The sequence below is a fragment of the Lacerta agilis genome, chromosome 14 (genome assembly GCF_009819535.1).
Source record: "Lacerta agilis isolate rLacAgi1 chromosome 14, rLacAgi1.pri, whole genome shotgun sequence".
Taxonomy (NCBI): Eukaryota; Metazoa; Chordata; class Lepidosauria; order Squamata; family Lacertidae; genus Lacerta; species Lacerta agilis.
Window position 1 is genome coordinate 41,061,883 of NC_046325.1, and position 121,896 is coordinate 41,183,778.

The 121,896-nt window shown below is 45.7% G+C and overlaps 2 protein-coding genes across 5 annotated transcripts; one reads left to right on the plus strand and one right to left on the minus strand.

The window, feature by feature from the left end:
• Window positions 1–20,418: 20,418 nt before the first annotated feature.
• MRC2 (mannose receptor C type 2) lies at window positions 20,419–86,226 on the plus strand. Its single transcript, XM_033169123.1, has 30 exons — window positions 20,419–20,567; window positions 29,774–30,181; window positions 33,692–33,865; window positions 36,390–36,554; window positions 37,322–37,435; window positions 41,007–41,150; window positions 41,974–42,159; window positions 43,974–44,128; window positions 46,077–46,184; window positions 57,560–57,675; window positions 58,627–58,775; window positions 59,526–59,743; window positions 59,936–60,078; window positions 60,956–61,058; window positions 61,994–62,132; window positions 63,823–63,858; window positions 68,111–68,271; window positions 70,705–70,772; window positions 70,900–71,000; window positions 74,831–74,970; window positions 75,566–75,671; window positions 76,374–76,537; window positions 77,471–77,579; window positions 77,929–78,167; window positions 79,248–79,416; window positions 79,680–79,829; window positions 81,376–81,495; window positions 82,524–82,703; window positions 83,753–83,779; window positions 85,347–86,226. Exons 1-30 carry the CDS (start codon window positions 20,465–20,467, stop codon window positions 85,565–85,567), a joined length of 4,416 nt encoding a protein of 1,471 aa, XP_033025014.1. The 5' UTR covers window positions 20,419–20,464; the 3' UTR covers window positions 85,568–86,226.
• A 4,048-nt stretch (window positions 86,227–90,274) lies between these two features.
• Window positions 90,275–121,554, minus strand: MARCHF10 (membrane associated ring-CH-type finger 10). 4 transcript variants are annotated; one of them, XM_033169927.1, is made up of 12 exons: window positions 121,429–121,554; window positions 119,349–119,433; window positions 113,634–113,739; window positions 112,828–112,983; window positions 108,438–108,615; window positions 106,641–106,790; window positions 103,689–105,081; window positions 101,919–102,085; window positions 97,671–97,780; window positions 95,227–95,340; window positions 93,799–93,832; window positions 90,275–91,006 (listed from the first exon to the last, which is right to left on the minus strand). In XM_033169927.1, the coding sequence occupies exons 3-12, from the start codon at window positions 113,718–113,720 to the stop codon at window positions 90,978–90,980; spliced, it is 2,418 nt and encodes an 805-aa protein (XP_033025818.1). In that variant the 5' UTR covers window positions 113,721–113,739; window positions 119,349–119,433; window positions 121,429–121,554; the 3' UTR covers window positions 90,275–90,977. The 4 variants fall into 4 exon arrangements, with proteins under 4 accessions (XP_033025818.1, XP_033025819.1, XP_033025820.1 ...); XM_033169928.1 differs by having other exon boundaries at window positions 119,335–119,433; XM_033169929.1 differs by lacking the exon at window positions 121,429–121,554 and adding an exon at window positions 121,090–121,150.
• Window positions 121,555–121,896: the final 342 nt, after the last annotated feature.

Here is a 121,896-nt window from a genome sequence, read left to right on the forward strand (position 1 = left end):
ACATCTGGTTTAAATTAATTTAAAAGAATAAACTTGTATGACTTTTTTGAGAGCTGGATGAGAAGGAATCTCCTGTTTATAAGTAGAGCTTTCTCTTAAAAACGACACCAAGGAGAGAAAATGACCTTGAAGGCCTTCGGTGGGCGAGAGATTGACATTCCCCGAGTTACTAAAGTGATCTTCATACCGCCTTGAAGGAGACCAGAGGATTCTGTGAAATGAAACCACTGGGGAACCGACAAGAGGCTAGGATAGGATTTGTTATTGGAATACAAAGGCCTGTTCATGCTCTGTTAGTGTGAGCCTTGTGTTGCCTCGTGCTTTTTACACTTGTAAGGCTATTTCTAAATTAAGTTGATCTAAACCGGGCGGCGGGGGGGGGGGTAGCATTCTCTTAAATTTCTCTCAGATTTCCATGATTATCACAGAATCAGAGAATTGTAGATTTGGGACCCCAAGCATCATCTAGTCCAATCACAGCTAAAGCATCTGTGCTTAATTGCAGCAATATTCTCTACGTTGAAGATTCCCATAGGATCTCAAGGTGAGGGCAACTCGGCAATCATTTTTTATTCTGTAATGTTTATTTATGTAAACAACCAAGGGTATGAATATAAAGAAAACCAACCGAAGTGGGCCTCCAAGACAGAGAAAATCACGACATCTAAAATGATACTGGTGGCACAGCAATAAAGCTGCTAGAACATTTGCCAAAGCTAAGCAGGGTCTGGTACGGCTACAATCGGAGGGGAACCACAAGTTGAGATTCCTGCATGCAAGGGGGTTGGGCTGGATGACTCTCAGGGTCCCTTCCAACTTTACAATTCTACAAGTGGGAAACAATACGAACGTACAGCTGAGGAGCACCAAGGGGGCCCAAACAGAATGCAACTCAGTAGTTTCTTCCAAATGAAGTCATACTTGGCAGGACTAAGCAGTTTATCATGTGTTTGTTCATGTAGGTCATATGAAGGTCACCACACTGCAGCGAGACATCTGCCTGAGGATGCTCTGCCCCTGGTAGCCCTAAGATCATGTGTCGTTTTCCTGGTTGATGAGAAGCAAGGCTTTCTTGTACCACGCATCTCAAGCAAGGTCAAAGCAATCTTTCAGCTTTGAGAAATATTTAGACAGGTCACGCCCCAAGAGAAATAATAGTAGAGGTTTCAGCAGAAACTCGATAATTCCCCCATAGAACGTGCATAATTTGATCCTTAAGAAGGCTTGGATCCCAAACAAAAATTTGGATCCTTAAGAGGGCAGCAATATTTGTTGTTCCGTCGTGTCCGACTCTTCGTGAACCCCATGGACCAGAGCACGCAGGCAACGCTATCCTTTACTGCCTCTCGCAGTTTGGCCAAACTCATGTTAGTAGCTTCTGGAGAACACTGTCCAACCATCTCATCCTCTGTCGGTCCCCTTCTCCTTGTGCCCTCAATCTTTTATAGCCTGTTGTCCTTTGTCATGGGAGTCTTTCTTGGCAGGGATACTGGAGTGGCTTGCCAGTTCCTACTCCAGGTGGATCACATTTGGTCCAAACTCTCCACTATGACCTGTCCATCTTGACCTGTCCATAGCTTCCCTGAGTAATTCAAGCCCCTTCGCCACAACAAGGCAGTGATCCATGAAGGGGGGGGGCAATATAGAACATTATATATTCATATATTTTGCTTTGCTATATAAAAGAAGCCTCAGGCACTCTTTCAGAGCTAGTGTTCCATTTCTTACCCCCCAAGGAATTTGCTTTCTGGACTAAACCTTCAGTAATTTTACTTTGACAGCTGCCTGGCCAATAGCTTCTTTATTTCATGAGAAAACAGGGTTTCTGGAGTTTCATTGATTTCTATTAGCTTTCCCCTTTCTGTTGTATATTTTCTTACTACCTTACTACTCTTAATTTGTTTGCTTTCTGGCCAACAACGACAACTGTATTATTTATACCCCACTCATTTGACTGGGTTTCCCCAGCCACTCTGGGTGGTTTACAGCACATAAATAATTGTAAAACATTATACATTTTAAAAAAATTCCCGATATTATCTGCTCAGTCTTTGCTTCTGATGCTTGGATGGGACAATCTTTTCTGCCATGGAGTGGCCTGTGTTGATCACAAAGCTGACAACTAGTTCCTGTTCGTATGTCTTCATAAATAGCAAGCCACAAAATTGGTGCAGTTGGACTCAACATTTGATCCTGGTGAATCTTCTTCTAAGATTTCTTGCTGGAACTGCTTGTTTTGAGACAAATAATTCTCGTTAAAAATATGTGGTGTTGTGAATCATTTCCCAGGGTTTCCTCTTGTAAGTGAATGTCATCATGAGAGAGTATTAGGCTCGATGGGGAAGATAGTCTCCTCGAAGGGACACATGAGACTGGCAAAATGGGTTGATACGCCATGGGGAGGAATCCTTTGGCCTGGGGAGACTGGGTGTGAGGTGACAGGAAAAGGGAGTATTGAGCAAGGGTTGCTGGGAAGAATAGGGGAGAAAAAAAGACTGGTATCCATCTTGGGCAGGCTGGCTGCAGGCTGGCTGGGAGAGATGCCTCGGAGAGTGGCTGGGAAAACCCAGTCAGATGGGTGGTGTATAAATATTATTGTTATTGTTATTGTTATTTATTGGACTCCAGGGCTGTACTGCTGTGGGGCACAAGCCCCTCTTGAATTGACCGTGCTGTAAGATCTGGACTCCCTCCATGCAGACGGAAGGTGTAAACAGGTGAATAAACCATATTTCTTAAAGCTATGACGGTCTCAGCTGTGTCTCAATTCTCCAAGGGACCATTGACCCTGGGTGAGTGCCTGGAACCCCATGGGTTCTTGCTACCACTTGGCAGAGAGAGAGAGGGAGGCACTAAACTTTTGTAACAGTACGAAGCATCTGTGGCAATGCCGATTACCTGAAACGAATCTTACCGGGATAAGTGCTTAAGAGTAATTGACTGTGCTTTTGATCTTGTTCAAAACTGAATGTTACGGTGATCATCATATCAGTGTGATGTTCTCAATTAGCAAGTTTCTTGGTGTATACATCCCCCAAAATATGTAACTATTCCAATAAATCTGAGCCGTTTGGGGGCATCCATGGGCCTTGGTGAGCTTTTGCTTATAGCTAGCTGGTGCTGATGAGAGTTACATCTGGGAGACAGGCAGGTTTGCATTCCGGGTGCCAATTCACAGGCTGGGGACTGCTGATCTTCAACTAAGCAAACCTGCCAGAACTCTCTGCTCAAGCATCCAATTTTATGAAAAGTTTCTCCTGCTAATTGTCCCAGTGTGTGCTCTACAGAAGGTAGGATATGCTAGTCCTCACCCCTGAGAAACATTTTGATGCAGTTGTATCCAATCAACAGAAATTCTAATCTTGTCATTGGATTTTGGCACTGCTATGCCACGGGTGCAATGTCTATACGATTTCAACTCTTCGTGTAATCAGCTCTGGGTAGTGATTCAGCATGCTAGCAAGGATAAACTAGGAGTCAACAATCTCCTTTATTGCAGTAGGAACTTGACTGACTGGAGGGAAAGGGCAAGCTCCTTTTATACTCTCAGGAACAGGAGTTGGGGAAAGGACACATTTAGATTTTGGTGGGACCCAATCAGAGTAAGGATCCTGATTGTGCCAGCCAATAGCAACTGTCACCGCACCCGTTTTAATCACCCTGGAGTGGGAAAGGTAGTTACAGAACTAGCAGTGAAACTCATGTATGCATATTAAACCAATACATAACAGGCACAAACACCATCCTAGCACACCAGGGCCTAAGCTGATCAGTCCCCTTTCTTCCACCCCAATACAGCTCAGCCATGTTCAAGAAAGAGGTATCAGCAGACTTGGGGGAACTCCAAGTACTACACACACACACACACACACACACACACACAGTGGTACCTTGGTTCTCAAACTTAATCCGTTCCAAAAGTCCGTTCCAAAACCAAAGCGTTCCAATACCAAGGTGTGTTTTCCCTTAGAAAGTAATGCAAAATGGATTAATCCATTCCAGACTTCTAAAAACAACCCTAAAACAGCAATTTAACATGGATTTTACTATCTAATGAGACATTTGATCCATAAAATGAAAGTGATAATCAATGTACTGTAAGACAGTATGGAAGATGATAAAAAAAAATTATTACCTGCACTGATGATAGTCATTGTTTGGATGGGGGGGGGTATCCATATCCACAATCAATCAATCAAGCAGTAGCTGAACTGGGTTCCACACAGTCACAAAAACAAATTAAACGAAAAAGCCTCAAAAAAAAAACACAAAATAAATAGCAAAAACAAAAGCGCCAAACTTAATCCGTTCCGGAAGTCCGTTTGACTTCTGAAATGTTTGAAAACCAAGGCGCAGCTTCTGATTGGTGCAGGTGCCCTGGTAACAATAGTCGACAGCCACATCGGATGTTTGGCTTCCAAAAAAAGTTTGGAAACTGGAACATTCACTTCCGGGTTTTTGGCGTTTGAGAACCAAGGCATCTGAGAACCAAGGTACCACTGTATATAGAAAAAATAATAATGAGAGGAAGACTCCCACAGAGTTCCAGGAGGACAACATGCTCTGTCAAAACAGAATGTGGCCATTTTCGGCAACTTTGGAATATTGCTTTTCTGGCTGAGCAGGCAAATGTTGGGATTTTTACTGCACCTCCCCCTGTAACCTTTATTATGTCTATTTGTTTAGATTAATTATGTGGAAGCCACTTACTGTGCTTACCATTGTGTGCCCATCTGCCTATTTTAAGTTTTTAGTTTTATAAAGTTCCCTAATGTCTCCGATATGTTGACCATGAAAAACTGGTCTATAAACAGCTGCAAGAGGACAAATACCATTTTAACTCAGTGGGGTTTTACTTCAGAGTAGGCACTGCAGAGGCTTGCTCTGCAATTCAAAAATCTGTGGTGTCCTGATTTGAGACTAATTTAAAGGTTTTCATTCTTGCTGCTGCTTGACCAACTTTGATCTCTGAACTGTGTAATGGTCTTTTGGAAAGCTAACGCAGGATCCAATTGTTGTGACTGTCGGGTTTGGGTGCTGGAGCTCCTCGTGCACGGCCTTGGATTGGTTATGCACGAGGTACCAGTTGCGGGGAAAGTGGCCAGCGTTCCGCGTGCTTTTGAGCACGGTCGCCGGCCAAGCCTCACAGTCTGAAGGATGATGAGTAAGCCAATTGAAGACTCTGATGGTGTGTGAGTTCCTAGTTGCCTTCTTTAAAGAAAAGTTGCCTCGTGAAATAAAACATGTACCCTGACTCTGAATAGACGGACCAGTTTACTGAAAATTAAAAATTTTACTTTACTCCCCCTTTAACCCCAAAGGAAGACAGACACCGGTTGTATCTTTAGTGGCTTCGGCAGAACCCGCGTAGGCTCGTCCCCTAAGCTAAGTTCTCCTAAGCTTAAAGACCCTGCGCGCCCAATCTTCCGCGAGGCTAACTAAATAAACTAAAACCGAAATATCTTCCGCAATTCTAGCCCTAGGCTAAACCTAAAGAAAACCTAACTAAGGCTGAACCGAATGATCTTCCGCGATCTAACTCTAACTAAAGAAAAACCCATCCAACCCGTCCAGCCCGCTCCTAGTCCCTTAAACTAAACTTGACTTCAACTAAAACCCAACTAAAAGAACATAAACGAACTTCTCCTAAAGAACGTGCGGTCTCGTGCCTAAGCGGGGTGCCTCTGCCTTTTATTAGGGAACAAACGTGACATCATCATTAGTACTTTAACCAATAAAATCACTGTTGCTGCCCTCCAAAAGGGGGGAAGCAAGTTTAACGCTCATTAACAACTTTGAACATGACCGGATCTACAAAATAAAGGCGGATTAATCTTGTAAGTGAATCACACTATTCATTCATGCTTTCACTTTCACTTTTGCGCGCAATTTACCAAAAGTAGACCTTGAAAAACCCATAAAATAACCAAATAATTATGAATCCATGGCGGATCCGTGAAACGTATTCCGACATATCATCTTTCTTTTTTTGTTTTAAATTAAATTAATTTTGTTTTAGTTATATAAAAAAATAGAGATATCATAAGCATTTATCTGACATAAACATTACCATTTGTCTTGATATAGAACTCGACATGAAAAGGCAGAGCATCAACAGTGCCAACAGTGTCCACATCAAAACTGTGATATAAACACCAGCAACACTATCAACATCCACCCCCTTCATAAGAGGAAATACTTGTACAATAATGTAGCAATAAAGTCATGAAAATAACAAACCACTAGCCGAACATAAAAGTGATCGATCCGATACACTGTAAACCTTTAAGGCATATATAAATACTTCAATATGTAGTGTAACACAACAAATTACCTTATAAGCATGTATACTTTCGCGTGCAGCGTAAAACAACAAATTACTCCCCAAACACAAGAGAGGACCTGATACAGGTCCAAAATTAAAAATAACGGATAACGACTGCCCAAACATAAGAGAGGTCCCGATCCGGGACCCAAAATTAAAGTATAACTAGAGCTGGGGCTACATGGCCTACCCAGACCCCTCCCCCATTTTTTTTAATTTTTATTTGTAAAACCAAGGAAAATGGATAAGGTAACGGAAAAGGGTTGTGGCTCTGAGGCTACAGAATCGAGGGAACTTTAGATTCTGGACTTACCACAGCGACCACAGGTAACGGGGGAACTAGGGTCCGATTCCAGAGAGGGGATTTAAGCCACCTATGTACAAAGTGGGTTTTCGCCACAAGAGGGGATTTAAGCTACCTACATAAAGGTGTCCCAGCCAGGATGAGGATTTAAACCATCTACGCAAGGGTTTCCAGCGAAACGAGATGGGAATTAAACCAACTACATAAAGGTCTCCCATGAACAGCAGGAAACAAGGTGAAGGGAAAGCTGGGAACCTGGTTTACTGCCAAAGGTAGCATATAGAGGGGTATTCTTCAAAGAAAATAGGGGTACCAAAAGGGTAGGACGCCACCAGACTTGACATATATATCTTGAACAAATCCGAGAATGACCAATTCTTGACCAAAGGAAATATTTCAAATAAAGCATATAAGTGTTACCACATTTTGAACTACAACTTTTGCAAGCACACGTGGAGATTAGGATTATTGAAATAAAACATATATGCATGAATATGTCTATGACTAGAACTGCACAAAGACGATGCTTTGACCTACATAAACATTTCCATATCATCAAAATTGTGACGCTCTAAATGGAAAACCATTTCAGAAAAGCTTTGCATATATAAACAATCCATATCATTAATTATCAAGCTATAAGGAAAACCATGTAACATGCGAGGCGGATATTTCAAGAAGCATACAAAGGTAAATATGCAATTTTTACAAATACAATATAAGTACAAAGACAGGTTTAGAAACTGCAAAATGGTGTTGGAGAGGAGGATGAAGACGATGAATGAGTTGCCGGTCGTCTTCTTCTCCGACTACACACGACCATGTAGAAGAAATAGTCCTGGAACTCAGGAAAAGTTTGTGGGGCTCAGGAAAGTACTGAAACCATCGAGTTCTGAAGAAACAACGATACCTGTAGAAGAAAGGAGGTTAAGCAAGCAAATCAAGGTGATCTGCTAGTGAATGCAGGTATGGGAGTAACTGGAACAAATCTAGGCAGCCAGGAACCAAGGGGCTGCCCAGAGGCAAACAAAAGGCCTAGGCAGTAGGAGGGTAAGGCAAACTGCCCAGAACTCAACTGGTGCTGTTAGTTGAGCACTTTTGAAGAGTTGCTGCATTTGACACTGGAAACTGATGCAGTCAAACAACGAGGTGGATATTCTTAACTTGGTTCCTTAGCTCTCCAAGGGCGCACGCACCTGGCAGGCACCCAAACAGCCTTTTCTTCAAGGGCAACGGCAGCATACCCACGACCCCAAGTGATGAGTGGAACTGGTCCTCGCCATTCAATGTCAGGCAAGAGGCGATAGAGACCAAAGGTCGAGGAAGCTGTTCTTCTTTCTTGAAGTGGAGATCCACTGGGGAATGAGGCTTGTTATGTGGGAAAAGAAGAAAATTTAAGGTGAACAGCACCTTTGCAACTGCCAAAGGATCTCCGAGGCTGGAAGGTGACGTCCTGCGGTCTGTTTGTGGAGCAGAGTTTGAAAGTGAGGTGTGTCCTTTCAATGAGAGCTTGGCCTGTCGAATTAAATGGAATCCCGTGGGATAGGGAAATATTCCATTGCACACAAAAGTCATTAAGGCCTGAGAAGCATAGGCCGGGCCATTATCTGTTTAATGGCTTGAGGTTTTCCCAATAACTGAAAAGGTTCTCATGCAGTGCTGTATGACGTGCCTCGTAGTTTCTCCCTTCAGTGCTGTAGCCCAAATGAAACCTGAAAAGGTGTCCACTGTGACATGCAACTTAGACATTGGAGCAAGGGCTGGGACATGTGTCACATCATCTGCCACAGCTGATTCGCCTCCGTGCCTCGAGGATTTACAGCGTCAAATGGCAAGCAGATAGGAGACTTGGAGCACGAAGGGCAGCATGAAATAATGTCCCCTTGCTTGTGACATTGGAATGTTGAAGGTCTTGTGTAGAACCTTTGCTGATTGGTGGAAAGTTTCATGGCTTGTCACAGGATTGTCGAACAAGGAGAAAGCTAGAGTCCTGAGGGCAGCGTCTGCTACTGCATTTCCTTCCACCAGGAATCCTGGAAGGTTAGAATGAGAGCGCAAATGTGCAGCAAAAAAGGGAAATGAACGTCTCTGTAGTAGTTCTTGAAGCTGCGCGAACAAATTAAAAAGATTTTCGTCCATGGACGGAGACAGATAAGCAACTGGAAGCGATGATAACAGTCTATATACATACTGAGAATCTACAACGAGGTTGAATGCTTCTGTAGTGAAAGTTTGAAAAGCGAGAATCACTGCTGCCAGTTCCGATCTTTGTGCTGAAAGTTGTTTTCTCTGTAAACACAGTTTTCCATTGTCCATCCTCCTTCCATGCAAGGACACCATAGGAAGAGGAGCCATCTGTGAACAGAGTTTTTGCAGTGGGAATGGGTTGAAGCACCAACATAGATGAAAGGTGATAGTTTACTTGTTGCAACAAAGTGAATCTTTTGTCCTTAGGAGGATTATACAAGAATGAACCGACAAAATCTGCAATAGCAATTTGGAAACTATCTGAAAACTGAATCAAAGTTAGTACTTGTTCTTGAGAGAAAGGAAGGTAGATGGAAAGCAGATCATTTCCACTCAGGCGAATTGCACGGCCTCTGCACTTAACAAGGAGATCAGCAACAGCGTCCATACTGGGGTACACATTCCTTTGAGGCGTGTGCGAAAGATGAATCCACTCCACGATTGCCACCTTTGAGGAAGTATCCGGAACGTATAAGGCTGCTGTCGGCAATCTTGGTGTAGTGAAGATAGCACATGAAAGAGCGCAGTTGGCTGTTGGCACACGATCTACAGCTATTTGGTGCAGTTTTGTGTTTACCCCTTGTAAAGCAAGACGCATCTCAGAAGTGCATGGAATAACATCTGAAGGAGATGTATGTCCCTTAAGAGCAGAAAACAATGGCGAGAGTTCAGAATGTTGGAACTGCTAGAGACTTTCGAGCCCAGTTTATCTGTCCCAAGAGATGCTGCAATTGTGTTAAAGTAAAGGATTCTGGAATGACTATGCTCGGCATCTCTGGCAGGGCTGTATCTTGAAGCAGTCTGTGACCCAAGTAATGAAATGGAGCAGTGCGCTGTACCTTTTCTGGGGCAATACAAAGCCCAAAAGAGTTCAGGATGCGCGTAAGATGCTCAATATGATGCTCTGAGACCTTTTCTCCATGGATCAAGATGTCATCCATGTAATGACAAACTTCTAAGGCTGGATATTGTGCTCTGAAAGGCTGTAATGCTTTATCCACAAAGTTCTGGCAGAGAGTCGGTGAATTCACCATTCCTTGAGGGAGTACCTTCCAAGAGTATCTGGAAGCTGGTCTGGTGTTATTGAACACCGGTAGAGTGAAAGCGAACTTTTCTTGATCTGCAGGTGCCAGTGGGATGGTAAAGAAACAATCTTTAAGATCGATGATTGCAAGCTGATGGTTTCTAGGAATGAGGTTAGGGTTAGGAAGTCCACATTGAAGGGGACCCATTGGAACAATTCTTTCGTTGATCTTTCTCAGGTCTTGAAGCAAACGCCATTTTCCACTTTTCTTCTTGATGACGAAAATTGGAGTGTTCCAAGGGCTATTAGAGGGTTGCACACGATCCTGGTGTAGTAGCTCTTTGATTAGGGCCTCTGCTGCAGCGAGCTTTTCTGACGTCAGCGCCCATTGGTCGACCCATACAGGGGGTCCTTCCTTCCATGTGAGTGGAAGAGCATGTACTGGCGCTGATGCAAAGGCCCACATCAAAAATGTGTATGGACAACAGTTCTTGCTTTAGACAATAAGTCTCTACCCCAAAGGGTGATAGGTACATCCATAACAAGTGGACGGAACTGCACCATGGAGCCTGAGTCTGACTGGAAGGTAATCGGATGCACGCTCTGGTGGGCGGGTTTCGAAACCTCCGACTCCGAAGACTTCCTGGGTGACAGTCGTTGCCCACTGGTCAGGCCAATCTTTTCTGGCGATCACTGTAACATCTGCGCCTGTATCAAGAAGACCCTTGATCTTTCGTCCACCCATTTCTAAGACGAGATGAGGGCGTTCTTCTGTAATCTTGATTAGTGCCATTGCTGCCTGAGGAGGCAAAGAGTCTACAGGAGCTGTAGGCGTAGAAGTAAGCAAATAGAGTCTGGCAATTTCCAAACCTTTTGTTAGGACACAAGGAACAGTTGAAAATCCTGGAATCAGCAACTGCGATGAATCTGTGATTCGAACTAGGCCTGCAGTCAATGTGACTGTGGCAGGGAGGCGATCCATCCTAGGCAGGATAAGGCAAATCGAAGTGTCTGGGAATGGACCACGAATGGATGTTGGCAATTGCTGAGCAAACCATGGATTTGAAAAGTAACAGTCCTCTGTTAAGAAGAGTGGTATACCTGGACAGAAGATTCTTCTTGTTCTTCGTTGGCAGTGTTTGAAGATATCTTTTTGGCTTCGGGTTTTTTGCACTGCTGAAGTTGGCAACTCTGAAGCTGCTTGGCGTTGAGTTGGCAAACTTGAGGTTCTTCCGTTGGTAAGAGTTGCTGATGCTGTTGAACCTGCTGGCATTCAGTCAGTTGTGCATCAAACTGGCAGGATGGAACTTCTTCTTTGACACGAGGCAGTAGAAGTTGTTGTTCCTGATAGTTGTTTGATTGTGGCGGGCTGAGCTTAAAAGCTGGAGGTGACACAAAGGTGTGGACATTGTTAACTGGAGTGATGTTGAAGCTTCCACAAGAGGGAGCTGGCTCACTCACTTGCATTCTTTGGCCACATGGAAAGTGATCATCAGCTGGGTTGCAACTTGAACACTGCTGTTTCATCAAGGGCAAATGTCCTTCAATGACAGGCTGACCTTGACTCAAAGGTGAGTAAAGCTCAGGTGCTGCGAGGTTGACCTCAGTAGGATGTTTTCTCAACGTTGAAGGCAATTCTGCGATCAGAGACTTGACTGTGATTGCTTGCTGTGAAGCAGGATCAACATCAGCAGGAACTGAAGGGCGGTCAGCAGAAGGTGAACTGAATGCTGTGTTCTCTACTGGAACCCTTTGAATAGGTAAGGCAGATGATGAAACCTCTGGAACCTGAATGCTTGATGAGGTCACATCTTTCTCTGGACATCTGGAGAGTAGATATCTCTTTGGATCACTCTTTTTTCCTGATGACCTGGATAAGGAGTAGCGTTGTTCACCTTTCTGGGACGATTGACCTTCATGATGTTCTTGAACTTGCACCCTATTGTTTTACCGGGGCCGGGGCGCGGCCCGCAGAACCGTTTCCCTGAACTGGAGATGAGGTAGGTGATGTATTTTGTGGATTCAAACGACAATCGTTCGCCCAATGAAATCCTTTCTGACAGATGGGACATCTCTCTGGCGGCTTGGCAGAAGGCCTTGGCGTTGTTGTGCACTGCGACCGGAAATGCCCATTGCCTCCACACCCATAGCACTTCTTGACTGGCGTAGAGCTGTCTTGACGTGGCATCTGTACCGCAGCTGCCAAGAGCTGTGCTTTGTAGGAGTGGGTACCGACATTCTGGCAGACGCGTAGCATCTCAGTCAATGTGGCATCTGGACGAGCTGCAACTGCTGTTAGGGCATTCTTGCAGTCATCATTGGCATTTTCAAAGGCAAGTTGTTTTGTCAGCATGTTTCTGGCATGACGATCTCTATCTGGCGTTCCACTGCAACAATCAGGCGATCCACGAAGTCCCCATAAGGCTCTTTTGGACCTTGCCTAACTGCAGCGAATCCTGATACTGAGCTAGCATCTGTGCGATTGGGTAGTCTGCGCCAAGCTTTGACCACAATGTCTGCTATGGTGACAAGTGCAGCATCAGGTATGGCTAGCTGTTGATTGAGATTGGAATAATGTCCTGATCCTGTGAGCATATCTTCTGTGGCAAGTGGCGTTGCACGTCTGGCTGCTACTTCTTTCCACTCTTGCAGGCACAGAAGAGCATCTGTAGGCGACAGAAAGGTGCGAAGTATCAACTTCCAATCAGATGGCAGAAGTCTACTAGTGGACAGTCCTTCAAGTAAACTTCTAGTATAAGGAGCTTGAAGTCCATTTTCGCGTATGGCTTTTCGCAGTTCACGTAGTGTTTCAAAAGGAATGGCTTGATATCTTGCAGGTTGTCCTCCATTAGCACGAATCACTGGAAAGATGTGCATTGGATCAGCACTAAAGTCTATTTGTCCCAAAGCTGCTTCCAAAGCTTGGGTTCTGCAAATGGGCTGCATTGCTGTTGGATCTGTAGGTGGCATCAGTGAGTTTAATTCTTCTTGATGCTTTCCAAATGATGAGCCACTAGATGGTGCTAAAGAGTCTTTGACATCTGGATGCCTTGAAGATGGCTGACTATGAAGACAAGATGGCTGACTTGAAGTTGGATGAAGACAAGATGGCTGACTTGAAGTTGGATGAAGACAAGATGGCTGACTTGGAGTTGGAGCATAAGGTTGTTGGCTCTGTACTGCAAGTCCTGGCATCTGGATCATCATTGTTTGGCTTTGCTCTTGTCTTGGAATCTGCATTGGCATTGGAGGTGCTGAAGGGTTGGTAAATTGCTGTTGTGCTGCTTGCATTGAAGCTTGGATTGCTGTTGATTGAAATCAGCTTGCTGCAAAACTGGAGCTGCTGGCTTGAGCGCGGCCTGCAGGGCAGCAGGGTTTGCTGGCAAAAAGGCTGCTTGCTGCTGCTGCTGCTGGATCGCTGGCAAAAGCGCGGCTTGCGATGGAGGAAGCGGGACCGTTGCTTGGAGCGAGGTCCGCGGCTGCTGCTGACTTGAAATCGCTGGCTGGTAAAAGGCCTGCGATGACTGCTGAGCGACTGGCGGTGGGGCAGTCCGCGGCGGGGCTTGAAAGGCCGACGGCGTCTGCTGCACCGGCACAGGCGGCAATGAATCTGGCAATGACAAATTGGACAAGGGCGAGTGCGTGTACGACAACGGGGCCTGAACTGGCTGCTGCGAGGGGGCCGAAAATGGCACAACCGCAAGCGGCAGCACAGGGGCACTATTAAAAGCAGTATTTCCTAAATTCACTGTTCCATTAAGCAAAACATTTCTTGGAGCGATTTGTTGAAAGCAGTTTCTTACTTTGCTCCATACTAATTGCACAGGAATTCCGATTTTCGGGTTGGCCATAAATTCTAACCCGATCCTTTCCCATGAGGCTAAATCTTTCGTTCCTTCCTTAGGGACCCAGGGACAAATTTCCTCAATGGTTTTAACTAAAAGCTCTACTTCTGATTCAGAGACAGGGTGACCATTTCTTTTCAAAAGGTACAATAAATCTTCACAAAATTTTACTTGAGCAGTTGAGAGTGAGGAGCCCATTTTTTAAACACTTTTCCAAAACTTTTCCTCCCCCACCCGTAGGCTTCTACTAGGGGACACCGGTTCTACCCGTAGGCTTTAACCGAAAAACCTGGCACCCGTAGGCTTTAGCCAGAAAACCTCCGCCCCCACCCGTGGGCTTCTACTAGGGGCTACCGGCCCTACCCGTAGGCTTTGACCGAAAAACCTGGCACCCGTAGGCTTTAGCCAGAAAACCTTTCCCTCCCACCCGTAGGCTTTTCGGGAGACACCGGCCCTACCCGTAGGCTTTGACCGAAAACCCTGGCACCCGTAGGCTTTTGCCAGACCCTGGCACCCGTAGGCTTTTGCCAGAACCCTTCCCACCCGTAGGCTTTAGGGAAGACCTTACTCTGCCCGTAGGCTTACACTAAACTCCTTGCCGCTCTACCCGGGGACCCCTTGGGGCAAAATACACGCGCGCGACTTCTATTTACAGTACTTTGGGCAAGCGGTGGATTCGCGCTACTGCAGCGAAATCCTGGATAAACCGGGCCGTTATACCTCACCTCTCAATGTCTGTTTCCGAGCCACTTCCGATATGTTGCCTTCAACCGGAGTCTTCGTGGAAGCGATTTTTGACTACGCTTTGCCTCACACGGGGCACCACTTGTCGGGGTTTGGGTGCTGGAGCTCCTCGTGCACGGCCTTGGATTGGTTATGCACGAGGTACCAGTTGCGGGGAAAGTGGCCAGCGTTCCGCGTGCTTTTGAGCACGGTCGCCGGCCAAGCCTCACAGTCTGAAGGATGATGAGTAAGCCAATTGAAGACTCTGATGGTGTGTGAGTTCCTAGTTGCCTTCTTTAAAGAAAAGTTGCCTCGTGAAATAAAACATGTACCCTGACTCTGAATAGACGGACCAGTTTACTGAAAATTAAAAATTTTACTTTACTCCCCCCTTTAACCCCAAAGGAAGACAGACACCGGTTGTATCTTTAGTGGCTTCGGCAGAACCCGCGTAGGCTCGTCCCCTAAGCTAAGTTCTCCTAAGCTTAAAGACCCTGCGCGCCCAATCTTCCGCGAGGCTAACTAAATAAACTAAAACCGAAATATCTTCCGCAATTCTAGCCCTAGGCTAAACCTAAAGAAAACCTAACTAAGGCTGAACCGAATGATCTTCCGCGATCTAACTCTAACTAAAGAAAAACCCATCCAACCCGTCCAGCCCGCTCCTAGTCCCTTAAACTAAACTTGACTTCAACTAAAACCCAACTAAAAGAACATAACGAACTTCTCCTAAAGAACGTGCGGTCTCGTGCCTAAGCGGGGTGCCTCTGCCTTTTATTAGGGAACAAACGTGACATCATCATTAGTACTTTAACCAATAAAATCACTGTTGCTGCCCTCCAAAAGGGCGGGAAGCAAGTTTAACGCTCATTAACAACTTTGAACATGACCGGATCTACAAAATAAAGGCGGATTAATCTTGTAAGTGAATCACACTATTCATTCATGCTTTCACTTTCACTTTTGCGCGCAATTATACCAAAAGTAGACCTTGAAAAACCCATAAAATAACCAAATAATTATGAATCCATGGCGGATCCGTGAAACGTATTCCGACAGTGACAACTTGTCGTCATTAAGATCTAGTTCAAGATGGCCCACAATTAAAATCTGATTTGAGAATAACATGCGGGATTATTCATGTGTGTGTAAATAAATGATAAAACTGCCCACAGTTTGCAAGGACCCTTGACAACAGACATTAAATTCAGCCCGCTCAGATCACATTTTTATTTCCTGTGAAATGGTCTGTAAAAGCTTCCATCTCCTTACTATACTAAGCTGTGCGCTCTTCAGGGAGTGGTGCTAATGTTAGGAATTCATCAGTTTGATATCCCCCACTGAACAAAATGAAGTCATCACTTGGTAAACTTCAGATTTTGTAAGTAAACTGTGTACAGTTCTCTGAATCAGTTCCAAGTACCTAATTCACACTACAGTGGACTGGAAATCAATCTGTCCCGGATTGCTGCATTGTGTTGTGACGTGGAATCGTAGCCTGCAATAGTCGCCCCAGGATTCTCCCATTTACAGCGGCTTTCTTCTTTACTTCGCTGAAGGCTTGAGCAGCTCTTGGACTTTCTTCTTAACTTGCAAAAGCTGGTTCTGTTGCGTAGTTAGTGACAGGATTCAGCCTCTTCTGACACCGTTCATTACTGACTTTTCCCAAAAAAGATAGCTTGGAAGGGGAAAAAAAGCAAAAGAAAAGGGCCTTCCCGGTGGCTGCTCCCAGATTCTGGAACTCCCTCCCCGGAGAAGCTAGACTGGCTCCTTCCTTGTTGTACTTCTTCTGGCAGGCTTTTGGGAAGTGACTGCTTTTAATGAAAGGGTTGGTGCCGTGCTTTTTTTAATTGCAATTATTTGTATGTTTCAAACAGGTTTTATATATGTCTATACTCTTAATTCTATTAAGGTTTGTTGTTAGTGATTCTTGTTTGTACCTGTAAGCCGCCTTGAGTCCCATCAGGGAAAAAGGCAGGGTATAAATAAATATACAACAACAACAACAACAACAACAACAACAACAACAACAACTCACACACAACTTTCTACAGCGATCTGTTCATGTAGGTGCTGCGGCGAAATATAACAATGAACCTCTGAGAACTCTGGCAGGCGGCCATAGACATGGGCAAGAACGGGGTGGGGGGCGCTGGGGGGGGGGAATAGCCCGTAAAAAAAGAGGAAGAGAAACGAGACATTGCTAGCACGACGTAAAAGTGTGACCTGCAACAAGCTTTGCTGTGGTGTTGGTGTGTGCGGGTTACATGAGCCTATTATAGGAGGAAGGAGAGAAGATGGAGGTGCCTGGGATTTGTGGTACTTACTGCTGCTCCTTTAAGTGTTTGCAGTGCCTGTTCGGTGCCAGGGAAATGTGGGGATTGATGACCCACACCAGGGCCGGATTTAGGTTTAATGAGGCCCTAAGCTTAGGGCAGGGCAGGCACCCCCAGACTCGGCCTTTCAGGTATTTTGGAACTACAACTCCCATCTTCCCTAGCTAACAGGACCAGTGGTCAGGGATGATGGGAATTGTAGTCCCAAAACAACTGGAGGGCTGAGTCTGGGGATGCCTGCCCTAAGCTACTGAAGGTAGTAAGGGGTAGCAATTTTATGTTTTTTGGGGGGTGTTTTAAAATCTACCTGCTTTCTTCATAATATGAACTTCATCAAAGCGGTTCGTAGAAACTCAGGTTGTGAAGATACCAGCCAGGAACAAAGCAACTGCCACATTCTGCATAGGCCTTCAAAGTGACTGGCTAACATCTAGGCCCCGATTTCCATATCAAGAAGTCCCTCACTGTAGTTTAAACCTTGTACGGAGCTGGCCCGTTACATTTTGCCGCCTGAGGCGAAGAACAGCGCCCCTTCCCATTCCGTGCACAGCAGCTGACCAGACTGGCAGGTCAATCTCACTTCAATACAGGAAAAAAAATAGGAAATTCTTTCCAGTAGCACCTTAGAGACCAACTGAGTTTGTTCTTGGTATGAGCTTTCGTGTGCATGCACACTTCTTCAGATACCAAAGAAGCACACGAAAGCATGCACACGAAAGCTCATACCAAGAACAAACTCAGTTGGTCTCTAAGGTGCTACTGGAAAGAATTTCCTATTTTGTTTCGACTATGGCAGACCAACACGGCTACCCACCTGTAACTTCAATACAGGAGTCATGACAGAGCCTTCCACTGCACCCGAGGGCGGCAAGTTTAGTTTAGGACAGGCTTCCTCAACCTCGGCCCTCCAGATGTTTTGAGACTACAATTCCCATCATCCCTGATCACTGGTCCTGCTAGCTAGGGATCATGGGAGTTGTAGGCCAAAAACAACTGGAGGGCCAAGTTTGATGAAGCCTGGTTTAGGAGGTGCGGGTCAGATGGTTCATATGGTGGTATGCAGAGCTCTGTCCCTCACCATCTTGCCACTGCTCTCTGCAACCTCACATCTGGTGCCCAAGGAGGTTGCCTCATTCTGTCTAATGGTAGGGCCGGTCCCGGAAGAGAATGCACATGTAGCCTCATGCAGTGAGGTCACGACTTCCCCTGCTACATACAGTAGTCAAGAGTAGCAGAGGCCCTTAAAAATAAGCTATTATTTCCCTGTGTGTGTGTGTGTGTGTGTGTGTGTTTTCCTGGGTGATAGACCTCAATCAGAAAGGGGAATGATATATTTCCTTGTCTATGTCTACTCGTGTGTGTCTAGAGACATATTTTTTTAAAAACTCCAGCCCTTTTGTTCCTTCTTCACTGAACATTATGACAACCATGGGTGAGTTCAGGTGCTCTGTGGCGCCCTGTAATGGCTGTTAAACACACATATATAATAACTCAGTTTTGAAGTTTACCATGTTGGGCTCGGGTATCGTTTAGGAGATTTTGTTGGGTTTTTTTTTTGTAGTTGCCGTTATTGATACTGATTTTTTTTTTTGTATATTTATTTTTAGATCTACGGCGATTTATGTGGAAATGTTCAGTTTTCCTTTGTGCTTTTTGAGGTGTTTTATATATTGATTATGGCTACTTTTGTTATTACGCCAATCTTTTCATGTTGTAATCCTCCTTGAATGGCGGCATACAAATAAAATGACGGCGGTGTTGCAGGGTCATTTTTGGGTTTTTTAGCCGCTTTGAGTTCTCTTTTCTTAAAGGTAATGAATGAATGAATGAATGAATAAATAAATAATGTCAAAGAGAAAAACAACTACCAGACTTTCAGAAGACATCTGAAGGCAGCCCTGTTTAGGGAAGCTTTTAATGTTTAATAGACTATTGTATTTTAATATTTTGTTGGAAGCCCCGCCCAGAGTGGCTGGGGAAACCCAGCCAGATGGGCGGGGTATAAATTATTATTATTATTATTATTATTATTATTATTATTATTGCAGTCAAGCTTAACCTCAGCTCCAGAAAGGCATATCCATCATTGCAAAGTAATACTACTGTATTTTACATCAGTCTAAAAGTGTATAGGCTTTTCAACTGCACAGTGTTGTCTTTCACCCAGAATGGAAAATTTGTTGTTGTTGTTTAGTCATGTCCGACTCTTCGTGACCCCATGGACCAGACAGGCTTCCTCAAACTCGGCCCTCCAGATGTTTTGAGACTACAATTCCCATCATCCCTGACCACTGGTCCTGCTAGCTAGGGATCATGGGAGTTGTAGGCCAAAAAACATCTGGAGGGCCGAGGTTGAGGAAGCCTGGACCAGAGCATGCCAGGCACTCCTGTCTTTCACCGCCTCCCGCAGTTTGGTCAAACTCATGTTAGTAGCTTCAAGAACATTGTCCAACCATCTCGTCCTCTGTCTTCCCCTTCTCCTTGTGCCCTCAAGGAATGGAAAATCAGCTTGCTTGAATAGGCTAAAAGACAAATTGGAGTACAGTGCCTTCAACGTGTCAGATTTCCACATATCTGGACTGTGACTTGGGGGAAGAGAGTTGGTCTTGATAATATTTTGGATGCATTGCAGTCTGGTGATTTTATAATAGGCCCGCCTATTTTATGCTTTTTCCGTTGTGTGTGTGTGTGGGGGGGGGGTAGTTTCCACTGTGGCAAATTGGGAAGCAGATTATCACACTGGGGGGGGGGGCGACGACCCCAAAAGATGGAGGGTTGCAGCTCTTGAGTTGCATATTAAATATAATAAATTGGTGCTGATCAATCATCCTAAAATGCAGGATTGCAAAATACTGGAGTGGGGGGGGGGGAAGCACGGAAGCCTTATTATTTGCAAGACATCTAGTCCATTAACTTTGGGGCTGAGTGGAGGTAGACCTGATAACGCCATGCAATCCCAGGCAGCCTATGCCATCTCCGCTTTTGCAAACTGCTTTCCTTGCGTTCCGTGCATAACAAGACAAAACATGCACCCGCGCGCAGCATCGCGCCCATTTAAAAATGCCCGAGTGTAGCTGGGAGGAAAGGAGGTGTCTTTTTAAAAGTGAGGAGCGGCGGCTGCGGTGGGAAGAAACGCTCTTGATTTTAAAGGTGGGCAGAGGGAGGGAGCTTGCTTGCTTGCCCACCCCCCCTCTTGCAAGAAGGGCTTGGGGAAGAACAGGAACCCGGAGCCTCTCCCTCCTTCCCTCCTCTCCGTCCCCCTCCGCCTCACTTGCAACGTGTTGCAATTCCTCTTAGCGCACATCCAGCTTGCCAAACCGCGGAAAAAGTTTGGAAGTCTTGGAGGAAGCTTCTCTCTCGCTCCCCCCCATTTCCCTTCCGCCCACAACTGGCTGGGCAGCCTGTGGGGTTCGTGACGCAGCGTCTGAATTCTTAGAAGGCAGGGGAGGGGCGCTTTTTTTTTTTTTGGAGGGGGGCGCATTCCTTGTCTCTCCCATCTCCCTCTTTCTTTACCCTCCCATCACCTTCCCAACAGGAGGAGGGGAGCAAAGGCCACTGACTCAGCACGGAGAGAGAGAGAGAGAGAGATAAAGGGTGCGTAAAGACGCAAAGCAGGAGAAGAGGAGAGGGAGATCAGTCCCAGCCCCCCACCCCACCGCTATGAAACTTCCCAGCCCCCCCTCTTCGCCACGGCCTCGCTTGCTGAGTTGCGCCCTGGGCATCCTTCTGACCATTGAGCTCGGACTCTGCGCTCTTCTCCCAGGTAGGGCTGAGTTGGCCAAATGTGTTTGTTTCAACCCCCCCCCCTTCCAAATTGCAGCGTCTTTTAAGAAGGGCGGGAGGTTGGGGGTGGTGGTGGTGAAAGGAGGTACTTGTAGATCTGTCTCTTTAAAAAAAGGAAAAAAAGAAGGGGGGTCGGCTGCTCAGAAAGTTAGCATGCACTCTTCTCCCCCCCCAACACCCCGATTTCCCTCCCCCCGTTTTGGGCAGTTGTTGGGGCATTTTGGGGGGGGGGTGTATGCGAGCTTGCGTTTTGCAAAGGGAGGAGGAGAAACCTGAATGGAACCAGATGTAGTTTGGAATTGCGAAGGGAGGAGGAGATGGAAGTGGCTGTTTTTGAAAGAAACGGGAGGGGGGGCACACACTTGCTTCTCTTCTACCTCCCCATCAGCAAAAAAGAGAGAGGATTTTTCTCTAGTTGCAAGATCTGATCCCTGCTGCATTTGAAATAAATGCTCTTGTTTCTGCGCCGCTGAGGTTTGGGATTTTTATTCTTCCACCAACCAGTTCTGCTTTGCAACCCTGCTTTTTGCATGTGTCCAGCCGTAATAAAAAAAAAACCCAACACACCACTTCATACCACCGGATTTTTTTCCAGAGGAATCAGTGTTTCCAAAAGCAAGAGCGAGCGCATTTTCCAAGCTGGCTTGCGTTGGTCTCCCAATTGTCCCTCCGAGGAGGATAGCGATTTGGCCAGCAACAACAGTGACAGAGACGAGAAAGAAACTAACGAGAGGCATTTGTTGGTCCACAGAGCTTTGTCAAAGGCTCAGTGTATTTGCCTCGCAAGCACACTGGCCTTGCAAGTTGGCCAAATCTGCAAAAAACTTGCTCCAGTGTCTGGACCGGTCAATTGTGCCAGACTGTGACATTTAAAGAAATAAATAAAAACCCCTGCTTTTTGCTCCAGTTTCCATGCAGTCTGCAACCAAAGGATTAACAAAAACAAACAAACGTTGCAGCGTGATAAATTTCTAAAAGAGCCCCATTGTGGCTTACGAAGCGAAAAAAAAGCAGTTTAAAGTAAATCAGGAAGCCGCTGGGAAATGGGGGAGCAGGAAGCTGTTGGGGAAAGGGTCAGGATTGAAGCGGTGTGTGGTCGGTGGGTTGTCTCATTTGGGTGGGAAGTTAGAGCAAAATATGCAATGATGGAGTGAGAGCAGCTTATATACGGCTAATTGGATAGGCGGGTTTGGGTAGGAGGTTGCCCACAACCAGGTGCTCTTCTCTTGTCTCCTCCCACCCAGCAGCTTGCGCACCTCTGCAGCCAGCCAGGTAACTGTACCTGCTCAACACTCGCAGAAACTTGTATCCATCCTGCCTCACCCCCTGGAAAATGGGCCACCCCACTCCCAAAGTACAGCTGCTCCGATCAAATGCAGAGCTCTGCTGCCTGCAGCTCCTTTTACAAGTAAAAACCAGCCGAGGTAGATGGGAATTGTAGTTGAAAAACATCTGGAGGGCACCAGCTTGGAGGAGGCTGGTAAAACAAGGAATTTGGGATATGCAATAATGTAGTTTGTTCCCTAATACGTATGTTGGACTTGGATGTGGGAGACCTGTAGTCATAACTCATGCCACAAAACAGTGGCCGTGAACAATGTTCCTCTCTGTAAAAGGGGAATAATAATAATAATGTCCTAGCTCTCTGGCATTGTGAGGACTTTGGTATTAAATGCTTAGAACGCTGTTGCTGCTTAGCAAGTGAAATACAGTGGTACTTCGGGTTAAGAACTTAATTCGTTCCGGAGGTCCGTTCTTAACCTGAAACTGTTCTTAACCTGAAGCACCACTTTAGCTAATGGGGCTTCCCACTGCCACCGCTGTGCAATTTCTGTTCTTATCCTGAAGCAAAGTTCTTAACCTGAAGCGTTATTTCTGGGTTAGCGGAGTTTGCAACCTGAAGCGTATGTAACCTGAAGCGTATGTAACCTGAGGTACCACTGTAAGCTAAAAGGAAATTAAGAGTCAAGAGGTGATACAGAATGTGAAATGATGTGTTTTAAAAACACTCGGTGCAGTTTCACTGAGGCTGCATACATACCATACATTTAAAGCGCAGTTAAAACACATGACTTTCCCCAAAGAAGCCTGGGAACTGCAGTTCTTTAAGGGTGCTGGGAATTACAGTTCTGTGACAGGTAGATGACCGTTCCCATAATTATTTTGGGGAAGTAATATGCTTTCAATGTATGGTGTGAACACAGCACAGTGTAAAAGGAAGACAGGTTCTAATGGTTCTTACACTTGAGCTTTAAGATATATCAATGGACTTCTTTTTGAGCACTTGCATATTTCTAGTGTGTGTTTTAAAAAGCTGCATAACTATGTTGTACTGTGGTTGGCCTGTTGATTTCGAAGGCCGCTCTTAAAAATGAGAAGTGAACTGTTGGCGTAACTCAGTCGTCCATCGGACAACTGGCATCTATGGTAACTTTCTTTCTAATTTAATTTGCTCAAAGATAGCTTCTTTTCCATTATTGAAAGGGTCACTTCTGCCTACGTGTTGGATGGAATGGAAGGATTTAGAAGCAAAGCTGTGAGATCTCTTAAAAAAAAAAACAACATGGCAATTTTGAGTCCTTTTTTATTATTTGAACAAAGAGAAGTAATGTGTGGGATGCGAGTCAAGAGCCTCTGCTAACCTCTAGGTTAGATTACTGCAATGTGTTATACATGGGGCTGCATCTGAATACTGTTCTGAAACTTCAGCGGGTGCAGAATTCAGCATCCAGGGGCAAGGCAGTTTGAGCATATAATGCCAACCCTGGCCTGACCAGTTAGTTTCCAGGCCCAATTCAAGGTGCTGGTTTTGACCTATAAAGCCTTAAACAGCTCGGGACTGCAATACCTCAAGGACTTTCTCCGTTCATATTAACAGTCTGGACCCAGTGACCATCATCTGAGGCCCTTCTTCATACGCCCTCTCCAAAAGAGGTCGGGGGGGGGGCAATACGAGAGCAGGGCCTTTTCAGTGGTAGCTCCCCATTTGTGGAGTGCTCTTTGTTACATATCTTTAGGCGCCAGGCAAAAACATTCCTCTTCTCCCAGGCCTCTCGCTAATTAAACAACCTATGAGCCAGTGTGGTGTAGTAGTTAAGAGTGGTAGACTCGTAATCTGGGGAACCGGGTTCCATTTTCGAGCGTGCCTCGGAAGTCAAACGGCTTCCGCTGCGTGTTTTCCAATTTTCTTATTTGAATTTGCAGGCAGCCCTTTGCGCCTCGGTTTTCAAACGTTTCGTAACTCGAACGGTCTTCCGGAACGGATTGTGTTCGAGAACCGAGATACCACTGTACTTGGGAAGAAAGGAATGAGCAGATCAAAGCCTTCCTTCTATAGCTCTCGCCACCAAAACCTTTGCCTAAAAGGAAAAAGCATCCTGAAAGACGCTTGTGTTTTGTTCCAACCAGGGCCGGATTTAGGTTTGATGAGGCCCTAAGCTACTGAAAGTAATGGGACCCTTTATATGTCCAGCTGTCCTTTGTCAACAACAAATTGTCACTGTTTTTTTGTGTTGAATATATGCTGTATCATAATTTATGGACCTAATAGGTATCTGAAGCCATTTGCACATAACAAATAGGAGCCTACACAACACAAAACACTGTTGCTGTATGTAGGTTTTATTTTATTTGTTTTTCATCTTATATTTTGGAAATGTATATCCTGTTTTTTCCCCCCCTTTAAATTTTTTGGGGTCCCCCAAGAGAGTGGGGCCCTAAGCTATAGCTTGTTTAGCTTATACGTAAATCTGGAACTGGTTCCAACTCAAACCTATGAATGCCTGTCAGTGCTGCTGCTTTCGCTTGGGGGCATTCCTGGCTCACCGTTAACATGTCTCCGTAGAGCAGCCCCTCAAAACTGCCAAACACAAATCAATAACCCTAAAGCAGCGTTCCACCTGTGCTCAATCTGTAGCCCCATAAAGAAAGCCCCACGCATCAGTTCTCAAGAGGTTTTTTTTAGAACATCTGTTGGTCTTTCCCTGTCTCTGTCCCTCTTGCAGGTCTTGGAACAGCCCCCCCCCCCTTCACATAAAAGGAGCTCTAGGGGAGGAGTTGTCGTTGCGGCACTCCTTGGTGCGTGGAGTGCCGCAGGGCGCAATCCTCTCCCTGATGCGTTTTAACATCTTTATGTGCCCCCTTGACCAGCTTGTCCGGAGTTTGGGTTGCCACCAGTATGCTGATGACACCCACCCACTCGCTGGATCATCACCTTGTCGTGGTGAGTGGGCTTGCATGTTCCTATGACCCTTGTGAGCGAAGCCATCGGGAATCTCGTACGTAATTCTGGTGGTCAACAAAAGAGGTTTAAAGACTGTCTCAAGGCAAATCTTTAAAAATGTAGTATAAACACCGACAACTGGGAAACACAATGGCCTGTGAGCGCTCCAGTTGGAGAACAGCCTTTACCAAAGGTGTCATGGGCTTTGAAGACACTCGAACTCAGGACGCAAGGGAGGAACGTGCTAAGAGGAATCCACACCATGATCAACTCCCACCTGGAAACCAATGTCCCCACTGTGGAAGGACGTGTGGATCCAGAATTGGCCTCCACAGTCACTTGCAGACTCATTGTTAAAACCGTGTTTATGGAAGACAGTCTTACTCGGCTACGAGTGATCGCCAAAGAAGAAGATGACACCCAACTTTATCTGTTGATGGACGGCCACCCTGACTCGGCCCCAGACACACTGATCAGGTGCTTGGAAGCTGTGGATGGACATCTGCATGGGAGCCAGTTGGAGTCAAATCCTTCGAAGACAGAGGTCCTTTGGCTGGGTCGGGACATCATGGGGCTGGAGGGCCAACTCCCATCTCTTGCAGGGGCACAATTAGTGCCAGCGCCTTCTGTCAAGAGTCTGGGTGTAATCTTCAACGGCTCCTTTTCTAGTTCTATTTCTATTTCTGTAACTCTTGTAGGTTACAGCTACAACAAAGGCGGCATTTTTCCATCTCCGCCGTGCTAAGCAGTTGGTCCCCTTACCTCTCTCGCCCTGATCTGGCCACAGTGATCCATGCGACGGTCACCTCCAGTCTTGATTATTGTAATTCAGTCTATGCGGGGCTACCCCTGAAGCTGGCCCAGAAATTCCAGCGGGTGCAGAATGCCGCTGCGAGGCTCCTTACGGGGTCCTTGCCGCGGGACCACATTCATCCAGTGCTTTACCAGCTGCACTGGCTTCCGGTGGAGTACAGGGTCATGTTTAAGGTGCTGGTTTTAACCTTTAAAGCCCTATACGGCCTAGATCACAAAGGCAGGACTAGGAGGTCCCATATTAAGAGAGTAGCCTATTACGGTATGTGCCTTTGCTCTTCCCTCCTCAGGTAACTTGCCGTTGTGTTTCCCCCTCCTGTAAAAGGTTTTGAAACCTCCAGCGGCTGTAATTTTCTAAGTTCTCCTGCAAGTGGTAATTTTCTACTTTTAGCCCTTTCGTCTGTTTTTAGAGTCAGCCGATCTCTCCCTTTCGGTCATAGGCACAAATTCTTTTTCTGGTCTGGACGTTTGAGTATGACCTTACGGTTTCTAAACTCATCTATCCAGGAGCATGGCGAAGACTCGGGAGAGCTAACCTTTCCCAGAACCTGTAATGTCTTTTGTTTTTGGGGTTGCTGACAACATTGCATCCTTTTGTACCTGCATGGAAAGGGATCTTGAGAGTGAATGAATCCCGCCCCTCTCTCTCTCTATATATATGGCATACCCTCCAAGATTTCCCCAATGAAAATAGGGATGTCCTAAACAACAACAACAACAACAACAACAACAACAACAACAACAGTTCCCCTTCCATCTGACTGGGTTGCCCCAGTCACTCTGGGCAGCTTCCAACCTATATAAAAACATTGAACATAAAAAAAAAAAACATTTCCTATACAGGGCTGCCTTCAGATGTCTTCTGAAGATTGTCTAGTTACTTATCTCCTTGGCTCGGTGGGTCACATAACTCCATACCCTCCAGGGTGAATAAAAATCAATGATTAAAAAAAACAAAAACGGATTTTTAAAATTTAAATTGAATTTTTTAAAATTTAAATTGAATTTTTTAAAAATTTAAATCGGATTTTTAAAATAAAATGCTTTTGTAGGAAAAATCTTTCTAAAAATAGTTTTCTGTTTAAGTTACATTATAGTCCAAAGGCTATTCATCAGGAAATCAGGATTTGTTTTAAGTTTTTCATGTGTGCTAAAACTCAGTCTAAGTTTTTTTTTAAAATAAAAAAAAAATTGTTTAAGCACATCAGTTAACAAACATGGATACATATGCTATAATGTTATTGTTTTAGTTAAATAAATTGTTTAAATTTTTATTAAGGAAATGATTATTATTCTCCTACCATTAAAATACAGCAGAAAAGTTGTCCAAATATAAACAATAATTTCATAAATACCTCTCCTTGTATTTCTAATAGTATAACCAAATGAGTAATTTTTGATAGAACTGTAAAAACAACTCTGAAAATTTATTATTCCAAAAACGAAACCTTCTTCTGGTTGTAAATGTTAAGATTATACAAGCAAGAATGAGTCTTTCTGTAAAAAACATGATTTAAATAAAGTCTTACTGACTAGTGATTTAAATCAAGTCTTTAAAAGGTAAAGGTAAAGGACCCCTGACAGTTAAGTCCAGTCATACATGACTCTAGGGTTGTGGCGCTCATCTCACTTTACAGGCCAAGGGAGCTGACGTTTGTCCGAAGACAGTTTTTCCAGGTCATGTGGCCAGCATGACTAAGCCGCTTCTGGCACAACGCAACGGAAACCAGAGCGCACGTAAACTCCATTTACCTTCCCGCCGGAGCGGTACCTATTTATCTACTTGCACTGGCATGGTTTCGAACTGCTAGGTTGGCAGGAGCTGGGAAAGAGCAACAGGATCTCACTCGGTCGCAGGTTTTCGAACCGCCGACCTTCTGATCAGCAAGCCCATGAGGCTCAGTGGTTTAGACCACAGCGCCACCTGCACCCCTTACCTCTAACTATCACTATTGTAGGATACGGATGGGCAACCTTTTTTTGACACGAGGGCCATATTCCCAACTGGGCAACCGTTCAGGGGCCACATGCCATCGCTAGGTGGTTACCCAGAAAGGAACACGGGCAGCGGAACATTTGTGGATTTTACCTTTGCACAGTACTGTAGACAAGTTTCTTCACATTCACCCATCCCTCTCCAACCTCCAGCAAGGAGCATGCTCAGTTAATTCCAGGACCACTGAGGGCTGTGGCCTGGGAAGAGGGTGTGTGGTCTGAGGACAGTCCTGAGGGCCAGAAAGGAGTCTGGGGCCAAATTAAGCCTCTGGGCCCGAGATTCTCACTTGACTGGGATTTCACTTGGACTTGTTGTTGTTCAGTCGTTCAGTCGTGTCTGACTCTTCGTGACCCTATGGACCAGAGCACGCCAGGCACCCCTATCCTCCACTGCCTCCCGCAGTTTGGCCAAACTCATTCCAGTCGCTTTGAGAACACTGTCCAACCACCTCATCCTCTGTCGTCCCCTTCTCCTTGTGCCCTCCATCTTTCCCAACATCAGGGTCTTTTCCAGGGAGTCTTCTCTTCTCATGAGGTGGCCAAAGTACTGGAGCCTCAACTTCAGGATCTGCCCTTCCAGTGAGCACTTAGGGCTGATTTCTTTAAGGATGGATAAGTTTGATCTTTTTGCAGTCCATGGGACTCTCAAGACTCTCACTTGGACACTACTACCCAATTTAGTTGTCCACGGGCTCTTACTGTTAGACTTTCTAAGTTTCCTTTTCCATCCAATCTATTGAAAGGTTGAGGGAGCTGACCCAATTCCTCGACGGCCCGCAAGATTGCCTGTTCTTTAAGGCTTTGAATTCCAACAACTTCGTTAACTGTCAGCTCAGGTGTTTGTTTGTTTGTCTGTCTGTCAATTTCTGGTTACAGGTGGGTAGCCGTGTTGGTCTGCCATAGTCGGTCTGCCATGAAGAAGTGTGCATGCACACGAAAGCTCATACCAGGAACAAACTCAGTTGGTCTCTAAGGTGCTACTGGAAAGAATTTTTGATTTTGTTTTGTCAATTTCTGGTGATTCTCCTTTGGAGGGTTCCCCAACCCTTTGGAGCAGAATTGGGGGGGGGGAGGCCTACAGGAGGAAAACCAATTCCCCTCACATTCTGCTGATGGAAGTGTTATGGTCATCTGAACAGCACATTGTATACAATCTAGAAGCAACATCTCATCAGCTGAAAACCCTGCCCTTAAGCCAGAAACACGGCAACAGCCTGACTCCAGCTATGGCCTGGGTCTTGAGAGGAACTTTGCTTAAAGAGATTGGCTTGGTGCGAGAAGGTAATTGCAGGTTTTAATAACCGTTTAGGGTTTCAAGTAAAGCAGCAAGTAAAATGCGGTTCTGCAAGAATGCATGTTTTCATATTCAGAGGCGGTTGTATACAGTACTATTCTGGCTGGCTGCCCTTGCTATCTGGGAAACTGCCTCGTACTTTATTCCTGCAGAGCTGTTTGCTACCAATATTGAAAGCAGACCCCACCAAATCTGGGCACTATTTCACATTATGCCTGCTCTAACCCGGCTTTTCATTTTATTTCATGTATTTGTTTATTAAATGTGTATACCAACCTTTCTCCGAAGATCACAGAGGAACATAAAATTACGAAATAAGAACACAAAATACAAAACAAACAAACAAACAAGCAAGAAGCAAACCAATAACCTCGCCCCGCCCGGCACGAACAATTTTAAAAGGCCATAGATTGTTTAATCGAAGGCCTGGTTAAAAGGTACGTTATGAAGGCCCCAGGTGAGCCTCCCTAGGGAGAGCATGCTGCAAACGGGGAGCCATTGCAGAAAAGGCACGTTCTCGTGTTGTCACCCTCCGGACCTCTCATGGAGGGGGCACACAAAGATGATTATCATTGCAGGGTCCGGGTCGGTTCATATGGGGGAGAGATATTGCAGTCCTGAGCCTTTTAAAATTTTATAGGTCAAAACCAGCACTTTGATTTGGGCTCAGAAACTTAATTGTCGGCCAGTGCAGTCAGGCCAGGATTAGTGTAATATGTTCAAACTGTCTTGTCTTGGTGAGCAACCTGGCCTCTGAATTAATGGGTTGACCTGTGTTGTTGGGACAATAGGGAGTTCCTAACTACATGGAGGTTTTTTTTTTAATATATATTAAATGTATATTCTGTTTTAATTTTCACAGACTCTGGGATATTCCTCATCTATAGCAGTGGTCTGCAAGGCTGCTTGGAGACTAAGGACTCTCTAGTGAAAATTTCCAAGAGCTGCAACAACAGCCTCCCAGCTCAGAAGTGGAAATGGGTTTCCCGGAACCGGCTTTTCAACGTTGGCACCATGCAGTGTTTGGGGGTCTCCTGGAAGTCTTCAAACTCCAGCGCGACAGCCCAGGCCCTAGGCACCTATGAGTGCGACCGGGAATCTGTCAACATGCGGTGGAACTGCCGGAGCCTGGGTGACCAGCTTTCCCAGTATTTGAGCTCCAGGTTGGGGAACTGGTCGCTGACTCCATCGGAGAGGGGCGACCAGGCACGGGGAGGCCAATGGAAGATCTATGGCCACGATGAAGATTTGTGCTCCAGGCCGTATTCTGGTAAAGCCTCTATGAGAGGATTGAAGCTTATTCTTTATCATTCTTTGCTGCTGGTGGTAGTTCAGTGGTACCTTGGTAGTCAAACGGCTTGACTCCAAAACAAATCGGCTCCCAAACGCTGCAAACCCAGAAGTGAGTGCTCTGGTTTGTGAACGTTTTTCGGAAGCCAAACGTCCAACACGGCTTCCGATTGAGTGCAGGAAGCTCCTGCAGCCAATCGGAGGCCGCGCCTTGTTTTTTGAACGTTTTCTGAAGTCGAACGGACTCCCGGAACGGATTTAATTCGAGAACCAAGGTACCATTGTATGTGTTTCACGGGTTTGCTGTGCGAATTCAGAAGGCGGGTCTCTCAGCTGCACCATTGCTGGATCTAGCACAGCAAAAGTGGTTCCTTCTACGTTCCGCACTGAGTTGTAGGAGTTTTCAGAGCTTAGGATTGCTGTGCAAATCATAGTTGAGTGGAGCGTCAGAAATCGTAAAATTTCCAACTGTTTGTAAAAAGCCAAAGCAAGTGGGAAAATGGTGGTGTGTTTCTGAAAGATGGATCCTTGATTCTTTGCCTCTCTTCCGCGATGCTCACTGCGCTCCCGCCATATTTTAACTGTTGCGCTTGAGTTTCATTTTGCCAAAGTCTGGGCCGCCGCCAAAGCCACCGACCACCATTCAGTCTAAATAACGCTTAAGTTCAAACATCAGCCTCAGTTTGCATTGGAAACAGCTGCATAGTGAAATTGTGGTTTAAATTGCTTTAGTTTGAATCTAGGTTAAGTTGGTTGCCTTCTGGCTGTTTCCATACTGGGCCCTTGCTGTGAAATAGCTGTGCTTTTACTCACTTTCAGCGAGGAATCTGCAAAACATCTTAACAAAGCATCCCCCGCTTTATCTTTTCGTAAACCCCTTTGAGGCTGTTTTTTTGCCCCCCCCCCCACAATCAAGCAGTGTACAAATTTTACGAAATAAAATAAACATGTTTGCAGTTCAGATTTTGTTTTTATTCATAGCTCAATTTTTTTTAAGTTTTATAGCTCAGTAGAACAGTTCTACATTTTCTCCAGGTTTAGAGGATCCATTTCATTACAATTTTGGCTGTTTGGGGACTACGACTCCCATCACCCCTAGCTAACAGGACCAGTGGTCAGGGGTGATGGGAATTGTAGTCCCAAAACAGCTGGAGGGCCAAGTTTGGTCATGCCTGGGTTAGATCATATGGCCTTTGGAGATTGCGTTCTAACCATTTCCTTCTCTAGGGTCTAGCTCTCCTCCTAGGAATCAGCTGTGTCACATTATAACCCTTCCATTTACCTAAATAATACAGTGGTACCTCGGGTTAAGTACTTAATTCGTTCCGGGGGTCCGATCTTAACCTGAAGCATACTTAACCTGAAGCACCACTTTAGCTAATGGGACCTCCTGCTGCCGCTGTGCCGCCAGAGCACGATTTCTGTTCTTAAGCGGAGTTCTTAACCTGAAGCGTACTTAACCTGAAGCATACGTAACCCGAGGTACCAATGTACTACCTTTAAATCTGGTGTCCCCCACCCCACACCGCCAAAAAAAGAGACTGCAGTTGAAGGAAACTGTGATTGGTAGTGAGGCAGGGAGAGAGTTCGTATTCTTTTATCCTCACATGCGGGTGGCACTGTGGGTTAAACCACAGAGCCTAGGGCTTGCTGATCAGAAGGTCGGCGGTTTGAATCCCCACAACGGGGTGAGCTCCCGTTGCTCGGTCCCAGCTCCTGCCCACCTAGCAATTTGAAAGCACATCAAAGTGCAAGTAGATAAATAGGTACTGCTCCCGCGGGAAGGTAAACAGTGTTTCTGTGCGCTGCTCTGGTTCGCCAGAAGCGGCTTAGTCATGCTGGCCACATGACCCAGGAGCTGTACACCGCTTCCCTCGGCCAGTAAAGCGAAATGAGCGCCACAACCCCAGAGTCGGACATGACTGGACCCTAATGGTCAGGGGTCCCTTTACCTTTATCTTCACACAGTTGTCCCAGAGCAGATTCTCTCTCTCTTAACTTATGGGGCTGGGGAAAGAGAGATTGCCCATTTGGCCACAGGGTATTAGTGTGGCTATTCCACTTCCAGCTTAAAGCATAACAGCGATTCTGTGCTGCTAAATTGTCCCCATCTAGGAGCACACTTTGATTCCCAGTGAGGAAAGTTCGCCATGACTAACGAAGGTTCCACTAAAATGAGTGCAGGATTAAAGCTCAACTAATTTAGCCTGCGTGGAACCCTCTTTCACCAAACCTATGTGTGTTCTAAATTGCAGCATAAAACTGCTCTGTGATGTGGAACTGAACTGTTCTGTGAAACGTTGCTTTTCTATCCCTCAAGGCTGCATAGGCAGGTACCTGATAGAATCTAAGGAGCCAGATGGAGGACTGAATTTCTAGAGGACCAGGAGGAGTCTGGCGTTCCAGTGCTCTTTAACCTTTCTTCAAAATAAGTGCACGGCAAAAATGCCCCTTTTTGTTTAATTTGAGTAATTTATTTACTTCACGGAACTGAGCTGTTCTTTGGCAGAAAATTTGGGCTATGTTGATGCGGACTGTTTTGGGAGGAAAAAAATATACCTGAGTACATATACATGTATTGCAAGTTGACCAAATGAACAAGAAACTCAGAACTTGGACCAGAGAGCAGTTTACGAATATGAATGGAGTCGTAGCCCAAAATTCATAAGTCAAGTCATTGTGTCTTTCTAAAAGGACAAATGAGCTCACGGTGGAGGGCAAATCCTCACCACCTCTGCGTTGTTGATATATTAGGAGAGGAAGGGGGGAATCGCATTTCAAGGAAGTTCTTGTTTTGCTTTGCCTCTTCCCAGTCCGCTTTTGATGTGCTAACTTTTCAGACAATGCCAAACCCCAAATCCTTGCAAACCAATTCTGGTTTGAATAGTCGGGAAGACCTTTTTTTAAGTGTCTCCTATTTTTGCCGCAGTAAATAGACTAAACCTTTTGCTTTGGGAATTAAGGCCAAAGCATGTACGTTTTCAAACCCTGTGAGATATCAGTTTGCCTGCTGAATATTTAGGAGCTCAGATGCAAATGGTCTTATTTGATGTCTTTGCTTTCTGCTAGTTTGATGACCTTGAATCTTTTTCAGCCAGCTGTGCTTCGGTCAGCATCCTGCCATTAACAAACAAGCCCTGTGTTCTGAACAACCCGGTTGATGCAGGATTTTAATGTTTGTTTTGGTAGCGCGGTGCGCGCATACTCTCGCTGCATGTGGAAAAAATTTCATCATGTGCTCAGTGGAGCAGTCCGCCAGCCCAAATATGTGCTGGATTAATTTGAAGTCAGGCAGGGTATGCTGTGAGGGCACAGCTAGCCGGAGGAATTGTGGGATGGCGTGTTGAATCTTAACGTAGGGCTGCAAGGTTGCCAAGGCCTTTGGGGTTAAATGATAAGCGTTCTCTCTCTCTCCATATCAAAGAAGGGCCCTCCATATGAGCTCTTTCTCTCTGTGTGTTTTATCTCTCTCTCTCTCCTGTACCTCCAGAAATTTACACCATTCAAGGCAACTCTCACGGGAAGCCCTGTACCATCCCTTTCAAATACGACAACCAGTGGTTCTATGACTGCACCAGCATGGGGCGTGGAGATGGCCACCTCTGGTGTGCCACCACACAGGATTACGGCAAAGATGAAAGATGGGGGTTCTGCCCCATTAAGAGTAAGTTGCTTCTATAGGGTGGGAAATCACGGGCACCGATGGGCGTGTAGCAGCCAAGCCACAGGAGTGAACAGATGGTTGTGCTAACTGTTCAACCGAAAAACAGTCCTCCTTTCTTAAGGCACCATCGGAGGTTGCCTTCTAAGCCTCCAGGGTTTTGGTTTCCAAAACTACCCTTCTGTAAGTGTCCCGTGTTCACACACACAGACACACACACACCCTGAGCAGTTGCACTGTTTTCTTTGATTCAGCCTTCCCCCTCAAGAGTTGGAGTATTGATGAATATTCCATGCTGGTGTCTAGGGACAAGGGACTGAAACAAGTAGCGTTCACCGTAAATAGATAAGATAGGCGTGCAAGTGCTGCAGAAGTTGTAGTACTGTATAGAAGGACACCTATGATCGGCCTCTTTCCCGTATTGTGACAAAGGGTAAACAATACAGTGGTACCGGTACCTCTTGTTACGAGGTCTGTTCTTAACCTGAAACTGTTCTTAACTAGAGGCGTGCTTTCGCTAATGGGGCACCTTGCTGCCACCGCGCCGCCGGCACACAATTTCCGTTCCCATCCTGGGGCAAAGTTCTCAACTCGAGGTAACACTTCCAGGTTAGCGGAGTTTGGTAACCTGAAGCTTTTGTAACATGAGGCGTTTGTAACTCAAGGTACCACTGTATACACATTAATTTGAGACTGTCCTTTACCCTCAGGGCTCAAAGTAAGTTAGGTGTCTTACAAATGTATATAAAATAAAGCAGACATTGAATGGGTTGCTTCCCAGAGTGCTCAGTTTGAAAGGTAAGAGTGCAAGCCTATAGAAGGCCATATCACCATTCCCAAACTGCTGTCCCATCTTCTCTTATCCCTGCTATAAAGTATAAGGTATAGCCACTGCCTTCTCACCCCTGCCCCCACTTCACAGGCCCCTGTCACACAACACAGAGGCTCGAAAAAGCCTTCCCTAAAACTGGAAAAGTGACTTGGAAGTTTACAGCATGTTATTCTTTGAAGGAGAACTACCGTATTTTTCGCTCCATAAGACCACTTTTTTCCTCCTAAAAAGTAAGGGGAAATATCTGCGCGTCTTATGGGGCGAATGGTGGTCCCTGGAGCTGAATTGCCCGGGGGCCAAAAGAGGATCATGCTTTTTATTTTACAAAGAGAAAAGGGGGTGTTGAAAGGACCCCGCTCAGCAGCTGATCAGCAAGAGATCGGGAGAGAGATAAGAGTCCCGGCTCCCTTTCAGCCCCGCCCTCCATTGTTGAATGTGCTGCAGAGGGAGGTTGTTTGTTTCCCCAGCGACATGTGACTGGCTGATTAGATTATCTGTCTGGAAATTGTAGAAAAGGCTCCCTTTCCTTTAGCAGCTGCAGAAATGTGAGTTAAACCCCATAAAAACAGGGCTTTTCCTCTTTGCTTTTCCCCCTTTGCAAAACTTTTAGCTGATCCTCAAAAAACCAGGGCTTTTCCCTTTGCAAAAAAAGCTGCAAAACTTTTAGCTGATCCTCAAAAAACAACAACCCATGGCTTTTAGAGGAGGAAAACCAGAAAAAATATTTTTTCTTGTTTCCTCCTCTAAAAATGAGGTGCGCCCTATGGTCCGGTGCATCCTATGGAGCGAAAAATACGGTACCTGAAAATGATTCACAGATGGTATTTAACTCGGAGTAGGTTTGTTAGGTTGTGTAAGGCTGAATCAGGTAAGTGTTGGAAGTGTAAAGAGGTGGAGGGAACGTTCTTTCATATATGGTGGACGTGTAAAAGGGTAAAAGAATATTGGGAAATGATCCGTAGTGAATTGAAAAAAATGTTTAAGAGTACTTCCCCCCCCCCCCAAAAAACAGAGTCCTCTCTGTTGGGGATAATCCAGACTGAAATTCCCAGGTGTCAGTAAAGGTTATTTATGTATGCCACTACTGCGGCCCGTGTTTTGTTAGCCCAAAAATTGAAAATGAACACGGTCCCAACCAAAGAAGAATGGCAACTAAAGTTGACAGGATATGCACAACTCGCAGACTTAACACGTAGAATAAGAGAACAAGAAGGACATAAGTTTAAAGAAGATTGGAAACCGTTTATTGAATACATGGGAAATAATTGTGTACAGCTGAAAACGCTGGCAGCGTTAAGATAAATTCAGCAGTGTAAATAAGTTATGTTGGTGTGATAATGGAATGCTGAATGGTAAAGTTTCTGTAAAATATGCAGGGATTTTTTATGATTTGTAAAATGAACCATGGAAAGAGAAGAAGGGAAACCATTGATATCTCAAGGGTGTAAAATGAGTGCAGTATTTTAAATTGTAAAACAGAGAATTTAATAAATATTACACACACACACACAAATAAGTAAATAGAAAAATCCTACCCTCCCCCCCTTCCGTTGTGGTCAGCAAAAGGGACAACTCCCCTTTGATACTACCTGCAGATGGCTGCCCACAGGGTGTCTGTTGATCAGTATGGATAATGGCCACATTAACTTGCAGTAGTAAATGCCCTCCTTCTTCTTCTTTTTCCTGTCCTCTTAGGCGATGACTGCGATACATTTTGGGACAGGGACCAGCTCACCAACAGCTGCTACCAGTTCAACTTCCAGTCCACCTTGTCTTGGCAGGAGGCTGGCAAGAGCTGTGAGCAGCAAGGGGCCAGCCTGCTGAGCATCACTGAGGTCCACGAACAGACCTACATCAATGGTGAGCAATGCGCACAGTGAACTGAGGGAGTTCCTGCTGCCAAAAGTGTGCAGGATGCCCTGACTGTCTTTCTCCTTGTGTACATGCGCACCAGCAAAAGGCCGTTCCAGTCGTGTTTGTTCTCCTGGTCTACTTCAGCGGGTGGGAACTCGGTTTGGGAAGGGGCTATAATGAGGACCGACTCTGGAAAAGTGGGCCAGTCACTGTATAACATATGTGCAAATGTGTTTCTGAATAGCTACTGAGAAGATTTGGAGTTGCAATCCTGCGATCACTTGAGATTCTGCAGCAGATTCTCTCTGTCTCTCTCTCTCTTTAGTACAGTCAAACCTTGGATCCCGAACGCCTCCATTTTGGAAGGTTTCGACTCCCAAACACCGAAAACCTGGAAGTAAATGCTCTGGTTTTCAAACGTTTTTCGGAAGCCGCGCCTCAGTCGTCAAGCATTTCGGAAGCCAAACGGACTTCCGGAACGGATTACGTTCGACAGCCGAGGTTTGACTGTATTACTGCAGAAATTCAGAATCTCTTGAGTATCGGAAGAGAAGGAAAGCTAGCAGGCTCTTGTTGCAAATGAGAGAGATAGGATCTGGGGGAAACCAGGCTGTGCTATGTGGTCAACAGGGCAAGCGTCCAAGATTTGGGGAGGTCGTCCGTGGATGGAGAGAGTGGGGGCTAGGTTCTGTCAGGGACCAGGAAATGCTTGCGCTGCTCGATGTGTCTTACGCTGACACCGAGGCGTTCTGCCCTTTTCCTGTCTACACCAGGACTGCTAACGGGATATGGTTCCACACTGTGGATTGGGCTTAATGATCTGGACCTCAACGGGGGCTGGCAGTGGTCAGACAACTCACCTTTGAAGTTCCTTAACTGGGAGAGTGGTAAGTAAGAGAAATGCCAAGAGGATGGGTGAACATATCCCAGTGAATTATCAAATGAGCCACATGGCTGGCATAGGCTGTTGGTATTTGCTGCAGACTGTTTTTACAGACTCCTCTTTATTCAGTGGCGGAGTAAAGCTCCGCGGTACCCGGTGCGGCAAAGGAAACGCCCCGGGGCGGGGCGTCATGACATCACATTTTGATGTCATGACGCCCCGCCCCCAGGGCGTTTCCGGGAGTGCCGCCGCCGCTTCTGCAGCCCTCTTTTAAGCCGAAGAGCCCGCTTTTAAGCTCTGCGGCTCAAAAGGAGGCTGTGGAAGCGGCGGTCCGACGACAGAGTGCGCCTGCGCGAAATGTCGCGCAGGTGCACTCCGTCGTCGGGCCGTGCGCTGCCGCTCCCAGGGTGACGGAGGGAGCGGCAGCGCGTGGGAATGGTGGGAGGGGCTGCTGCCTGTCACCCCCACGTGCCGCCGTTCGCTCTGTTGCCCCGGGAGCAGCAGCACCAGAGCGAGTGGCGGCGCGTGGGGGTGACAAGCGGCAGCCCCCCCCCGCCACTCCCCACGCACGGCTGGTCACCCTGGGAGCAGCAGCGCTGCACGGACGGGGTGCTCCCTCAGCTGTGTGCTGCTGCTCCCGGGGCGACTGAGCGAGCGGCGGCGCGTGGGGGTGACAAGTGATGGCCCCTCCTGCCACTCCCCACGCTGCCGGTCACCTCGGGAGCAGCAGCGCTGCACGGACGGGGTGCTCGCTTGGCCGTGCTCTGTTGCTCCTGGGGTGACGGAGGGAGCGGCAGCGCTTGGGAATGGCGGGAAGGGCTGCCGCTTGTCACCCCCACGCGCCGCCGCTCGCTCCGTCGCCCCGGGAGCAACAGCGCACGGCCGAGGGAGCACCCCGTCCGTGCAGCGCTGCTGCTCCCGAGGTGACGGGCGTTGCGTGGGGAGTGGCGGGAGGGGCCGCCGCTTGTCACCCCCACCCGCCGCTTGTCACACCTGTCGCCCGGGGGCGTACTGCCCCCACCGCACCCCCCTAGCGACACCCCTGTCTTTATTGCAAGCATAGATCCCTTCCTGAATGAAACCAAATGGATAAATGAACACGCAGGGAATTCTAATGTTTCCATCATATATAAATTCCCACTGTAGCCAGATAAAGTGTAAAAAGCTTCTGCCTGGCTTTGCAGTTTATATAACATTCAGCCATCAGCCCCTCTCATCCCCTTTCAGGGGGATTTTTTTGCAAACCCTCCAACATCCTGGAGAGGAAAATGGGGACATGTGTCTTTTTGGGGATGAACACTCGTGGGAGCCAAAACAGGGCATCCCGGGATTCAATCAGAAGCCGGGGTGGCTTCTGCAATTTCGGCATGGACAGTCGATGGATATGATATTGTGCTGTGGGTTCAGGGGCCACATTAATGCTCACCTGTGCATATATTTCATTTATTAGTTAAATTTGGGGTGGGTGGGGAATCAACCTGCAAAACTAGTCTGGGGACTGAAGAGGGTCCCATGACATGACATCACAGCCACCAGCCAATCGGTTCCACCCACAGCCATCTTCTTCGCGATACAGGCTTGCGGCTTGACCCTGGAAAGGAAAAGGTAGGTTTGGACTGAACATGTTTCAATCCTCCTCCGCTGTGCTGTAAATATCGCATTTGTTTTCCTCCTTGCTCATTCTCGCTGTGGCTGGAGACCCGAGGGTCAGTTTTCGGTATTTCATTCATGGGCGCAAACAAAGGGCAATTGGTCTTAAAACGTACTAACATGTTTTATTTTATTTATCAGTTGGAGTAGTGCTGCTATATCACTTTTTTGGAATACATAGTGTTGTGACACTTACGACATTGGCTTGCCCAAAAGTAGCCCACAAATGTCATGCCTGAGCAGTCACTTGAACTTGGGTCACTGTTGGCAAATCGAGCTCTTCAGCTGTGCAGTATAAATTCTCTCCTGCCTTCAGTGATGCAGCTAGATAATTTAAAACCCCAGACTTAGTGGCCTTTTCTCCTCCACCTCCTCCTCCTCCTCCTCCTCTTCCTCCTCCTCCTCCTCTTCTTCTTCCAATTTGCAGTGGGGGGCTTTTGATGCCCATGTGCATTGTGGGCAGTTGTGAAGCAAACAATTCACATTTTTCTTCTCCATCCCCTCCCAGCTCCACTCCATACTTTTCAACTGCTTCTACGTTTCTGATAAATCAGAGCAAGAAACACTTTGTGAATTCTGATTTATTTATTTTTTAAAGGAACATGTGGAATTTCTCATTTCAAACTAGCCACCTGGACTACAGGAATAAAATGGGTTTTGCTTCTGCTGAATGCATTTACTTGGGAATAAGCATCATATTTGCTTGTTGTAGAAAAGGATGTAATGGTTCTGAAGTATATAATGAAACGGGCATCTGTAACCATGTACATTGGTGCTTGGCCATTTCTTGAGACACACACACACACACACACACTATATATATATATATATATATATATATATATATATATATATATATATATATATATATATATTAAAACAAGAAGATCAAGGGACAAACCTGGATAGCTCAGTTCTTTAGAGCATGGGTAGGCAAACTAGGGGCCGAATCCGGCTCAATCGCCTTCTAAATCCAGCCCATGAATGGTCCAGGAATCAGCGTGTTTTTACATGAGTAGAATGTGTCCTTTTATTTAAAATGCATCTCTGGGTTATTTTTGGGTCCTGCCTGGTGTTTTTACATGAGCAGAATGTGTGCTTGTATTTAAAATGCATCTCTGAGTTATTTGTGGGGCATAGGAATTTGTTCTTTCCCCCCAAAAATATAGTTTGGCCCCCCACAAGGTCTGAGTGACAGTGGACCGGCCCCCTGCTGAAAAAGTTTGCTGGCCCCTGCTTTAGAGTGTGGTGCTGAAACTGCCATGGTTGCAGGTTTGATCTCAGTATGGGGCACCTGCATATTCCTTCATTGCAGGGGGTTGGATCCTGAGGGTCTCTCTTCCAACTCTGCAATTCTGTGAGTCTTAAGGATACTGCAGCAATCAGCATCGGCCCCAGTGACCCGTGGTCCATGGTACCCAAGTGCTGACACCAAGCCTATTTGCCACTGCCCCATCGCCTGATGTAATTGTGGGTGGGTGGGTTGTGGGGCCTTGGGAGTTCAGCCAGAAGGCACAACCATAGCTGCCCCACTGCCTGCCTCTTCCAAGTCTCAACAACAACATCCAGAGGGCATCTCTTATTCCGATTCTCATTGGAATAAATGCATAGGCTGCCTCCACACCATATATTTAAAGCACAGGATTCCACCCAAAATCCTGAAAACTGTACTTTGTTATGGGAATTATAGTTCAGTGGGGGGCATGAGCTACAGTTCCCATGGTTGTTTTTTTTTGGGGGGGGCATGTGTTTTAAATGTGTGTGTCCAGCCTCTGTATTAAAGATTCAGAACTGATCTCAAGTTACATCCTTGGGTGTGGTTTTTCCTCTTGCCGCACAGCAATGCATTCTCAGGCTGTGCTTTTCTGGGTAAATAACAGCCGTAGTTGCAAAGGTTGGTGATCTACTCCTGCCGCTCCTTGCAGATCAGCCTGACAACCCCAGTGAAGAAAACTGTGGGGTGATACGGACAGAGTCGTCAGGGGAATGGCAGAACCGTGACTGCAGCATGGCCCTGCCCTACATCTGCAAGAAGAAACCCAATGCCACTTCTAATATATACTTCTTACGTGAGTAATATGGAGAAAGCAATTGAATGGTTTGACATATATATGTTTATATCTCATGATCTGAAAGCCGCCTATCTCGTGCCATCCTTTCTGCAACCCCAACAGCTATTGGCCAAGCTGGTCTGATGTCACGGAATGAAGGATTTTATTAGCTCTCTGTTAGATGGAACCTTTTGGATTCATATATTTATTTACTTTATACGATTTCTGACCTGGCCTACCCTGTAAGGCCCCATACAATCAAAACTAAATAAATGAAGGGGAAAGGTTTACAGTCGTACCTTGGAAGACGAATGGAATCCGTTCCGGAGGTACGTTTGACTTCCAAAACGTTCGGAAACCAAAGCGCGACTTCGGATTGGCTGCAGGAAGCTCCTGCAGCCAATCAGAAGCCCCGTCGGAAGTTCGGCTTCCAAAAATAGTTCGCAAACCGGAAGAGTCCCTTCCGGGTTTTCGGCTTTCGGGAACCAAAACATTCAAGAACTAAGCTGTTCGAAAATCAAGGTACGGCTGTACATGCAATGATAAAAAAAACAAGTAGAACAGTTCCAATCAAAACTAGTACAGTATGGAAGAAGTGAGTCCTTTAAAAAAAAAACACCATTAATTGTCAGAGGCCAGAGTGAAAGAAGTGTGTCCCTTCAGCACACGACAGAAGCTAGACAAGGAAGATGTTTGCGGTAGCTAGTTTGTTCATGGAGGGCGTGTGAAATTTCTGCTTTCTGGGTTACGGATCTTGGGTGTGAGCTCCTAATTAGAATATCGGTCCCACAACTTTCCCCGGATACTGCTTACTCAAAAGCTTTGCTTTCCCTAATTGCAGTGGAGTCTGATGTGAAGGTTGACTGCGACCCGAGCTGGCAGCCTTTCCAGACCAACTGCTACCGGTTGATCAGTGAAAAGAAGAGTTGGCCAGATGCCAAGAAGACCTGCCTGCGGAGCGAAGGGGATCTGGTCAGCATCCACACCCTCAACGAACTGGAGTTTGTTACCAAGCAAATCAAGCAAGGTACCGTATATACCCGAGTATAAGCCGACCCGAATATAAACCGAGGCACCTAATTTTCCTACAAAAACCTGGGAAAGCTTATTGACTCAAGTATAAGCCGATTCACCTTTGCCGCTGTGGAGGAGGAGGAGGAGGAACGAGCAGCCTGAAAGCAGCCATTTGGGCTGCTCCTTGCTCTTCCTCCTTTGCCAAGTTTGCATTTATGCGAGCAGTTCAGGAATGGAACAAGCTGCCTGGGGAGAGTAAAGAACCGCCGTTCTTGTACACTTCTTAAGGAATGGTTGACTGGGGTGAGCGGGCAGCGGCGGCACGAGTGGAGAGAAAGGGCTTCTTTCTCGCTGCCCCCACTGCCCGCCTCACTCGAGTATAAGCCGAGGGCAGCTTTTTCAGCACAAAAAATGTGCTGAAAAACTAGGCTTATACTCAAGTATATACAGTAAGCAATGCTGTGTTGTCACATGTACCCTGTGTGTGTGTGTGTTTGTTTGTTTGTGTGTATGTGGATTATCTCTGATTTAACTCTTTTTTTAATGCGAGCAAAAGCTTAGTCGAGTATCGAGCAGTGACTCTGCTGTAGAACTGTTGTGACCTGGAATAGATATATAATCTCACCTTTGCTTTATTCTGTATGCTTATGCGTGAAGACTGTACCTTGTAAGGAATGCTTCTTACAAAGAGTTTGTGGGTTACAGCTGAGCCAAGCAGAAGATATAAATTATGTCTTGGGTCCTATGTCCCCAAGTGAGTCAGGATGTTGGGAGAAACAGGATGTCTGCAGAATGTTCTAGGTGTCTGAGATACACATATAGAGTTTTACCAAATGACATAATGAGATCTATATGCTTACCAAGCTGAAAGAATGACCCAACGAAAGGAGAGTTCACAGGGGCAGAAGGTTGTTACAAGAAAGCAGAAGTGAATCTCCTTGCCTCAGCTAACTAGGGTGAAGTTCAGAGAGTCTTCTGGGGACAAGAGGGTTGGATTTCTGGGTTGCTGTCATATACTCATTGGCTTGATGCTTAATGCAAGGCATGAATATGTAATGTTTGAAGGATCTATAAAAACCTTTGGATACCTGTGATTGATGTCCAGTCTTTTGGAGATGACTCCCTGGACCTATTGCTCAGCAATAAAACGCTTACTCTTGATGTCTCCTAAATCCAGTGTTTGGCATTTATTTTAAGAACTAAGGTTCCCGGAACGATATAATAGAACCAGAGCCGCTCCTTTTATATCTGCACACACTTCCAAAATGCATCAAGCCTAGGACCAGCTGATTGTCTCTTATTTCCAGGAGAAGCTGGCTGTGCAGAATGCTGATTGGCTGGCTCTTGTGGCAGTCACAAAGCTGCCTCCCATCTCGCCATCCAGATGTTTTGGGGACAGCCTTGAAGCTATTCACCTCGAGCACAGGGTGTTAAAAAGGGAGTCTTTTAGAAAATCTGGATTTTTATTTTTTTAAGCACTGAATAAATGTTTAATGGGTAAACATGCTGCGGGGTCTGGAAAAATCATTTTGAAATGTCAGTCTGGAGGAGCAAAATCTGCAGTGGATTGAGGAGATTGAAGGTTACGGGGAGGAGCTACAGCAGGGAAACACTCCCCTACTTCTGTAGGGAGCTATGTCTGCCTCTTCCCCAAGTTTCTAGTCCTCATGAGGATCAAGTGTTTTGCTAAATGTTCACTACCCGGAGGGAACTGGTTGGGCAAAGCAGGCCTGGGTGCATTGTGTGGGGCAGTCACTGACAGATAAAGAGGATTCCCCCCCCCCTTCATTTAATAGAAATCCCCTCTTTCCCTGCTTGTTTTGGCAGATGTTGAAGAACTCTGGATTGGCCTGAACGATCTCAAGCGGCAGATGAGCTTTGAGTGGTCAGATGGCACGCCAGTGCATTTCACATTCTGGCACCCCTTTGAGCCCAACAATTTCCGAGACAGCCTGGAGGACTGCGTGACGATCTGGGGACCGGTATGTGTAACAGCTGGAAGGATACCTACCACGAGAAGGGAACATAGCTCTGAGCATACAGGATAGAACCCTAATCGTATCTGTCGTGCAACACTTAGGAATGCAAGCTTTCATGAATTGAAGGTTGCAATTGATTGGCGAAAATTATATTTGTTCACAGATCAAAATATGGCTCCCGGGCAAACGAAAACCTGAGCTGACAGTTAGCAAAGTTGTTGGAATTCAGAGCCCTAAAGAACAGGCAATCTTGCGGGCCCTCATGCAATTGGGTCAGCTCCCTCATCCTTTCAATAGATTGGACAGAAATAGAAACTTAGAGAAGTATGAAATGCAAATGATTTTACTTCTAACAGAAAGAGCCCGTGGACAACTAAATTGGGTAGTAGTGTCCAGGTGAAATCCCAGTCAAGTGAGAATCTCGGGCCCAGAGGCTTAATTTGGCCCCAGGCTCCTCTCTGGCCCTCAGGACTGTCCTCAGGCCACAGCCCCTCTTCCCAGGCCACAGCCCTCAGTGGTCCTGGAATTAACTGAGCATGCTCCTTGCTGGAGGTTGGAGAGGGATGGATGAATGTGAAGAAACTAGTCTACAGTACTGTGCAAAGGTAAAATCCACATATGTTCCACTGCCCGTGTTCCTTTATGGGTAACCACCTAGCGATGGCATGTGGCCCCTGAACGGTTGCCCAGTTGGGAATATGGCCCTTGTGTCAAAAAAAGGTTGCCCATCCGTTTCTTACAATAATGATAGGTAGGGGTAAGGGATGCAGGTGGTGCTGTGGTCTAAACCACTGAGCCTGTTGGGCTTGCCAGTCGGAAGGTCGGCGTTTCGAATCCCTGTGACGGGGTGAGCTCCCGTTGCTCTTTCCCAGCTCCTGCCCACCTAGCAGTTTGAAAGCACACCAGTGCAAGTAGATAAATAGGTACCGCTGTTGCGGGAAGGTAAGCGGCATTTCCATGTGCTCTGTTTTCCGTCACTCTTGTCGCGTTGCGCCTGAAGCGGTTTAGTCCTGCTGGCCGCACGACCCAGAAAACTGTCTGTGGGCAAGCGCCGGCTCCCTCGGCCTGAAAGCGAGATGAGCGCCGCAACCTTTGACGGTACTTAACCGTCCAGGGGTCCTTTACCTTTGCTTTTTTTTTTACAGTAGTGATAATCTTGAACATATGTTTATTTTCTTACGGAGTTTCCCCCCTTCCCACTACTGTACCTGGGAATAGCTTTTGCTGCAATTCTGATTAAGTAAAACGAGGGTAGGGAATGGCGCTCAGGACTGATCAGTGAAAAGGAGGAAATCAGATTGAAATGGAGGAGCAGGCAAGATGGAGTGTCGCTGCAGAAGGGCACAGAGACAAATAGCCTGGGTTTTGGGGGGGGCGGGGGTTGGGGAAATCAAAGGCTTCTAACGTATGCAGAATTCTTCCGATAAGGCAAGACTGGGGAAGCTTTGTCCCTCCAGATGTTGTTTGACTCCAACTCCCACCAGCCCCATCTAGCATGATCAGTGGTCAAGCATGATGGTAATTGTAGTTTTAGCAGTATCCAGAAGGCTGCAGGTTCTCCTCCCTGCCATAAAGGACTGTATTGGTCCTGAGGTTTTTGTGTGTGTTTCTGTTTATTTTTTAAATAGAATAAATTTTCATCAGTGCATCGGACTTAATTTATTTCCTGTGCTCATTTTAGGAGCTCTCTTTTGCTGAACCAAGGTGAGATTAGGGCAAGTAATTCTAGTGCTTCGAAAAGAACATGTGGGTGGTGCCCCCACGGTTGCATAATAATTTAAATAATTTGAGTCCAGCAAGATCCGAAGGGCACTAGGTTGGAGAAAGGATGGACTGGTCACACGCCGTAGGGCGGAAGGCTTACATTTTTGGGTTACCTGTTTTGAAGCTGCTGCCTACTGTGGGGAATTCTTTTCCTTGAGCTGGGACTTCTCTGCCTCTCTCTGTCCAGGAGGGGAGGTGGAACGACAGCCCTTGCAACCTGACGTTGCCTTCTGTGTGCAAGAAGCGGGGCCGCGTGAGCCAAGGGAGAGAAGACGAGGACCACGGCTGCAGAAAGGTAAAGAGAGCAATGGCGGCCATGCATGCAAAGGTTCAGGGCCAAAGGCCGCAGGAAGGGGAGAAGAGGAGGCTGGGAGTTGCGGTCCAAAGGGTGCCTCTTGGGAAACAGGCCTCTACATATGAGCACTTCTGGAGAGGAGAAGGATGGGGCCCAAGGCCTGTCCTGCCCAAGGCAAGTGAGGTTTCTGACACACGAGTGACTGACGAGGAGAAGCCTCTCTGTTTTCAAATGCTGCTTTGGAAACGCTCATTTGAAGCAGAGCGGTGAACAAATAAGAAACCAGAAGTTCGTAAACAGTGCTTTCTAAAATAAAAGCAAGATGCGTGTCCCATGCTCTGTTTAAACCAAGCTATTGCCCTTTGAGAGAGACTGTGTACCAGCTGCATGTTGTCTATCCAGATGTGTGCTGTTCAGATAGACTTCCTTTTTCCGGTGCAGCCCAGCTGTCCAACGAGCATCTCCTTTCCAGCTGGCCAGGGCTGGAATGTGCTCGCCTTCTCCCTCCGCAACAACAGCGCAAGCTGGGAAGGGGACATCGAACGTTTCTGTATTAACTGCTTTTAGCTAAGGGAATTCTGGCGTTGTCAAGGGCCCTGTGGCACCAGCTGGGATGGGGCATGAATGTTTGTATGTGCCAGAGCGGGGTCCCAAGGTGTGTGTGGGAGTATGCAGCTCAAGCTGCAACTTAGTCCTGCCATGGGTCACAGAAGGGGAGGCACAGCTGGCAGGGCTAGTTCAGGGAGGGGGTCCTGTTGCCACCCATGTCGTGCAAACTGACATAGCTCCACACCCCTGTGTGCACACTTTCAAGCCCAGCCTTCCTGTTTTTTGACGAGCACGTTGCAATTGATGGGCCGCACCCTGCTCTTTAAAAGTAGAGGTATTTTGTTATGCCAAGCTATGTATCCAGTGCTGTCAAGTATCCCGTTTTCCCCGGGATTCTCCCCTATTTCAAGCAGTTTCCCGCTGCTCTCCCTTATTTTTTATTTCCCTTAAATTTCCCGTTTTTAATGGAAGCAGCTCCTCCCCTGCTGGCCAGGGACTGGGTGGGAAGACCTCGCCTACTTGGAGAGAAAAGCCTCAGCCCTCAAAGCAAGTGGGAGCCGTTTCCCGTGCTTACAGGGGGGTGTATTCCTCCCCTTGCATCAGCCCCTATCTGTTGCCGCCAAGCCCCTCAGCCGGCCAATAGGGTTAGCTGGCGGGCGGAGCCTGGCTGCCTTTGAGCAGCTGCTGCTTCCTGTCCTGTTTTGATGAGATCAGACAAGAAGACGATGGGGCTCCATTGCGTGGAGCACATGGCTGCCCTCCTCTTTGCTGGCTGCCCTCCTCTTTGCTCTGCCCCGAGCTCAAGCCCGCTTGGAGTTTACATTGCTGCTCCGCCCATTTTTGCTTCTGGCTCCGCCCACCACTGACATGTGACTGTTCCCAGGATAGGTGAGACTGCCGATCCCTTATTTTCAAATCCAAAACTTGACAGCTATGCATGTATCATGCTTATGAACCTTCGAACCGTACATCCTATACTTTGAGCTGATGCCGAGACTGTGTGCAGATTTTATCGACGGGTGTAGGAAGGGGGGGTGGAGGGGGCGGTCCGCCCCGGGCGCCACTCTGGGAGGGGTGACAAGATGGCCCCTGCCTCCCCCCAGCTGTAGAGCGGCCAAGGGCACACGCTCGTGCGGTGCGGCATCCGTATGGGATCCCTCTTGCGCGGCAGCCTGTACGGTCGCTGTGCAAGCGGCAGCCTGTATGGAGTGCGCATGTGCGGCATTCTGTACAGACTGCGCATGTGCGGCATTCCGTACGGAGTGCACACGCGGGGGCTGTCGCACATGCACAGACCGTATGGGCTGCGCCACCCCAGGTGCCGGATAGGGTTGCTCCGCCACTGTTTATCAATAAAGCTTTCGGGCTTTCCCCGAGCCGAGAGTCCCCAAGGCTTTCGTCGGAAGGCGGAAGCCACAAGGAGAGACACAATAAATCTGTAAGATTCCTTAGAATACTGTTTTTTGAATTGAATTGTTGTTTGGGTGTGGAGGAGGATGACAGAGGAGAAGTGGCTGAAGTTTACGAGCATTGGCTTGGCTACTGTGATATTGGGATGAGACTCCATCTCAATTTGTATTGTATTATTTTATGTACTGTGGCTTGCCGTTGTTTTATGGATCAGTTTAGAAATTGTTTATTGTAAATGTTGAGTGGATTTCTGTTTAACTTTTATATGTTGATATCAACAATTTATCAATCAATTACTAAATTGTTGAATGTTACTTTTTGATGTAGGTTGCTTATTTTAAAGTTTTGTTTTATTATCACATTTTTGTATTGCATTAGATTGTTATAAGATGTACGATTTTTGTTTCTTCTGCTTGTAAACCGCCTTGAGTATCGTTAAGATAGAAAGGGTATACAAATTAAAAATTATTATTATTATTATTATTATTATTATTATTATTATTTGTATGCTTGTTTAAATGCTCCCTTTTAAGTAAACCCACTGTTTAGCTCTGAGGGATGAGGCTAAAAGACTGGCTTGCTAAAAGTTGAACCCAACTTCTTATAAACATTAAATGGCAACCTTTGCCTTTGGACAGCCGGTCCCTTGACTTAGCAGATATGGGCAGGAAGTAAAGCCGCATCATTCCTCAAAAGTTGTGGTGGGAGCTCTGAATGGCTTTCTAGGATCAGAATGCATTGGGGTTGTCTGCACCTTTGAAAACCACCATGTCACTAGTTGCAGTAGACACTGGGCTGGTTTCAGGGTCATCTAGCAGATGCTTCTAAATTTTCCCTTCCTTCGTTTTTGGTCATCTGGCTTTTGCTCGGTTCTTTTCCATTGTGTTTGCTACCTTCCCGTTCTGCTTTAAGGAAAGTTTTGCGTGCCTTTTTAAAGAGTCCGTATGTTGCCCTCCAGATGTGGCTGTGCCAGCTGGAGCTGATGGAAGTTGTAGTCCAGCAACATTGGGCGCTTTAGTTGCATTGCAGGGGGGTTGGACTAGATGACTCCTAAGGGTTCCCTTCCAACTCTTAAGAATCTAACATATGGAGGGCGCCAGGTTGGCAAAGGCTGATAAATACCAGCCAAAGGTGGTTCTTTGAAAGGAGAGTCATCTGAACTGCTTTGAAGTAGCCCAGCTGCCATGTGGGGCATGCCGGGGGGGGGGGCGTTTTCAGCATAGCTTTGGACTCCATGCAGAAGAAAACCCCACATCTTGCTTCCTGGTTCGCAGTGCCTCTCTCCCCTCCCAACCCAGATCCTTCTCCCTTCTCCAATACACTTTTTTTCCTGCTCTCAAGCCTCGGGACAAGGAACTATTCTTGAATAATAATACTTCTTCTAAGTCACGAACATAGCTGTGTTTTCGGCTCTTTGCCAAGCCCTTTGCCTAGATCTGCAAAGGTACAGAAGCAGCAAGAAGTCGTGTGCCCACATGGGAGCCCAGATGTGAAGCCTGCCGGCTGGCAGTCCCTAAGGGGGCGGGGCGAGTGAGGCATGGATTGGTGGGGTTCTGGGTGCAGTGTTGCCATGCCCTGCAGACTTGTAGGCACCTTGCGTTTTATGAATATATTTAGCCTCTTGAACCCCAAAGGAAAAGGATCTGGCTGTAGAAGAAAAGACCCACCAAATACAAAGAGGGACCAGCTAATAATAATAATAATAATAATAATAATAATAATTTTATTTATTTATTTATTTATTTATTTATTTATACCCCGCCCTTCCCGATCAAAACCGGGCTCAGGGCGGCTAACAACAAACATAAAAACATTGGTTAAAAACGACTTTAAAAACAGCATAAATACAACATAAATGTGGTATCACCAGGGCTAGTGTAGTGTAGTGAATGTTCTCTCAGCATGGTGTAGTGGTTAACAGCGGTGGACTCGTAATCTGGTGAACCAGGTTCGCGTCTCTGCTCCTCCACATGCAGCTGCTGGGTGACCTTGGGCTAGTCACACTTCTCTGAAGTCTCTCAGCCCCACTCACCTCACAGAGTGTTTGTTGTGGGGGAGGAAGGGAAAGGAGAGTGTTAGCCGCTTTGAGACTCCTTCGGGTAGTGATAAAGCGGGGTATCAAATCCAAAACTCTTAACTGGCCAGATTAGTCCTGCTAGGGCCAGCAAGGAGACCAGGGAAGAAAATTAAAGTGGGGTCTCAGTAGGGTTTCTTCATAGAAAAGGGGGGAAGGGAAAAGGCAAGAAGGGTCAGGCTAAGTTGAAGGCCAGGCGGAATAGCTCTGTCTTACAGGCCCTGCGGAAGGAGATCAAGTCCTGCAGGGCCCTAGTCTCATGGGACAGAGCATTCCACCAGGTCGGAGCCATCACTGAAAAGGCCCTGGCTCTGGTGGAGGATAGTCTGGCTTCCTTAGGGCCTGGGACCCTTAAGCTATTATTATTCATGGACCTTAGAGTCCTCTGCGGGACGTACCAAGAGAGGCAGTCCCGTAATTACGAGAGTCCTAGGCTGCATAGGGCTTTAAAGGTCAAAACCAGCACCTTAAACCTGACTCAGTACTCCACCGGGAGCCAGTACAGCTGGTAAAGCACTGGGTGAATATGCTCCCACGGCCGCTGCAGCATTCTGCACCCGCAGAGATGCTTCGCGACTTTGTTTTTCTGCCGCTGTTTTCTGCCGCTGCAGCAGAATTTCCTTCTTCTCAAGCAGCTTTATTACGAAGCGTGAAACGTTCTCCTTGACGATAAAAGAGTTTCCTTGAAGTGTGTCTGGAATCGTAGCCGTCAGTGCAGCCATCTTTTCCGTTCCCCTTCGTTCTTTCTGCTGCATGCTGGAGGTGTGCACCTCTTTCCTCTGCCTTCTGACACCTTAAGTCGATATAGATATATTTAGGAGGCGCCCTGTTCCTTTGATTTGCATTTGCTTCAAACCGATTTGCATGTTGCATTTTGAACCAGTGCTTCTCGAGCTACCTGATGTGGTGGATTGGGAAGCCATGCTCCGTTGCGCCAGGGGACCGGCGCTGCATTTTGTCCCTGAGCCATCCCACCCAACCTGGGCTGCAGTGGAGTCGCTAGCGACCTGCAGCCAGCAGCTTGTGGACTGGCACCTGTCCGCAGGCCAACACTTCTGAGTAGCGCTTTTTAAAATTACTGGGACCTTGTAGTGAAGACCAGGCAAGAAGCTTGAGTAAAACAAGTACTCAGGTAGGTCCACCTTATTCCCATTTTACAGATTTGGGAAAACAAGCCTGAAAGTGATTGATTCCCCTAAGGCCAGTTCAGGACTAACCAGAGATTTGACAAGAGTAAAGAAAAAAAAAGTGCAAGCCACTGGAAAATAATTTATTACTTATACCCCGCCCATCTGGCTGGGTTTCCCCAGCCGCTCTGGGCGGCTTCCAACAAGAGATTAAAAATACATTAAAACCTCAATCATTAAAAACTTCCCTAAACAGGGCTGCCTTCAGGTGTCTTCTAAACGTCAGATAGTTGTTTATTTCCTTGACATCTGATGGGAGGGCGTTCCACAGGACGGGCGCCACTACCGAGAAGGCCCTCTGCCTGGTTCCCTGTAACCTCACATCTCGCAGTGAGGGAACCGCCAGAAGGCCCTCGGAGCTGGACCTCAGTGTCCGGGCAGAACAATGGGGGTGGAGACGCTCCTTCGGGTATACTGGGCCGAGGTCGTTTAGGGCTTTAAAGGTCAGCACCAACACTTTGAATTGTGCTCAGAAACGTACTGGGAGCCAATGTGGGTCTTTCAAGACCGGTGTTATGTGGTCTTGGCAGCCGCTCCCAATATCCAGTCAAGCTGCCTCCTTCTGGATTAGTTGTAGCTTCCAGGTCACCCTCAATGGTAGCCCCACGTAGTAATCCAAGCGGGAGATAACTTCTGGACTTCTCTTTTCCTTGTCTCCCTTCTTTCCCTCCCCATTGTCAACATTCCAGATATTTCCTCCAGCTGTCAGAGGCTCCTGATCTGGTTGCTTGCCCACAGAGCTTAGCAAAAGCTCCAGCACCCCCTATCTTTTTGTCCTAAAGCAACTAAGATGGTGTTTTTGGCAAGAGGTGAGCCCATCTGCCAGAGCTGTCTAGCAGATGCATTCCTCACAGGCAGCATTGTGAACTTGGATGAAGGCTGGCGTCCAGCAGGTCTCTTCCTCCTCCCTCTCTCCTTCCCAGATATCCCTGTTCTTTTCCAGCATGACTTTTTTTAAAAAACAACAACAATGACAACATGCTGACATTTCCTTGGTTCTGTATTCTCCCAACTGGTTTCCTTCGTAATTTGGAGGATCCAGCCATAGGCCGTCTATGCTAACAGCATAGCTCAGAAGACCAGCTCCTAACCCACCATTAAGTAGAGTTTCCTTTCTAAATCTGAAGCCCGTTGTTGAATATATGAGCAGGAGTTCTCCGCTAGAGTAAGATACTTTGGAAGCTATGGAATCTCTTCCTTCAAAGAGCTTCAAGAAGTGATTGGAAGCTGCAGTAGAAAAGACGCTGCAAGGAAGAGAATTATCCCGTTGTGCGCATTTCGGCCTCCGTCTTCCCTCCCTCCCTCCCTCTTGTCATTATGGGTTGAGAAATGGTCCATAAAGGTGAAGCAGAAGCGTGTGCAAGGGAGAGAACCTTTCTCTGAGCAAGAAGAGGGAGATGGTTCTCACCCTTGGGGTGCAGAATCAGCCCAGGGAGGCTGTTAGGATATCTGTCTTGAGATTGGGGATAGCGGATGTTTTGCCCTCTAGATCAGTGTTTTTCAACCTTTTTTGGGCAAGGGCACACTGGTTTTATGAAAAAAATCATGAGGCACACCACCATTAGAAAATGTTAAAAAATTTAACTCTGTGCCTATATTGACTATATATAAAGTAATTCTCTTGAATAGGAATCAAATAAACACAATTTTTCCCACGGCACACCAGGCCACATCTCGCGGCACACTAGTGTGCCACGGAACAGTGGTTGAAAAACACTGCTCTAGATGTTGTTGGACTACAACTCCCATATACCTGGCTGGGGATGATGGGAGCTGGAGTCTCTCCTGGGGATCTCATAGCCCGTTGTTTTTCAGCTGTGGTACTCGTTCCACCCGATGTGCTGTGAAGCATCGCTGGCTGAAAAATCCTTGGGGTTAGGTCCCTTGTGACCGGATAGGTCTGTGCATGGTCCAGATGTCTCCCTAGCTGAGGCGTCCTAACTGCTCTCCTGTTTCTTTCCTTCTTGCCCTGGGTCTTCTTCCTTGCTCACTTGATCCCTTCTCCTTTTAGCCCTCCTCCTCTCTTGTGGCTTGCTTGCCGCCTCCTTTCGAAGGCTTCTCCCACTCTGCATGTTGATAGTGGCGAGCCCTGTGGTTGCCTTCAAAAGGAGCTTTTTCGGATCTCTGAACGATTCCCCCTCCATCTGCCTGACCAATTTGAGCTGCCTTGGCATGAACGGCCCCTATTGTGCTCCCAGCTTAGGAGAGGCTCCAACATCAACAAACCAGAGCTCTGCGGTGGGGTTTGAACTTCTTCCCTTTTTCCTTTTTTCTCTTGCCGAAGGAAGAGAGTTCGCTTTCCCTTCTTAGACCCTTCTGGGCATTAGTAGTTTGGGTTAGGGTGTGGGGATTTCAGTGCCTTCCAAGCGGCTTTGATGTGTTTTCCTTCTTCCTTTCTAAACCATGCAACTTCCCCTCCTTCTGCTGTGACCTTGAAAACTAAGCCAGAGCCAGGCTAGGTGGAGAGGGCAGACACCAATAATGGAGACCCCGCCACCCATGACCCACAGGCCAAGTCCACACAAGTAGTCACTTCCTTTCTTTCCCGTAGAAAGGATCCTGCAGAAATACAGAGGGTTGCATCCAGTGCTAATTCTGCTCCAAGCAGTCCCATTGAAGTTAATGGACATGCCTAACTTGCACCCATTAAATTCAGTGGGTTTACTTTGGGTGGGATGGGAAGGGACTGTGAAGCCATCTAGCCCATTTCTCAGAAAGCACATCCTGCATGCCAGTCAGGGATGGGAGAGGAATTCGCTGCCTTGGTTGCCCTTCTTCTTCCACATTTGTTTGTTTGTTTGTTTATAATAATAATCTATTATACCCTGCATATCTGACTGGGTTTCCCCAGCCACTCTGGGTGGCTTTCAACCAAATATTAAAAACACATTAAACATTAAAAACTCCCCTAAACAGGGCTGCCTTCAGATGTCTTTTAAAAGTAAGATCGTTGTTTATTTCCTTGACATCTGAAGGGAGGGTGTTCCACAGGGCAGGGGCCACCACCGAGAAGGCCCTCTGCCTGGTTCCCTGTAACCCTACTTTTGGTTGTTTCGGTTTAATTATTTACTTGTGTTTTATCTCAGGGCGGTTCACAAAGATAAAACACAAGTAAATAATTAAACCCAAACAACAAAAACAATAACCTCCACCTTCTCACAGAAACATTTAAAAGGCTGTAGACTATTAATCACCTTGCCGACAAAGGTCCGTATAGTTAAAGCTATGGTTTTCCCAGTAGTAATGTACGGAAGTGAGAGCTGGACCATAAAGAAGGCTGATCGCCGTAGAATTGATGCTTTTGAATTATGGTGCTGGAGGAGACTCTTGAGAGTCCCATGGACTGCAAGAAGATCAAACCTATCCATTCTCAAAGAAATCAGCCCTGAGTACTCACTAGAAGGACAGATCCTGAAGTTGAGGCTCCAGTACTTTGGCCACCTCATGAGAAGAGAAGACTCCCTAGAAAAGACCCTGATGTTGGGAAAGATGGAGGGCACAAGGAGAAGGGGACGACAGAGGATGAGATGGTTGGACAGTGTTCTCGAAGCTACTAACATGAGTTTGGCCAAACTGCGAGAGGCAGTGAAGGATAGGCGTGCCTGGCGTGCTCTGGTCCATGGGGTCACGAAGAGTCAGACACGACTGAACGACTGAACAACAACAACAACAAAGACTATTAATCAGCCAAAGGCCTGGTTGAAAAATATAAAATGAAGGCACCAAGCTAAACCTCCCTAGGGAAAGCATTCCACAAATGGAGAGCCACTACAGAAAAGGCCCACTCTAGTTATTTTATTTATTTACTAAATTTATATACAGTGGTACCTCGCAAGACGAATGCCTCGCTAGACGAAAAACTCGCTAGACGAAAGGCATTCGCTAACAAAAGGGTGACTCCCAAGACGAATTTTCCTATGGCCGTGACTCGCAAAACGAAAACGTTTTGCAATTTTTTCCCCGTAAAACTGGGCTTCCTCCGACCGTGCTTCGCAAGACGAAATTTCCGCTATACGACAACACTCGCGGAACGAATTAATTTTGTCTTGCGAGGCACCACTGTATACACTTCAGTGTTGAGGATTTTATTCTCTCCTCTGATGCCCTGGTGCTTAGTTTTAATAATGAACAGTTTCTTATTTCCTCTACATTGGGGTTCTTTGTTTTCATTGTTTGTTGTGCTTTTATTGCTGTAATTTTTATCCTGGTTTGTAAGATGCTCCGGTTTCTGTTTTGAAAAGAGTGGGGTGGATGTGAGTGTTATTATTATTATTATTATTATTATTATTATTATTATTATTATTACCACTACTACAGTAAGCTGTCAGTGTGCTTAGGACTGCATCCAAAGGTGCTTTTGATATACAGTGTGACTATTTGATATTTCCTCTTGGGATGGTAAAATAAACAGTGATTTTAACAAATGTCCGTCCTCCTTTCTTGAGAGCTTAGGTTTGCATACTTGGTAGTTGTGGTCTCTTAATTAAACTGCGTTGAATTTCATCTCCACCACCACAAGCATGCAGCCACCACTAGCAATGTGCTGAGCTAAGCTTGAATGGGTAATAACTTCTTTCCCCTTTAAAAAGCAGCCATTGGGATGGGGTGCCAAAAGCTGGCCCACACTCAGCTCGCAGCAGCAGATGGCAAGTGGCTTGCCTTGATGGTGGGGCTTAACAAAGTACTGTTTCGAACACAGGTTCAAATGATCATGTGGATAGGTCTAAGCAAGGAGGGAACAGAAATACTGTACAGCCGTACCTTGGAAGTCGAACGGAATTCCAAAACGTTCGCAAACCAAAGCACAGCTTCTGATTGGATGCAGGAAGCTCCTGCAGCCAATCAGAAGCCCTGTCGGACGTTCGGGTTCCAAAAAATGTTCGCAAACCGAAAGAGTCACTTCTGGGTTTGCGGCGTCTGGGAGCCAAAACGTTCGAGAACTAAGCTGTTCAAAAACCAAGGTACAACTGTACATAGAAAGTGTGTGACTCCTTTCCAATTTGCAATGGCGGCACATCATTCAGGGACAATGTGGTTTGATAAATTTGTTTAATGAGGCCATGTTGCAAGTAAGGTAGGATAGCAATGCCTAAGTCTTCCTCATTTTCATATGTTGGGTCTGTCCCAATTCTACATCGATCTGTGAGTTTACTTTTTATAGAAAAATCCATATGAAAATCTTATTTACATAAACTTTTTTAAAGCATTTGTGCATTTCTAAACGTATCTTATGCCGCCCTATGAATTTTTCATCATATTTTTGGAATGGCTTTTGAGCTGAGAGCTACATAGCAAAATTTGGAGGTGTATGAAATATGTAGAGTAATTAAGTTATTCTAATTTTTCGAGTTTCATCTGTAGTGCACAACCTAAAGGCTCTTTTTGGATCATGCTATAACCACCTAGCAAAGCAAAGTAACACTTTGGTCAGATTAAAAGTAACAGAATTTGCCTTACTCTTTGCAAGTCTTTATTTTATTTTATTTTATTATTTTATTTTATTTATGCTTTTCAGAGTTATACATTTCACTAATTTTACAATCATTTAAACATTTAAGAACTTGACTTCCCTCCCCCTCTTTCTGCAGTTTCTTAAATTTATTTTTACTGATTTATGCATATCCAGATTAACTTAATTTGCTCATTTATTCATCTACAGTACTTTAAATATATACTCTTATAAAACTGTAGGTTATTGCAATAATCCTGCCAATGTTCTTATCTGTTTTCAATTTATCTGTAAATATTCAATAAGCCATTTCCATTCTTTTATAAAAAGTTTTTTATCTTGATTTCTTATTCTCCCGGTAAGTTTCGCCATTTCTGCATATTCCATAAGTTTTTGTATCCGTTCTTCCTTTGCTGGGACTTCTGCTTCTTTCCATTTTGGGGCAAGTAACATTCTTGCCGCTGTAGTCACATACATGAATAAATTTCTATACCGTTTAGGTAGTTCTGTCTCTATAATTCCCAAAAGAAAAGCTTCTGTGTTTGTTTGTTTTTACAAAGATTATTTTAAACATCCTTTTCCATTCATTATATATCATTTCCCAGTAAGCTTTACAGAAAGAACTTTCTTTCTCTTTACATTTCCAACACTTACTTGATTTAGATTTATACATTTCGTTGACGTTTTTCTGTCACGTTTTTCCTAGGGTTGGAAATGGCAAACTCCATCTTGCTATTGGCTGGGAGACGACCATGTGACATACAGTGACGCTCGGAAGGTGTGCACAGATTATTCGTCTACTCTAGTCACCATCACCAACAGGTGTGTGTTCTGTTGTAAGCCGTACAGAGTTTTTATACAACAAACGACTTTTTTATATAAAAAAAGAAATTGGATTATCACGGAATAGGTTTTCAGATATTCTGCTGCAAATGCTTAGAGGGAAAGGCTAGGCCAGGCACTTGACCTCTTGGTTATTTTTGGAAGGAGCTATGCTGCCTGGCTGCTACATGGCAAAAAGCAACAGGATGCTAGACTGGTGACTGGGAGTGGCCACCGAGACCATATAACACCGGTCCTGAAACACCTATATTGGCTCCCAGTACGTTTCCAAGCACATTTCAAAGCGTTGGTGCTGACCTTTAAAGCCCTAAACGGCCTCGGCCCAGTGTACCTGAAGGAGCATCTCCACCCCCATCGTCCAGCCTGGACACTGAGGTCCAGCGCCGAGGGCCTTCTGGCAGTTCCCTCACTGCGAGAAGTGGGGTTACAGGGAACCCGACAGAGGGCCTTCTGGGTGGTGGCCCCTGCCCTGTGGAACACCCTCCCATCAGATGTCAAGGAAATAAACAAGTACCTCATTTTTAGAAGACATCTGAAGGCAGCCCTGTTTAGGGAAGTTTTTGATGTTTTATCGTGTTTTTAATATTCTATTGTGAGCCGCCCAGAGTGGCTGGGGAAACACAGCCAGATGGGCAGGGTACAATTATTATTGTTATTGTTATTGTTATTGTTATTGTTATTGTTATTGTTATTAATTTCAGCGCTGGCTGCAGGAGGGGCATTTTCTGCAACCAGAGCAGAAACACAGAGGGCTGGAAGAGGAAAGGATGGTTCACTCTATCCCTCCTCTTACCAGTTTTCTACACTGGCTGCAAAATAATAAATTGTTGTTGTTGTTGTTGTTTGACCATCAACCTCTGGATGAAAGATCATGAATTGGTGGATGTGGTGAGGAAGCGACTGGCTCATTCCTTTGTCTCTCTGATCAAGGTTTGAACAGGCCTATGTGAGCAGCCTAATTTATGGCTGGGAGGACGAATATTTCTGGACAGCTCTACAGGACATAAATGAAACGGGTTCCTTTCGTTGGCTGAGCGGGGATGAAGTCACCTACACCCACTGGAATCGCAACCAGCCCGGTAATAGATCCCCCCCCCTCTTTCTGTGTATGTGCCCAGGGTTTGTTTACATCTTTCAAGTGGCTTAGTATGTGTCCTGATATTAGAACCAGAAAGAAGTCTTCCCTGCAATCACAGTGGGTTATACATCCCCCCCTTTTTTTTTTTTAAAAAAAAGAAGATCTATTTTGCCTTCCCCCTCAGTATGAAATTTGGCTTGACTGTCTGAATTATCTGCACTTTCTTTTTCATTTTTGAACACATTTTATTAGGGTTTGTGGAGAAAAATACAAAACTTAATATCAAATATCTTTTCCTCTCTTTTTTTTGTCCAAACTAAGACTTTGATCTAACAACAACAAAAACATAAAGGGGAGGGGGAGGGAAGAAAGGAATGAAGAAAGAAAAAGAGAAATAAAGAAAAAGAAATAGAAAAGAAGTTAAAGAGAGAGAGAAACAATAATCCGTAAGTCAAGAAGAAATCTTGGTTTGTTGCGGTTTGTTTGGAGCTACACAAACCATAATCCCTGGTTCAGGTATAAGGTTAAATTAGGGATTGTGACTGGTTTCTTCCACCCATTCGTGGGGAGAAGCAAAGGGGGAGTGATTTGTTCATGTACAGTAAACCATGGTTTATAGCTTACCATGATGTTTGCAGCCATTATATAGTTTAGTGATTATTGCATGATTTTGCCAAGCCAGATGGAAACTGTTTCCTTGGGCTTAATTTTTTCCTCTGGCCTATTTCTCACCTTCCCATGAGCTTTTCAGGTTATAACAAAGGTGGCTGTGTTGCCTTGGCCACGGGGAGTGCCATGGGACTATGGGAAGTGAAGAACTGCACCAGTTTCAAGGCCAAATACATCTGCAGGCAGAACTTGGGAACTCCTGTGAACCCCGAGCTCCCTTCACCTCATCCCACCCCGAGCCTCACGGGAACTTGTCCAGCGGGATGGGTCACCAGCCCCAAGTTGAGGCATTGCTACAAGGTACGTCCAAAAGGAGAGGAGGCAGCCAGCCAGTTCATGCTCAAAACTTTTCATGCAAAGTGAATCGTATTAGCTCAAATTGGTTTTGGATTTAACATTGGTCACAGCAGTTCAGGCTTGTAATGCTCGGAAGGGGCGGCTCTCACCGACCGGGATCGGTTTGCAAAACGTCTCCCTTTTTTCCTTGGGCAGGTGTTCACCTACGACAAACTGCAGGAGAAGAAAAACTGGATCATGGCCCATTTGTTCTGCAACGATCGGAAAGCACAACTCTTGAGCCTCGGCACTTACGAGGAGGAACATTTTATAGCCAACACGCTCAACAAGATATTTGGGTGAGGACTGAGTTACAAAAGCAGGAGATGTATGTTTCTGGGCGTCACCCTGGCAAATATATCCATGTGCACTCAGGCACACATGAATGTTCCTTGGTATGTAAGCACATTTGCGAGTTTTGGTTTACGTGCCTACAGTGTGATTACGTTTTATATGGACAGATAGACAGCCGTCCTCCTCGTCCCTAGCTTTGAGAGATGATACAGTTGAAACCCACATTTAAAACTCCACCTTTTTTTAAAAAAAAAAGGAAGATGGAAGCTGAAACAAAAAGTTAAGAGGTTCTGCTTCCTCTTGAAGCTTGTGAAGAATCATAATGTTTTGTCTGGTGGTTGTGAATGGGTGGGGATAGGGAAAGAATGAGAGGGATCTGCTGAACTGAGAAGAAGCATGGCTGTTTCCTAAAAGGGGGAAAGTGGAAATGATGGGTTCAGGTTTTGCAAATAAAAAATAACCCCCTCATGGTTAATCAGCAGTCCTTGATATTTTTTTTTCAGGGGGAGGCAAGCTGAACAGGGCCTAGATGGTCCTCTGTGCATTTTGATTCTGAAACCTCGGCAGTTACTTAGCTTGGAGGGGGACGTTGGTGCCTCCCGGGTGTTGCTGGACTACAACTCCTATCATCTGTGACAACTGGCCATACTGCTTGGGCTGATGGGAGTTGGGAGTCCCAACAATATCAGGAGAGCCACACGCGTGCCCCAACCCTGCTATACACAGCTTGAATCAATTGAGCCAAATCACATATAGCAAAATGGAGTGGCAGGTGGGGTGGGGTGGGGGTGGGACAAACCTTGGGAGCTTTAGTCAAGCATTAAGTCTTCACACAGAACTGAACCCCCTACCTGACCCATCTTCTTTTTGGATGCCTTCCAGGGCATCAGAACCTGAAATCCATGAACAGCATTGGTTTTGGATCGGCTTGAATCGCCGGGACCCTGGACTTGAGAGGAGCTGGCGATGGAGTGATGGTCTTGGGGTGAGTGATGCGTTAGCTCAACCTATTCAAAATGCACTGGGAACAGATTTGTGTGTGCGTGTGTGTGTGTGTGTGTGTGTGTGTGTGTGTGTTTTAACAAAGTACTCCTGTTAGGAGATAAGTAAGTAAAATAGAATGCCTCTGCTGTTAATTTAAGAGGGAAAAGAGGACCGGGAGTTGTGTATTGATGGAGAAATAGGAATCTGACAAAAAGTCCCAAGAGTTATTTTTTCAGAACAGTATCTGAATTGATGCCTATTCTTTGATTCCTTAAAGTTGTCACCTCTTCTTTATTTCAGAGATTCTTTTCTGTTTGCACTGTCTTTGGGAGCCAGTGTGGTGTAGTGGTTAAAAGCGGTAGACTCATAATCTGGTGAACAGGGTTCGTGTCTCCGCTCCTCCACATGCAGTTGCTGGGTGACCTTGGGCTAGTCACACTTCTTTGAAGTCTCCCAGCCCCACTCACCTCACAGAGTGTTTGTTGTGGGGGAGGAAGGGGAAGGAGAATGTTAGCCGCTTTGAGACTCCTTTGGGTAGTGATAAAGCGGGATATCAAATCCAAACTCTTCTTCTTCTTCTTCTTGTTGATATTTTGTCGATATGGAATTCATTAGAGATGCAAATAAATAAGTAAATGCAAACTTCCAACGGGAAAAAACAACACAGAGTTATTTTGTCAGATGGCTTGCTGGCTCACTTTTTACTAATGTATTAAGACTTCTACTGTTAAGGAGCCACCATAAGAAACCCAGACCTCTCTCGATGCTTGTTTGTTGCCGAGGTAGAGGAAAATGCATTTGAGATAATGCAGAGCACAGTGTGGAGTGGGAATTCCTTCTGGTGGGGGAGAGAGGAAAGTATTCATGTTACTGCGCTCAACTAAGCAGGACATTGAGGGATTAACTTGCCCTCCTCCATCTTTCTTTGGCCTTCAGTTCTCCTACCATAACTTTGACCGCAGCAATCACGACGACGAGGACATCCGGAACTGCGTGGCGCTGGACCTGGCATCCTTGCAGTGGATGCCTCTTCAGTGCGACGCTCAACTGGACTGGATCTGCAAACTGCCCAAAGGTGACTGGGATGGCGATGGGTTTGCGGGGAAGGGAAGAGTTAGCCACAGTAAAGAACTTTGCAGTCGCCTCTTTCATGTCTGCAAATCTTCAAACGTGAGATTTTGAAGGAGGATTCTTGAGGTAATGTTCAGCCAACTCAGTAATGTCCATTAAGCGGAGGAGAAGCTGCAGAGTTACCGTATTTTTTGCTCCATAAGACGCACTTTTTTCCTCCTGAACAGTAAGGGGGAATGTCTGTGTGTCTTATGGAGCGAATGGTGGTCCCTGGAGCTGAATTGCCCAGGGGCCAAAAGAGGATCATGCTTTTTATTTTACAAAGAGAAAAGGGAGTGTTGAAAGGACCCCGTTCAGCAAGAGATCGGGAGAGAGATAAGAGTCCCGGCTCCCTTTCAGCCCCGCCCTCCTTTGTTGAATGTGCTGCAGAGGGAGGTTGTTTGTTTTCCCAGGACATGTGACTGGCTGATTAGATTATCTGTCTGGATAATCTAATCAGCCTTTCCTTAAGATTTTTCAGAAATGTGAGTTAAACCTCATAAAAATGGGGCTTTTCCTCTTTGCTTTTCCCCCTTTGCAAAAAAAGCTGCAAAACCTTTAGCTGATCCTCAAAAACAAACATACCAGGGCTTTCCCCTTTGCAAAAAAAGCTGCAAAACTTTTAGCTGATCCTAAAAAAAGCCTTTTGCCTTTGCAAAAACAGCTGCAAAACTTTTAGTTGATCCTCAAAAAAGCCAGGGCTTTTCCCTTTGCAAAAAAAAGCTGCAAAACTTTTAGCTGATCCTCAAAAAACAAACAAACACAAAAAGGGCTTTTAGAGGAGGAAAACCAGAAAAATATTTTTTTTTCCTTGTTTCCTCCTCTAAAAATGAGGTGCGCCCTATGGTCCGGTGCGTTCTATGGAGCGAAAAATACGGTAAGTACCTTGCCTGGGCTTCAGGAGGGTTTTGCTTAATATCTTCACGGGTCACCACAGTGTGCTATGAGTTAATTTTAATACCATTTGGCCTGCCAGGTTGATGATCCTTTTGTGGCTGACCTCTTTGCAGGTTTTTTATTGGGGTTTAGTGCCTGCTTTCATTTTTACTGCTGTTTATTTTTTGCTGCCGTTGACTGCATGACTAATGTTTCGGTCTATGTTACTGTTTTGAAAAAACAACAATGCTATAAGCCGCCCAGAGCATGGCAGATTTCTACGTGAGTGTGAGGTGTATAAAGATCGTTGTATTAAGTGCATCTGTTTCTTGTCAGTTCCTCAAATAGGATTACCTTCCCAAGATAACTTGGTGTCCCTACTTAATGGGTATGTTAATATTTTTAGAATAACAAAAGTTTCTCAGCACCACTAGTTCATACTAAGATTACTGATCCTCCCAGGGACATTCTGTGTTCCTTCTGGCTTCTCTGTTTGACTTCCACCCCCTCCCCACAATCTAACAACCTTTCTGATTTTTTTTAAAATTAATGTTTAATTGTTTCTTTGATACATGGTTGAATGTGTATAAAGACAAGTAGCCACATTCCAATAAACAAAGGATATGGGTTTTCTCCTCCTTCATAACCAGCAGGGGTTGCAGTACAGAAAGGATAGGGGGAATATCTTACTTGCCTGAAGTAGCCTTCCTTCCTGAATCATGAATTCTGGGCCAGGGCCAGTTCATCTCACTTGCTGATCATGTGGTTTTGTTTAATAGGCACTGATGTGAAAGAGCCAGAGACAACCGTTCAAGGTGAGTGAATATCACCCCCCCTCACCCTCATCCCATGTGGCAAAGCTTCTTTGTGCAGAGATCACTCTGTCTCCGTCCTCGCCCCATACTCCTTGACATGTGGACGCAACAAGTGTGTGTGTTTTATGGATGAATGCAAGCTAGAGGAAACACAGTGAAAACTTCCCGCCTCTGTTGTACTGCACTGTGGGCATCGTGCAGTGTTTCTCAAACTTGGGTCCCCAGGTGGACTACAACTCTCATCATCCCTAGCTAGCAGGACCCGTGGTCAGGGATGATGGGAGTTGTAGTCCAACACCTGGGGACCCAAAAGTTGGAGAAAGGTTGTTTAAGAGACTCAGCAGCATGGTGGTCTTGTCAAGGATTGGTGGAGTGCAGCTGCCAGTCTTATGTGGCACTGCCCCTTGCTCTCTCAGCTGAGGCGATGTGGGGTCTGCAGTTGGGAATGTGGGCTATGTCCCTGGGGAAGGGAGTTATGTTTTATCCCGAGGGCAGCCTATGTCAAAAGCAGGCAACAGAAATATCAGGTAACTGAATAGAGCCAGTGTGGTGTAGTGGTTAAGAGCGGTAGACTCGTAATCTGGGGAACCGGGTTCGCGTCTCCGCTCCTCCACATGCAGCTGCTGGGTGACCTTGAGCTAGTCACACTTCTCTGAAGTCTCTCAGCCCCACTCACCTCACAGAGTGTTTGTTGTGGGGGAGGAAGGGAAAGGAGAATGTTAGCCGCTTTGAGACTCCTTCGGGTAGTGAAAAGCAGGATATCAAATCCAAACTCTTCTTCTTCTAGATAGAGTTGGATCTCTCTCAGCTATAGGCCTGCAGAGGTCAAGTATGAGCTGAAGAAGCCTACACTCATGTGCCTAGCTTCATCCAGGTCTAGAAATATAATAGCTATGCTGGAGGCAGTATGGAAAACAGGGCGACTGAACCATCTTGACTTCTGGTTATTTATCTTACTGAAGAAAAGAATGTTTTTGATGCAGGAAAAAGGCAACAGGGCTGTGTGTGTGTATTTGTGCTTGCATAATGTGACGGAGGTTTACGAAACCATGAGTGATGTGGAGAAACTGAGATCCCATGAGATCTGGCTAGCGCTAACTTTGGCTTTGTTTCAGTGCCAGGTTAAGACCTGGTTATTCTCTCAGGGTATATATGAATTGTTAATTCTGCAGCCTAACATGATGGTATTTGCAGCTCTGCATTTTAAGTCAGACGCAGTTATTTATACTTTTGCCTGCTCCTGCTATATTCGTGTAAACGTTTTGAATGACTTGTGTGCCCTGCTCAGAGATCAATGTGATGCAGAGCAGGCTGTAAATATTTTCAGAAACAAATAGTGGCACCTATTCATGAAACTGATAATAATAATAATAATAATAATAATAATAATAATAATAATAATAATAATAATAATAATTTTATTTATACCCCACCCATCTGGCTGGGTTTTCCCAGCCACTCTAGGTCGCTTCCAACAAAATACTAAAAGACAATGAAACATCAAACATGAAAAACTTCCCCAAACAGGTTTAAGAAAAACAAGCAGTGCTTGTTTACATAACACATCATTAACCTATGAAATTCATGACCCCAGAATGTTGAGATGGCATTTAGCATTACAGTGGTACCTTGGTTCTCAAACTTAACCCATTCCGGAAGTCCGTTCCTAAACCAAAGCATTCTAAAACCAAGGCGCGCTTTCCCATAGAAAGTAATGCAAAACAGATTAATTCGTTTCAATTTTTTAAAAACAACCCCTAAAACAGCAATTTAACATAAGGTTACCAGATTTTTTTTTCAATGAATCCAGGGACACAATAAATAGATAGATGTTGTTGTTCAGTCGTGTCCGACTCTTCGTGACCCCATGGACCAGAGCACGCCAGGCACGCCTATCCTTCACTGCCTCTCGCAGTTTGGCCAAACCCATGTTAGTAGCTTCGAGAACACTGTCCAACCATCTCATCCTCTGTCGTCCCCTTCTCCTTGTGCCCTCCATCTTTCCCAACATCAGGGTCTTTTCTAGGGAGTCTTCTCTTCTCATGAGGTGGCCAAAGTACTGGAGCCTCAACTTCAGGATCTGTCCTTCTAGTGAGCACTCAGGGCTGATTTCTTTGAGAATGGATAGGTTTGATCTTCTTGCAGTCCATGGGACTCTCAAGAGTCTCCTCCAGCACCATAATTCAAAAGCATCAATTCTTCGGCGATCAGCCTTCTTTATGGTCCAGCTCTCACTTCCGTACATTACTACTGGATAGATAGATAGATAGATAAATAGATAAATAGATAAATAGATAGATAAATAGATAGATAAATAGATAGATAAATAGATAGATAAATAGATAGATAGATAGATAGATAGAACACGTTCGGGACGTTGATGCTGCAGCGATGGCGGTGGCAGAGGGGTGGCTAGCGCCTTGACCTCTACCACCACGTTACCCCTTCTGCCGAGGCTTCTATCTCCTTTCTCCATGAGCCTGGGCAGCCCCTGAATTGTTGGTTCTTCGGTGGTGGCAGTGGTGGGAGAGCGGTGTGCGGTGGGTCAGGCATGGAAGGCAGAGAAGGAGGGCCGAGAGCGGCGGCGAGGCTCGGGCAGCGCAATGCCTCCCTTCCCATCGGAGCAGCCCCAATCCCATTCGTACTTGCGTGCAAGCAGGAGGGGTGGGGAACCCTCAGCAGGGTAGGGAGGTTTCCCGTTGCCTAACTGAGAGATCCCTGCCCTGCTCCTGCTTGCATGCAAGTAGGAGTTGGGAGGCTGCTCCGATAGGTAGCGTGAAACCTCCCTTCACAGCTTAGTTGCTGGGGTCAGGGAAGGTGGAGGCAGCCCGGAAGCTGCATCTTAGAGCCCCTGTGCCACCATCATATGGGGACTTCCGAGCAGCTCCTGAAGCCAGCCAGAGCCAACTGCTCCGGGCTGCTGAGACTGTGTTTCCTGGGGACATTAGATGAAATCCGGGGACATTCCAGGGATGAAATTCGTCCGGGGACTTATTCGTAAATCCGGGGACTGTCCCTGGGAAACGGGGACATCTGGTAACCCTAATTTAACATGAATTTTACTATCTAACGAGACCACTGATCCGTAAAATGAAGGCAATAATCAACGTACTGTACAATAAAATAAATAAGACAATATTGTAGATGATAAAAATTAAAAATGATTTTTTTCCCTTGCCTGCACTGTTTGACTTCTGAAATGTTCGAAAACCAAGGTGCCACTTCTGATTGGTGTAGGCGCCCCGGAAACAATAGCCGACAGCTGCATTGGATGTTCAGCTTCTGAGAAACGTTCAAAAACCGAAACACTTATTTCTGGGTTTTCGGTGTTTGGGAACAAAGGCGTTTTGAGTTCCAAGGCGTTTGAGAACCAAGGTACCACTGTAAAAAGCCTTCAAAAAAAGGGATTGGATACATTCATGGAGGATCCAACTTCCATGCCAGCTGGGATTGCAGCACCCATATTTCAAGGCAGGAGTCATCTAATGTCCAGGTGCTGGGAATAAGCAACAGAGCAGGAGTGGCCGTGAGTTTTTATTGGCGCATGTGTGCTACATGGCTGGCCAGGATGGCATTAATGAATAAAGTAGGGACGTGGGTGGCGCTGTGGTCTAAACCACTGAGCCTCTTGGGCTTGCCAATCAGAAGGTTGGCGGTTCGAATCCCTGCAATGGGGTGAGCTCCCGTTGCTCCGTCCCAGCTTTTGCCAACCTAGCAGTTCGAAAGCACGCCAAAAGTGCAAGTAGATAAATAGGTACTGCTCCGGCGGGAAGGTAAACGCCGTTTCCTTGCGCTCTGGTTTCCGCCATGGTGTCCCGTTGCACCAGAAGCGGCTTAGTCCTGCTGGCCACATGACCTGGAAAGCTGTCTGTGGACAAACGCCGGCTCCCTCGACCTGAAAGTGAGATGAGCACCGCAACCCCATAGTAGCCTTTGACTGGACTTAAATGTCCAGGGGTCCTTTACCTTTTACCTTTTTACCTAATGAATAAACATGGTACTGTGTTAGAATCTACACAGTTTGGTCAACCTGTCTGCATAAGCAAACCTTGAATGTGCCTTCTGAATCTCTGTTGGAAGAGAATTAGGTTGACTAGATAGCTGCGTTGACACTTGGAAGAGTTGCAGCTCTTCTGACGGGGGCATCTAAGGGAAATACGAGGTTTTGGTGGTATTACCTGCCTAAAGCAATCTCCACCTGGAAAGCACCAAGTTCCCCCAGGGTCTCTTAACACATCCCGTTTCTCCACAGCGAGCAATGAGTGGGTGAAATACCAAGATGCCGAGTACAAGTTCTTTGACCATCATTCAACTTGGGTACAGGCTCAGAGGATCTGCACTTGGTTCCAAGCTGAGCTGGTGTCAATTCACAATGAAGCTGAGCTGGACTTCCTGGGTCAGAACTTGAAGAAGGTATGGAGCCACCTGGAACGGCGATGGGTTTGGGCAAAAAGGAAACGGTTTTTAAAATCCCTTCCGGTTGTGGCAGGGCCTTCAGGCAAGAAGGGAACGTTGATGGTTAGTGGAGACTAAATTGGGTCTTCCCAAAGATTTAAGAAAAATTTACTAGGTGAGAAATACAAGATGGCCTCCAACTTACAATAATCTTAATACATTTTCCCTAAGGAAGGTGCTTTTGGTGTATAAATATGGGTATTAGGGTGTCAGGGAATCCATTCTAGAAGGAAAAATATGTTAAAATTACTGTTAAGTGGTTGCCATCTTTCATTTTCATTTTCACTTAGCAAATTTTCCTCAGAATCCTGGTACTGTACTTGGAATCCTGCTACTTTCTTTCTACTGTTAATTTACAGAATCGAAGCCTTTCTGACCCAATTCCTTTAGATGCTTGTTATTTCCTCCCCAAATGAAAGTGAGAGCTGCATATAGAAAACAATGAAGGAATTTAAAATTTTGGCCTAGCTACAGTTAGACAGCATCAAGCTCTCAACATTTTATAGAGCGGAAGCTCACAGGGCTTTTCTTTTCTTTTCTTTTAGTTTACAAATATATGTATATTGTTCTACACTCCAGAGCAGCATAACATAATTGGCTAGATGTTAAATGCCTGCCTAAAGAATTTTTTTTCAAGATGGTAGCAAAAGCATAGTGAGCTGCCGCTTATGACCTTCTCCTCCCAGTTAGTGTTTCACACAGTAATAACTAATAATAATAATTTAAATAACAATAAACACAGCTTTGTTGTTGTATTCCAAGTGCTCTTCATTTCTTTATTTAATATATAAAAATATTTGTCTACGGCAATTTAATTAAAAGTTTCGAAGCTCTTTACAGTTAAATACAGTAAGAACGGAAATTAAAATTAAAATGGATAATCAGCTATTATGGATACTTAATCGTCTCCGTAAGCATAGGCGGCAAAGAAAACTTCCCAGCAAACATTTGACAGTTAACATAGAAGGTGCATGCTGAATATCTGTTGGAAGAGCACTCTGCAGGAAACAGTGAAGGCTCGGTTTTGGGTTGATAATCAGATGAGCCTCACCAACTCATGGGACAGCTACAGATGACCTCAGTGATTGAGCTGGGATATTATTATTATTATTATTATTATTATTATTATTATTATTATTATTATTATTATTATTATTATTATTTACCCCACCCATCTGGCTGGGTTTCCCCAGCCACTCTGAGCGCCTTCCAACAAAATATTAAAAATACAATAAAACATCAGACATTTAAAACTTTCCTAAACAGGGCTGCCTTCGGATGTCTTCTAAAAGTCAGCTAGTTGTTTATTTCCTTGAGGGCGTTCCACAGGGCAGGCGCCACTACCAAGAAGGCCCTTTGCCTGGTTCCCTGTAGCTTCACTTCTCGCAGGAAGGGAACCGCCAGAAAGCCCTTGGAGCTGGACCTCAGTGTCTGGGCTGAACAATGGGGGTGGAGATGCTCCTTCAGGTATACAGGGCCGAGGCTGTTTAGGGCTTTAAATAATAATAATTTTAGAAGGTGTTCAGGCGGCCCCTGCAGTACCCTGGACCTACGTTTTTCAGTGCTGTGTAAATCAATGCAAGTACCTTGAAATTGTCGTGTCACTTGTTGACAGCTATGTGTTCCCATAGCTACATTGGCTCCCAGTACGTTTCTGAGCACGATTCAAAGTGTTGGTGCTGACCTTTAAAGCCCTAAATGGCCTCGGTCCTGTATACCTGAAGGAGCGTCTCCACCCCCATCGTTCAGCCCAGACACTGAGATCCAGCGCCGAGGGCCTTCTGGCGGTTCCCTCACTGCGAGAAGCAAAGCTACAGGGAACCAGGCAGAGGGCCTTCTCGGTAGTGGCGCCCGCCCTGTGGAACGCCCTCCCTTCAGAGGTCAAGGAGATAAACAACTACCTGACATTCAGAAAATACCTGAAGGCAGCCCTGTTTAGGGAAGTTTTTAATCTGTGATATTTTAAATGTATTTTAATATTTGTTGGAAGCCACCCAGAGTGGCTGGGGTACAAATAAATTATTATTATTATTATTATTATTATTATTATTATTATTATTATTGCATTCTGCACCAGCTGGAGTTTCCAGACCAGGGCCAAGGGCAGCCCCACACAATGTGCACCGTAGTGATCCAGCTTTACGGTCACCGGTACGTGGACGACAGTGGTTAGGCTATGTATTGTATCGCAGCGATTCTGTAGGGTAGGCAGTGGGTTCTAGCACTAAATGACTGCTATGCACAGGCAAAAACAAAAGGCGTTGGGGACTCCATGCTGGTATCGTTGCACAAAAAGGGCCTGGTGGGGGGCAATCCGAAGATCAAGGTGGCTCCGACAGTCTTTCCGTTCTCCCCCTTGACATTTTTGTGTATAATTCCTCCTTTGGCCAGTTTTCAAGGGGACAGGAGCAGCACTGGTGGATTGGGCTGAGCACCTATGAGAATGATGGACGATTTCGGTGAGTCTCTTTCTCTGACTATTAAGTGTCTTCTGTCCTAGAAGCATTTTTTGGGGTGTGTCTTAGATTCCTGCTTGTGTTCAAAATGCGGAAACCTCCCCAATGTGTTGTTTGCCATCTCCTCCAGGTGGTCTGATTATTCTCTCTTGAACTTCATCTCATGGGCACCAGGAAAGCCCCGGCCTATCACCAAGGACAGGAAGTGTGTGTACATGACCGCTAGCCGAGGTGGGTAATGGGCATGCAGACATTGGCCTGCTATTCCTAATCAACTTACAGATCAGCATTCATCCCTGTGGCCCTTTGCAGTCTTTATGATCAGCTCAGACCAGCCTCCTGATAATTCCTAAAAAAATATTCCGTCCCTCCAGACACCCATCGAACCCTGAACCTCTGGCTGATGTCCCTGAAAACATACAGGGTAGGCAGTGGGAATGTGAAGATCACTGGCACCCTAACTTATTATTGTTGTTGTTGTTCAGTCGTTCAGTCGTGTCCGACTCTTCGTGACCCCATGGATCAGAGCACGCCAGGCACGCCTATCCTTCACTGCCTCCCGCAGTTTGGCCAAACTCATGTTAGTAGCTTCGAGAACACTGTCCAACCATCTCATCCTCTGTCGTCCCCTTCTCCTTGTGCCCTCCATCTTTCCCAACATCAGGGTCTTTTCTAGGGAGTCTTCTCTTCTCATGAGGTGGCCAAAGTACTGGAGCCTCAACTTCAGGATCTGTCCTTCTAGTGAGCACTCAGGGCTGATTTCTTTGAGAATGGATAGGTTTGATCTTCTTGCAGTCCATGGGACTCAAGAGTCTCCTCCAGCACCATAATTCAAAAGCATCAATTCTTCGGCGATCAGCCTTCTTTATGGTCCAGCTCTCACTTCCATACATTACTACTGGGAAAACCATAGCTTTAACTATACCAGGGGTCTGCAACCTTTAAGACCAAAAGAGCCACTTGGACCCGTTTCCGAAGGGGAAAAAAAACCTGGGAGCCGCAAAACCATTGCGACATTTAAAACAAATATAACAGTGCATTTTATTTTTAAAAATCCGATTTAAATTAAGAAAAATCCTATTTAAATAAAAAAAATCCATTTTTTTTAAAAAAAAATCATTCATTTTTATCCACCCTGGGGACCACTACCAGGTCACAGCCTGATCCAAGGTGGGTTGCAACAGCATACAAATATTTGATTTGTTTGTTTGTTTGTTTGTTTTTAAATGAGTCCTCAACTGCACACTTGTGTTAAATGTTTGTCCCATGTCTAATTGAAGACTGCTGGCTTTAACAATAATCTTAGTGTCTTTTACTCTTAATATTTCAGACCAGAGGCTATGTTCACCTCTTCCAACCTCCTCTCTTGCTAAATAAAGCACAGAATTGCACCAGAGAAGCCTGTGATGTTTGTGCTGACTTGCATACAGGTGGCTGTAGTAGTTCGTAGTGTTCAAACCTTTTTAGGGGAGTTCCCTGCCCCCTTAATGACAATGGCGATAGATTTTGCACATGAACACAGATCCAAGTTAGGACTCCTCTCTTCCACGCCAACAGGTGCTTTGTCAAGGCTCCCCTAACACACACTCAGGACAGAGGAAAAACTGCAAAACGTCCCGGCCTTGCTCCGGGGCGGAGAGAGATGCGCGCCCGCGAGAGCGCGGTCTGATGCTGCGAGCGGAACCAGGAGCAAAGGAGGCAGCGGCGGGGAAACAGGCGCCGCTTCCTCGACCATTTTTAAAAAGAGGGCTTCCCCCCTCGCCCTCACCTGCCACCCGCCGCCCCTGGCCCAGCCCGCAGCTGCCTACCTCGTCGTCGCCTCAACGCAGCAGCCAGCAGCCTTCCGAGAGGAACCGCGGCCAGCCCGCCCCCGCAGTCCCACGACCCAGCCGAGGAGTCCTGGCCTCCAGTGCCCGTGCGGGCACGTGTCTGAAGGCCCCCTTCCTGCCCCCATCCTGTCCCGCCTCCCAGGTGCCTCTGGATGCTGCGGGGTCCCACATACCCGCCGACCCCGGAGCTCCCCTGTCCGCCCCAAGGCCGCCTCCCACGCTAGGAAGACTTCCAGAGCTGGGCAGGGTTGGTCCCGCCAGGCAGGCTTGGGGGGGGCGGCCTCTCCCATGGATGCCTGCTTCGGAGGCGGAGGCGGAGTCTTCAAAGTTCCCCCTCTCGCTCGCCCAGCTCCATCTCTTCCCGAAGGAGCGTGCGCGCCTCAGGTGCGCTCCCCGCCAGAGCCCTCAGCTGAGCTGCGCCACCTCTACTGCGTCCCCACCGCCTCCGAGCCCCGCTGCCCCGCTGTTCAAGGCCAGGTGATCCTGGGTACGCCCCTGAGCAGCGCCCTCAGCCTCCGGAGGGCGGGCCGCCGGCCAGCTGGAGGGCGGTCGCTTCCGCTGGCCAGCTGGAGAAGTGGGTGGGCGTATCTGCCCCGGAGCCCCAGAGCCGCGGCAGCCGTGTAAAAGAGCCGCATGCGGCTCCGGAGCCGCAGGTTGCTGACCCCCGAACTATACGGACCTTTGTCGGCAAGGTGATGTCTTTGCTTTTTAAGATGTTGTCTAGGTTTCTCATTGCTTTTCTCCCAAGAAGCAGGCGTCTTCTAATTTCGTGACTGCTGTCACCATCTGCAGTGATCATGGAACCCAAGAAAGTGAAATCTCTCACTGCCTCCATTTCTTCCCCTTCTATTTGCCAGGAGGTGATGGGACCAGTGGCCATGATCTTAGTTTTTTTGATGTTGAGCTTCAGACCATATTTAGCGCTCTCCTCTTTCACCCTCATTAAAAGGTTCTTTAATTCCTCCTCACTTTCTGCCATCAGGGTAGTATCATCAGCATATCTGAGGTTGTTGATATTTTTTCCGGCAATCTTAATTCCGGTTTGGGATTCATCCAGTCCAGCCTTTCGCATGATGAATTCTGCATATAAGTTAAATAAGCAGGGAGACAATATACAGCCTTGTCGTACTCCTTTCCCAATTTTGAACCAATCAGTTGTTCCATATCCAGTTCTAACTGTAGCTTCTTGTCCCACATAGAGATTTCTCAGGAGACAAATGAGGTGATCCGGCACTCCCATTTCTTTAAGAACTTGCCATAGTTTGCTGTGGTCGACACAGTCAAATGCTTTTGCGTAGTCAATGAAGCAGAAGTAGATGTTTTTCTGGAACTCTCTAGCTTTCTCCATAATCCAGCGCATGTTTGCAATTTGGTCTCTGGTTCCTCTGCCCCTTCGGAATCCAGCTTGCACTTCTGGGAGTTCTCGGGCCACATACTGCTTAAGCCTGCCTTGTAGAATTTTAAGCATAACCTTGCTAGCGTGTGAAATGAGTGCAATTGTGCGGTGGTTGGAGCATTCTTTGGCACTGCCCTTCTTTGGGATTGGGATGTAGACTGATCTTCTCCAATCCTCTGGCCACTGCTGAGTTTTCCAAATTTGCTGGCATATTGAGTGTAGCACCTTAACAGCATCATCTTTTAAAATTTTAAATAGTTCAGCTGGAATATCATCACTTCCACTGGCCTTGTTGTTAGCGAGGCTTTCTAAGGCCCATTTGACTTCACTCTCCAGGATGTCTGATATTGTTTTTAAGCAGTTGCCTAGTCTTTAGAGTTATAATACAGTGACACCTTGGTTCCCGAATGGCTTGGCTCCTGAACAAATTGGCTCCCGAACGCCGCAAACCCGGAAGTGAGTGATCTGGTTTGTGATCATTTTTCGGAAGCTGAATGTCTTAGGCGGCTTCTGATTGAGTGCAGGAAGCTCCTGCAGCCAATTGGAAGCCGTGCCTTGGTTTTCGAACCGTTTCGGGCGTCAAACGGGCTCCTGGAATGGATTAAGTTTGAAAACCAAGGTGCCACTGTGCAACAATTATCGGACAGCTGGATAAAGAATGTTATGCCCCAAAGAGAAAACTGACCCAGGTTTGGGGTTTTTCTGTGTTGGAATTTTTTTTATACAAAACGTTGGGACAGGCTGTGATGGCTGCTGTTTCTTACTTTGAGAGTGCCATTGTAACCAAGCAAAATACAGAATCTGCTGTCATTCTTCTCCTTTCCCCTCTTCTGCAGAGGACTGGGGTGACCAGAAGTGTTTCACTGCTCTGCCTTACATCTGCAAGCGCACCAATATTACCACAGGCTCCTTGCCACCCCTACCGGTGCCTACTCCTGGCAGCTGTGCCCAGGGCTGGCATGCTGTTGGCAATAAGGTACTTGGAAGCGCTTTCCCTGGCCCCGGGCTCCATCATTCTTGGGGGGGGGAGTCCGGGGGGGGGGGGAGTCTGCCAGGAATGTTTGTGTGCCAGGTCCCCCTTGAACTGGACGGGTGGTGGTGTGGAATTAACTCCTGCGGGGTATGCAGAAGGGCAGAAATTTGACTGATGGACATTCCTGGTCCAGAAAACCCATTGAATTTCCCCCTTCTGTTTGTGAACATAAGAGAGTCAGTGTGGAGGGTAGTATATTGAGTGTCAAATCTAGGACTGATGAGACATGGGTTCAAATCACTGTCCGCCAGCCTAGCTTAGAGGAGTGAGATTTCAGATAGATAGCTGATTCATATTGCAAGTCTGCCTGCGTAGTTGTGTGTAGTTCCATTTCCCCTTCTCTCATATGCCTTGATATCTTTTACCTTCTTACCTCATGGTATTGTTGCGGAGAGTGGAAACCATCTTCAGCTTTTTGGGAGGACGGGATAAAATTGAAAATAAATAAAATAAATGTGAAAGTCACAGGAGGGGGAAATACCCTGCCTGAAATCTCTGCTGTTTATAAATCTCCTTTTCTGTCAACTTTATAACGCAGTGCTTTAGGATTAACAGCGAAGAGCAGGTGACCTGGCAAGAGGCGAAGCGAAGGTGTGAGATTCAGGGGGGCGTGCTGGCAACCATCTCCAATTACATTGAGCAAGGTAAGGGCCCTTTGTTCACAAGACAACTGTGGGTGTGTGGGTGTGCGTGCGTGCACACACACACATTGCCTCGCCTCGCCTCTGGGAACTGATCCACTTTTGCCTCAGGCAAGTGTCTTCCATGAGCTGAAGAAAACCCATGGAGCAGTCAGGCATTTGCGAACTTACTGTCCTGAACACTGGACTGGAATGGACCCTTGGTTTGAGGGCCTTCTCGGCAGTGGCGCCCTCCCTTCAGATGTCAAGGAGTTAAAGAACTAAACAACTTTTGGAAGACATCTGAAGGCAGCCCTTGTATCAGGAAGTTTTTAATGTTTGACGTTTTGTTACGTTTCTATATCTGCTGGAAGCCGCCCAGAGTTGCTGGAGCAACCCAGCCAGATGGGTGGGGTATAAATAAAACCATCATCGTATTACTGGAGTGATTGCAAGAAAATTAAGAACAGTCCATCATAATATATGAAGGAGTAATAGAGAACAGAGTGCCTCTGAGAAAGGACAGCTTGTATTTCCCTCACCCACTGAATAAGCATTGTCTTTCCCTCGCCCACCTCGGAGGCAGTTAGAGGGCCCTGGGACGTCTCTTTTTAGGGGAAGCACTTGATGGCAAAACTGAACTCTGGTCTCTAGTCCCTATGAAAACTAAGCTTTGCATCTTCATTTGACTTCCTCCGGTAACGTGCCCTTTCTTCCCACTTACAGCCTTTATAACCACTCTTCTTCCAAATGTGACCTCTGACCTGTGGATCGGCCTCCAGGATGCAAAGAAGGAGTTCCAATGGGTGGAAGCTGAGCCTGTCAGCTTTGTGAACTGGGGTCCTGGTGAGCCCTCCGGATGTGGGGCATCCACAGCTAATGAGAACCCGGTGAGCCAAACCCTGGGGGATCCCCTCACCCCATTTTGTAGCTAGCTCTTTGGGGAGCCTCAACTTTTCATGCGCGTTGCATAGAATTGTAGAATTGGAAAGGGACCCCGAGAATCATCTAGCAATGCGGGAATGTGCAGCTTTCCCATACGGGGATCGAACCTGCAACCTTGGCATTATCATTACCGTTCTCTAACCAGCTGAGCTATTCGCCCCATTGTTTCCTATGCCAATACCTTTTTGATCAGGGTGGTCCAACACGTGGCCCTCAAGGCTGTCTTTGGCGGCCCTCGGCAGCTTCTTAAAGCAGATTGAGTAGCCGGCTTTTTGTTGTCACTGTGAGGCGCATGTGAAAACAAACAGCAAAAGTGCTTGTCGTGTCTCAATCTTTGCGATGCCAAATGGGCCAGCCCTCCTCCTCTAACATCGCCCTGGGCCACACCAACAAGGCCGTGGTGGGGTGGGTGTCTTGTCATCTGGGCAGCCCAGGACCTCCATACAGCCCAGGCTTACACCCCAGGGAGGTCACTTAGGTGCCAACGCAGCGGTTTGATTTCACCCCCAGAAGCACACTCCATTGCCTCCCGAGACAGATGGATGCCGACAGTATCCTTTGATGGCATACTGGAAGGATTTTTGTTTTGTTTTGTTTTGACTATGGCAGACCAACACGGCTACCTAACTGTATCTTGTTGCTAGTGAGTTCTGCAGAAATATTTAGTGTCTGTCCTCAACTCAGTGCCGGTGTTCTGCGCCAGCTGCAGATTTACAGCAGTTGTCAGGGGCTTTTGCATGTAGAGGTATGTTGCAACTGCATACCCTCAAGACTGGATGGAGCCTTGCAAACTGCCCCAGCTGATGGCATGCAGTGAACAGCCTTCCCACTGTGGGCACAGGTGAGTGACTGACGCTCCTGGTTCTTGTCTCTCTCAGACCAACTGCGCTGTGGTTTGGCATGGCATCCCGCCCCAGTTCACTGGCCGCTGGGATGACAGGAATTGCCTGGAGGAGAAAAATGGCTTCATCTGCCAGAGGAGGAAAGGTAAGAATGCAGGAAAGATGCAAGCGGGGACCAGGGGTGGGGAGGGTCAGGCGGCCTGCAGCTGTGCCTGGCACAGGGAGGGTTAATGTGCCTTGGCAATTATCCAAGGTGCCACTGTTTCTTGGACCTCCCCGCAAAGAGCTGCGAGTGAGAAAGCAGCAAGAAATGGCTGGTGGTGGAAAGAGCAGGGAGGGAACACACCAAGAAGCACATTTGTGTGGTGTTCAAAAAGCTGAATTAAACCAATACTGCTACGTTAATGGCTCTGGGGCAGGGCGGGGTGGAAGTGCAAACTACGATTATTCCAGTTCTAAGGAACTCTGGTCCTCTTCCTTTCCCCCACCCCCAGATCCTGCCCTGAGCCCTTCCCCAGCAACCTTCCCCCCTGCTCCCAACTCCACCCTCTCGTACTTCAACAGCACTTACCGCATCCTGCAGAAGCCTCTCAGGTGGCAGGAAGCCATGCTCCTGTGCGAGAGCCTCAATACAAGCCTGGCGAGCATGACGGAGCCGTACACTCAGGCTTTCCTCACCCAAGCAGTGAGCAGCCTGCGAGCCCCGCTCTGGATTGGCTTGTCCAATGAGGAGGTAAGGCAGCCAGGGGGACTGGCTAAGACAGAGCGGCGAGAGCAAGGGAAGCAGGGCCGGCCCTGCTGTTTGTCAGGGCGGTGCTCCTGCTTCAGACAGGCAGGCATCAGTGTCCAAGTGGTATAGCAAGACCTTTTCAACATTGTTGGCCCTAATAGGCTTTTGGGCTCTGCTTCAGGCGGCAAAGTGTCTTGGGCCAGTACTAGTGGACAGGTGGGGGTCAGAGTTGGGAGTGGCACAGTCACTAGAGCCAGAGCTGCAGAGGTCAAATGACCTACAATACACTCTCCTGGATGGGAGCCCAAGTGTCAGGGGCTGGACTGAGGAGGAATGGTGGGGGCAGCACACACACCCTTCTCCTGAACCTTTCCAAGAACAGAAGGACAGTATAGATTTACAACATTGGTTTGCAGAAGGTCACAGTTCAGAGGCTGCAGAGGGGAGAAGATGGGAAATATTGGGAGAGGAACAGAAGGAAGAAGAAGCACCAGGGGAGAGACAGCTGACACAGTGTCTTTGGAAAGCATTCCTGACCCCCCTCTCCTAGGACCAGACGAGCATTGAGGGTAGTAGAACAAAAAAGCTCAGAGGCAGAAAGCTCAGATTAGTGGGCGCATGGGCGACGTAGAATAGGAGAGACGTAGGGGGTGGGTCTTTACTTGGAGCAACACCATTGTCTTCGGGAGACCACATTCCTTCGTCTCTCTCTGTGATTATTGAATAAATTACTTGGTAAGAACTTTTATTGTTTATCTGCTTCTTGGCTGCCACCGTGGGAGGGATAGGATTCCCCAAATCCTGACACCAAGAGTGGCAAGGTGGGACCAAGTGTAAGCCACAAGTCACTGGAAAGGGAGTGCTTTCAGAGCTGGATCCTACTCCTGAAAATGAACTACCCGTGCGGGACATGGGATGGACGCCAAACAAATCCAGACTATTTCACAAGCCTTACAAGTGCACCCTCCTGATCGCTTGGATTTTATCTCCATCCAGTCCCGGTTACAAGCTCCCCACTCAGAAATCTTATTCTCTCTGGTCCGACTTGGCAGATCTTTTATTGGTTTGTTGGGTTGCTTTTAGGGGAGGCGAAGCTACACGTGGTTCACAGAGGAGAGCCTTTCCTACACAAACTGGCGGGCTGGAGAACCGCAGCAGCTTGTGGGGTGCGCATACATGGATGTAGATGGGACCTGGAGGACCGCTGGCTGCGACACCAAGCTTCAAGGGGCCATCTGCAAAATGAGCACAGGTGCTGTATCTGGGAGAGAACTGCGCAGGGGCAAGGAGGGGGTGCTCTAGTCCAGGCACCCCCAAACTCGGCCCTCCAGATATTTTTGGACTACAACTCCCATATCCCTAGCTAACAGGACCAGCGGTCAGGGGTGATGGGAACTGTAGTCCCAAAACATCTGTAGGACAGAGTTTGGGGGGGGGGTGCCTGCTCTAGTCAGTCCTGAGCCTGAATGGAGAAAGGGCCCAGACATTTCTTCTAACCAGCTCTTCTTTTTTCAGGGGCCCTTCCCCCCCACAAGTGGAGGTACAATGGGAGCTGCCCTAAATCTGTGGAGGATTCATCCTGGATCCCCTTCCGGAATCACTGCTATGCCTTCCACATGGAAGTCGTGCTGGGCCAGAAAGAAGCTAAGAAGAGATGTCAGAAAGGTAAAGTGCTTCTAAGAAGCTCAGAGGGAACAACCTGCACCAGCTCTCATGCCCTGGAACATGGCTTCCAGCGCAAAGTCGTGCTTTCTTTCGCTCTGGCTTTTCTCTTTGTGTCTGGTTTCTTTCCTCCTTCCTTGTGCCTAAAGCACACGCCAGCATTTGGCTTGGATTTGGACTGCTGGAGGTTTTATTCAGCAGCATCTTCCTGCCTGTCTATTCCTCCGCTTGGGACTGTGGAGCAGTTCTTGTAGGTGGGTGTTCTGTACTGAGTTGAATAGGATCCAAAATGCAGCAGTCTGATTGGTCCTAGAACAATAGGATTGAGATTGCAGCAGTCTGACTGGTCCCAGAACAATAGGATTGAGACTGCAGCAGTCTGATTGGTCCCAGAACAATAGGATTGAGATTGCAGCAGGCTGATTGGTCCGCAGGAGCCACCCAATCCAGCTTCAGGTGGAAGTGAATCCGCACTCCGATTGGCATACAGGAGTATCCCGGAATTAGCCAATCACGTGGGGCCCATTGTGTAAATAGTGTATATAAAGCAAACATTTTGGGGGAACTGCATTCCTCACTACTATGAGCTGAATAAAGAGCATGAAATTCACACTTGACTCCGAGTATATTTCAGTGGGATAATAATTTTTAAAAAGCAAAGTCATTAATGCACTCATCTCTTTATATTTAGCACACACAAACAATTCCCGGACGACAACCCACGGCAACAATGGAACATCAGAGTAATAACCAAATACCAGAGCTGAAGGAATCTGGTCACCCCTACTTTGTGCCTGTTTCAGTACAGAATAGTGTGCACACGCCATTGGCGATGCGTTTCTGTAGAAATCCCAGTTGCTGCAAACATGCTCTTCTAAATCCCTGGCAACTTTCTCCCTAGAAAGTCAGAGAATTGCTAACTCTAAGAGTCTATAGACTGTCGTTTCCCCCCCCCCCCTTTTCTTTCTCCTGCAGAGCCAGTGCTCGAGGGGAGAGAAAACGAAGTGCAGTTGATTGGCAATAAGGCAATCAGCAGAGCTTTTCTTGGGGTAGGGATTATTCTGCCCGTTTAAGGGTCCTCTTTGGTTAGAAGGTTTCGCTACAGGAGCTAGGTAGGGCAAACTTGTGCGGCTTTCAGGCACATAACACGCAGGCACATGTGATTCTGTCAACCAAACTCAGTATCCTGAATATGAGTATTTTTGGCAAGTTTTTCATGGAAAGTTTGTCCGCAGTGTGTAAGAGATCGAGCAGTGAATAAGAAATAACTGCATCAAATCCTGCCTCTCGTTCTCATGACACACAAACAGCATCGTTTCTTCAACATGAGGGACGGTAATATTGGCTCAAATGAATATATGAAAACGGTTGATTAATTTGCATATCTTTTTTTATTCTGGTGACAAAATTTGAGCTTCCTTCATGTGGACGAGGGTGTCGTTCAGAAAATGCACGGTGCGAGAGTCTCTCGGCTGTACTCTTGTTTCCCAGTAAAACTTTCAGGCTTGTGTTTCTTCTCCTGTTCCATCATCTCCCACTTCCCCCACAGTTGGAGGTACGGTGCTGTCCATCCTAGACGAGATCGAGAACCTATTCGTGTGGGAGCATCTTCAGGCTTATGAGAGCCAGTCCAAAGGAGCTTGGCTGGGGATGGCCTTTAACCCCAAAGGTAAGGCTGGCAATGTCTTGATTGATTGGTGCGTAGTTAACAGCACGTTATCGTCATAGGAAATGAAGAGCAGTGAGGAGGGAGAGTTTGGGGCAGTAAATGAAAGGTGGCGTTAATACATTAACAGAGACCAAGCACAGGCAAACTCAGCCCTCCATATGTTTTGAGACTACAATTCCCATCATCCCTGACCACTGGTCCTGTTAGCTAGGGATGATGAGAGTTGTAGACCCAAAACATCTGGAGGGCCGCATTTGCGTATGCCTGACTGAGACTGAGGAGCAGGCCAGTTTATCAGTTACACCACATATGGATCTTTGTCACTTTGATTCCTATGCATAAAAGGACATTTAAAGTCTGTAATCTGCACCCAGGGGAAACAGCAGGAGGAGAGGGAAATGGAAGCAGTGATAAATGGGGAAAATATGCAATCATATTTAAAAGCATTTCTAAACATAGATAGGTGGCTTATAAAAAAAAGGTAAAGGACCCCTGACAGTTATGTCCAGTCGCAGACGGCTCTGGGGTTGCGGTGCTCATCTCGCTTTACAGGCCGAGGGAGCTGGCGTTTGTCCGCAGAGTTTTTCCAGGTCATGTGGCCAGCATGACTAAGCCGCTTCTGGCGCGACGGAACACCGAAACCAGAGCAGCGCACAGAAATGACATTTACCTTCCCGCCGGAGCGGTACCTATTTATCTACTTGCACTTTTGGGCATGCTTTTGAACTGCTAGGTTGGCGGGAGCTGGGACCAAGCAACGGGAGCTCACTCCATCGCGGGGATTCGAACTGCCGACCTTCTGATCGGCAAGCCTGTGAGGCTCAGTGGTTTAGACCACAGCGCTACCCTTTAGGTGGCTTATACCCAGGCATTTTTGCCCAGCAAGACTACACTGTAATCCTTGCAACTTGTTTCCTCTTTCGGAAAAGGAATTTTTGCTCCTTTTCTGCCGTCCAGCAGAGGTGCTTCCTCCCTCTCCCTCTCCTCCCACCCCGCCACCCCACAGCATGTTTCTCCTTCCTCTGCAGGGGGCACACTTGTCTGGCATGACAACATGGCGGTGAACTATTCTAACTGGGGGCAGGATGACACGGGACCCAGCATGCTCAGCCAGAACAGCTGCTACTGGATCCAGAGCAGCAACGGGGTGTGGCACTTGGGCTCCTGCTCCAACGTCACCATGGGAGTCATCTGCAAGACAGCCCGAGGTAAGCGGGTGGTTTTGAAGGCCTTGGAGCTAAAATGTTGGGCGAGGCTTCTAATGTTCGTGGGTCAGACTTCAGCATTGGGGAATGAGAGCAGGAGTTCGTTGGGGTTTATTAATGGGTCCTCATCACTACATTGTAAGGGCCAGTTGCAGTAAATCACACAGGATCAGCAGCCAGTGAGGTGGGTTTCGTTGGCTCAGAGAGACTGCAAGGGATTGACCTTACTTCTCTTTTGTTTAATTATAGAATCCTATATATCTCTTCATGCATTGAGACTTTTTGTAGTCCATTGTTGTGATGGTGGTTTTTGGATAATGCTGATAATTTAAAGAGAAACAGTCTTGACCAAAGACAGCCAGTGTGCTTTTTGGGAACCTGGCTCTCTTGGGGGCTGGGTGGTTTAAACAGAATATATTAGACATGGATTGTCCTCTGCAGACGGCCTTTGGTAGTCCCAAAACTTGAGATAGAATGAAATTGTTTCTTGGGTCAGCTTAGGCCGCTGTGGGAACCTGCAGAGTTCTATGGGTCCATGAAACTCTTCATCAGCTAGTGAAAAGCGACGCAGCTTTCAAGAGAGGGAGCTGGGTGACTTGTCTAATCTAATCTTTTCCATTCTGCCTAATGAAGAGTTCTATGAAGCCTGAAAGGCATGCATACTCTTAATCCTTCCTAAATTGGACCAGTAAAGGTATTACTCTTAATATGTTTGATTCATGTTACTTTATGGAGAAAAATGAAGGACAAAAAGAGCTAGAAAGTGGGGTTGCTCTACCAGTGGACAAGGGGACAAGTGTGGTTGCAATTGAAAGCGAGGATATATTATTACTTTTATATGGGTTTTTTATGGGTTGAAAGGGAAACACAGCTAATGAAAGTCAGAGGAACGCAACAGCAAAGCATGGAGGGGGTTGCTGTGGAATGGTTTGAGCAGCTCTCTTCAAGCAACATATGAAACAGGACTAGAAACAGGCAAATTAATGACACCCTCTTTCTTTATCTCTCTTTCTCTTCCTCCCGCCACTGGCTGGGTTCTCTTTCCACGGCAGCGGAAGAAAGCAGCCTCTCCAGATCAGGTACGTACCAAACTGGAAACTGGTTGCCGTGTCTACTTGTACGTGAGCTTGGCTTTGCCTCCTGACACTCCTTTGAACACCAGTCCTGAAACAGATGGACTCCCAGTCTGTTAAACTGGTTGTAAAACCAGAGTCTTGTGCCTTTTGCACTACAGAAGGGAGTGAGAATTCGAGGCAGGAAATCTGGACCTGCTTCAGTTGCCATGACTGGGCACAAGTGAATTGGACAGGCCTACCTCAAACAGCCTCTCTCCTCATTTGTGCTTGCAGCACAACCTGCCCTCTGCTACCTCTCCCCCTTACCTGAAGCGGGAGGGGAAGCCCGTGGTGGAAGGGTTCCAATGGAGACCACCCCATGGCAGGAATCTCCACCAGGAATTCCCACCAGGGGAATTGTGGGGCCTGTAACACAGCACCGTAATTCATTGTCTGAAAAGGGTCTGTAGTGTGCCGTATGCTACTAAGGGACATTCCGCCAGGGCCCTCTGCTACCTCCTCTCCAAGGTAGGGCAAGGTAGGACTTGGACCTGCCTTTTGTTTTTTAAAAAAGGTGAACTGCCAAGGGAGGAGCCAACCCATCTCAGATTTGTAAGCATGCCCTTTGGGAAGTCGCAACCCCCCTTAAGACACTGCAAATACTTGAACGGTATGTTCTCAAAACCTCAATGGTTTTGCATAGGCAATTGGTGATGTTGCTCCATCCTAGGGGTTGGACCCCGCCAAGGATGCAGGCCCAAGGGGGAGCAAAAATATGCACCTCTCTGCCCTGGCTTGGAGTTGTCAAGGGTGCAAGGGACAGGGAGGGGTGCAGATGCAGCTCCTGGCCAAGGGCGCCTAGGTATGCCTCTGGGTGTACTGAGTATCATAGAATCGTAGAGTTGGAAGAGACCCCGAGCAATGCAGGAGTATGCAGCTGTCCCATACGGGGATCGAACCTGCAACCTTGGCATTATCGGCACCACGCTCTAACCAACTGAGCTATCCATGCTTTCTCATATTTATAGAACTTTTGTCTTGAGCAGAATTCATCATTCCAAGGGACTCTGTTTACATTTATACTGAACTGTTGGTAACTGGGGACCTAGTTTATTTTATTAATTTCCCCCCCCCCTCCGAATGGAGTGCAGGGTGGCAAGCAACAATTTAGATGGAGGAATGAGCAGAGCTTCTAGTAGTGAGTGGGTGGCACCTCCGTGCTCTGCATACTTTCTTACTCCTCGCCCATGATTAGAGAAGCTGGATACATTCTGCAAACCGAATTTAACACATCTGTTTATAATATTCACCCCAGAATTTGGTTATTTGGCACACAAAGGGGCTATATTTAGCACAGACAGATCTGTGCAAAAGTTGCGCCTCTGGCAGAGAAATGTTAGGTGGGGAATTGGCGAGATTTCCTTCTTTTGAAACCCAAATGGCAAGAGTTTCCCCATTTCGATGTGTCTGCTCAAAATTCTAAGCAAACTGAAACTAATCCTGCCCAGTTCCGTGCACAAAGTCTCCCCCCACGCTCTTCCACAGAAACTGGTCTCCTTCCCTTCTGACCCTTCTTCCCTCTCTTTTGCAGCTTTCCTGGAGAACACAAAGGCCATTGCGATTGTTATCCTCTCCTCCTTAGCACTGTGTGCACTGATAGCAGTTGCTATCTATCTGTACAAGCGCCGGTGGACCTCGGAGCGAGGGGCATTTGAGAGTGCCCGTTACAGCCGTACCAACTCCAACCCCAGTGAATCTGCAGAGAAGAACATTCTGGTGTCTGATATGGAGATGAATGAACAGCAAGACTAGTGGTGGAATTGGCGAGCCGGGGTGGGGGGAGGGAGGGATGTGAATACCTGTCATAACATGCCATCTCAACAGCAAGCCCCCGAGGACAGCATAGGGCAACAGCAGGGTCAATAGATAGGACTGTGAACTACTAAGGAGATGTGGAGAAATGCTTAAAAAAAAAAGTCCCATTTGTATGTGACACTAGAAGAAATTCAACCCTGGCCTTGTACGTCTGCCCTTCTCAAAGAGGAGCCATGGAAGAAAAGGGAAGGTGGTTCATTTGCTGGAGAGAGAGAGTTAGAAAACCTCATTTTGGGTGCTCCAGTCTCTGCAGTGTCTTCTCCACATTTCCTTAGAGAATGAAAATGCAAGCATTACTTCTTCCTGGTTCTAATATTAAAACAGGGAAGGGCTTGCCGGGTTTCCTCGTGTTCCTCTTGGTAAGAACACGCCTGTCTTATTTTGGATTACTTCTTGAAGCCATGTGGATAATTAAAAGAGTGGTGGGCCCTTGAATTCCTAATAACGGTGGTTCGATCTTCTATGCCTCTGATGCCGAGATACCCCAAGATAAATTCTTCCCCAGCCATGCCACTACCATAGCAACCATTCTGCTGTTAAATTCTGTTGCCATATAGAGGGCCTTTCTGCGAAAACGACTGAAAGTGGTGCCACAAGCATTTTCACAGCTTCAAAATGACCTCTTGGTGACAAATGAGTAACGGGTGTGAGCTTGGGGGCGGTGAAGAAGACAGGAATGTTGCTGTTTGCCTCTGCCTCTTTTAACGATGACCCTGGCTAGATATGCACTTCCTTGCAAAACTCATAAGCCTTCAAAGAATTGAACATCATTACCAGCCCTTCTACAAACAGGTGGCGGTGGTGGGGAGTTCACTAAATGGTCCTGGGGGTTGTGTCGTTTCCCACTGACCACGAAATGAAACAGTGCATCATGTAGGTAAAATGCGGGGATGAGACAACTGCATTTCGAACAGGAACAATGAGCATGAGTTGTCCACTCGAGGCAAGGCCTACTTTTCCCCCAAGAACAAAATGTTGCAGTCTGAGCACTTAAAGAGAACGCATTGTATGCGCAACAGAAACACTGCCCTGAACGAAAAATGGGAAACAAATGCATATTTATTGCAGAAAACAGTTTTTTTGTTTTTTTTGCAGAAAGGTCCTCGGAACAACAGCATTTCTTGAGTGGAAAACTAATATACTGGCACTTGTTTTTAATTTTAATTTTGTTTTTGTTGTTGCCTTGCTGGATAAGAGGTATAGACAACTTGTTTTCTGGTACTTCTCGTTTTATACTGTATCAAAGTGCATGTTTGACAATTATACCTTCTTTTGAGGGTATTTTGTGTCTGTGTGTAGATGTGATGGCCAAAGGTTCTACAATTCCCCTCCTTTCCCACTTAATTTTCAATCATTCTAAGCAATGCAACAGGACACTAAAGTTTTCTTGCTTCCAGAATAAGTATACAACTTGGGTTTGGATAGCATATGCTAGGAGCTAGTGAGAGACCTTGGGTGAAAGAAATGTGGAATTAAGGGGGGCAAAATCGAACAGGGGATGCTGTGGTTGTCATTTTGTCCTTTGCTTCCAACTAAATAACTTTGGAACAGTGGCTGTGCTAAAGGTGATAAGGGGAGAATGGTTCTTTTCTGCTACTCAAATAATTATGAGAATTGTTGTATATATATAAAAAAAATCTGGTAATTTTCACTTAAGCTGGATATTAAGTGTTCATAAAAATGTTTACCTTTGTCTCTTTAATCTTTAGGTACCTGGAAGCTGCCATACCAGGCCATGGTATGGGGAGTTTCTGAGACAATCTTAAGTTTTCCAGTTCCTTTTCCCTTGATGACTGCTGCTTGTTTCCCGGGCTTCCTTTTGGTTTAGATAAAGATGTTCATACATATTGATTTATGGCTAATGCTAAACAGCTTCTCTGCTCAGGGGATCATTTTTCAGGGCTTAATTTGAATGACTTTGCCCTGGACTCCACCATGAGATGTGTGAAATAACAATGCCTTTGATAATATGTAGTGTGCCTTCATCTCTCTCGTAAGTAGCCACAGGCAAGCCTTGTGTGTCTGGGCAATTAAGCTCCCAGGCAAAAAGACCAATTTCTGGGCTCGAGTGCTGGGAACCTCTCATTTTACAAATGAAGCACTAACCCTTTTGCAGCAATATTGAACAGAGGATTCCAATGCAGGCGTGAAAATGGTGCGGGCATAAGAACTCAGTATCCATGTTCACTGAAATGGATATTCTCTGAAACCAAAGCTTCTGCCCCAGAATGTTGATGTGCAGTATGAGCACTTGCTTCAACGTTTTGACAAAGGAATTGTCATGGAAATACCTTCTGCCAAGAAGGCAAGCCTGCTGGTCAATATATATTCAGGAATTAAGTGCAATAGCAGGCCTGAAAGGGAGGGAAGGCTCTTCCCAGATACATATGCTGCTGCTATTCCCTCAGACTCTCCCTCAGTAATTATGACAGTGCCATAACCACCGCTAAACAACAGTCTTGACAATGTTATTTCCCTCCTTGCTTTCAAGATGAATAAAACACAACCAGACAACTATCATTGCGTTCTGTACAAGGAGGGAAGAAGTATATCCCAAAATAATGAGAAGTTTGTTTGTTTGTTTGTTTGTTTGCAATTACTGGAAAAATGCCTCAGATTAAATGCATTTCTTATCACCCTTCTGAATAATGTGAAAAGGTGCTGGAAAAGAAACTGGCAACTTTTAAAGTAATTACTTTTGCTTTAAAAAAAAAAAAAAGCCTTCTAGAATCTTGGAATAAAGCTTCATTTCCCCATCCGTTTCAGCAAAAGCAGACTCTTCATCTTTTTCCATGGTTTTCAGTAGTCGCAAGAAGCCAAAAATCTATTTTGCCCCTTGACGATTCATTTCTTGCTTTCTCAGAATTTACCATTCACTGTGCAGTGCGTCATTTTAATTAAAGTTGCAAAAATTCAACTTTGATAGATCCCAGTATTGGTAATGGCAGAAATTCCTCTTCAGTGACTATATTTGGACTTAAGATGAATTTCGAGAATGTCAGTCTTGCAGTCTTTTAAGATGAGCGAAATGTGGGCTCAGCCCAATTGTTCAACTCAACTTGTCCCAAACCTTTTAGCTTTCCCATCGCCTACCTCACAAACTGCTCACATAGCTTTTAGGAGAGCAGCCAGGGAAGCTCATTCTCAGCTAAGACAATCTGAATGCTAGTGGGCTCCACCCAATGTATCAACCACTGAACTGTATCAACATGTGGAGAAAGCTCTGGAATTAAACTCTTAAAAACTCTAATGCACATGTCTAGATAGAAGACGGGAGTGGTAACATCATCAGTAAGGGAAGGAGGTTAAGCACTGCTCTCTTTTTGAAACTGAGGCAGGTGCTGTGAAAAGTTGTCTTTTGAGCTACAATTCAAGGTACTACACTGTACCAGTTAAGCCCTTCAGTGCTAAAACACAATGGACCAAGCAAACCCATTCTGAAAAAGAGCGCACGTGTTTGTGAAAGGCATGACAGCTCTCGATGACACCCAGTGAGGAATGCCATTCTATTTGAGGCTTCCTTGGGAAAGGACTCCACCGCTGGGGCAGATGACTACATCCAAAGTGCCTCTCCATATGCAAATCAATTCGCTCTAAAGCCTAATACCAGTAATAGGTAAAGGGACCCCTGACCATTAGGTCCAGTCGTGTCCGACTGGGGCTGCGGCGCTCATCTCGCTTTACTGGCCGAGGGAGCCAGCGTACACCTTCCGGTCATGTGGCCAGCATGACTAAGCCGCTTCTGGCGAACCAGAACAGCACTCGGAAATGCCATTTACCTTCCCGCTGGAGTGGTACCTATTTATCTACTTGCACTTTGACATGCTTTCAAACTGCTAGGTAGGCAGGAGCAGGAACCGAGCAACGGGAGCTCACCCCATTGCGGGGATTCAAACCGCCGACCTTCTAATCAGCAAGCCCTAAGCTCTGTGGTTTAACCCACAGCTCCACCCACGTCCCAATAATACACATTTTCAAAAGCCATCTTTTCACATTTGACACCGGCAATTGCAACACAACAGTAAGTGCAAGTTCCTCAAGTGCTGCCTGCTGCAATCATGAAAATGGGAGAAATTTGCTCTAAGCTTCAAGTTTCAGGCCCTCTTTCCAGTGTGGGCTCTTAGTATACAGTGGACCCTCTAGTTACGTACCGCTCTGGTTATGTAACTTTTGGGTTATGAATGCGGCAAACCTGAAAGTGTATACTTGCGGGTTTCGCCACATGTGCAGAAGCGCTCAATTGTGCCACGTGCGCAGAAGCAGTGCCTCTGCCTATGGGCTTTATGGGTTGCGGGCGGACCCCCAGAACGAATTTAATTCGTATCCGGAGGGTCCACTGTAATCTGTAGTCATTCTAGCTGCATTTGCTGCTATTACTATTTTAACAGCAATCCAGCATTGGCAGTATTGCAGATACTGTACAGAACCCAGGAATTGGCAGTCTTTGTTGGCTGCATGACACAGCAGGGATGGGTGGGAAGGAGAGAGATGCCTTAAGAGCATCTCTCCTGAAAGTTCTGTCACAAGGGGAATGCCCTGGCTATCTGATACTCACCTGTAGGAATCTCCCTCCAAAACAACAACCTGTTCACTTACAACGTACTGATCAAATTTTTAAGAATAACATGGGAGGGGGTGCCTGAGGAGTGAACAAAAGATTAAATATTTTTTATTAGGGCTTGCCATTCGAAAGGAAGGCAATAATGTTAATAAGACTGATCATACAACAGTACATCAATACATTTACATTTGTGTGCCATGAAATGTCCTGTGAAAAGGCTGGGCATACAACAACTCAGTTTTTACGTACAAAACATTGCTTTTGTCTCCAAGGAACCCTGACCCCAAAGGCGCATGTCTGAAATGGTGCAGAGTGGATTCTAGTAGGGCAGGTGCTGCAAATGTAGGTATCTATTTTGCCATCTCGGGTGGTTTGCCAGAGGTCAGTCAAAGCACACACGCAACACAGGCATGAAACCCTAGCCAACGTTTTAAATTTTGATTTGAGTAGCTGGGGGCCAGGAAGTAGGAGAGATTTTAAAAGTTTACACTCTGCAAGTTACTGTTAATAACCCATGTTGTTTCAAAAAGATCGCCAGTCAATATTGCAACTTAAAAACAAAAACAAAAGGGGGGAAAAACCACAAGAATCAAACCACACAAACAGCCAAAACAACCCCAGACCCTTAAAAGTCTTTTGATTTCAATGGGTGACACGGAATATGAATGGCGTACATACTTATTGTGGCCTGGTGTTAAGAAAGAGTGAAAGTTGAAGGATCTGAAGAAGGGCGCTCTGTCAGATTCCCAAAGAGGTCTCTTCCTTAGATCCTCCTTGAGAGCTCTCTTAGCCACTGTTGCCAGAATTGGCTGAATCTGCAAAGATGGAGGAAATAAATCACTTCTTAGAATGCTTTTCTGTATAATGTGGCAATTGCCTTAAATGCATTCAATAAACTATTACTCAAAAGAGCAACGGAGGCTCAAATGTTCACCATAAATCCAAATTTAATTACTTATCTCCAGAGACTTGTTTTGACACATTTCATAAAATCAAGGAGCCAGAGAGCCCAAAAAGTAAGGCATCCAAGGTGCCAAATTTAGTTAACTCCTACTTGCCATATGCTAGGACTATCTGAAAGGATGTGGATATATCTTATGTTAGGAAATGCGACTCAAATAAATGAAGGGCTGCTTTAAGGAGGCCTATACTGGTGTTAGTCCTCCATGACTGCTGTAAACAATGCAAGAACTAGGTGTGCAGGTAATCTGGTCATGGGGGGGGGGGAAGGGTGAATGACGACCAGTGAGTCCCTTTCAAATTATATTTTCCTGTGATTGTACGGAGGGAAAAGTTGTCCTTCTAACAGTGCAATTCTAATAACCATGTCTACTCAGAAGTAAGTCGTACTGAATTAAGTGCTTACTCCCAGGTAAATTGGGTTACGATTGCAGTCCAAAGCAAATGTTTTGTTTTCAGTTTAACTTTTTCACAGCATAAGCTTGCACAACCATTGTATAAAGAGAGATAGAACTCAAGAAGGTAACTTGGAGCACAGCTTCAGATTCTACTGAGGCTGCAGCGCTCAGCTCCGAAATGTGAAGGAGGGAAATCCCCTTGGTACATGCAGAGTGCATTTCAGACATACCCCTAATATAAAACGGACAAAAGCAGAGGAAGAAGACCCTGCCACTAACCCAGATGCAAACTCTAGCCCCATGTCTACTCAAGCATTACTATTACAAATCCTAATAAAAGCCAACACCATAGGGTTCATTCGCCTACTGAAGATGATACGCTGCAGTCTGTTTGCAAAGAATAAGCAAAACGAAAATGGAAACGCCCAGAACCAATGGGGAGAAGCCTTTGGTTTCCAAAGGCACTTCAAATGGAGATTCCAGTATGAAATTGCTGTATTAGAATTTACACAAGAAAGTTTTTGCTTGAGCCAAGACAGGCCTCATATTTCACACCTACTGTTGATGTTACTCAACAAAGGAAAGGTTATTGTTATCACCAGTTATTGCTGTTGTGATTAGTCATTATAGTATCTGTTTGAGCCTTATACAGAACTATCAATGGCCTTGAATCTTGCAGCTTTTTTGCACCACTGCATATCCACTTGAGTGTATATATATTATAAAGGTAAAGGTACCCCTGGCCATTAGGTCCAGTTGCAGACGACTCGCGTAGCGGTGCTCATCTCACTCTATAGGCCGATGGAGCCGGCATTTGTCCGCAGACAGCTTCCGGGTCATGTGGCCAGCATAACTAAGCCGCTTCTGGCGAACCAGAGCAGCGCACGGAAACACCTTCCCGCCGGAGAGGTACCTATTTATCTACTTGGACTTTGACGTGCTTTCAAGCTGCTAGGTGGGCAGGAGCTGGGACCGAGCAATGGGAGCTCACCCAGTCGTGGGGATTCGAACCACTGACCTTCTGATCGGCAAGCCCTAGGCTCAGTCGTTTAGACCACAGTGCCACCCGTGTTCCTATGTATATATATTATACACACATACAAATATACACAACTATACCTGCTGAGGATTGTTCTTCCTGCTCTATTTCTGGAAAGCACAATAAACCTGCTAGGCTGTAATCTGAACCAGGAGGGTTTCTCTCCCTCTAAGTAAACGTGCATAGTATTTACCAACAGTGAACAGGTCTAAATGGCACAATACCTCTATTAGCATTCATTAAAATGTCACAATGTAGCAAGCAAGATGGGGAATTTCAAGTTTCCTGAAATGCATTGTCAAACTTTAAAAGGGGGTGGGGAGAGAAAGAGAGAGAGAGAGAGAAAGAGAGAGAGAGAGAGAGAGAGAGAGAGAGAGAGAGAGAAAGCTGTGCCTCAAAGCGAAGTTTTATGTTTGCCACAGTGTCAAGCTAATTTCCAGGAGGTGGTAAAAGGGCTTTTAAAGCTCAATCTTCTATAAGAACCCCTGTGAGTATTCCTCCTAGGTAAGTAGAGGATTTCAGGCTTGTTAACACCATGCTGAATGCAAAACAGCTCAGATTGCACCAAGGGCTACTGGGACAAAACACCTTCCTCCCAATAATGACTATTCACCTATTTGCCTATTTCCAGTGCTTAAACAGAACACATAGGCTCCCTGTAAGACAGAGGAAGGGGTCTGTGCAACTGGTCTTTCCCATTCATGTTCATTCTGGTAAGTAAAAGGGAGAAGCAGCTACCAGCACATAATATGATGGTTGCAACAGCATCCTTGTTGGACACGTGGGTGAAGCTGCGCTCGGGCTTCAGTCCCTACTTGTTTATAATGCAACCACTATAACTCTCTCCCCCTGCTTGCCAATTAATTCCTACCCTTTCAGGCACCTTGAGCTCTCCTTTGTACAAAGCAAACAAGGGCTAGGGAACACTTCCCATTTTCATAAAGCCCCGTGGAACATAATTCCCATTCTGACAAACCTCCAGTTCTTCTAAAATGACACCGCTTCCCTTTGTTATTTAGAGAAACCAGAGTATCTTCTGCAGTGCCTGTTTTCAGTTATTCTTGTGGCTTAAAGAGACACTTGCACCCTCTGATTAGATGCACCGTAAGGGAATCTAGCATCGTGGTAGATCCAAGATTCCTTTATGAGGAATATTGCAAAAAGTTACTGAGAAATAGTAGGAGTTGCTGTAAGCCCTACATAAACCTACTTTGGTTTTCCTCTGTTCTAGGCTGTCTTGAGAGCTAGGGGGAAAGGAAAAAAGGATTAATACATGTTGTTCCCAGTAACAGTGACGAGACACACAGTATTCCAACAACAATGTTGTTGGCATGGCCTGCGGGAAAGGCACTTTAAAGGAGGACACAGAAACATCTCAAAAATCCAAAATAAGTGGGTAAACCATACCACTGCGGAAAAGTATGGCAACAGTGGAAATAATGTTAAAAGAGATAATCAGTATGTAAATGTTTTGTTTGTCTATGAAATGAAAAAGAAATTGCTTTCTTTGCCCATAGCCCTATGGCTGGATACCTTTTGGAGTGCAATCCTCTATTGGGGGGGGGGGGGGTTCTGTAGGGTCTTCAAGCAGAAGACAGTAGGTTTGAAAAAAAACCTTGGAAAGACACCTAGAATTTTGGCCATTTAGTATACGATGTCACAAGGCATGCATTTCCGCTTAAGTACATACCAATAAGCACCTGTAGGTTCAACTTTTTTTTATATGTGTACCTTACATACTGTCATATTAAAGCTATTGGCCTGTTTAAGGCATCCTGGATATTTATGATGTGTTAGACATTAACGAGGAATGTAATTTCGTGGCTAAGTCACTTTATTTATTTATTTATTTGTTCGCTTGTTTCTGATGTCATAAATGAGACGCATGAGGCAAAGGGAAGAGCACTTGTGTGGAGCAACGAAGGCGGTGAAAGATATGACAGTGCAGCGCTGTAAGTAGCAAAAAAAAAAAAGGGTCATAAACGTGTAACTGATTTAGCAGTTATCTGACAGCACCTAATTACCAAATGGCCAAAGATGCTGACAGATACAGAATTCATGTACAGCTATGGTTGCTACAAGTGCACACTGAAGACAGCCCTTGGAAACAATCACATTGCGGCACAGAGTTTTTATGGCAGTGTTTACGGTCCTGTACTGACATCAGAATAGCCAAGAGGCAGTATAGAATGCCCTGCAATTAAAGCTGAAGAACTGGCATTAACTAGATTTAGGCTGCAATCCTAAACACACTCCCTAGTGCCCATTGGGCAGAGTAGGACTTACTTCTAAGAACACGTGCAGGATTGGTCTATCTCATAACCAGCATGGGAGGGCAGTTGAGTCCAACCACATGATGCGATTCATCTCACAGCTGCTTCATCTTTTATAGCACAGCTTAGGTACCCTGGTATTTTCAGCAGAAAATATGAAAGCAGCAAAGGGAAGATGCAATAAACATGCCGCAGGGGACAGAGGCCAATTTCTGCTCCGTGGAACATGAACCTAAGAGTTTGGGTCACTTTTACATCAAACACTGCATACATAACTTATCACAGCAATCACTGATGGGAGGCTAGTGAACCTAGGTTGCTGTGTATAAACAATGAGGTGGAATTAGATATCTTTCTCCTCTTACCCGATCTCTGGAGGCTTGGTTGTAGTTTAATCTCATGAGTTCTGCAAACCTTTGCTCATACAGGTGAAGCAACAGCACAAGATAGAGGCCTGAGTTCATCAGTTCATCCTGGGCCTGTATGTAGGGAGAGAAATGCTTTTGAGTTTCTGCCACAACTGGATGAGCATGCTAGCTGCAACTCCACATGACCTCAGTTGCCTTGCCTTCCATGAGCTTCTGAAGCAAGGAGGCCTTTTCTATTCATGGAGGCCACCTGCAGATTTCAGAACTTTTTGCATTGCTAGCTGCAGGGATGGGGAACATTTTTCAGCCTCATACAGAACTCTGTGGGTTCTGCATGGCGTTGTTGGGTGGAGCAATGTTACATACCAGCCACAAAAAGCCAGAGGTTTCCTTCCATGTGTGTGTGGAGAACATACCATTCTCCATCCAAGCTATTGGCATGACCACAGTTCAAGGACATATTTCAGCCAGCCAGAAACCCTTGAGAGGACACAGATAAGAGGAAGTGAAGGGTCTGAGGAAGGCAATTTGAAGAGGGTGCATGGTTTCGAGAGAGTCCTGAATGGCCACATTTGCCCCCTAGGTCTGAGGCTCTTCAAGCGTGCCTTGTTGTCTGCTTGCATTTCTTTCGCCAAAGCTTGTGCTCCCTTTTCCTCCTGATTTAGGCAAGATTTCCATTTTCTGAAAGATGCCTGCTTGTCTCCAATGGCTTCCTTGATTCTTCTCATTGACCATGACGGCACCCACTTGGCCTTTGTGCTACATATTCAGCCTAGCTGAGCTTCTAATGTTCTGGTCTTATATATAGCCTTCTGGAGAGATGACTCTCTCAGCATTCCCTTTCAACTTCCCTTTTATCAACATCCTTATTCTCTAAAAGTTTCTCCTTTGGAAGCCAAACGTGGAAATTGTCAACTTAAATCTATGCTGACTTTGACAGCTTCCCAACCGCTGTTCCCAATCAGTTCAGCAACACTTACGAATCACACTAGTTCCTGGGTAACCACTTAAGATTAAGCCCAGGGTGACCTCCTCTCTCGCCATTTCCATGACATGCTGTTATAAGGCACAGTCATTGCAGGGCATCTAGAAATGTTACCTCTCTGTCGTGAATCTACCTAGTCAATTGAAGCTGCCAGTTTCTACAAGACGTCCTCCTTTGGATGCCTTATTCATTTCATTCTCCACTTCATTATCGTCATGGACATTTTGTTAAGGGGGATGATAGTATATCCCCAGTACTAAATGACTCTTGGAGGTCAACACCCTGATTTCTAAATTGTCGGACTTGGTGCTCTTTGAGTTACAGATTGACTACCACAACCAGTAATGCTTCCCTGTTGTTCCTATAGAATTTGTTTTCCGAGATAACCATATCCCACCAGTTCTGCCCATTCTGCCAGGTTTTCAATACACCTGCTGTATCTATGCTGTCCTTTAAAGCCAAGCACTCCAACTCACTAAGCTTGGCTCAGAGGCTTCTTGCATTGGCGTGTAAACACCAACACACCGTGTTTCTCTACAAATTAAATTTTTCCTATGGTGCTTTGGCCTATTTAAATAGCAATCTGTCCCTCTGCACTTTAGATGCCTGGTCCTAGTTTACTGCCATCTAGATAATCATAAACATGTCTTTCCTGGCCATATTTTTTTTTCTATATAAAAGTGCACACCATTCTTCATTAGAGGATGATTCATCATGGTAATTTCATTTGGGATTTTCTGTAATTTCCAGCTCAGCTAGGACGGCATACATTTCTCTAAGCAGAGGTTCCTTTCAAATAAGCTTCTACCAATTGCTGAATTTTTCTTGTAAGATACAAAAGAACTGAAGAGCCAAACCAATATAAAGTAGATAGAACATACATTTATATACAGTAGTGTTATGATACCTGGTGTTTGGCTTTCAGCACTGCACCGCCGCTTTTCAGTACCACTCCCACCCCAGTTAAGAGTGAAAAGATGGAGGTTATGAGAGTTTACTAAGGTATGTTGCCATTTGAAAAACACAAAATAAAAAAAAACCTCTGAGAACACTGATGAACTGAAATCCCTGTAGAATAAAGATGGCGGGATTCCCTCTTGTCGCAGCACTTTCATCTCTACCTAATAAGTCATGTAATTACTTCATTTAATTGCAAGTTTTATTTGCTTAGATTCTCCAGGGTGATGTGCAAGTTTTAGAAAATGATAATCAACTAGCATTATTTAGGAAGTTAGGCATTGCTTAAAATATGAAAACTGAGTAAGTGCACATCTCTCCCTTGAACTTTCTTTTTTCCAAGAAGACTTACAGGTCTTTGTGCAGCAAGAAGTTCAGGTTACCTGTTCTGTTTAATACCCGTAGCCTGTTCTCAGACCTTACAATGAAAGGCGAGTGAGTAAGAAATAAATAACGGTTCAGATGAAGACCTTATCAGGGTGCCCATCTGGTTTCTTACCCGAGACTGCTGATGATTCCTGTAATAGTCGTTCACATTAAAATCATCCAGATCTACAGTAAGGCTCTGCTTACAGAGTTCACATGTTTTCACTGCACCAAGTTCAGCACCTGAAGAACAAAAATTCTTTGCTTTATCTTATATGCAGCACCTATTTGCTGTAGGTTGAAAAATTTCACATTCCACTGAATACTACTCCGGAAATCTGCTCTGTTCAAGGCTTTGTGTATACCTTGTAATACAATATTTGGCACCAAAGGTACCAGCAGGATTTTCTGGCCTCTGTACACTATATATGGATTGGGTACTCCACCCTACATGGAAATGAGGACAGAGAGTAGCATATACTATATTGGCCCGAATATAAGCCACACTCCCCCCCCCCCAATTCTGACTGTGAAAAGTTAAAGTGCAGCTTATATTTGGAACCAAGCACTGCACACCCACCTCCCAGCACTACCGCCCTGAACGGGGGACAGGGGCGGCCGGTGCCGGCTTGGGGAGGTAGTGCCAGGAGTGCCGTGAGACGGGCACACAGCACACTTGAAACTGTGTGCCAGCGCCAGCTTGGGGAGTGGGGCACTGAGCGCCGGCTAACCCCCGTTCAGGCCAGTAGTGCCAGGAGGCAGGTCGCACCCGCAAACGAGCCTTGAATTTTAAAGCTGCTGCTTATTTGCGGGTCCGTCTTATATTCGGGCCAATACGGTGCTTTGTTTCATTTGGAAATCTGTGCCTGCTTCTGCAGATAGGGTGGAGGGACAAAAATAAATAAATCAGGTGCCACACACAAGTGATAAGATGTCTGACAGGTAGAATGCCAACAAATGAGGATTTCCCCATAAATTTCAGTACTAAAGAAAGTTTAATCTTTTGAATTCTGCCTGCCACACAGTTGTTGAAAGTCCAAGAGCCTGGGGCTGTCCCTCAGTCAATACCAACCTTAAACCATTGCATGAGTTGTAAAATAGCTATGTTACTGTAGAACGTTTCTCAATTAATCATGGGCTGGCGTTCAGTGCCCAACCGGAAGTACTTCAGATGGTAGGGTGGCAGTGGCATCAAGAGAGATGTAAGATTTACAGCAAAACAGTTATGATGCCCATGCTCAGAGAATTTAAATATTAACTTGTTCAAAAGCAAGCAGCATGTCCTAAGAACATATGTTGTGGTTATTTATTTCTACTTCACAACTATAGAAACAACCAGCATAAAAGGACTTGATCCTTTGATACCTACATGAAATGATATATACGAGTCCTGACATGAGCATACCAGCAGCAACAACCCACCCCTTGGGTAGGAAACAACTGCTGTCTCCCTCCTACAATCAACCTAACAACCTTCCTATATAAAAAAGGCAAGAGACTACACTACAGGGTTTCCATACACCACTGTCTCCCAGCTCACCCCGCATTTTAATATGCCATTCTTTATTTTAAAGTATTTATACACCACTTATTAAAAAAATCTCTAACCACTAGGCCACTTTGCAGAACTGATGTAAACTACTCTTTCTCAGACAAAATACCCCACCAGCAGCAATATGGATGGGTATAATTTGCATAGACTGGGTAAGTTTTTTAAAGCTCATATTCTCAGAAAAAAACCAACACTGCCTGGCTGCAGCTTCAGGGATTGCAGTGTCATGATGAACTTCCCCCTGAAAAATATGGCAGGGGTCCATGACTCAGCCAAAGTTTCTCCAGTCTGTCTGTATACCCTACCAGAATGTAAAAAGAGAATTGTCAGAAACTTTATTCCAGTAATTCTCATGATTGTTACCCAACTTCTTGTCAAACCTCCTGCCTCTTCTGGATCTGATAGCATATTATCAATCTAATCCGGGGGTCGGGAAGGTTTACCTCGCCTGGGCCAGTTCACTCCTGTGGAGATGGCGCTGTGGGCCAGATCGCGTCTGCACAGACGCAATTTCTGGAGCCGCGGACGCAAGTCCCTGCTCCGCGCTGCACCGGATTAGTTCAGCGTGCGGGGACTCGCCGAGAGGGTGGCTCGGTTCAGGGGCAGCTCGGGGGCGGTTTAAATGACCCCAGTGGGCTGCTTGTGGCCCATGGGCCGCGGGTTGCTGACCCCTGATCTAATCATGTGTCTGAGAAAAAGATCTCTTGAACTACTTTTGTTTTGGAAATTTTCACAGGGCAACGTTCATCTTTTGTGAGACGTTCATTTGATCTAAAGCTTGGGAGACTGCTAAGCCTCTTATTAAGGTTTGTCCAAGACATTTTGCTGCCTAAGGCAAAAGACAAGATGGCACCTCCCACCCCAATTCCAAGTAACATAACTGACCAGACTGGAGCTGAAACTTACTTCAACACAATGGGAACATGCTTAGCTCAGTTGGTAGAGCACTAGACTCTTAATCTCAAGGTTGTGGGTTCGATCCCTGTATTGGGTGAAAGATTCCTGCATTGCAGGGGGTTGGATAAGATGACCTTTGTGGTCCCTTCCAACTCTATGATTCTATGTTCTCTGTCACACCTGAGGGCAACAGGCAATGCTGCTGAGCAGACAAGACACAGCTTGGAGCAGCAGCTTAGCTTTGTTTTAAATTAAAGGAGAGAAGACAAGAACCTTCACTGAACTGTAAGAATCACTCCCCACCCCCAAACCCAAAAAGTGCTGCAACTTTTGCCTGTCCCCACAAAACCTGCTGATATTTCTCTCCCCCCACCTTTGTGGGGAACAAGTGGTCGTACAGGGATGCAGTGGGGGAATTCTAACCAGCCACAAATAAAGTCACAAACCTAATGTTAGATTTGTTTCCAACAGTCCTCAGCACCTGGGCAGCAGTGTCCCTATTTGTTTGCTGGGTGATACAGGATAACCAATGAACTCCTGCTTGACCCTGTTCATTTCTGTGCATGATGCCACTGATGAAACCCAAACAAGGTGTGAACATTTGAAATATCTCTTTTCCTAGTCATCTGCTGCTGATGCTCTTCATCAGTAGACGTTCAATGACAAGATCAACTAGCCCAACCATAAACTATTAAGCTGTGGTACCTGGTTGGAACACGCAACGGACACGAGGATACTTGCTTCCATGATATTTCTTCTAAGTGTGCATGTACTGTTTGGGTGTACAATTTGCAAAATTTGGAAGCAATTTCTCAGAGAAAGCACGTGAGGATCACAGCCTATTGTTTTCTTGGTTATGATATCCTTTTTGATGTGCTGAAGAAAGTCATTCCTAGTTACTTTTTCTTTGCCTGTTCTATCATGCTTTTCCATTCCAGTAAGGTATTAACATGACTCATTCTCCCTGCTTTTGCCTGATGTAACCTTGTTATACCATTTAACCCCAGCATAGACCAGACTATCAAGGATGATATCATTGAAGAATAATAAGTGCAGTTATTTCCACTGTTACATCATATACACAAGTGTCTTTGGGGGAGGGGGAAGCGTTTTCAAAAGCTGTTTTACTTTAAACAGCTCCACTTTTATGGGGCCATTTCTCATGAGTTGTATGCAGAAACAAAGGCAATGAAATTACGGGTTAGGTAGTTATGGAGGGCTTGTTTTTTGTCCAGTCTCCAAAGCCAATCCATACTCTGAGTAGGCATAGAGTACGGGAGGATATTCCTTTGGCAGAACTACATGTAAAAGTCCCTCCTTGCTGAGACTGTAAATAATTTTACGGAAGCATGTTAGTAAAACTTTTCTGCTGTTGAAAAACACTATGTATTTTAACCAAATAGCTTTAAGTGAATTGAACCTATAGAAGTCCAGTCATGTGCATTTTTTCCCTCATATAAAACATTCCAAAATTGTGGCCTTTCTCCAAGTGATTTTGGTGGAGTTTAGATATGCTTATGGAGACAACCTTCTGACACCTCAAACCTAGCCATGTCTTCTAAGAAGAAAAGTCTTATTAAGTTTAATGGAGCTTACTCCCAAGTAAGTGGGTATAAGATTGCAACCTCAGTATGAAAAAAAGCACATAACATTTTTGCTGAGGTATTCTCAGCCCTCTCTTAATGGGAGTTTTAAGAAGGTTTCCCCAGACAAGTACATAGCACCTGATGAGCAGCCTAGTTCAAGACTGAGCAAGTCATATTTCTGCCAGTTTTGATTGTTGCCGGAGTAGAAAGGGAACAGTGAAGCATTTCTAAATCTAGTTTTGCTTTGATGTCAGCAGACAGTACATACAGTGTGCCTGGGCCATGATGGAATTTTAAACTAAATTACATGCTAATGTTCTTTCTTTGCTTAAACTTGCAGACTCACCTGATTTGATCTTAGCCTTTAACCAGGTCTTTAGACATTCCTGATGGACAAATCGAAGAGTCCCACCACACCCGCACGGTTCCAGCAGCGGATTGGTTAAGGACCCCCCAGCGATCTGACATATCCGGCACTGATCTCCCTCCTCTTCAGAGTCTTCTGCTAGGAGACTGGAGATACAGCAGAGGTTCCATAATTCAAAAACAGTGGTCTGGAGGAATGACCTTCAATAGGGCATGCTTGTAATGTATTTGAAAAGTGAAATTTATGGAGTGGGGTTGGGGAGAAGAACGCAAAAGGATTCCTTCTAAATTCCCTCTCACATGGTGGGTGAGACGGTCCTACTAGACCAGGCTTCCTCAAACTCAGCCATCCAGATGTTTTGAGACTACAATTCCCATCATCCCTGACCACTGGCCCTGCTAGCTAGGGATCATGGGAGTTGTAGGCCAAAAACATCTGGAGGGCCGAGGTTGAGGAAGCCTGTACTAGACATACACTCAGTTCAATGAATATGCATAACTGAGGCAAGGGTGGGTGTTCCCCTATTGCTAGATGCCACACCAATTAAGGAATATCAGAGCAACACTTCCAAGGCTGTCTCTAACGTGAGTTCCTTCCTGTCTCTAACGTGAGTTCCTTCCTATCATTGCCCTGTCCCACCTCTGATCTGCCATGCAGGTAGCTCTTTATGTTTGTGGTCTATTGCAATTTAGATTGAAATGTAACCTGCTAGAAAAGCTTAGTACGATACTGTAGGAGTAATATACCTGCCAACAAGCAATTCTATGATTCTATGTAGGCCGGAAGATTACAAACATCCACATGTGTTTTTTCCCTCTCTTACCTATGTTAGACCACTGAGAGACATACATAATCAGATGATTTGGAAAGGCAGTTCAGGTGCTGGACTGTGATTCTCAGTGCCTGCTGTGGCTGCAGAGGCCCGTAACTTGTAACTGCTATCTCCTGCGTTGTTTGTGCTGTGCTGGCAGCACCAAAGTGACCTCATCCAGGGGTTCTGGGCTAACCAGATGACAAGACTGATGTGGCCCAAAAGAAAGCTAGTAATTGGCACCAGCTTAGCTGGTGATTCTCTAGCGGTTCGAAATCAACCCTGGAGGCCTACTCCATTCAGTGCTGAATGATAAAGTCCCACAGAACCTGGGTCCCAAATATCTAAAATAGTTCCTCCTCCTGTATTAATCTGCTCGGTTATTATGACCAGCAAGAGAGGCTTTTCTTACAATTCCACCACAAAGTGAGGTAAGGGCAACAGTGGCATGTGAGAGTGCCTTCTTGGTAGTGGCCCCCTGGCTGTGGGTGTAAGAGGTGCATCCTGTTCTGACAATTTAGTCCTTTAATCAGCAGCTAAAGATGGACTTCTTCAATTGGGCATTTGGGGAAGGATGGGGCTGCAGGGGCTGTGCTGTTGGAAACTTGTCGGCTCCTTTTGTTAAATGCTGTTTTAACTAAGATTTTAAATGTTTTATATTTTGATGTTATATTGTTTTATCTATGTAGGTGCCCTGCCCTTGGACTATTGGTGAATGACATTATATAAATGCTGAAAATAAATAAACAGAAATAAACATTATCTCATTCCACAGTTTCCTGAGTTGAACTCTAGCACCAAGTACAGGTTTTTAAGTGCCTCAAAATAGCTTCAGACCAGGCAAAGGACTTCTGTGGCAAATCCCCCTCCTAGTGACGTATCTTAAGACTGAAAAAGTACATTTGTCATGACTGCCCCTCCAATTATATACTGCTCACCTCTCTTGCAACTTCTTTAGCTTCTCAGGGTCTGTCTCGGGCTTACTAATCTCCTTCGTACTTGGTGAACTGCAAGTGGTTGTACTGCTCACAAAACTGCTCTGATTTCGCAAATCAGATACTGTCAAGAAAATTGGTACTTGATCAGGGAGAGGGCCAGCCATGTGAAGATGTGCTGTGAAGTTTGCCCGGAAAAGAGATGGATGGGAAGAATCTGTGGATGAGGAGGAGCTGTGGGAATTCAGAAAATTGTCTTCATCATGAGAAGTGGTGCTTGGAGAAAGGCTGCTTAGACCATTGCTTATGCTATCTTCCAGAAGGCTACTATCCTCAAAGGTGCTGATTGTAGGCGATGAAGACTGACAACTTTCAGTAGCTGAAAAGGACTCCCTGATCCTTATAGGAGATAGCTGTCTACGAACAGTGAACCTGGGGCTTCCACTCAGCTCTGTGGTTTGCATAGAAGCTGCAGCAACATCCACATTGCTTGTTGTTTCAGTTCTGTTTATAGGTTGTGCTAAGGATCCTGGGATATTAAATGCGGAACGCATAGGAGGCCTCTGAACTGTTGGCCTAGCTGAACTAACGAGTCCAGTGTAACATCTTTGATTGGCCTCAAAACCTTGTCTTTCTCTACCACAGCCGTTATTCCCTGACCAGTCTTCTGTAGAACTTAAATTGCCAATGGTCTCATTGGCTGCTGCGCTTCTTGGTCTGCTTTCAGCATGTGGGCTTTTGGAATTCTCACCTTCATTTTTGTGGGCCTCTTCCGAAAGGTTGTTTTCTTCAAGAGCATGAGGGTTCCTTTGGTCTCTGGTCTTCCTTTGCCCCGCTGAAGGTTGTTCAGCTGCTGCCTCCACTGCTCCACTGTGTTGCCGTGGCAATCTGTGGGAAAGCTCAGCCCGCCTAACATCACCCCCGACTCCCATATCACAGTTCGGCTGCTCGGCCTGTGCTACGGGCATCCCACTGGCTCTGTTGTTCTGATCAGGAGGAGGAGACTTACTGATATCATAGGAAAGAAACTCTTCTTCTAACTCATTAACGTCTTCAGTGTCATCATTCTCTTCGGCAGAACCTTCCACATTTGCACACAACAATGCGTAAAAATCGTCTTCCCTGGGCCTTACGGGAGTATTTTTAATGGGGGGAAGGTTGGAGTTGCTTGGCTCACTTGATAACAAAGGACCATTAGCTACCTGAACAGCGGAATCCATTACGGTAGTTGGGGGCTGCTGAGCTGCTGTTAGAACATTTCCTTTTTTGAGATCCCTGTCTAGGCTTTTGCTATCTATGTTTAGTTTGGAGGTCTGGATTAAGGTCCTCTTTTCTGGAGACTTCTTCTTAGTCTTGAGAACAGGGCCACTTCTTTGTCCTGTGACATCTTGCGAGTCTGCATTGGGAACAAGAGTTGCTTTCAGAATTTCTTTGCCAAAGCACTTTATTCAGTTTTAGTGATGTCCACACACAAGAACCACTAGTGGCAAATATATTTCCCAGATCCACCTGGGGATTGCATGGCTCCTCCCCTTAATCCCCACACCCCAAACAATTTATTTTAAAAATGGCTATAAAAGTAAAGGTAAAGAGGCCCCTGCCCGTTGGGTCCAGTCGTGCACGACTCTGGGGTTGCGGCGCTCATCTCGCTTTACTGGCTGAGGGAGCCGGCGTACAGCTTCCAGGTCATGTGGCCAGCATGACTAAGCCGCTTCTGGCGAACCAGAGCAGCACACAGAAACGCCGTGCCTATACTGCCCCTTAAATTTATAGATGTGGTACCTGGAAATGGAGTGAGGCTTCCTTTTAGCCTTTTGGCAAATTGGGGCTTTCTGCAAAATGGGAGAGAGGACCTATCTTTTTTTAAAATCTCCCTAATGAAAGAAGTGGAGCGCTCTTCAGAGAAGAAGACTTTTCCAAAGATCTATCCAAACCCTGTAAGGCTTATTGGAAAAAGACACCTGTATGGTTTGTTGTTGTTTTTAGATTCAGCATAGTCCAATGGAACTCACTGTATTGCTTTAAATAAACCATTCTGTGCCTCCTGCAAAATTGTCTGTGTACAGTGTCTCTCTATGGGATACTGTATGTAAGTGGCCCCTTTGGCTATTTCTATCGGCCCATATGGGACCAGCACAAGTGACCGGGCCTGGTGAAATTTTAATTCCTTACCCCTACAGTTATGATTTGTAGGTTCCCACCTAATTTTATTTTGATTTTAAATGTGTTTCGAATTGTATTTTAAACTAATTGTTTGATTTTGTGTTTTTAATGTATTTTATATATTTTGTGTTAGCTGCCCTGAGCCCGGTCTCGGGAAGGGTATAAATAAATATTATTATTATTGTTGATACAAAACAGTGATGCCTTATTCTTATTAGCTCTGATCCAGAATCAGTAGTTTTGGAACTGTACAAAAGGGGGCCAACAAAGAGCCTCAATGGAATGGGGATGGAAGCCTGTTTCACTTGTTTTAGCAGCTAATAGCAGCTGCTTGCCCATTAATCATTGTAAGTATCTGCATGTGTGTGTTTGTGTACACACACACACACACACACACAGCACTGCAGTGAGAACAATCTAAGCCCCATTCCATGGAGAGAATTCTTGTTCTCCTCTCTGCATACATGGTAGATCCCCACTGCATACACGGAGCCTTTCCTTGTCCACAGACGGGCCTTTGTATAACTGACACTCCATGCACACTTTCTGACCAGCTGAGCTGTGATCTCTCAAACCAACTGAACAAAAGGCCAACATCAAGGTGCAGCAGATTTGATATTTAAACCAAACTCTCCTTTGAATTCAATCTAAACAACTTCAGCTTCAACCAGAGGAACTCGCTCACATAATAGTTCCACATATGCCGTGAAACAAAGATGGAGCTCTGGACCAGGGATGACTTCTATAAATAGGAGGCGTAAACTTAATGCAATGTGGAAAAATGTTTCTCACCAGCACTTTTGGTAGTCTTTGCTATTCCGTGTAGCACTGGTGTTTTCCTCCCTCTTCCTTCCACTCTTTTCATATTCTCAGTGTCTGTGTTTTCCAGAAAACTTCTCTGGTTCAATCGCTGTCTTCTTGATAAAATTGGCTTCTGGAAAGCTGATAAACATTGTTTTATGCAATTTTTTTTTTAAAGGAACCTCTGGCTTATGAATTGTGGGTCCATGGAGACTAAGTTGTAAGAGAGCACAATATATGAGACTGCATAACATTTGCACAGGGAGTACATGTCTTAGCTTGCACTTTCTATGTGTAAAACTTCACTTTCTATGAGTGAATTTGTAAGGACTTGAAACTGTTCTCTTAAACCAACTGTGCTTTCTAAATCCTGGGTTTTTATTTCCTCCCTGCATGGTAATGCTAAAACAGAGGGGCAAGGTGGGGGGTGGGGTGGGGAGATACCTGACATGGCATGTAGAAGAATAGGTTATGTTTCATAGCTATTCTTTTTTGCTTCCTCTTCCCCAAGGTGAGAGACTCTTTCTCTAAGGTAAGGAGGTGGAAGGAAACAGAAGGTAGGGTGGGGCAGCGTGTGAACACAGTTGAGAAAAGCTTGTTCGAGACAGGCTGTCTACCTCAGTTGTAGTTACAGGTAGGTAGCCGTGTTGGTCTGCCATAGTCAAAACAAAACAAAAAAATAAAAAAATTCCTTCCAGTAGCACCTTAGAGACCAACTAAGTTTGTTCTTGGTTTGAGCTTTCGTGTGCATGCACACTTCTTCAGATACACTGAAGAAACACCTCAGTTGTGTTCACTCTCTGTAACGCAGTGAAGTTCCACTGCTTCAAATTACCATCCCATCCCTAATCACAATTACACAATGAAATGAAACACTCATGTCAAACAGCACAGCAGTAAAAAATCAATACTATTCAAGCATTAAAACAAATAAACTGATCAATCTAAAAGACCCAGGTGGATTAAAAGACACTAAAAATAAATAAGGTTTGACACCAGGCAATCCTCCCTTGTGAGGGAGTTCTAAAAATCGGACACTGCAATAAAAAAGGTGCCATCTCTAGCAATCACCTACCTAACTTCTGGTAGTGATGATGGGGGAGCAGAGAAGAATCCCTGAGGATGAGCATAATACTGTACTTAGGCAAGTTCATGTGGCAGAAGGCCATGGGTCTCAAACTGTTTGGGGCAGAGATTTGCGCTTGGAAATCCGCTGGGAGGTAGCATACATAAATTTACAACTCCTGGTTCCCAGTTAGCAATCCAACCACCGTGTTTTGAAGCATTTGTTGTTTCTGAACATTCGCCAGAAACAACGCCCTGCGTAATGTACTGCAGCAGTCCGTATCAGGCGTCCCCAGGGGGTGGTTAGCTGTGCCCCAGTTATCTCTGTGCAGGACAGGTTGCCACCGGCGCAATAGCCTCAGATGGTGAAAGGGGCTTTGCATTTAAGGTTCCGCCAAGTAATCCAAAGACAGATCTAACAGCATCTCCAGACTGCAAACCTCCTCCTTCAGAGGGCGCTTAACCCTGCCTACAGCAGGTTGAACAAAATCTTCCAGGTCAGATGAATCTGTCGGCAAGAGCGCCTCTGTAACATCTGTACTGAGCTGGGTTTGGCTGCCTTATTGGATTTGACTCTTTTGACTCCAATCCTTGCCTGCTCACCTAGAAGCCTTCAAATATCTATGCCCTCTCTAGGACCCCTTGAGCTTGTGAGCAACACTGGCTCCAGCTCCATGCATCCGTTTCTTTCAATGAATAGCTGAGAACTTTCTCCATACACACCTGAAAAATCTTTTTTGGGGCCAGGCCCACTTTTTTCTGTTTTTTTGGAGCATGTGCTTGATTTCTGCTTCGCCTTAACAGATGCTTTGTCAATGGCAGGAAATTTAGCTTCTGCTTTGTTCCCAAGAGCCTTTATAGCAGATTTCAGTTCACATCCAGAAGATTCTTCGGAGGAGGTTTGCTAAGGCGAAAGGTAGTTAATTTATTAACAGAATCTTCTTTACCAATGCAAAAGCTACATCCCAGTAGAAGAAGCCTCTTGTTTAGCCTTCGATGTCTAGGAGCTTATTGTGGCTACTCAGTAGTGAGCAGTACTCTGTACTAGCTATGCCTGAAGATTGTATTTTTTGTGAATTCCAGTGAGATCTGACCAGATCCGCACCGTCTGCACTAAGGTGCAGATCAAAATGTGAGTGGGTGGGTACTGTTTTTGCCTGTTACTGTGGGATGTGTTTTTATATTGTAAACCACACTGATATCCTCAGATGAAGGGCAGTACAGTGGTACCTCTGGATGTGAACGGGATCCATTCTGGAGCCCTGTTCTCATCATGAGCAGTCCGTATCATGAAGCGCCGCGTCTGCGCATGTGTGCGACGCGATCCAGCGCTTCTGTGCATGACGTCATTTGAAGTGTCTGCGCATGCACGAAACGCCGAACCCGGAAGTAACCCGTTCCGGTACTTCCGGGTTCAGCGGGTTCGTAATCTGTGACGAACGCAACACGCAGCGTTCGTAACACGAGATACGACTGTAATATAGCTTTTTAAAAAATGGTAATAATGTTATCCATTGGCATTTGCACTTTCTGAATGTTCTGCTACAGTTCTCAGCTCTAAAGGATAGCAAAATACACATTTAAAAGTGTGTTTTGAGATAAAACAATTTTTAAAAAAACATACTGAAAGTTTATTTCTGTGTGGATTTATTTTATACAGAAACAGGAAATGGATGAATGGAAAGGAACGGAATGGACTTACTGGTAAACAGACATGAAAGTCTCATGCGTTAAGACTGATTTGCCAATCCCTGCTCGACACATGCTAAAAGGCATAGCGTTCTTTAGGATTACTTCAACTAGTCTAGGATTGAAAACTTGGCCTTCAGGCCTTTGGGGATAATCTTCAATTGGACAGCAGGCCTCTGATTAGCCCTTTTCTCTCATTCACATCTCTACTCCTTTTTCTCACTGTAGAGAGAGGTTAATGCCCAGTTATTTAATATGGACTCTCCTGTGACCTGGAAGATTAAACCCTCAATATTTGATGTTCAAATAACCAGGAGATTTTCTTGTTTGGATACACATTTCCTTCTCAGTGAGAGGGAGGAAGAAGTGAAGACCAGGAGAGGGAGTGAATAAATGTACAGTATGTTAAGCCCAAGGAGCACTCACAAGGTGGTGGGGTTATCCAGACAAGCTCAGTAAGGCGTAATTCTGGAGTTTAACCTTAAGAGACCTGTTCATATTTAGACACAGTGGTAAGATTTACATAATAATCTTAGAATTGCACGTATGATATTACTAAAAAGCTAATGCTATTCTAGGCTGCATCAACAGAAATGTAGTGTCCAGGTCAAGGGAAGTAATACTTGGGTGGAGGGAGCTGGGAAAGTGGAGACTGAGAGGAGATATGATAGCTGCCTTCAAATATCTAAAGGTCTGTAATAATAATAATAGTAATGGTAATAGTAATAATAATAATAATAATAATAATAATAATATAATTAATATTATTATTATTTATACCCAGCCACTCTGGGCAGCTTCCAACAAAATATTAAAAATACAATAAAACATCAGACATCAAAAACTTCCCTAAACAGGGCTGCCTTCAGATGTCTTCTAAATGTCAGGTAGTTGTTTATTTCCTTAACATCTGATGGGAGGGCATTCCAAAGGGCAGGTGCCGCTACTCAGAAGGCCCTCTGCCTGGTTCCCTGTAACTTCGCTTCTTGCAGTGAGGGAACCACCAGAAGGCCCTCAGCGCTGGACCTCAATGTTCGGGGTGAACGATGGGGGTGGAGGCACCCCTTTAGGTATACTGGGCTGAGGCCGTTTAGGGCTTTAAAAGTCAGCACCAACACTTTGAAATTGTGCTCGGAAACATATTGGGAGCCAAAGTAGGTCTTTCAAGGAAAGACACATGGAAGATGCAACATGCTTGTTTTCTCCTGCTCTGGAGGGTAGGACCAATGGATTCAAGTTACTGTCAGGAAGAACTTTCTGACTGTAAGAGCCATTTGACAATGCAATGGACTCCCCTTGTGGACTCTCCTTCCTTGGAGGCTTTTAAGCAGAGGTTGGATGGCCACCTGTCATTGATGCTTTGGCTGAGATTGCTGCACTGCAGGGGGTTGGACTAGATGACTCTCGGGGTCCCTTCCAATTCTACAGTTTTATTATAAATCAAAAAAAATTGTATACCACCCTTCAGTATACAGCATAAAAATAGAAGTTAAAAAACAAAATACGTAACAAAAAGCAGACCAAACCAAACCAATAACTTACCTTCCCCAACCCCATCCCACAAACATATTTAAAAGGATAAGGCCTGGTTTTAGAAGAATATTTTCGCCTGGTGCCTATAATGAAGGCCCCAGGAAACCTCCCTGGGGAGAGCATTCCACAAACAGGGTGGCAATGCAGAAAAGGATCGTTGTCACTCTTTGCACCTCTTGTGGAGCAGGCACACAAGAATGCGCCTCAGATGATGATCTCAGGGTCCAGGTAGGTTCATATGGAGATAGGTGATTCTTGAGGTATTGCAGTCCTAAGCAGTTTAAGGCTTAATAGGTGGAAACCAGCACTTTGAATTGGGCCTGGTAGCTAACTGGCAGCCAATGCAGTCGGTCCAGGATCGGTGTAATATGTTCAAACCATCTTGCCCTGGTGAACAACCTGGCTGCCAAATTCTGCTCCAGCTGAAGTTTCTGAACCATTTTCAGAGGCAGACCTACATACAATGCTTTGCAGTAATATAACCTGGAGGTTACCCAGAGTATAAAAGGTAAAGGGACCCCTGACCATTAGGTCCAGTCATGTCCGACTCTGGGGTTGCGGCACTCATCTCGCGTTACTGGCCGAGGGAGCCGGCGTACAGCTTCCGGGTCATGTGGCCAGCATGACAAAGCCGCTTCTGGCGAACCAGAGCAGCGCATGGAAACGCCGTTTACCTGCCCGACGGAGCGGTCCCTATTTATCTACTTGCACTCTGACGTGCTTTCGAACTGCTAGGTGGACAGGAGCTGGGACCGAACAACGGGAGCTCACCCCATCGCAGGGATTCGAACTGCCGACCTTCTGATCAGCAAGTCCTAAGCACAGAGCAGCACATGGAAACGCCGTTTACCTTCCCGACGGAGCAGTCCCTATTTATCTACTTGCACTTTGGCGAACGGAAGCTCACCCCGTCGCAGGGATTCGAACTGCCGACCTTCTGATCAGCAAGTCCTAGGCACAGTGGTTTAAGCCACAGCGCCACCTGGGCCCCCACCCAGAGTATAGGCAACAGTAATTAGGCTATCCCTGTCCAGATAGAGGCACAAAAGATCCACCAGTTGATGGAAAGCACTGTGTGCCGCTGAGGCCAAGGCTACCTGAGCCCCAAGCGACAGCAAAGGATCCAGGAGTACTTGCAAGCTACATACCCACTGCTTCGGAGGGAGTGTAACCCTATCAAGAGGAGGCAACCTCAAATCTATCTAGCCTAGGGAACCAGCCACTAACAGTGCCTCAGTCTTATCTGGATTGATTGAAATGGATCTAAAATATCAGTTTCCTCCAAGATCGGATCTTTCCTCCACTGGCATTCAAGCCAAGATAGTCTTGATTAAGGTTTCACGGTGTGAATAGATTAACTTTTACTCTGCTGCCAGCAGAGGGGTATTAAATTAGGCAAATGTGTAAAATTAGCCTATTTCATTTTCAAAACTGTACAATGAATGCACTGGAAAAATAATGAATGCAGATGTTAAGGAAATAATAAAGGCTTTGCAAAGAGCAGATAAAACATGATTAGATATGTACATTTGTATGCTGGCGTATTGGTTCAGAAGGCAAAGAATAGCTACCGGTAATTAAGTATATACTAGAGTAATTCTCCAGAAAGTAAATGCTTGATGAAAGCATATGAATAATCACCCAGTCCCCAGGATAAATATAAATGTTATACAGTGCATCTTATTTGTCACAGATACTTACATGGGGGGAAATTAGATAATAAATTCCTAGCAGCCGTATTTTTTTCTATTGAGCTCCTTTTCCTGATATGTTCTTTGTTTAACAACCAGATGGGTTGAGGCAGCCCTGAACGCTGGAGTGGCTAGGGGGCATTATCAGATTACTATTCTCTTCTACTTGATTTTTATCTCTGAAGTTTACAAATAGCTACCTGTCTATTAGTGGGGACTCTGGAAATCCATGGCCTTTCATAAGTACGCACAGCAGAGATGGACGATATATTTGTCTGTCTCAGTTCTTGTCTGGCGTGTTGCTCTCGTTTCTTCTCAGACTGCTCTTTAGTCTGTTCTTGTTTTCTCAGGCAAGCCTAAGAAACAAGCACAACTTTGTCTGAAAAGAGGTTTATGTGAGGGACTTAAAACAGTGCCGGATTTACGTATAAGCTAAACAAGCTATAGCTTAGGGCCCCACTTTCTTGGGGGGCCCCCAAAAAAATTTAAAGGGGAAAAAAACTGGATGTACATTTCCAAGATATGAGATAAAAACAAATAAAATAAAACCTACATACAGCAACAGTGTTTTGTGTTGTGTAGGCTCCTATGATGTAAGCCTGCTAGCCTGCTCCTTAAAATATCACTGGTTTGCTCATTTCTATATATAGGGTGCCTACATTCTGCATGTTCGAATGGCTTTAGATACCTACTAGGTCCATAAATTCCCCTATAGCATATATTCAACACAAAAACAGGGACAATTTGTTGTTGACAAAGGACAGCTGGACATATAAAGGGCCCCATTACCTTCAGTAGCTAAGGGCCTCATCAAACCTAAATCCGGCCCTGGACTTAAATGATGGTGCGCCTAGAATCATAGAATCATAGAGTTGGAAGAGACCACAAGGGCCATCCAGTCCAACCCCCTGCCAAGCAGGAAATATGATGAAGTTAGCCTCATCCCTCGTAGCTTTGTGTTTACATTCTTCATGAAAATGGCAGCACAGTGGATAAACGGCCCTACCTGATACTCTGAATCCATCTTGTGCTGCATCTCTCTCAGGTACTGAGCATCACTGATAAACTTCTGTCTTTCTTTTGCTTCGTACATGGCAGTAGTTCAGGAAAACCTACATATAAAACAGACTGTCACAAAGCAGGTGTTGATCTTAGGGCATTCTCTCCCCTTCACAGTCAACACCTGATTACGATGGGATACAAAAACAGCTCCCAGACCAGTAAGCTGATGCTATCCTTTAAACTTTTGGAAGCTAGCCACCAGATTCCTATTTAAACCAGAAAGGAAGCCCAACCTAAAATATAGCAATATTGGTAGGGTGCTTAGTGGTATTTTAAGGCTTAGAGATGGAGGGCAAATCAAAACCCATTTAAAAGAAAAATGTGAGCTTTCAGTCTTTCACAGATGCATGCACACACTAAAGCACAAAGCTGGGAAAGCACAAGCACATTATTTCCTTATCTGAAAATAGTAATCTTGCTTCTGAAAGAAGTTACAAGGTGCATAATAATTACAGGATTCAGGTCAGTTCCAGGAATCAGCTCTGACCTGTAAATCCACAAGCTACAACGAGGCCAAAAGACTCAGTAGACACAACCTACGGCAAAAATATAAATATAAATATTATACACACATACACATACACACACACATTCCAACCCACCCCCTCTTTCTGCTTGATTTTTAAGAAACCCCATGTTTGGGAGAGTGTCTGACCTTAAAAAAAAACAACACTGTTATTTCCTGACCCAGTATTTAGCTGGTTCCCAAAGGGCAGTAAAATCAATTATCTCTAGATCTAAACCTTCATTAATATGTTGATGTCAGGTTAGCAAAGGGCCAAACTTAATTTCCTAAATAAGATTGCAAGTCTAATGGCTGTCTGGGCTAACACTTTAAAGAACAGGGTGAACATGAACTATCAAGATTAGGGGAGGGGAACCTTTTTTCTCTTGAGGGCCACATTCCCATGGGGAGAATCTATCCCTTGCATTCAGGCTGGTGATGGGTGGGGCTGGAGCCAAAAGTGGCCAGGATAGCCCTTTGCTCTCTGTTTCTGCTACCCCTCCACCCGCCTTGTCTCTGCCACTCCCCTTTCCCCTTCTTTGATGCCAACATGAAATGAAGCTCCTAACTCTAGACTGCCCACCAGTGATCAAGATAAAGTGTTTTTAATGTGGCATTTTAAATTGTTGTAATTTGCCTTGCAACCTTAGGGTGAACAGCGGGTAATAAATTAAATTAATAATGATGGTGGTGACTATCAATTTTGCAAGGTAAAATACCTTTAGCAAATACTTATCAAAGATCCCCCAAGGTGATATCCCAGACAACAGAAGGCAGGTAATTTGATCGACTCCATATTCTCTAGGGCATCATTTTGAAAACAGGTAAGGTCGAAAAGGATGCTGCTGTTTGGCTCCAAGCAGAACAAACCTTATTTCTTACAATTAGAGTTTGTTTGTTTTTTTAATATACAGAAAAACAAATTATTATCCATACTGTGACATGGGTAGATGCATAAGTTATACTATTTAATGCAGTGCTTTTTTTCCTTAAAAAAATGTTTAGGGGTACTCTCATTTTCCTACTCATATTGAAATACTGCCCCTCAAAAGGGCCAAACTTAGATTCACAAAATGTTTAGGGATATGCATACCCCCGCCCAGAAAAAGCACTGATTTAATGTATCTATCATGTCACAGCGCAGAAGTATTAAAAGTAACGCAGTTAATATAAAACTACTTCTATTCAATTCTGCCAAATAATTTATACATCTTGTAATTTATCCTCGCAGCAAATGCAATGTGGGCAGAGAGAAAGCAATTCTGATTTTTTTATTTATTAAAACAACGTAGACTGCCTCCCATTTAAGGAACCCTGAAGCAGTTCGCCCAATAAAATTCCAACACTAAAATGTTAAAGATATATAAAAATAAAATAAAAGATTAAAATGCACAATCTATCTAAATAAAACCAGCATCAAACAATAAGCAATGCCAAGGACATGCACAATATGTGTTCTTAGCAGTCTTTAGCATCCTACTCTGGATGCTTCCCGTGTAGCAGTGGGAAGAGGGTATTCCAAAGAGAAGGACTGTATCTGTTGTACCTGTTTCTAAGTCAGGCTAATATACCATTTATAAGAGAGTGAACACAAAATGTCATTTCCTCCTATGGACTTGCCATTTCCTTGCCAAAGACCATGGCTCTGATATCCTTCGAATGGTATCAGCAACTATAACACCACCAACATTGTTCATTACACAACTGTTATGCTGCAATTTTTAGCGATGCCTTTAAGTCTCAATAATACCGCATGAGAACAACATCCAGACACTGGCACCAAGCTAGAGCAAGAATGCTCTCAATTGAATCATCTGTTTACTTAGGAACTTTTTTACAATCTCACAAGCCTTGAATTCCTGGCTTTGGGTAATCTGTGGTGTTTGCAGGGATTCCTGTGGTTCATTGATAGTCTTAGACTTGTTCAGCTTCAGCTCATTTCTACTGCTTCCTGGCAGCTTTTCCCAGCTGGACACTCTTCATTCCCTAGATTTTGTTGGGTTCCTGGACACATTGGGGTTAAAGGCAGCAAATGAGTTGCCCAGGCTGCCTGGATAGCAATTTATCTTGCCACCAAGCATACAGGGATCATGTTGAGCGATTTTTACCAACATATTCAAATCTAAACTGATGGCATAGGGGTAAATCTGTGGGAAAGCCAGAACGACCATAAATTAACTGTGTTCTTAAAGCAATATTCGGATCATGGCCACAGAGGGCAGTTGTCCTAGTTCAGCTACGTATTTGACATGCAATCCTTGTTCACCAGCAACTGAAGGGAGAGTCCTTACCAGAATGTAAAGTTCAACAAACTTTTCTGCAGTCCCAGCTCCCTGATACTTGTCCCTAACAGGGCTTTTTATGTGGTAGCCCCAGATTGTGAAACTCCCAAGTTTTGTTCACCAGGCACCTGCGTTATTATTTTTTAAGGCGCCTTGCAAAATCTACCCTCTTCTCTCTTGCATGGATGGGCAACCAAGAAGTCTCAGTATCAAAACTGGGTCTGAAACCATTCTGAAATAGATCCACATTAATTTTGTTGTTGTTTAGTCGTTTAGTTGTGTCCAACTCTTCGTGACCCCATGGACGAGAGCACGCCAGGCAATCCTGTCTTTCACTGCCTCCCGCAGTTTGGTCAGACTCATGTTGGTAGTTCTGAGAACATTGTGCAACCATCTCGTCCTCTATCGTCCCCTTCTCCTTGTGCCCTCCATCTTTCCCAACATCAGGGTCTTTTCCAGGGAGCCTTCTCTTCTCATGAGGTGGCCAAAGTATTGGAGCCTCAGCTACAGGATCTGTCCTTCCAGTGAGCACTCAGGGCTGATTTCCTTAAGAATGGATAGGTTTGATCTTCTTGCAGTCCATGGGACTCTCAAGAGTCTTCTCCAGCACCATAATTCAAAAGCATCAATTCTTCGGCGATCAACCTTCTTGATGGTCCAGCTCTCACTTCCATACATCACTACTGGGAAAACCATAGCTTTAACTATATGGATTTTTGTCGGCAAGGTGATGTCTCTGCTTTTTAAGATGCTGTCTAGGTTTGTCATTGCTTTTCTCCCAAGAAGCAGGCATCTTTTAATTTTGTGACTGCTGTCACCATCTGCAGTGATCATGCAACCCAAGAAGGTAAAAATCTGTCAGTGCCTCCTTTTCTTCCCCTTCTATTTGCCAGGATGTGATGGGACCAGTGGCCATGATCTTAGTTTTTTTGATGTTGAGCTTCATTTAAAAGTGTATTCGGTTCATCAGCCACCATCAATTTGAATACTATGCCCACCCCCAGGCATATTTGAAATTGTCATATGATTAACTAGGTCAGTAGGGTTTTCTAAAATGTGTTTGCCTCTGTCAAAGAAGGGGAATGACCTCCTCTGACAAAGATGCTCTTTCTACCATGCTAATAAGCCTAGCCAATGTCCAATGACTTACTATTCATTAGCCAACAAGGGCAAGAGTCAAGAGGGCGTATTATGGCTCAGACTTCTTCAAGCACTTGTCTGCCTAAGAAGATAAAAAGCAGACCTTCCTGTATGTTTCCTAATCCCTGCCTTAAGTTTGAACTGACATTTACATAGCTCAGGCTAAGTGACTGGAAGTGCTGAATATACAGCCATACTGTGACAAGGCCTTTGAGACCAAAGAACAAATATCAAATTGCATCCCCCAGTTTCCATAAATGATAGCTGATGAATGCTAAGGTAAACCCATGTCTGATATAATTAACTCTTCATTTTGTAGGTAATAAGAGTGGTTATTTAGTTAATAACAAAAAAAAACATACAGGGATATAGATGTAATGATTTTGATTACTTATTGTTGTTAGATGTACTAATGTAATATAACGTGCTGAAGGTATTATTTCCTAGTTTTTACTGAACTTAATTAACATTAACACATATTTGTAAGGTCTTTGCTTATTTAAAATGAAACACAGTAAAAAATAAAACCCTCTCTGGCATTATTTTGAAATGAAACATTAGCTCATTGGCAAGAAACATTCAGATTGACAAAGAGTTCAGAGCTAAAATAACTGCCATTTCTGAGACTTCTGTGTAGGTAAAGTGATCTTAAGATATTCCTTTATTAATTGAAACTCAAAAGATAAGGTGTTATAAAATGTACTTTTGTGTACACGACCCAGTAAACAAAAATACACGTGAAAGCAGGTTTCTCCACATGGAACTGAAGCAAAAAATTAATAGCACATGTCCAATCCTATGGCTTTACTCCCTGAGTTAACCATGTAGTATCCCATGGGATTCCATATGGTAACCCATGAACAATTGCAGGGCAATCCTATATATGCTACTCATATGTAAGTTCCAGAGTTCAATGATGCTCATTCCCAGGAAAGTAGGTATAATATTGCAACAGTTAGTCACTGTTTCTCGGTGGTGTACAACCTTCTGCTGATCTCATGCTTCTCTAAGTCAGAGCCACAATGCTGTGATACTAAGATAATTTAGAAATAAAAAATGCTTAACCAAAAATATTTCCTCCACTTCAAGCAACTCTGGAAAAGCAAACCATCAATCCATTCTCCTGCACCTTATTTCAGTTCCACACAATAATGGTCATAGTTTGTTAATGGATGCTGGAACCTCTGCAACTCATTAATTGTTCCAGTTTGCTTTTCTGTGCTCCTTAATCCAGTGGTTTTCAACCGTGGCACCCTGTGGTGCCTTGAATGATGGTCATGGGTGCTGAGGGCAACACTGGCCTCTGTACCTCTTATTTTCCCTCCCTCCTCTGATTCCCTATTGTGTCTCTGCCTCCCAAAGGCTTGCACAGCTGCTTGTTGCAGCAGCCCTAGCTACAAGCTTCCCAGGTGAACGGTGCCTCTGGGACTGGCCAGGGGGTGCTTCCCAGGCCCCTGTGGGGCAGAGTGGGGAGGCACCTTTATTTGGGGCAGGGGTGCAGCTCAGAGACCAGGGGCGGCAGCTGCAGCTGCCCAGAGGACTCCCGAGGAGAGGGGAGAAGAGAGGAGGCTGAGGGTTCAAAAAGGGGTGAGGGGCTGCCAGCTCTACAGGCAAGGGTTGACATAAATGGGCTCCTGAGCCCCACAGGGGTGCCAGAGAAAGAATGTAGTTGGTCAAGGGAGCCGTGGACCCAAAATGGTTGAAAACCTCTGCCTTACTCTAAAGCACTCACGCTCAGGATCACTGCAGCTGCTGTTGCCCTCTCATTGCGGCGCTCTACTGTGCAGAATTGGTTCTCTGGAGACAGGTTTGCCACACTATGTACAACAAAAGGAAAGGGAGGAGGGAGAAGGAAAGGGAAACGGAGAGGGGAGGAAAGGGCATGGGAAAAAAATGAAAGAGGATTATAAAAGAGAGAAGGCAGACTAGGCGTTTAAGTCAACCAGATACTATGGTTCTCTGAAGTCTAAACATTCTGTTTCCCTTGGCATTTCCAGTGACTTAACAATATTCTGAGAACTATGACATGTCACAGGTGGAAACAACTCCCCTAACAGATACTTCTGTCCAGAGTTACTAAACTGAGCAGGATGCTCAATAAACACTGCTATAAATAATGCCGTGAGAAAAAGACATACATTTTACATCATAAAAATGTGACTATAACATGCAGGAAAAGCACACCAAAAACTAGATAAAATTCAAGTTTATAAAGTTTGGAAATTAAGAATATTTGGATAGCATATCTTGAGTCCAAGGAATTTAATTATCATGGGTGCCCATTTGGTAAGTCAATGCTGGCTAAATTAATACAAGTTTGTAGATACAGAATAGTTCACCCCTAGTTGCTGTATTGAAAGGTAATTGCCAGAGTTGTCACTAAATTAGTTGCAAAAAAACCACTTTCAGTGAGATAGAAATAACTCAGTAGAAGAAAATGAGATTTTAACAAGAACTTTACTAGTACAGAAAGACATTCTGGCAGCCATGGGTAGCAGAGTTTATGGTACAGTGGAGAGGATTTTGGGTCACTAAACCCAAAGAAGCAGGAGATGCAAGTCTCTCCTTAACCCTGCATACAACTGGGGGGGGGGCAGAGAGGCTCTTGGATAGACTGAGGGATTCTTCTAGAGAGGAGCTTATTGTGGAACCAGCGCTGTTCATGAACACCTAACCCCCTCTCCCCTTTAACCAAGTTTCACCTTTCCCAAGGAAAACTCAGTTTGTTAAAAAGCTGTTGCGAGTTACACTTTTGCAACATCTCTGGGACCCATTTGTGATATGAAATATCCTATGTGGGGAAACCTAGGCATATTAGAAGGAGAACCACTGATTGTGCTCAGATTTTACAAAACAGAGTTGCGGGGAGGAGCAGGGAGAACCTGGGGTAGGGAGGAAGAGGGTGTCCAAGCTGCTTAGAAGATGGGAAGGCAAAAAATAAATAAATGGGAAGGAAAGTCCGTCTGTCACCCCCTCAAATTGGGAAGGGGATCAGGTCTCCCTCACATATATAAAAATGGCTGCGTAAAAAACATTTTATATAATATAGGGGAAATGTGTAATTTGGACCAGAGGCTGCTCCTCAGCAGGGTGTATCTAATGTGTGTGCGTGCGCCTGTGTATTTCTCTCTGTGTATGTATGTGCGGCTGTGTCTGTTTGTATGTGTCTGTCTCTCTGTCTCTCTCTGTGTGTGTGTGTGTGCGTGTGTGCATGCGTGCGTGCGCATCTCCCTGTGTGTGTGTGTGTCTTTTGTGTGTGTGCCTATGTCTGTGTGTCTTTCTCTCCGTGTGTTTGTGTGTGTGTGTGTGTGTGTCTGGGTCTGTGTGCATGCCTGTCTGTGTCCGTCTGTGAGAGAGTGTGTGTGTGTGCCTGTGTGTGTGTGTGTGTGTGTCTGTGTTTGTGTCTCTGTGCGTGTGCATTTGTGTCTGTGTTTTAGTGCCTGAGTGTGTGTGGTGCACCTGCTTGTGCCCACCTGTGCCTGGGTCTTCTTCCCTCTGCAAAAAGTGGGAGCCACCACCAACTTGGCCATGGGGAGAAGAGACATCCCCCTCCCCTCAGCCCCCTCCGCCGAGGAAGAGGTCGGGTTAAAGCCGTGCAGATTTAAGAAGAAGGAAACCCGGGCGCCACCCCCTTCTCCCCGCGAGGGGGGGGCCTTCCCTCCTCGCAGATGGGCGGGGGGGGAGCAGAGTCAGTGTCTCTAATAGACGGGAATGGGGACGAAGGGGCGCTTGGAATTAACGTGGGGGTGTCGGTCGACTCCCCCCACCCCCAACCTCCTGCCGTCCGTCCGTCCCTTCCCCCCCCCCTTTACCTTTCCTTTCCCCCGCTGCCTCCCTCACGCGCGCTCGCGCTCTCCTCCCTCCCAAAGCGCCAGCGGGCAGCGTCTCTCCCGTTTCCCTAGCAACCTCCACGGTTCCGGTTGGGAGGGGCAGGAAGGAGTGCGCGCGCACGAGCCAGCAGGCGCGCTCGCTGACGGTGTCAATACGTGAAAGCAGCACAGAGAGCTAGGAAAAATAAGAGAGCGGAGAATCTGTCTGATAGGACTGCCGAGTCCATTATTCTTATTCTTATTTAGGCCTCCCATGTGAAAACCGCCCTAACTATAATGCTGTTACCATTATGACACGTACCTGGGAAGAAATCCCCGCTGAACTCTGTGGGACATTATTTCTAGACGCGTGTAGGGATACTCTGTAATAAAACAGTGGAATACAGTAATACAAGTTTTTAATTTGGGTGTGATGGGGCAGCGGTGTGTCCGTCTGAAAACAATGTTTAT

Excerpts from the sequence above, each read along its gene's own strand:
- MARCHF10 (XM_033169927.1), bottom strand. The coding sequence starts at position 113,720 with ATGTACGAAGCAAAAGAAAGACAGAAGTTTATCAGTGATGCTCAGTAC. Across the intron at positions 102,086-103,688 it reads CTAAAGAAGTTGCAAGAGAG|TCTCCTAGCAGAAGACTCTG; the intron begins GTGAGCAGTATA and ends CTGTATCTCCAG. Across the intron at positions 97,781-101,918 it reads AAAGGCTAAGATCAAATCAG|GTGCTGAACTTGGTGCAGTG; the intron begins GTGAGTCTGCAA and ends TTTGTTCTTCAG.
- MRC2 (XM_033169123.1), top strand. The coding sequence starts at position 20,465 with ATGAAACTTCCCAGCCCCCCCTCTTCGCCACGGCCTCGCTTGCTGAGT. Across the intron at positions 33,866-36,389 it reads GGGGTTCTGCCCCATTAAGA|GCGATGACTGCGATACATTT; the intron begins GTAAGTTGCTTC and ends CTGTCCTCTTAG. Across the intron at positions 77,580-77,928 it reads CATCTGCCAGAGGAGGAAAG|ATCCTGCCCTGAGCCCTTCC; the intron begins GTAAGAATGCAG and ends CCCCACCCCCAG.